The sequence below is a fragment of the Crinia signifera genome, chromosome 4 (genome assembly GCF_055691185.1).
Source record: "Crinia signifera chromosome 4, ASM5569118v1, whole genome shotgun sequence".
Taxonomy (NCBI): domain Eukaryota; kingdom Metazoa; phylum Chordata; class Amphibia; order Anura; family Myobatrachidae; genus Crinia; species Crinia signifera.
Window position 1 is genome coordinate 72,729,774 of NC_139220.1, and position 144,179 is coordinate 72,873,952.

A 144,179-nucleotide genomic window follows, 5' to 3' on the forward strand; every position below is an offset into this window, starting at 1 on the left:
GCAACTTCCGGAAATATCAGGACTTACTTCCCCAATAACCTGCTAATACACCCCTGAAATACATACTTACTTATCCACACTGTTTGGTTCATTTGACTCTTTTCTAATTTGAAATGCCCACTTTTGTGGGGCCAGAAATGTGCGTCTTTAAAAGGGGATTGCTACGATACCCTACTTTTGCGCGTCGGACCTCGACTTTTTCCGGAAACGCCAAAAAAACGCAATTTTCTGGAGATGCAAGTCGTACATCCTCCCCTTCTGCCGCTCAGCCACCCAACTGACAGCCAGCCAGCAGACAAGCACAGAGAGTTCCGTGGGTCTGTCTGTGATGTCATAAAGGGCCTGCTGATCAATGGCCAGCTGTCTGATTGGCTGCTGGGTTTGATTGACAGATTTAATCTGGCAGCTGATTGGTTGTCTAGCCTAAATGTGCATTACACACCCCGGATGGTACCACTGGCTAAGACTCCACCTCAGCTCATTGATTAATTAAAAATGTAGAACAATTGATGGATGAAGGCAAGCAGGCAGGCCATTTTGGAACGTTCATTGGACTTGTTTAATGCAATGCACCTTTGTATATTCGCTTGCATTTGCTTCATGCTGTAACCACTGGGCATAAAAAGGTACTTATGTAGTATCTGGGCTGCCGATTTTTTGATTGTATGCCTTAAGTTAAGGCATACAATCAGATGCGATGCGATGCGATATCGCATCGCATCGCATCGCATCCGATATCGGATGCGATGACCCGATTTTTCCATAGGAATCAATGTTAAAATGATTCCTATGGAAAAATGGGTCCTTTTCATACCCCTACTATCCAAGTGGGCATGGAGTTGGATATAAACCAGTGGCGAGCGTAGCGAGCCACCGAGCCCGAAGCGTGGCGAGCGAAGCGAGCCCCGCGAGGGGACGGTATTCGTCCCCTCGCGGGGCTCGCTTCGCTCGCCACGCTTCGGGCTCGGTGGCTCGCTACGCTCGCCACAGGTTTATATCCAACTCCATGCCCACTTGGATAGTAGGGGTATGAAAAGGACCCATTTTTCCCATTGAATTCCATGTTAAAATGGACTCAGTCCATTTTAACATTGATTCCTATGGAAAAATCGGGTCATCGCATCGCATCGCATCGCATCGAATCGCATGGTCGCATGCGATGCGATGCGATCTCCCGATCCGACCCGATTTAGAAATCGGCAGCCCAGATACTACATAAGTACCCATAAAAATTGGGAAACATGGCATACAGGGTATCATTCGGTGTCTAAGTCATGTTTCCCATATTTTCCCTTGCAAGATACAAGCCCGTTTGAGTGTTTGGGGGCACTTTTTAGCTAAAATCGTCCTACGGGGCCTAACTGCATATGCTAAAGCCTGCCTATTTCGAATGGCGTAGTGGCCCCTGCAACTTCCGGAAATATCAGGACTTACTTCCCCAATAACCTGCTAATACACCCCTGAAATACATACTTAGTTATCCACACTGTTTGGTTCATTTGACTCTTTTCTAATTTGAAATGCCCACTTTTGTGGGGCCAGAAATGTGCGTCTTTAAAAGGGGATTGCTACGATACCCTACTTTTGCGCGTCGGACCTCGACTTTTTCCGGAAACTCCAAAAAAACGCAATTTTCAGGAGACGCAAGACGTACATCCTCCCCCTCTGCTGCCCACCCACCCAACTGACAGCCAGCCAGCAGACAAGCACAGAGAGTTCCGTGGGTCTGTCTGTGATGTCATAAAGGGCCTGCTGATCAATGGCCAGCTGTCTGATTGGCTGCTGGGTTTGATTGACAGATTGAATCTGGCAGCTGATTGGTTGTCTAGCCTAAATGTGCATTACACACCCCGGATGGTACCACTGGCTAAGACTCCACCTCAGCTCATTGATTAATTAAAAATGTAGAACAATTGATGGATGAAGGCAAGCAGGCAGGCCATTTTGGAACGCCCATTGCACTTGTTTAATGCAATGCACCTTTGTATATTCGCATGCATTTGCTTCATGCTGTAACCACTGGGCATAAAAATTGGGAAACATGGCATACAGGGTATCATTCGGTGTCTAAGTCATGTTTCCCATATTTTTCCTTGCAAGATACAAGCCCGTTTGAGTGTTTGGGGGCACTTTTTAGCTAAAATCGTCCTACGGGGCCTAACTGCATATGCTAAAGCCTGCCTATTTCGAATGGCGTAGTGGCCCCTGCAACTTCCGGAAATATCAGGACTTACTTCCCCAATAACCTGCTAATACACCCCTGAAATACATACTTACTTATCCACACTGTTTGGTTCATTTGACTCATTTCTAATTTGAAATGCCCACTTTTGTGGGGCCAGAAATGTGCGTCTTTAAAGGGGGATTGCTACTATACCCTACTTTTGCGCGTCGGACCTCGACTTTTCCCGGAAACGCCCAAAAAAACGCAATTTTCAGGAGACGCAAGACGTACATCCTCCCCCTCTGCCGCCCACCCACCCAACTGACAGCCAGCCAGCAGACAAGCACAGAGAGTTCCGTGGGTCTGTCTGTGATGTCATAAAGGGCCTGCTGATCAATGGCCAGCTGTCTGATTGGCTGCTGGGTTTGATTGACAGATTGAATCTGGCAGCTGATTGGTTGTCTAGCCTAAATGTGCATTACACACCCCGGATGGTACCACTGGCTAAGAATCCACCTCAGCTCATTGATTAATTAAAAATGTAGAACAATTGATGGATGAAGGCAAGCAGGCAGGCCATTTTGGAACGCTCATTGCACTTGTTTAATGCAATGCACCTTTGTATATTCGCATGCATTCGCTTCATGCTGTAACCACTGGGCATAAAAATTGGGAAACATGGCATACAGGGTATCATTCGGTGTCTAAGTCATGTTTCCCATATTTTCCCTTGCAAGATACAAGCCCGTTTGAGTGTTTGGGGGCACTTTTTAGCTAAAATCGTCCTACGGGGCCTAACTGCATATGCTAAAGCCTGCCTATTTCGAATGGCGTAGTGGCCCCTGCAACTTCCGGAAATATCAGGTCTTACTTCCCCAATAACCTGCTAATACACCCCTGAAATACATACTTACTTATCCACACTGTTTGGTTCATTTGACTCATTTCTAATTTGAAATGCCCACTTTTGTGGGGCCAGAAATGTGCATCTTTAAAAGGGGATTGCTACGATACCCTACTTTTGCGCGTCGGACCTCGACTTTTTCTGGAAACGCCAAAAAAACGCAATTTTCAGGAGACGCAAGACGTACATCCTCCCCCTCTGCCGCCCACCCACCCAACTGACAGCCAGCCAGCAGACAAGCACAGAGAGTTCCGTGGGTCTGTCTGTGATGTCATAAAGGGCCTGCTGATCAATGGCCAGCTTTCTGATTGGCTGCTAAGTTTGATTGACAGATTGAATCAGGCAGCTGATTGGTTGTCTAGCCTAAATGTGCATTGCACACCCCGGATGGTACCACTGGCTAAGAATCCACCTCAGCTCATTGATTAATTAAAAATGTAGAACAATTGATGGATGAAGGCAAGCAGGCAGGCCATTTTGGAACGCTCATTGCACTTGTTTAATGCAATGCACCTTTGTATATTCGCATGCATTCGCTTCATGCTGTAACCACTGGGCATAAAAATTGGGAAACATGGCATACAGGGTATCATTCGGTGTCTAAGTCATGTTTCCCATATTTTCCCTTGCAAGATACAAGCCCGTTTGAGTGTTTGGGGGCACTTTTTAGCTAAAATCGTCCTACGGGGCCTAACTGCATATGCTAAAGCCTGCCTATTTCGAATGGCGTAGTGGCCCCTGCAACTTACGGAAATATCAGGTCTTACTTCCCCAATTACCTGCTAATACACCCCTGAAATACATACTTACTTATCCACACTGTTTGGTTCATTTGACTCATTTCTAATTTGGAGAAAATATGTGTGGTGCGCAAATCAACAGCAGCTGGCACTGGGCGGTCAAGCCCTAAAAGGTACAATGGTAAAAACAATAAAGTAGTGCCTGCGCTGGCTATTCCAAATAATTGTTCCAGACGTTTCTCAAAAATTATAAACAATTTATTTATACATATAAAACAAATATTATTTTAAAAATCACACTTTGCATGTATATACCCGGACATATAGTCTGGGGACTGGGAATTTCCTATAACACTGATATAGTGATTATAATATGCTGCTGAAGAATTTGATTTATGGTGCTGACATAATTTTTATATTACCATCCTGGTCGGTCTGGGTGATGTTGAATAGTCCAGACAATGGATGACAGTCCAGAGTATGTCCTGTGTGGGCACGGACTCAAGAACTCCACTCTGTGTATTTGCGTCCTTTCGAGGAGCTGGGAGGATTAGGGATAGGCAGATATCCCAAGGATTGGACTCCAGATTTCTCCAAAGGGGACGTCTGTACGTGGAATGGGCTGTGTGCCGTGGTTTTCAGGTGAATCTTGGACCAGTATTGTGGATGGATCCCATTAGGGAAGATGGAATGGTGTCAGTCGCCAAATCTCAGCAGCACAAGTGAGGGTATTTGGAAAAGCTCAACGCGTTTCCCCGGATAAGACCTCCGGCTTCTTCAGAAGCAAGTATACAACTGTGAGCTCCAGGCTCATATTTATACCTGAGGACTAATTGCCCAGGACGTGCACCTGAGTGTGATTGACAATTTTAAAACAAATAAAATACTATGAGAAACGTCTTTATTCACATCTAACATTATATTCAATTATTAAAGGAGGCAGTCAATTATGTGCAATAAGGATTTCTACAGGAGGAAAGAAATAACATAGGTCTCTAAAGACCTCATAGATTTGCGGTCATGTGACCCAGAAAACGTAAACAACACACTTGTGTTTCATACACGGTTTTTATGGTAATATATATATATGGCCGTGTCACAGGGCGAGACAGGATGCGGTCGGGACCCCGGCCCCGCGCACCGATTGCCGGTATCGGTGACACGATCGCCGTGGGACCCGCTACATACCTGGACGCGTCTTCCCCGTTGCCCGGCAACGTCTCCTGTACACGCGCACAACACGCGACAGGAGATATGTCGGACGGTGCACAGTGACGTGTCTCATCCGCAGACGGCCCAGGGAGTCGGGGTGTATGACGCCCTGTTCACACACAGGGGGAATACTCGCGTGAACCAGCTGGTCTCGCGATACCCTGTGTCTGTCTCCTGGAACCGAGCGCAGAGAGCCAGCGTCATTGTCGCCTAGCAACCAGGAAGAAATGGGTCTGAAAAGACCACAACACTGTATCACGACCATATCTCTGTTTTTATTTTCACCATGGTGACATTTTCTGATTCAAAATAAAATAAAATAAAAATATGATTTAGCAGAAAACAGAAAAGATTCGATTCTGATAGATTGAATAAATATTTTTAAATATTTTTTGCAGTACATATTTTATATCATGTATATTTAATGGAGAGCAAGAAAATACAATTATGACAGAGTAAATTAATATTTTAGCTGTACATATTCTATATCGTTTATATTTCATAGACAATTGGATGAATACAAGTCGACACATAGAGGAAAAAGAGAGCTGGTGTATGTTTATAATTGCACTATACATTATGCTAGATATGACCATTATACGTTATATTTCATAATTTCATAATTTCCACATATGTATATATAAGTACACATATGTGTATGTACATATATTTTAAATTATTTTACAACACAGTGTTTAGCTCTATTGATTCATTTAAACCATCCGGATGTAACGAATTATATTTAAGAGTCCAGTAGATTTCCTGTTTGCATAGGATGTTGAATCTATCACCACCCCGTGCTGTATGTACAATATGTTCAAGACCAGTTATAGACAAACACGTTGGATCTGAATTATGATGTATTTTATAATGTCGAGAAACACTATGCTTTAAAAAACCTTTTAGGATATTGCGACGATGCTCCATGAATCGGGTTCTTAATGATCTAGTGGTTCTCCCCACATATGGGAGATTGCAACTACAACGTAACAGATATATTATATAAGTTGAGTCACAATTTATAAAGGATTTTGGGTTCTGGAATGTTTCTGAACCTAACTTTACAGATACAGGTTTTTTGGGAACATGTTTACACATTATGCATTTGTTTTTTCCACATTTGAAAAAACCTTTCGGTTTGCTCGGGAGCCATCCTAAGTGGTTCTCGGTTTTTGTTTCCTTTGGTGTATTCTTTTTTAAGAAGCTGGGTGCTAATATTGTTTTTAGGGTTTTGTTCTTCTTATATATAATGGACGGTTGTTTTGGGATGATACCGGACAAAATTTTGTCCTGGTGAAGTACCCTATAATTACGAAGTATAATATTTTTGATATCTCCTGCACAGGTGTTGAACTTACTAATGAAAGCTATATCTCTCCCATTATTTTTGTTGTCTGGATTTTCTTTATTTTTATTTTTATTTATATTTGTCTTAAGTAAAATTTCTCTATCCGTTTCTAGTGCTTTAGAAAAAGCTTCTGTGAGTAATTTTTCTGGGTACTCTCTCTCCCTGAAGGAGTTTGACATAATTCCAGCTTGTTTTATAAATTGATCCTCGTCTGTGCAGTTACGCCGTAGGCGCAAAAATTGGCCTTTTGGAATGTTGGTCTTCCAAGGCATATAATGTGCGCTCTTAAAATGCACATACGCATTGGTATTCACTGGTTTTACATAATTTGAGGATATAATTTTATCTCCTCTAGTTTTGAGGGTCACGTCCAAAAAATCAACAGAAATCCTACTGAATGTGTGAGTGAAGGACAAATTATATGAATTAAGGTTGAGTGAATTAACAAAATGTGTGGCTGAATCTATATCCCCTTCCCAAATAATGAAGAGATCATCTATGTAACGGCCATAGAAGACGAGGCTGGACGCCCAGCTGCTCCCCCACACATGGGCCTCCTCCACCTCCCCCATGTATAGGTTTGCATAGCTGGGCGCGAACCTCGTCCCCATGGCCGTCCCCATAGTCTGTAAATAAAAATCACCGTGAAAACCAAAATAATTATGTGAAAGAATAAAAGAAATGCTATCCAAAATGAAATCCCTATGTTCCGACCTGAGGCCATTATCCTGAGACAAATGTCTCTGCACAACTTCACATCCCAATTGATGTGGGATGTGTGTGTACAAAGCGTTGACGTCTAGGGTGAGGAAGGCATAATTGTCCTTCCACACTATGTTCTGGATTTTGGTCAACAAATCGGTGGTATCCTTTATATATGACCTCAGGTTCGGAACATAGGGTTGTAAAAAGAAATAAACATAGTGAGAAAGATTAGCTGTTATAGAATTATTACCCGACACTATAGGGCGCCCAGGAGGTGAGATAAGTGACTTGTGAATTTTGGGTAAAAAATAAAAAGTGGGAGTGATGGGGTGTGTGGGTAAAAGGAATCTGTGTTCTTCTCTGGACGTGACTCCCATTCCATGAGCCCCATCAAGGAGAGTTTTGAGTTCACCCAGAAATTCTTTTGTGGGATCTTGCATTAATAATTTATAGAATTTTTTATTGTGTAGTTGTCTATAAGATTCTTCTAAATAATAAGTTCTGTTCATAATAACAACCCCCCCCCCTTGTCAGCTTCTTTTATTATCAAATTTTGATCTTCTTGTAAGTCTTTAAGTGCTATTTTCTCTTTTTGAGTGAGATTTGAGGGTTTGTAATTTTTTGCTTGTTCTTTAATGCATAGTTCCTTAAAATCCTCCAATGTTATTTTGTAGAAGGATTCTATGCTTGAACTTTTAGCACTTATGGGGAAAAATTCTGATTTATTTCTAAATGTAGTAGGTATGGAACGTTCTATGTCATATATCTGTTTGAAATCAGTGTCTACATGGTTCTGTTCCCATAGTTCCTCCAGGTTGGATAATAAAATTCTGTCCGTCTCATCTAGAAGGATGGGGACCGATTCGTCCCTATGTTGATTTAAAGATTTTTGAGCAAAATAGCGTTTGCGGCACAATGTGCGCACAAACCTATTAAGTTCCACAAACAAATCAAAAATATTTGGCGAGCTTGTGGGACTAAATTTTAATCCTTTCTGTAACACGGACAGATGATCATTATCCAATTTTTTCTCAGATAAATTAAAAACGCATGGGATTTTGGGGGGATCTAGGTGTACCTTTGATTTCTTTTTGAGGCATTTGCCTCCTCGGTTTCCCCTATGCTTCCTTCTCTGCGTCTTTTTGGGGAATCTTTGTTGTATTGGGAATAATTTAGATCCCACCTGGAGGTCTTGGGGCGAGCTCCCAAAAAAACTGGTTCTCGTTGTTCTAAGGATTGTGATTTCTGTATTTTTCTATCGTGATAGATTTTTTCTCTAGGGGTATTTTCTTGTTGACTATTCTGATATTTATTTTGGTTGTCTCGTGATGGGTATTGATATCTATCTCTATTTCTCATATGATGAGAATTATGGGGTGAATAGTAATTTTTATTTCTAAATTTAGTATTATTTTGAGATTGTGTATATTTCCTATCTCTATGTGTCTCAATGTCTCCATCGTCTCTTCTTTTATTTTTGATGTTAAAAGATCTTACACTGTCATTCTGGTAATCATAGAGATCACGTTTAAATTTCTTCTGTTTTGTGAATACTAGATCTTTCTCCAATTTTAAAACTCTCTCATTTACCAATCTATCTTTTTCAATAAAGGAATCTTCGGTCTTAAATTTGTCAAGAGATTTTTTCAGATCTTCAATATCTTTCTCTAATTTTTCAACCTTATTCATCCTGTATTTGACTAATAATTTAATCAAAGAGAAAGAGCATGAGTCCAGGATTTGGTCCCATTCGCCTTGGAACTCGGGATCATTTTGAAAAATGGAGTTTTTAAAGATCCTCAGACCTCTCGGTATCATTTTTTTGTCCAAATATTGTTCCAAATTTGTAGCGTCTAACCAATTCCTGGACTCAGCTTTCAATAGATCCTCCATCCTATACAAATCCTTTTGCCAATCATCTTTATCAGATTTGGATACATTGGTAGTATTACAAGTGGACCATTGTGAGATATATGACTGCCTCATATCTCTACGGTCCAAGTAGTTGGAATAACAGCTCATGATTGCTGTACCACACTGACTATGTAAAAACTAAAATAGAGAAAATATGTGTGGTGCGCAAATCAACAGCAGCTGGCACTGGGCGGTCAAGCCCTAAAAGGTACAATGGTAAAAACAATAAAGTAGTGCCTGCGCTGGCTATTCCAAATAATTGTTCCAGACGTTTCTCAAAAATTATAAACAATTTATTTATACATATAAAACAAATATTATTTTAAAAATCACACTTTGCATGTATATACCCGGACATATAGTCTGGGGACTGGGAATTTCCTATAACACTGATATAGTGATTATAATATGCTGCTGAAGAATTTGATTTATGGTGCTGACATAATTTTTATATTACCATCCTGGTCAGTCTGGGTGATGTTGAATAGTCCAGACAATGGATGACAGTCCAGAGTATGTCCTGTGTGGGCACGGACTCAAGAACTCCACTCTGTGTATTTGCGTCCTTTCGGGGAGCTGGGAGGATTAGGGATAGGCAGATATCCCAAGGATTGGACTCCAGATTTCTCCAAAGGGGACGTCTGTACGTGGAATGGGCTGTGTGCCGTGGTTTTCAGGTGAATCTTGGACCAGTATTGTGGATGGATCCCATTAGGGAAGATGGAATGGTGTCAGTCGCCAAATCTCAGCAGCACAAGTGAGGGTATTTGGAAAAGCTCAACGCGTTTCCCCGGATAAGACCTCCGGCTTCTTCAGGAGCAAGTATACAACTGTGAGCTCCAGGCTCATATTTATACCTGAGGACTAATTGCCCAGGACGTGCACCTGAGTGTGATTGACAATTTTAAAACAAATAAAATACTATGAGAAACGTCTTTAATTCACATCTAACATTATATTCAATTATTAAAGGAGGCAGTCAATATAAAAATTATGTCAGCACCATAAATCAAATTCTTCAGCAGCATATTATAATCACTATATCAGTGTTATAGGAAATTCCCAGTCCCCAGACTATATGTCCGGGTATATACATGCAAAGTGTGATTTTTAAAATAATATTTGTTTTATATGTATAAATAAATTGTTTATAATTTTTGAGAAACGTCATTTCTAATTTGAAATGCCCACTTTTGTGGGGCCAGAAATGTGCATCTTTAAAAGGGGATTGCTACGATACCCTACTTTTGCGCGTCGGACCTCGACTTTTTCTGGAAACGCCAAAAAAACGCAATTTTCAGGAGACGCAAGACGTACATCCTCCCCCTCTGCCGCCCACCCACCCAACTGACAGCCAGTCAGCAGACAAGCACAGAGAGTTCCGTGGGTCTGTCTGTGATGTCATAAAGGGCCTGCTGATCAATGGCCAGCTTTCGGATTGGCTGCTAAGTTTGATTGACAGATTGAATCTGGCAGCTGATTGGTTGTCTAGCTTAAATGTGCATTACACACCCCGGATGGTACCACTGGCTAAGAATCCACCTCAGCTCATTGATTAATTAAAAATGTAGAACAATTGATGGATGAAGGCAAGCAGGCAGGCCATTTTGGAACGCTCATTGCACTTGTTTAATGCAATGCACCTTTGTATATTCGCATGCATTCGCTTCATGCTGTAACCACTGGGCATAAAAATTGGGAAACATGGCATACAGGGTATCATTCGGTGTCTAAGTCATGTTTCCCATATTTTCCCTTGCAAGATACAAGCCCGTTTGAGTGTTTGGGGGCACTTTTTAGCTAAAATCGTCCTACGGGGCCTAACTGCATATGCTAAAGCCTGCCTATTTCGAATGGCGTAGTGGCCCCTGCAACTTCCGGAAATATCAGGACTTACTTCCCCAATAAACTGCTAATACACCCCTGAAATATATACTTACTTATCCACACTGTTTGGTTCATTTGACTCATTTCTAATTTGAAATGCCCACTTTTGTGGGGCCAGATATGTGCGTCTTTAAAAGGGGATTGCTACGATACCCTACTTTTGCGCGTCGGACCTCGACTTTTTCCGGAAACGCCAAAAAAACGCAATTTTCAGGAGACGCAAGACGTACATCCTCCCCCTCTGCCGCCCACCCACCCAACTGACAGCCAGCCAGCAGACAAGCACAGAGAGTTCCGTGGGTCTGTCTGTGATGTCATAAAGGGCCTGCTGATCAATGGCCAGCTGTCTGATTGGCTGCTGGGTTTGATTGACAGATTGAATCTGGCAGCTGATTAGTTGTCTAGCCTATATGTGCATTACACACCCCGGATGGTACCACTGGCTAAGACTCCACCTCAGCTCATTGATTAATTAAAAATGTAGAAAAATTGATGGATGAAGGTAAGCAGGCAGGCCATTTTGGAATGCTCATTGCACTTGTTTAATGCAATGCACCTTTGTATATTCGCATGCATTCGCTTCATGCTGTAACCACTGGGCATAAAAATTGGGAAACATGGCATACAGGGTATCATTCGGTGTCTAAGTCATGTTTCCCATATTTTCCCTTGCAAGATACAAGCCCGTTTGAGTGTTTGGGGGTACTTTTTAGCTAAAATCGTCCTACGGGGCCTAACTGCATATGCTAAAGCCTGCCTATTTCAAATGGCATAGTGGCCCCTGCAACTTCCGGAAATATCAGGACTTACTTCCCCAATAACCTGCTAATACACCCCTGAAATACATACTTACTTATCCACACTGTTTGGTTCATTTGACTCATTTCTAATTTGAAATGCCTACTTTTGTGGGGCCAGAAATGTACGTCTTTAAAAGAGGATTGCTACGATACCCTACTTTTGCGCGTCGGACCTCGACTTTTTCCGGAAACGCTAAAAAAACGCAATTTTCAGGAGACGCAAGACGTACATCCTCCCCCTCTGCCACCCACCCACCCAACTGACAGCCAGCCAGCAGACAAGCACAGAGAGTTCCGTGGGTCTGTCTGTGATGTCATAAAGGGCCTGCTGATCAATGGCCAGCTGTCCGATTGGCTGCTGGGTTTGATTGACAGATTGAATCTGGCAGCTGATTGGTTATCTAGCCTAAATGTGCATTACACACCCCGGATGGTACCACTGGCTAAGACTCCACCTCAGCTCATTGATTAATTAAAAATGTAGAACAATTGATGGATGAAGGCAAGCAGGCAGGCAATTTTGGAACGCTCATTGCACTTGTTTAATGCAATGCACCTTTGTATATTCGCATGCATTCGCTTCATGCTGTAACCACTGGACATAAAAATTGGGAAACATGGCATACAGGGTATCATTCGGTGTCTAAGTCATGTTTCCCATATTTTCCCTTGCAAGATACAAGCCCGTTTGAGTGTTTGGGGGCACTTTTTAGCTAAAATCGTCCTACGGGGCCTAACTGCATATGCTAAAGCCTGCCTATTTCGAATGGCGTAGTGGCCCCTGCAACTTCCGGAAATATCAGGTCTTACTTCCCCAATAACCTGCTAATACACCCCTGAAATACATACTTACTTATCCACACTGTTTGGTTCATTTGACTCATTTCTAAGTTGAAATGCCCACTTTTGTGGGGCCAGAAATGTGCGTCTTTAAAAGGGGATTGCTACGATACCCTACTTTTGCGCGTCAGACCTCGACTTTTTCCGGAAACGCCAAAAAAACGCAATTTTCAGGAGACGCAAGACGTACATCCTCCCCCTCTGCCGCCCACCCACCCAATTGACAGCCAGCCAGCAGACAAGCACAGAGAGTTCCGTGGGTCTGTCTGTGATGTCATAAAGGGCCTGCTGATAAATGGCCAGCTGTCTGATTGGCTGCTGGGTTTGATTGACAGATTGAATCTGGCAGCTGATTGGTTGTCTAGCCTAAATGTGCATTACACACCCCGGATGGTACCACTGGCTAAGACTCCACCTCAGCTCATTGATTAATTAAAAATGTAGAACAATTGATGGATGAAGGCAAGCAGGCAGGCCATTTTGGAACGCCCATTGCACTTGTTTAATGCAATGCACCTTTGTATATTCGCATGCATTCGCTTCATGCTGTAACCACTGGGCATAAAAATTGGGAAACATGGCATACAGGGTATTATTCGGTGTCTAAGTCATGTTTCCCATATTTTCCCTTGCAAGATACAAGCCCATTTGAGTGTTTGGGGGTACTTTTTAGCTAAAATCGTCCTACGGGGCCTAACTGAATATGCTTAAGCCTGCCTATTTCGAATGGCGTAGTGGCCCCTGCAACATCAGGAAACATCAGGACTTACTTCCCCAATAACCTGCTAATACACCCCTAAAATACATACTTACTTATCCACACTGTTTGGTTCATTTGACTCATTTCTTTTTTGAAATGCCCACTTTTGTGGGGCCAAAATGTGCGTCTTTAAAAGGGGATTGCTACGATACCCTACTTTTGCGCGTCGGACCTCGACTTTTTCCGTAAACGCCAAAAAAACACAATTTTCTGGAGACGCAAGACGTACATCCTCCCTCTCTGCCGCCCACCCACCCAACTGACAGCCAGCCAGAAGACAAGCACAGAGAGTTCCGTGGGTCTGTCTGTGATGTCATAAAGGGCCTGCTGATCAATGGCCAGCTGTCTGATTGGCTGCTGGGTTTGATTGACAGATTTAATCTGGCAGCTGATTGGTTGTCTAGCCTAAATGTGCATTACACACCCCGGATGGTACCACTGGCTAAGACTCCACCTCAGCTCATTGATTAATTAAAAATGTAGAACAATTGATGGATGAAGGCAAGCAGGCAGGCTGGCCATTTTGGAACGCTCATTGGATTTGTTTAATGCAATGCACCTTTGTATATTGACATGCATTTGCTTCATGCTGTAACCACTGGGCATAAAAATTGGGAAACATGGCATACAGGGTATCATTCGGTGTCTAAGTCATGTTTCCCATATTTTCCCTTGCAAGATACAAGCCCGTTTGAGTGTTTGGGGGCACTTTTTAGCTAAAATCATCCTACGGGGCCTAACTGCATATGCTAAAGCCTGCCTATTTCGAATTGCGTAGTGGCCCCTGCAACTTCCGGAAATATCAGGACTTACTTCCCCAATAACCTGCTAATACACCCCTGAAATACATACTTACTTATCCACACTGTTTTGTTCATTTGAATTATTTCTTATTTGAAATGCCCACTTTTGTGGGGCCAGAAATGTGCGTCTTTAAAAGGGGATTGCTACGATACCCTACTTTTGCGCGTCGGACCTCGACTTTTTCCGGAAACGCCACAAAAACGCAATGCTCAGGAGACGCAAGACGTACATCCTCCCCCTCTGCTGCCCACCCACCCAACCAACTGACAGCCAGCCAGCAGACAAGCACAGAGAGTTCCGTGGGTCTGTCTGTGATGTCATAAAGGGCCTGCTGATCAATGGCCAGCTGTCTGATTGACAGATTTAATCTGGCAGCTGATTGGTTGTCTAGCCTAAATGTGCATTACACACCCCGGATGGTACCACTGGCTAAGACTCCACCTCAGCTCATTGATTAATTAAAAATGTAGAACAATTGATGGATGAAGGCAGGCCCTTTTGGAACGCTCATTGGATTTGTTTAAACTAGGGTTAGGAAGGACCTTAGTAACTTATGGAGAGCAAATAAAGCCATTATGCAAATTAGTTTAGAATTGAGATCATCTGATTGGTTGATGCAATTGTCATTCAAAATAAGCCATTCTGATTGGTTTATGTACTGTCAGTCAACAGTTTTCTATTTTACAACTTTTGCTGGAACCATCATGCAATAGTATTCAACCAGCAAGACAATTGGTCAAGAATGCTCTTGTTACCAACTATCTGTGGCTGGTTCTGCAGGTGTTCAATTAGACTTGGATGAGGAAGGACCTCAGTAAGTTATGAAGAGCAAATTAAGTACTTATGCAAATTAGTTCAGAATTGAGACCATCTGATTGGGTGATGCAACTGTCATTCAAAATAAGCCGTTCTGATTGGTTTATGTACTGTCAGTCAACAGTTTTCTGTTTTACAACTTTTGCTGGTTCCATCATGCAATAGTCTTCAACCAGCAAGACATTTTTTTTTTTTTTTTTTATAAAACCATCAGGTTTAAAAGCAATCGCTTAAATAGTCTACCCTTTAGACTATCTCTCACGTGACTTTCTGAGCGATAAACTTTTCTCCTTCATCAACTGGTTTTATTTTTCTATTTTAAAATGAAAAAAACTTACAAAGAGCCAATAAAAAGCACCACAATACCATATCCCCTCTCCCCTAAACTATACAAATTTTACAACATGCATCCATTTCTTTACTTTCCACACTCCCTCTGCATCCATACCACCTCCACCTTCTTTATCAAACAAATAACATGTATACAATTTCCCCAACACCATCCTAATACAATCATTCACACTTTTATCTTCTTTCTTATACACATACATATTCCTATTATCCCACAATACTTCCATTACACAACACATTAATAGCCACATCACTCTTTCTTTTATTTTCCCATTTACTCCCAAACCAAACATTGCCAACCTCCATGAAATCCCATTTACACCACACAATTCTCTACATAATCCACTCATACCCTTCCATACTTTTTTAGCAAAACCACATCCCCACATTACATGCAATACTGTCTCATTTATTCCACATTCTTCTCTCGGGCATATTTCTATTCTTGTTAAATCTCTCTTTTTAAGTACCATTCTTACAGGCAAGACACCATGCATAACTTTCCAAACCACATCTTTTTGTTTATTTGACATACCATTCATTTCCATTTTCTTACACACCACTTCTGCTTCTTTCAATCTCAAATATTCAATATTGCATACAGTTTCTCTGTCTTTCAAAATCTTTATTATTTTCTTCCTCCCCATAAAATCTTCCATACTCATACTTAACAAATCATTCTTCCTAATAAATCGCTCCACAAACACATACCATTCTGGGCAACTGAAGGCCATTGGCACACTCAAAGACCTCTTCATCCATCCAATCCCACACAACATCCATCCACCCAGGTATTTTGTCATACATGAGGTTTTTGAACTCCCCTTTAACAATCTCGCCACAATTGCCACATAATTCACTCCTATAAATCTATCAAAATTTGGAAAATTTCCCCCTGCTTTAATCCTAGATTTAACCACATTTTCACGTCTCAACCACTCCATTTTACTACCCCACAGAAAAACAAAACATTTCCTTACAATTTTTCTAAAAACACCATTTGGGGGGGGGAAACACACATGCAACATACAATATTATGGGAAGAATCACACTCTTCACAACTAGTACTTTCCCTGTCATTGATAAATTTCTTAATTTCCAGAAATCCAATTTCTTCATAATCTTCCTATTACATTCATTCCAACTCTCATTACCTTTTAAGTTATCATCGAAAATTAAACCCAACACCTTTATCCCCCCTGCCACTCTTGTAATCTCATTCACTTCCACATTAATTTCACCAAACACTCTATAATTACTTTTATCCCAATTAATTTTAAAGCCTGATGCATTACAAAAAAAACCCACTAATAATCTTGTCCTGTTTAAGGCTGCTTGGTTTTGACACAATACTACCACATCATCCATGTACCCCATTACTTTAGCACTCTTACCACCACTCCCAGGTATAAGTACTCCTCTCACAACCTTATCACACCTAATCATTTGTAACAGTGGCTCCATCACACAAATAAACAACACAGGGGACACAGGACACCCCTGCCTTACACCTGATTTAACCATGATCTCCTCACTCACATTCCCATTCACCAATATACGACTCGATGCCAAAACATACAAACTTTTTACTCTTTCTACAAACCCAGCAGGAAACCCCATTTTTAACAAAACTCTGAACATAAACTCATGTGCAACTTTATCAAAGGCTTTTTCAAAATCAAGACTCAAAACCACACAACCTTGTTTCCTATCTTTACAATCTCTCAGTATATCCCTTAATAAAATCAAATTATCACTAATTTTACGTTCCGGTACAGCACATACTTGGTCTTCATTCACAATTTTTCCTATTACACTTCTCATTCGATTCGCCAAAATTTTTGAATATATTTTGTAATCTGAATTTAACAAAGTTATAGGCCTCCAGTTGCCCAGATCTCTTCTATCATTCTTTTTATATATTAAAACTACAACACCCTTACCCATAGACTTGCCAATTATACCATTTATCCACATAAACTGGCATACTTCCACTAAATCACTTCCCAACATATCCCAAAACATACAATATAACTCTACTGGCAATCCATCTTGCCCAGGAGTTTTGTTTTTTCTTGCATTCATAACCACCATTTTTACTTCTTCCACACCAATATCTTCCATCAAAACACTTTTATCTTCCTGACTCACTTAATTCTGTAATACACTTAAAACTTCATCTCCCATATCACTTTCAATACTTTTCTTTCCATACAATTCTTTGTAAAACTTAACTACTTCTTCCGTTAATTTACCACCACTAACATCCATTCCTTCTCCATTCCTTAATACATCCATATCATTTTTCCTTTTACATATTTTCCTGAAAAAAACCTTGTACATTTCTCATTTTTCTTTTGATGCTCAACTTTCGCTCTAAAAATGATTTTCTTCCCCCTATTTTCCAAATAGTTGTTTAACACACACCTTTCTTTCACAATCTCTTCACTCATGTCAAATCCTAGATCTCTCATTTTGTAAAGATACCTCATTCTTACACATAATGCCTCATACCTCATTCTTTCCTTCCTTACTTTTTTGATTCCCCATTTTCTGAAAAAACACCTCATCCTAACTTTCAGCCACTCCCACCATACTAATATATTCTCAAAGTCATTTTTTATCCTCTTCCATATTGCATACATCTTAACCAAATCATCCCTTACTTTACAGTCTTCTAGCAAATGAACATTTAATTTCCATATACCTCTACCATATACATTGTTTACATTCCCTTGGACTTCACATATAATGCATTCGTGATCTGAAAAAGGCATTCTTACCTGCTCTCCATTCATACATGATATACCTTTGGATATGAAAATATAGTCAATTCTGGAAGTTATGCCTCCTCTATCAGCAATATACGTTGGTGGAGGTGGCTTCCCCATACACACCGCAGCTGCATCTATAAAGGAAAAATCCGTAATAATCTGATTTAATATATTCCCGGTTATATCAACACTCCTAGTACTTCCATATCCTCTCCCACTTTTCTCAATTATACAATTGAAATCCCCCATTAACATAAGGGTGTTCTTCCAGGAAGGAATAACCTTATCTTATCAAACAATTTCTTTCTTTCTAATTTACAAGAAGGAGCATATATACACATGATCCTAAACCTCCACCCTCTAAGACTAAAAGTCCCAACAATACACCTCCCTTCTTCCACCACAAAAAAATCCTCCCCTATAATATCCCTATTATTTATTACAATACCCACCCCATCATTTTTATTTAAACAAGACCCAGACCAAAAACTATCCCCTTTGTCCCATTCTTCTTTTTTAATGGGCTCTGAAATCCCACATTCCTGTACACAAATTATATCAGCTTTTAAGTTTTTTAATATTTCAAAAACCGCAGCACGCCTGGGTCTGCTTGTTATCAGCCTGACATTTAATGTTGCAACTTTTACACTAATGTTGCTTGTAATATTAGGCATAGGTAGATTTAGAAGTCCCGTAAATAATTTCAAGGTAGTTGGTTACAAAAACACAACTTAAATCAGCATCATCCAATTTCATCATAGTTCTCCTTCCCAGTCAAACGTGCGATTGACTGTTTGGATGCCCCAAAAATATTAGAAGATTCAGTGGAAGATGGGGAACTGGCATTGTCTTCGGAACTTAAGGTAGTATCCATACCATCTGGTTCAATTGCTGAGGGACTGTATTTAACCCTTTCAATTCTGGCTTTTTTAACAGCCCTTCCATCAGGAGTGGCTTTCCTCAGTTTTATAGACTCCTCATCAGACAATATGGTACCAGCACTTTGAATATCCTCTGAATCTAAATTTTGACTTTCAGCTGAGCTTTCATCACTCTCTGTAACGAGTTGACTAGCCTCAGCTGCAAAGACTTTCAACTGCTCCTCACTGTGGTCAGTTGCAGTATCAGCAGTTTGCATTGCCTTAACTGGCTGTTGTGGATCTGGTGTAGCCTGTGCCTCCACCTCCATCTGTACTCCATTTTGCACAACAAGCACCGGGGCTATACATGTCTTTTTAGCCTCTGTTGTGCGAGTATCCTTAGCCATTTGGCATGCTGCCTCTCTGGCTTCTCTTTCAGCTTGCTCAGCTAATCTTCGAGCACCTTGCTCTTTTCGAGCTTTGGTGAATTCTGAGCATGTTTTGAAAGAATGTCCAGGTTCCCCGCAGAGGTCGCATTTGCGTTCCTCTGGGCACCGGTTTGCTTCATGCCCCTCTTTTCTGCAGTTTCTACAGGTTCTCCCTTTCTCACACTCTTCCCTTGTGTGGCCATATTCAAAACATTTTCTGCAGAATATGGGTTGGGTGGGGTAATATAGGAAGTACCTGTTGCCTCCAATTGTGAAATTAGCAGGAGGATGCATTACCCCACCTGGACATCTATCATCCCTCCTTAGTTTACACCAAAATTTTCTTTTGGCATTAAAGATACCCATACTGTTTTTCAAAAATTCCCCTCCTCTCACAGAACTGCAATACCTTGCAAGGAAAGCAAGTAACAAATCATAGTTCATAAACGGATTGTAAGCATGTACTGTGATTGGGACTTCTTGTGCAGTAAATAGGGGAAACATTTCTATCCCCTCCATTTTAGGGTCCAGATATTTCTCTTTTAACATTTCATAAACTTTGTAACTGTCTTTCCCATCGAAAAAACTGACATCATACATGCCCTGGTTAGGAAAATCTTGGATACAAAAAATAGTACTTAGCTCCACTCCTGCCAGCTCCACCAAAACTTCCCTCACGAGATGATAAAGTCCACAGTCTTTCCTCCTTCTTTCTTGCACGAAAAAATGGATTGAATTCTTCAGTCCAGGTGTTCCAGCCATGATGCTTCAAAATTCCTGCGGTGTTGATACCTCCTCAGCGTAGTAGATCCCACAGAAAAGTTTTCCAACCTCACAACCTCAGGCCCAGACCTCAGCCCGGGCCAAAAGCCCAGACAATTGGTCAAGAACGTTCTTGTTATAAACTATCTGTGGCTGGTTCTGCAGGTGTTCAATTAAACTAGGGTTAGGAAGGACCTCAGTAACTTATGGAGAGCAAATAAAGCCATTATGCAAATTAGTTTAGAATTCAGATCATCTGATTGGTTGATGCAATTGTCATTCAAAAAAAGCCATTCTGAATGGATTATGTACTGTCAGTCAACAGTTTTCTATTTTACAACTTTTGCTGGGACCATCATGCAATAGTCTTCAACCAGCAAGACAATTGTTCAAGAATGCTCTTGTTATCAACTATCTGTGGCTGGTTCTGCAGGTGTTCAATTAGACTTGGATGAGGAAGGACCTCAGTAAGTTATGAAGAGCAAATTAAGTACTTATGCAAATTAGTTCAGAATTGAGACCATCTGATTGGGTGATGCAACTGTCATTCAAAATAAGCCATTCTGATTGGTTTATGTACTGTTGGTCAACAGTTTTCTATTTTACAACTTTTGCTGGGACAATCATGCAATAGTCTTCAACCAGCAAGACAATTGTTCAATAATGATCTTGTTATCAACTATCTGTGGCTGGTTCTGCAGGTGTTCAATTAAACTAGGGTTAGGAAGGATATAAGTAAGTTATGGAGAGCAAATAAAGCCATTATGCAAATTAGTTTAGAATTGAGATCATCTGATTGGTTGATGCAATTGTCATTCAAAATAAGCCATTCTGACTGGTTTATGTACTGTCAGTCAACAGTTTTCTATTTTACAACTTTTGCTGGGACCATCATGCAATAGTATTCAACCATCAAGACAATTGGTCAAGAATACTCTTGTTATCAACTATCTGTGGCTGGTTCTGCAGGTGTTCAATTAAACTAGGGTTAGGAAGGACCTCAGTAACTTATGGAGAGCAAATAAAGCCATTATGCAAATTAGTTTAGAATTGAGATCATCTGATTGGTTGATGCAATTGTCATTCAAAAAAAGCCATTCTGAATGGATTATGTACTGTCAGTCAACAGTTTTCTATTTTACAACTTTTGCTGGGACCATCATGCAATAGTATTCAACCATCAAGACAATTGGTCAAGAATGCTCTTGTTATCAACTATCTGTGGCTGGTTCTGCAGGTGTTCAATTAGACTTGGATGAGGAAGGACCTCAGTAAGTTATGAAGAGCAAATTAAGTACTTATGCAAATTAGTTCAGAATTGAGACCATCTGATTGGGTGATGCAACTGTCATTCAAAATAAGCCATTCTGATTGGTTTATGTATTGTCGGTCAACAGTTTTCTATTTTACAACTTTTGCTGGGACCATCATGCAATAGTCTTCAACCAGCAAGACAATTGTTCAAGAATGCACTTGTTATCAACTATCTGTGGCTGGTTCTGCAGGTGTTCAATTAGACTTGGATGAGGAAGGACCTCAGTAAGTTATGAAGAGCAAATTAAGTACTTATGCAAATTAGTTCAGAATTGAGACCATCTGATTGGGTGATGCAACTGTCATTCAAAATAAGCCATTCTGATTGGTTTATGTACTGTTGGTCAACAGTTTTCTATTTAACAACTTTTGCTGGGACAATCATGCAATAGTCTTCAACCAGCAAGACAATTGGTCAAGAATGCTCTTGTTATCAACTATCTGTGGCTGGTTCTGCAGGTGTTCAATTAAACTAGGGTTAGGAAGGATATAAGTAAGTTATGGAGAGCAAATAAAGCCATTATGCAAATTAGTTTAGAATTGAGATCATCTGATTGGTTGATGCAATTGTCATTCAAAATAAGCCATTTTGACTGGTTTATGTACTGTCAGTCAACAGTTTTCTATTTTACAACTTTTGCTGGGACCATCATGCAATAGTCTTCAACCAGCAAGACACTTGGTCAAGAATGTAGTCAACATTTTTCTATTTTACAACTTTTGCTGGCACCATCGCGCAGTAGCCTTCAACCAGCAAAACAATTGGTCAAGAATGTTCTTGTTATCAACTATCTGTGGCTAGTTCTGCAGGTGTTCAATTAGACTTGGATGAGGAAGGACCTCAGTAAGTTATGAAGAGCAAATTAAGTACTTATGCAAATTAGTTCAGAATTGAGACCATCTGATTGTTTGATACAATTGTCATTCAAAATAAGCCATTCTGATTGGTTTATGTACTGTCAGTCAACAGTTTTCTATTTTACAACTTTTGCTGGGACTTCCATAGTCTTTAACCAGCAAGACAATTGGTCAAGAATGCTCTTGTTATTAACTATCTGTGGCTGGTTCAGCAGTTGTTCAATTAAACTAGGGTGAGGAAGGACCTCAGTAAGTTATGGAGATGAAATAAAGCCATTATGCAAATTAGTTTAGAATTGAGATCATCTGATTGGTTGATGCAATTGTCATTCAAAATAAGCCATTCTGAATGGTTTATGTACTGTCAGTCAACAGTTTTCTATTTTACAACTTTTGCTGGGACCATCATGCAATAGTCTTCAACCAGCAAGACAATTTGTAAAGAATGCTCTTGTTATCAACTATCTGTGGCTGGTTCTGCAGGTGTTCAATTAAAGTAGGGTTAGGAAGGACCTAAGTAAGTTATGGAGAGCAAATAAAGCCATTATGCAAATTTGTTTAGAATTGAGATCATCTGATCGGTTGATGCAATTGTCATTTAAAGTAAGCCATTCTGAATGGATTATGTACTGTCAGTCAACATTTTTCTATTTTACAACTTTTGCTGGGACAATCATGCAATAGCATTCAACCAGCAAGACAATTGGTCAAGAATGCTCTTGTTATCAACTATCTGAGGCTGGTTCTGCAGGTGTTCAATTAAATTAGGGTTAGGAAGGACCTCAGTAAGTTATGAAGATTAAATAAAACCCTTATGCAAATTAGTTTAGAATTAAGACCATCTGATTGGTTGATACAATTGTCATTCAAAATAAGCCATTCTGATTGGTTTATGTACTGTCAGTCAACAGTTTTCTATTTTACAACTTTTGCTGGGACCATCATGCAATAGTCTTCAACCAGCAGGACAATTGGTCAAGAATGCTCTTGTTATCAACTATCTGTGGCTGGTTCAGCAGGTGTTCAATTAAACTAGGATGAGGAAGGACCTAAGTAAGTTATGGAGAGCAAAGAAAGCCATTATGCAAACTAGTTTAGAATTGAGATCATCTGATTGGTTGATGAAATTGTCATTCAAAATAAGCCATTCTGAATGGTTTATGTACTGTCAGTCAACAGTTTTCTATTTTACAACTTTTGCTGGGACTTCCATAGTCTTTAACCAGCAAGACAATTGGTCAAGAATGCTCTTGTTAGCAACTATCTGTGGCTGGTTCCGCAGGTGTTCAATTAAACTAGGGTGAGGAAGGACCTCAGTAAGTTATGGAGAGCAAATAAAGCCATTATGTAAATTAGTTTAGAATTGAGATCATCTGATTGGTTGATGCAATTGTCATTCAAAATAAGCCATTCTGAATGGTTTATGTACTGTCAGTCAACAGTTTTCTATTTTACAACTTTTGCTGGGACCATCATGCAATAGTCTTCAACCAGCAAGACAATTGGTCAAGATTGCTCTTGTTATCAACTATATGTGGCTGATTGTGCAGGTGTTCAATTAAACTAGGGTTAGGAAGGACCTCAGTAAGTTATGGAGAGTAAATAAAGCCCTTATGCAAATTAGTTTAGAATTGAGACCATCTGATTGGTTGATGCAATTGTCATTCAAAATAAGCCATTCTGAATGGTTTATGTACTGTCAGTCAACAGTTTTCTATTTTACAACTTTTGCTGGGACCATCATGCAATAGTCTTCAACCAGCAAGACAATTGGTCAAGATTGCTCTTGTTATCAACTATATGTGGCTGATTGTGCAGGTGTTCAATTAAACTAGGGTTAGGAAGGACCTCAGTAAGTTATGGAGAGGAAATAAAGCCATTATGCAAATTAGTTTAGAATTGAGATCATCTGATTGGTTGATGCAATTGTCATTCAAAATAAGCCATTCTGAATGGTTTATGTACTGTCAGTCAACAGTTTTCTATTTTAAAACTTTTGCTGGGATAATCTTGCAATAGTCTTCAACCAGCAAGACAATTGGTCAAGAATGCTCTTGTTATCAACTATCTGTGGCTGGTTCTGCAGGTGTTCAATTAAACTAGGGTGAGGAAGGACCTCAGTAAGTTATGGAGAGGAAATAAAGCCATTATGCAAATTAGTTTAGAATTGAGATCATCTGATTGGTTGATGCAATTGTCATTCAAAATAAGCCATTCTGAATGGTTTATGTACTGTCATTCAACAGTTTTCTATTTTACAACTTTTGCTGGGACCATCATGCAATAGTCTTCAACCAGCAGGACAATTGGTCAAGAATGCTCTTGTTATCAACTATCTGTGGCTGGTTCAGCAGGTGTTCAATTAAACTAGGGTGAGGAAGGACCTAAGTAAGTTATGGAGAGCAAATAAAGCCATTATGCAAACTAGTTTAGAATTGAGATCATCTGATTGGTTGATGAAATTGTCATTCAAAATAAGCCATTCTGAATGGTTTATGTACTGTCAGTCAACAGTTTTCTATTTTACAACTTTTGCTGGGACTTCCATAGTCTTTAACCAGCAAGACAATTGGTCAAGAATGCTCTTGTTAGCAACTATCTGTGGCTGGTTTCACAGGTGTTCAATTAAACTAGGGTGAGGAAGGACCTCAGTAAGTTATGGAGAGGAAATAAAGCCATTATGCAAATTAGTTTAGAATTGAGATCATCTGATTGGTTGATGCAATTGTCATTCAAAATAAGCCATTCTGAATGGTTTATGTACTGTCAGTCAACAGTTTTCTATTTTACAACTTTTGCTGGGACCATCATGCAATAGTCTTCAACCAGCAAGACAATTGGTCAAGATTGCTCTTGTTATCAACTATATGTGGCTGATTGTGCAGGTGTTCAATTAAACTAGGGTTAGGAAGGACCTCAGTAAGTTATGGAGAGTAAATAAAGCCCTTATGCAAATTAGTTTAGAATTGAGACCATCTGATTGGTTGATGCAATTGTCATTCAAAATAAGCCATTCTGAATGGTTTATGTACTGTCAGTCAACAGTTTTCTATTTTACAACTTTTGCTGGGACCATCATGCAATAGTCTTCAACCAGCAAGACAATTGGTCAAGAATGCTCTTGTTAGCAACTATCTGTGGCTGGTTCCGCAGGTGTTCAATTAAACTAGGGTGAGGAAGGACCTCAGTAAGTTATGGAGAGCAAATAAAGCCATTATGCAAATTAGTTTAGAATTGAGATCATCTGATTGGTTGATGCAATTGTCATTCAAAATAAGCCATTCTGAATGGTTTATGTACTGTCAGTCAACAGTTTTCTATTTTACAACTTTTGCTGGGACCATCATGCAATAGTCTTCAACCAGCAAGACAATTGGTCAAGATTGCTCTTGTTATCAACTATATGTGGCTGATTGTGCAGGTGTTCAATTAAACTAGGGTTAGGAAGGACCTCAGTAAGTTATGGAGAGTAAATAAAGCCCTTATGCAAATTAGTTTAGAATTGAGACCATCTGATTGGTTGATGCAATTGTCATTCAAAATAAGCCATTCTGAATGGTTTATGTACTGTCAGTCAACAGTTTTCTATTTTACAACTTTTGCTGGGACCATCATGCAATAGTCTTCAACCAGCAAGACAATTGGTCAAGATTGCTCTTGTTATCAACTATATGTGGCTGATTGTGCAGGTGTTCAATTAAACTAGGGTTAGGAAGGACCTCAGTAAGTTATGGAGAGGAAATAAAGCCATTATGCAAATTAGTTTAGAATTGAGATCATCTGATTGGTTGATGCAATTGTCATTCAAAATAAGCCATTCTGAATGGTTTATGTACTGTCAGTCAACAGTTTTCTATTTTAAAACTTTTGCTGGGATAATCTTGCAATAGTCTTCAACCAGCAAGACAATTGGTCAAGAATGCTCTTGTTATCAACTATCTGTGGCTGGTTCTGCAGGTGTTCAATTAAACTAGGGTGAGGAAGGACCTCAGTAAGTTATGGAGAGGAAATAAAGCCATTATGCAAATTAGTTTAGAATTGAGATCATCTGATTGGTTGATGCAATTGTCATTCAAAATAAGCCATTCTGAATGGTTTATGTACTGTCATTCAACAGTTTTCTATTTTACAACTTTTGCTGGGACCATCATGCAATAGTCTTCAACCAGCAGGACAATTGGTCAAGAATGCTCTTGTTATCAACTATCTGTGGCTGGTTCAGCAGGTGTTCAATTAAACTAGGGTGAGGAAGGACCTAAGTAAGTTATGGAGAGCAAATAAAGCCATTATGCAAACTAGTTTAGAATTGAGATCATCTGATTGGTTGATGAAATTGTCATTCAAAATAAGCCATTCTGAATGGTTTATGTACTGTCAGTCAACAGTTTTCTATTTTACAACTTTTGCTGGGACTTCCATAGTCTTTAACCAGCAAGACAATTGGTCAAGAATGCTCTTGTTAGCAACTATCTGTGGCTGGTTCCGCAGGTGTTCAATTAAACTAGGGTGAGGAATGACCTCAGTAAGTTATGGAGAGCAAATAAAGCCTTTATGCAAATTAGTTTAGAATTGAGATCATCTGATTGGTTGATGCAATTGTCATTCAAAATAAGCCATTCTGAATGGTTTATGTACTGTCAGTCAACAGTTTTCTATTTTACAACTTTTGCTGGGACCATCATGCAATAGTCTTCAACCAGCAAGACAATTGGTCAAGATTGCTCTTGTTATCAACTATATGTGGCTGATTGTGCAGGTGTTCAATTAAACTAGGGTTAGGAAGGACCTCAGTAAGTTATGGAGAGTAAATAAAGCCCTTATGCAAATTAGTTTAGAATTGAGACCATCTGATTGGTTGATGCAATTGTCATTCAAAATAAGCCATTCTGAATGGTTTATGTACTGTCAGTCAACAGTTTTCTATTTTACAACTTTTGCTGGGACCATCATGCAATAGTCTTCAACCAGCAAGACAATTGGTCAAGATTGCTCTTGTTATCAACTATATGTGGCTGATTGTGCAGGTGTTCAATTAAACTAGGGTTAGGAAGGACCTCAGTAAGTTATGGAGAGGAAATAAAGCCATTATGCAAATTAGTTTAGAATTGAGATCATCTGATTGATTGATGCAATTGTCATTCAAAATAAGCCATTCTGAATGGTTTATGTACTGTCAGTCAACAGTTTTCTATTTTAAAACTTTTGCTGGGATAATCTTGCAATAGTCTTCAACCAGCAAGACAATTGGTCAAGAATGCTCTTGTTATCAACTATCTGTGGCTGGTTCTGCAGGTATTCAATTAAACGAGGGTTAGGAAGGACCTAAGTAAGTTATGGAGAGCAAATAAAGCCCTTATGCAAATTAGTTTAGAATTGAGATCATCTGATTGGTTGATGAAATTGTCATTCAAAATAAGCCATTCTGAATGGTTTATGTACTGTCAGTCAACAGTTTTCTATTTTACAACTTTTGCTGTGACTATCATGCAATAGTCTTCAACCAGCAACACAATTGGTCACGAATGCTCTTGTTATCAACTATCTGTGGCTGGTTCAGCAGGTATTCAATTAAACTAGGGTGAGGAAGGACCTAAGTAAGTTATGGAGAGGAAATAAAGCCATTATGCAAATTAGTTTAGAATTGAGATCATCTGATTGGTTGATGCAATTGTCATTCAAAATAACCCATTATGATTGGTTTATGTAATGTCAGTCAACAGTTTTCTATTTTACAACTTTTGCTGGGACTTCCATAGTCTTTAACCAGCAAGACAATTGGTCAAGAATGCTCTTGTTAGCAACTATCTGTGGCTGGTTCTGCAGGTGTTCAATTAAACTAGGGTGAGGAAGGACCTCAGTAAGTTATGGAGAGGAAATAAAGCCATTATGCAAATTAGTTTAGAATTGAGATCATCTGATTGGTTGATGCAATTGTCATTCAAAATAAGCCATTCTCAATGGTTTATGTACTGTCATTCAACAGTTTTCTATTTTACAACTTTTGCTGGGACCATCATGCAATAGTCTTCAACAAGCAGGACAATTGGTCAAGAATGCTCTTGTTATCAACTATCTGTGGCTGGTTCAGCAGGTGTTCAATTAAACTAGGGTGAGGAAGGACCTAAGTAAGTTATGGAGAGCAAATAAAGCCATTATGCAAACTAGTTTAGAATTGAGATCATCTGATTGGTTGATGCAATTGTCATTCAAAATAAGCCATTCTGAATGGTTTATGTACTGTCAGTCAACAGTTTTCTATTTTACAACTTTTGCTGGGACCATCATGCAATAGTCTTCAACCAGCAAGACAATTGGTCAAGATTGCTCTTGTTATCAACTATATGTGGCTGATTGTGCAGGTGTTCAATTAAACTAGGGTTAGGAAGGACCTAAGTAAGTTATGGAGAGCAAATAAAGCCATTATGCAAATTAGTTTAGAATTGAGATCATCTGATTGGTTGATGCAATTGTCATTCAAAATAAGCCATTCTGAATGGTTTATGTACTGTCAGTCAACAGTTTTCTATTTTAAAACTTTTGCTGGGATAATCTTGCAATAGTCTTCAACCAGCAAGACAATTGGTCAAGAATGCTCTTGTTATCAACTATCTGTGGCTGGTTCTGCAGGTATTCAATTAAACGAGGGTTAGGAAGGACCTAAGTAAGTTATGGAGAGCAAATAAAGCCATTATGCAAATTAGTTTAGAATTGAGATCATCTGATTGGTTGATGCAATTGTCATTCAAAATAAGCCATTCTGATTGGTTTATGTAATGTCAGTCAACAGTTTTCTATTTTACAACTTTTGCTGGGACCATCATGCAATAGTCTTCAACCAGCAAGACAATTGGTCAAGAATGCTCTTGTTATCAACTATCTGTGGCTGGTTCAGTAGGTGTTCAATTAAACTAGGGTGAGGAAGGACCTCAGTAAGTTATGGAGAGCAAATAAAGCCATTATGCAAATTAGTTTAGAATTGAGATCATCTGATTGGTTGATGCAATTGTCATTCAAAATAAGCCATTCTGAATGGTTTATGTACTGTCAGTCAACAGTTTTCTATTTTACAACTTTTGCTGGGACCATCATGCAATAGTCTTCAACCAGCAAGACAATTGGTCAAGAATGCTCTTGTTATCAACTATCTGTGGCTGGTTCTGCAGGTGTTCAATTAGAATTGGATGAGGAAGGCCCTTAGTAAGTTATGAAGAGCAAATTAAGTACTTATGCAAATTACTGCAGAATTGAGACCATCTGATTGGGTGATGCAACTGTCATTCAAAATAAGCCATTCTGATTGGTTTATGTACTGTCAGTCAACAGTTTTCTGTTTTACAACTTTTGCTGGGACCATCATGCAATAGTCTTCAACCAGCAAGACAATTGGTCAAGAATGCTCTTGTTATTAACTATCTGTGGCTGGTTCAGCAGTTGTTCAATTAAACTAGGGTGAGGAAGGACCTCAGTAAGTTATGGAGATGAAATAAAGCCATTATGCAAATTAGTTTAGAATTGAGATCATCTGATTGGTTGATGCAATTGTCATTCAAAATAAGCCATTCTGAATGGTTTATGTACTATCAGTCAACAGTTTTCTATTTTACAACTTTTGCTGGGACCATCATGCAATAGTCTTCAACCAGCAAGACAATTTGTCAAGAATGCTCTTGTTATCAACTATCTGTGGCTGGTTCTGCAGGTGTTCAATTAAAGTAGGGTTAGGAAGGACCTAAGTAAGTTATGGAGAGCAAATAATGGCATTATGCAAATTAGTTTAGAATTGAGATCATCTGATCGGTTGATGCAATTGTCATTTAAAATAAGCCATTCTGAATGGATTATGTACTGTCAGTCAACATTTTTCTATTTTACAACTTTTGCTGGGACCATCATGCAATAGTCTTCAACCAGCAAGACAATTGGTGAAGAATGCTCTTGTTACCAACTATCCGTGGCTGGTTCTGCAGGTGTTCAATTAAACTAGGAAGGACCTAAGTAAGTTATGGAGAGCAAATAAAGCCATTATGCAAATTAGTTTAGAATTGAGATCATCTGATTGGTTGATGCAATTGTCATTCAAAATAAGCCATTCTGACTGGTTTATGTACTGTCAGTCAACAGTTTTCTATTTTACAACTTTTGCTGGGACCATCATGCAATAGTATTCAACCTTCAAGACAATTGGTCAAGAATACTCTTGTTATCAACTATCTGTGGCTGGTTCTGCAGGTGTTCAATTAAACTAGGGTTAGGAAGGACCTCAGTAACTTATGGAGAGCAAATAAAGCCATTATGCAAATTAGTTTAGAATTGAGATCATCTGATTGGTTGATGCAATTGTCATTCAAAAAAAGCCATTCTGAATGGATTATGTACTGTCAGTCAACAGTTTTCTATTTTACAACTTTTGCTGGGACCATCATGCAATAGTATTCAACCATCAAGACAATTGGTCAAGAATGCTCTTGTTATCAACTATCTGTGGCTGGTTCTGCAGGTGTTCAATTAGACTTGGATGAGGAAGGACCTCAGTAAGTTATGAAGAGCAAATTAAGTACTTATGCAAATTAGTTCAGAATTGAGACCATCTGATTGGGTGATGCAACTGTCATTCAAAATAAGCCATTCTGATTGGTTTATGTACTGTCGGTCAACAGTTTTCTATTTTACAACTTTTGCTGGGACCATCATGCAATAGTCTTCAACCAGCAAGACAATTGTTCAAGAATGCACTTGTTATCAACTATCTGTGGCTGGTTCTGCAGGTGTTCAATTAGACTTGGATGAGGAAGGACCTCAGTAAGTTATGAAGAGCAAATTAAGTACTTATGCAAATTAGTTCAGAATTGAGACCATCTGATTGGGTGATGCAACTGTCATTCAAAATAAGCCATTTTGATTGGTTTATGTACTGTTGGTCAACAGTTTTCTATTTAACAACTTTTGCTGGGACAATCATGCAATAGTCTTCAACCAGCAAGACAATTGGTCAAGAATGCTCTTGTTATCAACTATCTGTGGCTGGTTCTGCAGGTGTTCAATTAAACTAGGGTTAGGAAGGATATAAGTAAGTTATGGAGAGCAAATAAAGCCATTATGCAAATTAGTTTAGAATTGAGATCATCTGATTGGTTGATGCAATTGTCATTCAAAATAAGCCATTTTGACTGGTTTATGTACTGTCAGTCAACAGTTTTCTATTTTACAACTTTTGCTGGGACCATCATGCAATAGTCTTCAACCAGCAAGACACTTGGTCAAGAATGTATTCAACATTTTTCTATTTTACAACTTTTGCTGGCACCATCGCGCAGTAGCCTTCAACCAGCAAAACAATTGGTCAAGAATGTTCTTGTTATCAACTATCTGTGGCTAGTTCTGCAGGTGTTCAATTAGACTTGGATGAGGAAGGACCTCAGTAAGTTATGAAGAGCAAATTAAGTACTTATGCAAATTAGTTCAGAATTGAGACCATCTGATTGGTTGATACAATTGTCATTCAAAATAAGCCATTCTGATTGGTTTATGTACTGTCAGTCAACAGTTTTCTATTTTACAACTTTTGCTGGGACCATCATGCAATAGTCTTCAACCAGCAAGACAATTGGTCAAGAATGCTCTTGTTATTAACTATCTGTGGCTGGTTCAGCAGTTGTTCAATTAAACTAGGGTGAGGAAGGACCTCAGTAAGTTATGGAGATGAAATAAAGCCATTATGCAAATTAGTTTAGAATTGAGATCATCTGATTGGTTGATGCAATTGTCATTCAAAATAAGCCATTCTGAATGGTTTATGTACTGTCAGTCAACAGTTTTCTATTTTACAACTTTTGCTGGGACCATCATGCAATAGTCTTCAACCAGCAAGACAATTTGTAAAGAATGCTCTTGTTATCAACTATCTGTGGCTGGTTCTGCAGGTGTTCAATTAAAGTAGGGTTAGGAAGGACCTAAGTAAGTTATGGAGAGCAAATAAAGCCATTATGCAAATTTGTTTAGAATTGAGATCATCTGATCGGTTGATGCAATTGTCATTTAAAGTAAGCCATTCTGAATGGATTATGTACTGTCAGTCAACATTTTTCTATTTTACAACTTTTGCTGGGACCATCATGCAATAGCATTCAACCAGCAAGACAATTGGTCAAGAATGCTCTTGTTATCAACTATCTGAGGCTGGTTCTGCAGGTGTTCAATTAAATTAGGGTTAGGAAGGACCTCAGTAAGTTATGAAGAGTAAATAAAACCCTTATGCAAATTAGTTTAGAATTAAGACCATCTGATTGGTTGATACAATTGTCATTCAAAATAAGCCATTCTGATTGGTTTATGTACTGTCAGTCAACAGTTTTCTATTTTACAACTTTTGCTGGGACCATCATGCAATAGTCTTCAACCAGCAGGACAATTGGTCAAGAATGCTCTTGTTATCAACTATCTGTGGCTGGTTCAGCAGGTGTTCAATTAAACTAGGATGAGGAAGGACCTAAGTATGTTATGGAGAGCAAATAAAGCCATTATGCAAACTAGTTTAGAATTGAGATCATCTGATTGGTTGATGAAATTGTCATTCAAAATAAGCCATTCTGAATGGTTTATGTACTGTCAGTCAACAGTTTTCTATTTTACAACTTTTGCTGGGACCATCATGCAATAGTCTTCAACCAGCAACACAATTGGTCACGAATGCTCTTGTTATCAACTATCTGTGGCTGGTTCAGCAGGTATTCAATTAAACTAGGGTGAGGAAGGACCTAAGTAAGTTATGGAGAGCAAATAAAGCCATTATGCAAACTAGTTTAGAATTGAGATCATCTGATTGGTTGATGCAATTGTCATTCAAAATAACCCATTATGATTGGTTTATGTAATTTCAGTCAACAGTTTTCTATTTTACAACTTTTGCTGGGACTTCCATAGTCTTTAACCAGCAAGACAATTGGTCAAGAATGCTCTTGTTAGCAACTATCTGTGGCTGGTTCTGCAGGTGTTCAATTAAACTAGGGTGAGGAAGGACCTCAGTAAGTTATGGAGAGGAAATAAAGCCATTATGCAAATTAGTTTAGAATTGAGATCATCTGATTGGTTGATGCAATTTTCATTCAAAATAAGCCATTCTGAATGGTTTATGTACTGTCATTCAACAGTTTTCTATTTTACAACTTTTGCTGGGACCATCATGCAATAGTCTTCAACCGGCAGGACAATTGGTCAAGAATGCTCTTTTTATCAACTATCTGTGGCTGGTTCAGCAGGTGTTCAATTAAACTAGGGTGAGGAAGGACCTAAGTAAGTTATGGAGAGCAAATAAAGCCATTATGCAAACTAGTTTAGAATTGAGATCATCTGATTGGTTGATGAAATTGTCATTCAAAATAAGCCATTCTGAATGGTTTATGTACTGTCAGTCAACAGTTTTCTATTTTACAACTTTTGCTGGGACTTCCATAGTCTTTAACCAGCAAGACAATTGGTCAAGAATGCTCTTGTTAGCAACTATCTGTGGCTGGTTCCGCAGGTGTTCAATTAAACTAGGGTGAGGAAGGACCTCAGTAAGTTATGGAGAGCAAATAAAGCCATTATGCAAATTAGTTTAGAATTGAGATCATCTGATTGGTTGATGCAATTGTCATTCAAAATAAGCCATTCTGAATGGTTTATGTACTGTCAGTCAACAGTTTTCTATTTTACAACTTTTGCTGGGACCATCATGCAATAGTCTTCAACCAGCAAGACAATTGGTCAAGATTGCTCTTGTTATCAACTATATGTGGCTGATTGTGCAGGTGTTCAATTAAACTAGGGTTAGGAAGGACCTCAGTAAGTTATGGAGAGTAAATAAAGCCCTTATGCAAATTAGTTTAGAATTGAGACCATCTGATTGGTTGATGCAATTGTCATTCAAAATAAGCCATTCTGAATGGTTTATGTACTGTCAGTCAACAGTTTTCTATTTTACAACTTTTGCTGGGACCATCATGCAATAGTCTTCAACCAGCAAGACAATTGGTCAAGATTGCTCTTGTTATCAACTATATGTGGCTGATTGTGCAGGTGTTCAATTAAACTAGGGTTAGGAAGGACCTCAGTAAGTTATGGAGAGGAAATAAAGCCATTATGCAAATTAGTTTAGAATTGAGATCATCTGATTGGTTGATGCAATTGTCATTCAAAATAAGCCATTCTGAATGGTTTATGTACTGTCAGTCAACAGTTTTCTATTTTAAAACTTTTGCTGGGATAATCTTGCAATAGTCTTCAACCAGCAAGACAATTGGTCAAGAATGCTCTTGTTATCAACTATCTGTGGCTGGTTCTGCAGGTGTTCAATTAAACTAGGGTGAGGAAGGACCTCAGTAAGTTATGGAGAGGAAATAAAGCCATTATGCAAATTAGTTTAGAATTGAGATCATCTGATTGGTTGATGCAATTGTCATTCAAAATAAGCCATTCTGAATGGTTTATGTACTGTCATTCAACAGTTTTCTATTTTACAACTTTTGCTGGGACCATCATGCAATAGTCTTCAACCAGCAGGACAATTGGTCAAGAATGCTCTTGTTATCAACTATCTGTGGCTGGTTCAGCAGGTGTTCAATTAAACTAGGGTGAGGAAGGACCTAAGTAAGTTATGGAGAGCAAATAAAGCCATTATGCAAACTAGTTTAGAATTGAGATCATCTGATTGGTTGATGAAATTGTCATTCAAAATAAGCCATTCTGAATGGTTTATGTACTGTCAGTCAACAGTTTTCTATTTTACAACTTTTGCTGGGACTTCCATAGTCTTTAACCAGCAAGACAATTGGTCAAGAATGCTCTTGTTATCAACTATCTGTGGCTGGTTCAGCAGGTGTTCAATTAAACTAGGGTGAGGAAGGACCTAAGTAAGTTATGGAGAGCAAATAAAGCCATTATGCAAACTAGTTTAGAATTGAGATCATCTGATTGGTTGATGAAATTGTCATTCAAAATAAGCCATTCTGAATGGTTTATGTACTGTCAGTCAACAGTTTTCTATTTTACAACTTTTGCTGGGACCATCATGCAATAGTCTTCAACCAGCAAGACAATTGGTCAAGATTGCTCTTGTTATCAACTATATGTGGCTGATTGTGCAGGTGTTCAATTAAACTAGGGTTAGGAAGGACCTCAGTAAGTTATGGAGAGTAAATAAAGCCCTTATGCAAATTAGTTTAGAATTGAGACCATCTGATTGGTTGATGCAATTGTCATTCAAAATAAGCCATTCTGAATGGTTTATGTACTGTCAGTCAACAGTTTTCTATTTTACAACTTTTGCTGGGACCATCATGCAATAGTCTTCAACCAGCAAGACAATTGGTCAAGAATGCTCTTGTTAGCAACTATCTGTGGCTGGTTCCGCAGGTGTTCAATTAAACTAGGGTGAGGAAGGACCTCAGTAAGTTATGGAGAGCAAATAAAGCCATTATGCAAATTAGTTTAGAATTGAGATCATCTGATTGGTTGATGCAATTGTCATTTAAAATAAGCCATTCTGAATGGTTTATGTACTGTCAGTCAACAGTTTTCTATTTTACAACTTTTGCTGGGACCATCATGCAATAGTCTTCAACCAGCAAGACAATTGGTCAAGATTGCTCTTGTTATCAACTATATGTGGCTGATTGTGCAGGTGTTCAATTAAACTAGGGTGAGGAAGGACCTCAGTAAGTTATGGAGAGTAAATAAAGCCCTTATGCAAATTAGTTTAGAATTGAGACCATCTGATTGGTTGATGCAATTGTCATTCAAAATAAGCCATTCTGAATGGTTTATGTACTGTCAGTCAACAGTTTTCTATTTTACAACTTTTGCTGGGACCATCATGCAATAGTCTTCAACCAGCAAGACAATTGGTCAAGATTGCTCTTGTTATCAACTATATGTGGCTGATTGTGCAGGTGTTCAATTAAACTAGGGTTAGGAAGGACCTCAGTAAGTTATGGAGAGGAAATAAAGCCATTATGCAAATTAGTTTAGAATTGAGATCATCTGATTGGTTGATGCAATTGTCATTCAAAATAAGCCATTCTGAATGGTTTATGTACTGTCAGTCAACAGTTTTCTATTTTAAAACTTTTGCTGGGATAATCTTGCAATAGTCTTCAACCAGCAAGACAATTGGTCAAGAATGCTCTTGTTATCAACTATCTGTGGCTGGTTCTGCAGGTGTTCAATTAAACTAGGGTGAGGAAGGACCTCAGTAAGTTATGGAGAGGAAATAAAGCCATTATGCAAATTAGTTTAGAATTGAGATCATCTGATTGGTTGATGCAATTGTCATTCAAAATAAGCCATTCTGAATGGTTTATGTACTGTCATTCAACAGTTTTCTATTTTACAACTTTTGCTGGGACCATCATGCAATAGTCTTCAACCAGCAGGACAATTGGTCAAGAATGCTCTTGTTATCAACTATCTGTGGCTGGTTCAGCAGGTGTTCAATTAAACTAGGGTGAGGAAGGACCTAAGTAAGTTATGGAGAGCAAATAAAGCCATTATGCAAACTAGTTTAGAATTGAGATCATCTGATTGGTTGATGAAATTGTCATTCAAAATAAGCCATTCTGAATGGTTTATGTACTGTCAGTCAACAGTTTTCTATTTTACAACTTTTGCTGGGACTTCCATAGTCTTTAACCAGCAAGACAATTGGTCAAGAATGCTCTTGTTAGCAACTATCTGTGGCTGGTTCCGCAGGTGTTCAATTAAACTAGGGTGAGGAAGGACCTCAGTAAGTTATGGAGAGCAAATAAAGCCTTTATGCAAATTAGTTTAGAATTGAGATCATCTGATTGGTTGATGCAATTGTCATTCAAAATAAGCCATTCTGAATGGTTTATGTACTGTCAGTCAACAGTTTTCTATTTTACAACTTTTGCTGGGACCATCATGCAATAGTCTTCAACCAGCAAGACAATTGGTCAAGATTGCTCTTGTTATCAACTATATGTGGCTGATTGTGCAGGTGTTCAATTAAACTAGGGTTAGGAAGGACCTCAGTAAGTTATGGAGAGTAAATAAAGCCCTTATGCAAATTAGTTTAGAATTGAGACCATCTGATTGGTTGATGCAATTGTCATTCAAAATAAGCCATTCTGAATGGTTTATGTACTGTCAGTCAACAGTTTTCTATTTTACAACTTTTGCTGGGACCATCATGCAATAGTCTTCAACCAGCAAGACAATTGGTCAAGATTGCTCTTGTTATCAACTATATGTGGCTGATTGTGCAGGTGTTCAATTAAACTAGGGTTAGGAAGGACCTCAGTAAGTTATGGAGAGGAAATAAAGCCATTATGCAAATTAGTTTAGAATTGAGATCATCTGATTGGTTGATGCAATTGTCATTCAAAATAAGCCATTCTGAATGGTTTATGTACTGTCAGTCAACAGTTTTCTATTTTAAAACTTTTGCTGGGATAATCTTGCAATAGTCTTCAACCAGCAAGACAATTGGTCAAGATTGCTCTTGTTATCAACTATATGTGGCTGATTGTGCAGGTGTTCAATTAAACTAGGGTTAGGAAGGACCTCAGTAAGTTATGGAGAGTAAATAAAGCCCTTATGCAAATTAGTTTAGAATTGAGACCATCTGATTGGTTGATGCAATTGTCATTCAAAATAAGCCATTCTGAATGGTTTATGTACTGTCAGTCAACAGTTTTCTATTTTACAACTTTTGCTGGGACCATCATGCAATAGTCTTCAACCAGCAAGACAATTGGTCAAGATTGCTCTTGTTATCAACTATATGTGGCTGATTGTGCAGGTGTTCAATTAAACTAGGGTTAGGAAGGACCTCAGTAAGTTATGGAGAGGAAATAAAGCCATTATGCAAATTAGTTTAGAATTGAGATCATCTGATTGGTTGATGCAATTGTCATTCAAAATAAGCCATTCTGAATGGTTTATGTACTGTCAGTCAACAGTTTTCTATTTTAAAACTTTTGCTGGGATAATCTTGCAATAGTCTTCAACCAGCAAGACAATTGGTCAAGAATGCTCTTGTTATCAACTATCTGTGGCTGGTTCTGCAGGTATTCAATTAAACGAGGGTTAGGAAGGACCTAAGTAAGTTATGGAGAGCAAATAAAGCCCTTATGCAAATTAGTTTAGAATTGAGATCATCTGATTGGTTGATGAAATTGTCATTCAAAATAAGCCATTCTGAATGGTTTATGTACTGTCAGTCAACAGTTTTCTATTTTACAACTTTTGCTGTGACCATCATGCAATCGTCTTCAACCTGCAACACAATTGTTCACGAATGCTCTTGTTATCAACTATCTGTGGCTGGTTCAGCAGGTATTCAATTAAACTAGGGTGAGGAAGGACCTCAGTAAGTTATGGAGAGGAAATAAAGCCATTATGCAAATTAGTTTAGAATTGAGATCATCTGATTGGTTGATGCAATTGTCATTCAAAATAACCCATTATGATTGGTTTATGTAATGTCAGTCAACAGTTTTCTATTTTACAACTTTTGCTGGGACTTCCATAGTCTTTAACCAGCAAGACAATTGGTCAAGAATGCTCTTGTTAGCAACTATCTGTGGCTGGTTCTGCAGGTGTTCAATTAAACTAGGGTGAGGAAGGACCTCAGTAAGTTATGGAGAGGAAATAAAGCCATTATGCAAATTAGTTTAGAATTGAGATCATCTGATTGGTTGATGCAATTGTCATTCAAAATAAGCCATTCTGAATGGTTTATGTACTGTCATTCAACAGTTTTCTATTTTACAACTTTTGCTGGGACCATCATGCAATAGTCTTCAACAAGCAGGACAATTGGTCAAGAATGCTCTTGTTATCAACTATCTGTGGCTGGTTCAGCAGGTATTCAATTAAACGAGGGTTAGGAAGGACCTAAGTAAGTTATGGAGAGCAAATAAAGCCATTATGCAAACTAGTTTAGAATTGAGATCATCTGATTGGTTGATGAAATTGTCATTCAAAATAAGCCATTCTGAATGGTTTATGTACTGTGTCAGTCAACAGTTTTCTATTTTACAACTTTTGCTGGGACTTCCATAGTCTTTAACCAGCAAGACAATTGGTCAAGAATGCTCTTGTTAGCAACTATCTGTGGCTGGTTCCGCAGGTGTTCAATTAAACTAAGGTGAGGAAGGACCTCAGTAAGTTATGGAGAGCAAATAAAGCCATTATGCAAATTAGTTTAGAATTGAGATCATCTGATTGGTTGATGCAATTGTCATTCAAAATAAGCCATTCTGAATGGTTTATGTACTGTCAGTCAACAGTTTTCTATTTTACAACTTTTGCTGGGACCATCATGCAATAGTCTTCAACCAGCAAGACAATTGGTCAAGATTGCTCTTGTTATCAACTATATGTGGCTGATTGTGCAGGTGTTCAATTAAACTAGGGTTAGGAAGGACCTCAGTAAGTTATGGAGAGTAAATAAAGCCCTTATGCAAATTAGTTTAGAATTGAGACCATCTGATTGGTTGATGCAATTGTCATTCAAAATAAGCCATTCTGAATGGTTTATGTACTGTCAGTCAACAGTTTTCTATTTTACAACTTTTGCTGGGACCATCATGCAATAGTCTTCAACCAGCAAGACAATTGGTCAAGATTGCTCTTGTTATCAACTATATGTGGCTGATTGTGCAGGTGTTCAATTAAACTAGGGTTAGGAAGGACCTAAGTAAGTTATGGAGAGCAAATAAAGCCATTATGCAAATTAGTTTAGAATTGAGATCATCTGATTGGTTGATGCAATTGTCATTCAAAATAAGCCATTCTGAATGGTTTATGTACTGTCAGTCAACAGTTTTCTATTTTAAAACTTTTGCTGGGATAATCTTGCAATAGTCTTCAACCAGCAAGACAATTGGTCAAGAATGCTCTTGTTATCAACTATCTGTGGCTGGTTCTGCAGGTATTCAATTAAACGAGGGTTAGGAAGGACCTAAGTAAGTTATGGAGAGCAAATAAATCCATTATGCAAATTAGTTTAGAATTGAGATCATCTGATTGGTTGATGCAATTGTCATTCAAAATAAGCCATTCTGATTGGTTTATGTAATGTCAGTCAACAGTTTTCTATTTTACAACTTTTGCTGGGACCATCATGCAACAGTCTTCAACCAGCAAGACAATTGGTCAAGAATGCTCTTGTTATCAACTATCTGTGGCTGGTTCAGTAGGTGTTCAATTAAACTAGGGTGAGGAAGGACCTCAGTAAGTTATGGAGAGCAAATAAAGCCATTATGCAAATTAGTTTAGAATTGAGATCATCTGATTGGTTGATGCAATTGTCATTCAAAATAAGCCATTCTGAATGGTTTATGTACTGTCAGTCAACAGTTTTCTATTTTACAACTTTTGCTGGGACCATCATGCAATAGTCTTCAACCAGCAAGACAATTGGTCAAGAATGCTCTTGTTATCAACTATCTGTGGCTGGTTCTGCAGGTGTTCAATTAGAATTGGATGAGGAAGGCCCTTAGTAAGTTATGAAGAGCAAATTAAGTACTTATGCAAATTACTGCAGAATTGAGACCATCTGATTGGGTGATGCAACTGTCATTCAAAATAAGCCATTCTGATTGGTTTATGTACTGTCAGTCAACAGTTTTCTGTTTTACAACTTTTGCTGGGACCATCATGCAATAGTCTTCAACCAGCAAGACAATTGGTCAAGAATGCTCTTGTTATTAACTATCTGTGGCTGGTTCAGCAGTTGTTCAATTAAACTAGGGTGAGGAAGGACCTCAGTAAGTTATGGAGATGAAATAAAGCCATTATGCAAATTAGTTTAGAATTGAGATCATCTGATTGGTTGATGCAATTGTCATTCAAAATAAGCCATTCTGAATGGTTTATGTACTGTCAGTCAACAGTTTTCTATTTTACAACTTTTGCTGGGACCATCATGCAATAGTCTTCAACCAGCAAGACAATTTGTCAAGAATGCTCTTGTTATCAACTATCTGTGGCTGGTTCTGCAGGTGTTCAATTAAAGTAGGGTTAGGAAGGACCTAAGTAAGTTATGGAGAGCAAATAATGCCATTATGCAAATTAGTTTAGAATTGAGATCATCTGATCGGTTGATGCAATTGTCATTTAAAATAAGCCATTCTGAATGGATTATGTACTGTCAGTCAACATTTTTCTATTTTACAACTTTTGCTGGGACCATCATGCAATAGTCTTCAACCAGCAAGACAATTGGTGAAGAATGCTCTTGTTACCAACTATCCGTGGCTGGTTCTGCAGGTGTTCAATTAAACTAGGAAGGACCTCAGTAAGTTATGGAGAGCAAATAAAGCCATTATGCAAATTAGTTTAGAATTGAGATCATCTGATTGGTTGATGCAATTGTCATTCAAAATAAGCCATTCTGACTGGTTTATGTACTGTCAGTCAACAGTTTTCTATTTTACAACTTTTGCTGGGACCATCATGCAATAGTATTCAACCATCAAGACAATTGGTCAAGAATACTCTTGTTATCAACTATCTGTGGCTGGTTCTGCAGGTGTTCAATTAAACTAGGGTTAGGAAGGACCTCAGTAACTTATGGAGAGCAAATAAAGCCATTATGCAAATTAGTTTAGAATTGAGATCATCTGATTGGTTGATGCAATTGTCATTCAAAAAAAGCCATTCTGAATGGATTATGTACTGTCAGTCAACAGTTTTCTATTTTACAACTTTTGCTGGGACCATCATGCAATAGTATTCAACCATCAAGACAATTGGTCAAGAATGCTCTTGTTATCAACTATCTGTGGCTGGTTCTGCAGGTGTTCAATTAGACTTGGATGAGGAAGGACCTCAGTAAGTTATGAAGAGCAAATTAAGTACTTATGCAAATTAGTTCAGAATTGAGACCATCTGATTGGGTGATGCAACTGTCATTCAAAATAAGCCATTCTGATTGGTTTATGTACTGTCGGTCAACAGTTTTCTATTTTACAACTTTTGCTGGGACCATCATGCAATAGTCTTCAACCAGCAAGACAATTGTTCAAGAATGCACTTGTTATCAACTATCTGTGGCTGGTTCTGCAGGTGTTCAATTAGACTTGGATGAGGAAGGACCTCAGTAAGTTATGAAGAGCAAATTAAGTACTTATGCAAATTAGTTCAGAATTGAGACCATCTGATTGGGTGATGCAACTGTCATTCAAAATAAGCCATTCTGATTGGTTTATGTACTGTTGGTCAACAGTTTTCTATTTAACAACTTTTGCTGGGACAATCATGCAATAGTCTTCAACCAGCAAGACAATTGGTCAAGAATGCTCTTGTTATCAACTATCTGTGGCTGGTTCTGCAGGTGTTCAATTAAACTAGGGTTAGGAAGGATATAAGTAAGTTATGGAGAGCAAATAAAGCCATTATGCAAATTAGTTTAGAATTGAGATCATCTGATTGGTTGATGCAATTGTCATTCAAAATAAGCCATTTTGACTGGTTTATGTACTGTCAGTCAACAGTTTTCTATTTTACAACTTTTGCTGGGACCATCATGCAATAGTCTTCAACCAGCAAGACACTTGGTCAAGAATGTAGTCAACATTTTTCTATTTTACAACTTTTGCTGGCACCATCGCGCAGTAGCCTTCAACCAGCAAAACAATTGGTCAAGAATGTTCTTGTTATCAACTATCTGTGGCTAGTTCTGCAGGTGTTCAATTAGACTTGGATGAGGAAGGACCTCAGTAAGTTATGAAGAGCAAATTAAGTACTTATGCAAATTAGTTCAGAATTGAGACCATCTGATTGGTTGATACAATTGTCATTCAAAATAAGCCATTCTGATTGGTTTATGTACTGTCAGTCAACAGTTTTCTATTTTACAACTTTTGCTGGGACCATCATGCAATAGTCTTCAACCAGCAAGACAATTGGTCAAGAATGCTCTTGTTATTAACTATCTGTGGCTGGTTCAGCAGTTGTTCAATTAAACTAGGGTGAGGAAGGACCTCAGTAAGTTATGGAGATGAAATAAAGCCATTATGCAAATTAGTTTAGAATTGAGATCATCTGATTGGTTGATGCAATTGTCATTCAAAATAAGCCATTCTGAATGGTTTATGTACTGTCAGTCAACAGTTTTCTATTTTACAACTTTTGCTGGGACCATCATGCAATAGTCTTCAACCAGCAAGACAATTTGTAAAGAATGCTCTTGTTATCAACTATCTGTGGCTGGTTCTGCAGGTGTTCAATTAAAGTAGGGTTAGGAAGGACCTAAGTAAGTTATGGAGAGCAAATAAAGCCATTATGCAAATTTGTTTAGAATTGAGATCATCTGATTGGTTGATGCAATTGTCATTCAAAATAACCCATTATGATTGGTTTATGTAATGTCAGTCAACAGTTTTCTATTTTACAACTTTTGCTGGGACTTCCATAGTCTTTAACCAGCAAGACAATTGGTCAAGAATGCTCTTGTTAGCAACTATCTGTGGCTGGTTCTGCAGGTGTTCAATTAAACTAGGGTGAGGAAGGACCTCAGTAAGTTATGGAGAGGAAATAAAGCCATTATGCAAATTAGTTTAGAATTGAGATCATCTGATTGGTTGATGCAATTGTCATTCAAAATAAGCCATTCTGAATGGTTTATGTACTGTCATTCAACAGTTTTCTATTTTACAACTTTTGCTGGGACCATCATGCAATAGTCTTCAACAAGCAGGACAATTGGTCAAGAATGCTCTTGTTATCAACTATCTGTGGCTGGTTCAGCAGGTGTTCAATTAAACTAGGGTGAGGAAGGACCTAAGTAAGTTATGGAGAGCAAATAAAGCCATTATGCAAACTAGTTTAGAATTGAGATCATCTGATTGGTTAATGAAATTGTCATTCAAAATAAGCCATTCTGAATGGTTTATGTACTGTCAGTCAACAGTTTTCTATTTTACAACTTTTGCTGGGACTTCCATAGTCTTTAACCAGCAAGACAATTGGTCAAGAATGCTCTTGTTAGCAACTATCTGTGGCTGGTTCCGCAGGTGTTCAATTAAACTAAGGTGAGGAAGGACCTCAGTAAGTTATGGAGAGCAAATAAAGCCATTATGCAAATTAGTTTAGAATTGAGATCATCTGATTGGTTGATGCAATTGTCATTCAAAATAAGCCATTCTGAATGGTTTATGTACTGTCAGTCAACAGTTTTCTATTTTACAACTTTTGCTGGGACCATCATGCAATAGTCTTCAACCAGCAAGACAATTGGTCAAGAATGCTCTTGTTATCAACTATCTGTGGCTGGTTCTGCAGGTGTTCAATTAGACTTATATGAAGAAGGACCTCAGTAAGTTATGAAGAGCAAATTAAGTACTTATGCAAATTACTGCAGAATTGAGACCATTTGATTGGGTGATGCAACTGTCATTCAAAATAAGCCATTCTGATTGGTTTATGTACTGTCAGTCAACAGTTTTCTATTTTACATCTTTTGCTGGGACCATCATGCAATAGTCTTGAACCAGCAAGACAATTGGTCAAGAATGTAGTCAACAGTTTTCTATTTTACAACTTTTGCTGGGACCATAATGCAATAATCTTCAACCAGCAAGACAATTGGTCAAGAATGTTCTTGTTATCAACGATCTGTGGCTGGTTCTGCAGGTGTTCAATTAGACTAGGGTGAGGAAGGAACTCAGTAAGTAATCAAGAGCAAATAAAGCCCTTATGCAAATTAGTTCAGAATTGAGACCATCTGATTGGTTGATGCAATTGTCATTTAAAATAAGCCATTCTGATTGGTTTATGTACTGGCAGTCAACAGTTTTCTATTTTACAACTTTTGCTGGGACAATCATGCAATAGTCTTTAACCAGCAAGACAATTGGTCAAGAATGCTATATTTATCGACTATCTGTGGCTGATTACGCAGGTGTTCAATTAAATTAGGGTTAGGAAGGACCTCAGTAAGTTATGGAGAGCAAATAAAGCCCTTATGCAAATTAGTTCAGAATTGAGACCATCTGATTGGGTGATGCAATTGTCATTCAAAATAAGCCATTCTGATTGGTTTATGTACTGTTAGTCAACAGTTTTCCATTTCACAACTTTTGCTGGGACCATCATCCAATACACTTCAACCAGCAAGACACTTGGTCAAGAATGTAATCAACATTTTTCCATTTTACAACTTTTGCTGGCACCATCATGCAATAGCCTTCAACCAGCAAGACAATTGGTCAACAATGCTCTTGTTATCAACTATATGTGGCTTGTTCTGAACGTTTTCAATTAAACTAGGGTTAGGAAGGACCTTAGTAAGTTATGGAGAGCAAATAAAGCCATTATGCAAATTAGTTCAGAATTGAGACCATCTGATTGGGTGATGCAATTGTCATTCAAAATAAGCCATTCTGATTGGTTTATGTACTGTCAGTCAACAGTTTTCTGTTTTACAACTTTTGCTGGTTCCATCATGCAATAGTCTTCAACCAGCAAGACAATTGGTCAAGAATGCTCTTGTTATCAACTATCTGTGGCTGGTTCTGCAGGTGTTCAATTAAACTAGGGTTAGGAAGGACCTAAGTAAGTTATGGAGAGCAAATAAAGCCATTATGCAAATTAGTTTAGAATTGAGATCATCTGATTGGTTGATGCAATTGTCATTCAAAATAAGCCATTCTGATTGGTTTATTTACTGTCAGTCAACAGTTTTCTATTTTACAACTTTTGCTGGGACCATCATGCAATAGTCTTCAACCAGCAAGACATTTGGTCAAGAATGCTCTTGTTATCAACTATCTGTGGCTGGTTCTGCAGGTGTTCAATTAAACTAGGGTTAGGAAGGACCTCAGTAAGTTATGGAGAGTAAATAAAGCCCTTATGCAAATTAGTTTAGAATTAAGACCATCTGATTGGTTGATACAATTGTCATTCAAAATAAGCCATTCTGAATGGTTTATGTAATGTCAGTCAACAGTTTTCTATTTTACAACTTTTGCTGGGACCATCATGCAATAGTCTTCAACGAGCAAGACAATTGGTCAAGAATGCTCTTGTTATCAACTATCTGTGGCTGGTTCAGCAGGTGTTCAATTAAACTAGGGTGAGGAAGGACCTCAGTAAGTTATGGAGAGCAAATAAAGCCATTATGCAAATTAGTTTAGAATTGAGATCATCTGATTGGTTGATGCAATTGTCATTCAAAAAAAGCCATCCTGAATGGTTTATGTACTGTCAGTCAACAGTTTTCTATTTTACAACTTTTGATGGGACCATCATGCAATAGTCTTCAACCAGCAAGACAATTGGTCAAGAATGCTTTTGTTATCAACTATCTGTGGCTGTTTCTGCAGGTGTTCAATTAGACTTGGATGAGGAAGGCCCTTAGTAAGTTATGAAGAGCAAATTAAGTACTTATGCAAATTACTGCAGAATTGAGACCATCTGATTGGGTGATGCAACTGTCATTCAAAATAAGCCATTCTGATTGGTTTATGTACTGTCAGTCAACAGTTTTCTGTTTTACAACTTTTGCTGGTTCCATCATGCAATAGTCTTCAACCAGCAAGACAATTGGTCAAGAATGCTCTTGTTATCAACTATCTGTGGCTGGTTCTGCAGGTGTTCAATTAGACTTGGATGAGGAAGGACCTCAGTAAGTTATGAAGAGCAAATTAAGTACTTATGCAAATTAGTTCATAATTGAGACCATCTGATTGGGTGATGCAACTGTCATTCAAAATAAGCCATTCTGATTGGTTTATGTACTGTCAGTCAACAGTTTTCTATTTTACAACTTTTGCTGGGACCATCATGCAATAGTCTTCAACCAGCAAGACACTTGGTCAAGAATGTAGTCAACATTTTTCTATTTTACAACTTTTGCTGGCACCATCGCGCAGTAGCCTTCAACCAGCAAAACAATTGGTCAAGAATGTTCTTGTTATCAACTATCTGTGGCTAGTTCTGCAGGTGTTCAATTAGACTTGGATGAGGAAGGACCTCAGTAAGTTATGAAGAGCAAATTAAGTACTTATGCAAATTAGTTCAGAATTGAGACCATCTGATTGGTTGATACAACTGTCATTCAAAATAAGCCATTCTGATTGGTTTATGTACTGTCAGTCAACAGTTTTCTATTTTACAACTTTTGCTGGGACCATCATGCAATAGTCTTCAACCAGCAAGACAATTGGTCAAGAATGCTCTTGTTATTAACTATCTGTGGCTGGTTCAGCAGTTGTTCAATTAAACTAGGGTGAGGAAGGACCTCAGTAAGTTATGGAGATGAAATAAAGCCATTATGCAAATTAGTTTAGAATTGAGATCATCTGATTGGTTGATGCAATTGTCATTCAAAATAAGCCATTCTGAATGGTTTATGTACTGTCAGTCAACAGTTTTCTATTTTACAACTTTTGCTGGGACCATCATGCAATAGTCTTCAACCAGCAAGACAATTTGTCAAGAATGCTCTTGTTATCAACTATCTGTGGCTGGTTCTGCAGGTGTTCAATTAAAGTAGGGTTAGGAAGGACCTAAGTAAGTTATGGAGAGCAAATAATGCCATTATGCAAATTAGTTTAGAATTGAGATCATCTGATCGGTTGATGCAATTGTCATTTAAAATAAGCCATTCTGAATGGATTATGTACTGTCAGTCAACATTTTTCTATTTTACAACTTTTGCTGGAACCATCATGCAATAGTCTTCAACCAGCAAGACAATTGGTGAAGAATGCTCTTGTTACCAACTATCCATGGCTGGTTTTGCAGGTGTTCAATTAAACTAGGAAGGACCTAAGTAAGTTATGGAGAGCAAATAAAGCCATTATGCAAATTAGTTTAGAATTGAGATCATCTGATTGGTTGATGCAATTGTCATTCAAAATAAGCCATTCTGATTGGTTTATGTACTGTCAGTCAACAGTTTTCTATTTTACAACTTTTGCTGGGACCATCATGCAATAGCATTCAACCAGCAAGACAATTGGTCAAGAATGCTCTTGTTATCAACTATCTGAGGCTGGTTCTGCAGGTGTTCAATTAAATTAGGGTTAGGAAGGACCTCAGTAAGTTATGAAGAGTAAATAAAACCCTTATGCAAATTAGTTTAGAATTAAGATCATCTGATTGGTTGATACAATTGTCATTCAAAATAAGCCATTCTGATTGGTTTATGTACTGTCAGTCAACAGTTTTCTATTTTACAACTTTTGCTGGGATTTCCATAGTCTTTAACCAGCAAGACAATTGGTCAAGAATGCTCTTGTTAGCAACTATCTGTGGCTGGTTCTGCAGGTGTTCAATTAAACTAGGGTGAGGAAGGACCTCAGTAAGTTATGGAGAGGAAATAAAGCCATTATGCAAATTAGTTTAGAATTGAGATCATCTGATTGGTTGATGCAATTGTCATTCAAAATAAGCCGTTCTGAATGGTTTATGTACTGTCATTCAACAGTTTTCTATTTTACAACTTTTGCTGGGACCATCATGCAATAGTCTTCAACCAGCAGGACAATTGGTCAAGAATGCTCTTGTTATCAACTATCTGTGGCTGGTTCAGCAGGTGTTCAATTAAACTAGGGTGAGGAAGGACCTAAGTAAGTTATGGAGAGCAAATAAAGCCATTATGCAAACTAGTTTAGAATTGAGATCATCTGATTGGTTGATGAAATTGTCATTCAAAATAAGCCATTCTGAATGGTTTATGTACTGTCAGTCAACAGTTTTCTATTTTACAACTTTTGCTGGGACCATCATGCAATAGTCTTCAACCAGCAAGACAATTGGTCAAGAATGCTCTTGTTATTAACTATCTGTGGCTGGTTCAGCAGTTGTTCAATTAAACTAGGGTGAGGAAGGACCTCAGTAAGTTATGGAGATGAAATAAAGCCATTATGCAAATTAGTTTAGAATTGAGATCATCTGATTGGTTGATGCAATTGTCATTCAAAATAAGCCATTCTGAATGGTTTATGTACTGTCAGTCAACAGTTTTCTATTTTACAACTTTTGCTGGGACCATCATGCAATAGTCTTTAACCAGCAAGAAAATTTGTCAAGAATGCTCTTGTTATCAACTATCTGTGGCTGGTTCTGCAGGTGTTCAATTAAAGTAGGGTTAGGAAGGACCTAAGTAAGTTATGGAGAGCAAATAATGCCATTATGCAAATTAGTTTAGAATTGAGATCATCTGATCGGTTGATGCAATTGTCATTTAAAATAAGCCATTCTGAATGGATTATGTACTGTCAGTCAACATTTTTCTATTTTACAACTTTTGCTGGGACCATCATGCAATAGTCTTCAACCAGCAAGACAATTGGTGAAGAATGCTCTTGTTACCAACTATCCGTGGCTGGTTTTGCAGGTGTTCAATTAAACTAGGAAGGACCTAAGTAAGTTATGGAGAGCAAATAAAGCCATTATGCAAATTAGTTTAGAATTGAGATCATCTGATTGGTTTATGCAATTGTCATTCAAAATAAGCCATTCTGATTGGTTTATGTACTGTCAGTCAACAGTTTTCTATTTTACAACTTTTGCTGGGACCATCATGCAATAGCATTCAACCAGCAAGACAATTGGTCAAGAATGCTCTTGTTATCAACTATCTGAGGCTGGTTCTGCAGGTGTTCAATTAAATTAGGGTTAGGAAGGACCTCAGTAAGTTATGAAGAGTAAATAAAACCCTTATGCAAATTAGTTTAGAATTAAGATCATCTGATTGGTTGATACAATTGTCATTCAAAATAAGCCATTCTGATTGGTTTATGTACTGTCAGTCAACAGTTTTCTATTTTACAACTTTTGCTGGGACCATCATGCAATAGTCTTCAACCAGCAGGACAATTGGTCAAGAATGCTCTTGTTATCAACTATCTGTGGCTGGTTCAGCAGGTGTTCAATTAAACTAGGGTGAGGAAGGACCTAAGTAAGTTATGGAGAGCAAATAAAGCCATTATGCAAACTAGTTTAGAATTGAGATCATCTGATTGGTTGATGAAATTGTCATTCAAAATAAGCCATTCTGAATGGTTTATGTACTGTCAGTCAACAGTTTTCTATTTTACAACTTTTGCTGGGACCATCATGCAATAGTCTTCAACCAGTAACACAATTGGTCACGAATGCTCTTGTTATCAACTATCTGTGGCTGGTTCAGCAGGTATTCAATTAAATTAGGGTGAGGAAGGACCTCAGTAAGTTATGGAGAGGAAATAAAGCCATTATGCAAATTAGTTTAGAATTGAGATCATCTGATTGGTTGATGCAATTGTCATTCAAAATAACCCATTATGATTGGTTTATGTAATGTCAGTCAACAGTTTTCTATTTTACAACTTTTGCTGGGACTTCCATAGTCTTTAACCAGCAAGACAATTGGTCAAGAATGCTCTTGTTAGCAACTATCTGTGGCTGGTTCCGCAGGTGTTCAATTAAACTAGGGTGAGGAAGGACCTCAGTAAGTTATGGAGAGCAAATAAAGCCATTATGCAAATTAGTTTAGAATTGAGATCATCTGATTGGTTGATGCAATTGTCATTCAAAATAAGCCATTCTGAATGGTTTATGTACTGTCATTCAACAGTTTTCTATTTTACAACTTTTGCTGGGACCATCATGCAATAGTCTTCAACCAGCAGGACAATTGGTCAAGAATGCTCTTGTTATCAACTATCTGTGGCTGGTTCAGCAGGTGTTCAATTAAACTAGGGTGAGGAAGGACCTAAGTAAGTTATGGAGATGAAATAAAGCCATTATGCAAATTAGTTTAGAATTGAGATCATCTGATTGGTTGATGAAATTGTCATTCAAAATAAGCCATTCTGAATGGTTTATGTACTGTCAGTCAACAGTTTTCTATTTTACAACTTTTGCTGGGACTTCCATAGTCTTTAACCAGCAAGACAATTGGTCAAGAATGCTCTTGTTAGCAACTATCTGTGGCTGGTTCCGCAGGTGTTCAATTAAACTAGGGTGAGGAAGGACCTCAGTAAGTTATGGAGAGCAAATAAAGCCATTATGCAAATTAGTTTAGAATTGAGATCATCTGATTGGTTGATGCAATTGTCATTCAAAATAAGCCATTCTGAATGGTTTATGTACTGTCAGTCAACAGTTTTCTATTTTACAACTTTTGCTGGGACCATCATGCAATAGTCTTCAACCAGCAAGACAATTGGCCAAGATTGCTCTTGTTAGCAACTATATGTGGCTGATTGTGCAGGTGTTCAATTAAACTAGGGTTAGGAAGGACCTCAGTAAGTTATGGAGAGTAAATAAAGCCCTTATGCAAATTAGTTTAGAATTGAGACCATCTGATTGGTTGATGCAATTGTCATTCAAAATAAGCCATTCTGAATGGTTTATGTACTGTCAGTCAACAGTTTTCTATTTTACAACTTTTGCTGGGACTTCCATAGTCTTTAACCAGCAAGACAATTGGTCAAGAATGCTCTTGTTAGCAACTATCTGTGGCTGGTTCTGCAGGTGTTCAATTAAACTAGGGTGAGGAAGGACCTCAGTAAGTTATGGAGAGGAAATAAAGCCATTATGCAAATTAGTTTAGAATTGAGATAATCTGATTGGTTGATGCAATTGTTATTCAAAATAAGCCATTCTGAATGGTTTATGTACTGTCATTCAACAGTTTTCTATTTTACAACTTTTGCTGGGACCATCATGCAATAGTCTTCAACCAGCAGGACAATTGGTCAAGAATGATCTTGTTATCAACTATCTGTGGCTGGTTCAGCAGGTGTTCAATTAAACTAGGGTGAGGAAGGACCTAAGTAAGTTATGGAGAGCAAATAAAGCCATTATACAAACTAGTTTAGCATTGAGATCATCTGATTGGTTGATGAAATTGTCATTCAAAATAAGCCATTCTGAATGGTTTATGTACTGTCAGTCAACAGTTTTCTATTTTACAACTTTTGCTGGGACTTCCATAGTCTTTAACCAGCAAGACAATTGGTCAAGAATGCTCTTGTTAGCAACTATCTGTGGCTGGTTCCGCAGGTGTTCAATTAAACTAGGGTGAGGAAGGACCTCAGTAAGGTATGGAGAGGAAATAAAGCCATTAAGCAAATTAGTTTAGAATTGAGATCATCTGATTGGTTGATGCAATTTTCATTCAAAATAAGCCATTCTGATTGGTTTATGTACTGTCAGTCAACAGTTTTCTATTTTACAACTTTTGCTGGGACAATCATGCAATAGTCTTCAACCAGCAAAACAATTGGTCAAGAAAGCTCTTGTTATCAACTATCTGTGGCTGGTTCTGCAGGTGTTCAATTAAACTAGGGTTAGGAAGGACCTCAGTAAGTTATGAAGAGTAAATAAAGCCCTTATGCAAATTAGTTTAGAATTAAGACCATCTGATTGGTTGATACAATTGTCATTCAAAATAAGCCATTCTGATTGGTTTATGTAATGTCAGTCAACAGTTTTCTATTTTACAACTTTTGCTGGGACCATCATGCAATAGTCTTCAACCAGCAAGACAATTGGTCAAGAATGCTCTTGTTATCAACTATCTGTGCCTGGTTCAACAGGTGTTCAATTAAACTAGGGTGAGGAAGGACCTCAGTAAGTTATGGAGAGCAAATAAAGCCATTATGCAAATTAGTTTAGAATTGAGATCATCTGATTGGTTGATGCAATTGTCATTCAAAATAAGCCATTCTGAATGGTTTATGTACTGTCTGTCAACAGTTTTCTATTTTACAACTTTTGCTGGGACCATCATGCAATAGTCTTCAACCAGCAAGACAATTGGTCAAGAATGCTCTTGTTATCAACTATCTGTGGCTGGTTCAGCAGGTGTTCAATTAAACTAGGGTGAGGAAGGACCTAAGTAAGTTATGGAGAGCAAATAAAGCCATTATGCAAACTAGTTTAGAATTGAGATCATCTGATTGGTTGATGAAATTGTCATTCAAAATAAGCCATTCTGAATCGTTTATGTACTGTCAGTCAACAGTTTTCTATTTTACAACTTTTGCTGGGACCATCATGCAATAGTCTTCAACCAGTAACACAATTGGTCACGAATGCTCTTGTTATCAACTATCTGTGGCTGGTTCAGCAGGTATTCAATTAAACTAGGGTGAGGAAGGACCTCAGTAAGTTATGGAGAGGAAATAAAGCCATTATGCAAATTAGTTTAGAATTGAGATCATCTGATTGGTTGATGCAATTGTCATTCAAAATAACCCATTATGATTGGTTTATGTAATGTCAGTCAACAGTTTTCTATTTTACAACTTTTGCTGGGACTTCCATAGTCTTTAACCAACAAGACAATTGGTCAAGAATGCTCTTGTTAGCAACTATCTGTGGCTGGTTCTGCAGGTGTTCAATTAAACTAGGGTGAGGAAGGACCTCAGTAAGTTATGGAGAGGAAATAAAGCCATTATGCAAATTAGTTTAGAATTGAGACCATCTGATTGGTTGATGCAATTGTCATTCAAAATAAGCCATTCTGATTGGTTTATGTACTGTCAGTCAGCAGTTTTCTATTTTACAACTTTTGCTGGGACCATCATTCAAAAGTCTTCAACCAGCAAGACAATTGGTCAAGAATGCTCTTGTTATCAACTATCTGTGACTGGTTGTGCAGGTGTTCAATTAAACTAAGGTTAGGAAGGACCTCAGTAAGTTATGGAGAGCAAATAAAGCGCTTATGCAAATTAGTTTAGAATTGAGATCATCTGATTGGTTGATGCAATTGTCTTTCAAAATAAGCCACTCTGATTGGTTTATGTACTGTCAGTCAACAGTTTTCTATTTAACAACTTTTGCTGGGACCATCATGCAATAGTCTTCAACCAGCAAGACAATTGGTCAAGAATGCTCTTGTTATCAACTATCTGTGGCTGGTTCTGCAGGTGTTCAATTAAACTAGGGTTAGGAAGGACCTCAGTAAGTTATGGAGAGCAAATAAAGCGCTTATGCAAATTAGTTTAGAATTGAGATCATCTGATTGGTTTATACAATTGTCATTCAAAATAAGCCATTCTGATTGGTTTATATAATGTCAGTCAACAGTTTTGTATTTCACAACTTTTGCTCGGACCATAATGCAATAGTCTTCAACCAGCAAGAAAATTGTTCAAGAATGCTCTTTTTATCAACTATCTGTGGCTGGTTCTGCAGGTGTTCAATTAAACTAGGGTTAGGATGGACCTCAGTAAGTTATGGAGAGCAAATAAAGCCATTATGCAAATTAGTTTAGAATTGAGATCACCTGATTGGTTGATGCAATTGTCATTCAAAATAAGCCATTCTGATTGGTTTATGTACTGTCAGTCAACAGTTTTCTATTTTACAACTTTTGCTGGGACCATCATGCAATAGTCTTCAACCAGCAAGACAATTGGTCAAGAATGCTCTTGTTATCAACTATCTGTGGCTGGTTCTGCAGGTGTTCCATTAAACTAGGGTTAGGAAAGACCTCAGTAAGTTATGGAGAGCAAATAAAGCGCTTATGCAAATTAGTTTAGAATTGAGATCATCTGATTGGTTGATGCAATTGTCATTCAAAATAAGCCACTCTGATTGGTTTATGTACTGTCAGTCAACAGTTTTCTATTTTACAACTTTTGCTGGGACCATCATGCAATAGTCTTCAACCAGCAAGACATTTGGTCAAGAATGCTCTTGTTATTAACTATCTGTAGCTTGTTTTGCAGGTGTTCAAATAAACTAGGGGCAGGAAGGACCTCAGTAAGTTATGGAGAGTAAAAAAAGCCCTTATGCAAATTAGTTTAGAATTGAGGCCATCTGATTGGTTGATACAATTGTCATTCAAAATAAGCCATTCTGATTGGTTTATGTAATGTCAGTCAACAGTTTTCTATTTTACAACTTTTGCTGGGACCATCATGCAATAGTCTTCAACCAGCAAGACAATTGGTCAAGAATGCTCTTGTTATCAACTATCTGTGGCTGGTTCTGCAGGTGTTCAATTAAACTAGGGTTAGGAAGGACCTCAGTAAGTTATGGAGAGTAAAAAAAGCCCTTATGCAAATTAGTTTAGAATTGAGGCCATCTGAATGGTTGATGCAATTGTTATTCAAAATAAGCCACTCTGATTGGTTTATGTACTGTCAGTCAACAGTTTTCTATTTTACAACTTTTGCTGGGACCATCATGCAATAGTCTTCAACCAGCAAGACAATTGGTCAAGAATGCTCTTGTTATCAACTATCTGTGGCTTGTTCTGCAGGTGTTCAATTAAACTAGGGGCAGGAAGGACCTCAGTAAGTTATGGAGAGTAAAAAAAGCCCTTATGCAAATTAGTTTAGAATTGAGGCCTTCTGATTGGTTGATGCAATTGTCATTCAAAATAAGCCATTCTGATAGGTTTATGTACTGTCAGTCAACAGTTTTCTATTTTACAACTTTTGCTGGGACCATCATGCAATAGTCTTCAACCAGCAAGACAATTGGTCAAGAATGCTCTTGTTATCAACTATCTGTGGCTGGTTCTGCAGGTGTTCAATTAAACTAGGGTTAGGAAGGACCTAAGTAAGTTATGGAGAGCAAATAAAGCGCTTATGCAAATTAGTTTAGAATTGAGATCATCTGATTGGTTGATGCAATTGTTATTCAAAATAAGCCACTCTGATTGGTTTATGTAATGTCAGTCAACAGTTTTCTATTTTACAACTTTTGCTGGGACCATCATGCAATAGTCTTCAACCAGCAAGACAATTGGTCAAGAATGCTCTTGTTATCAACTATCTGTGGCTTGTTCTGCAGGTGTTCAATTAAACTAGGGGCAGGAAGGACCTCAGTAAGTTATGGAGAGTAAAAAAAGCCCTTATGCAAATTAGTTTATAATTGAGGCCATCTGAATGGTTGATGCAATTGTCATTCAAAATAAGCCATTCTGATTAATTTATGTAATGTCAGTCAACAGTTTTCTATTTTACAACTTTTGCTGGGACCATCATGCAATAGTCTTCAACCAGCAAGACAATAGGTCAAGAATGCTCTTTTTATCAACCACCTGTGGCTGGTTCTGCAGGTGTTCAATTAAACTAGTGTTAGGAAGGACCTCAGTAAGTTATGGAGAGTAAATAAAGCCCTTATGCAAATTAGTTTAGAATTAAGATCATCTGATTGGTTAATGCAATTGTCATTCAAAATAAGCCACTCTGATTGGTTTATGTACTGTCAGTCAACAGTTTTCTATTTTACAACTTTTGCTGGGACCATCATGCAATAGTCTTAAACCAGCAAGACAATTGGTCAAGAATGCACTTGCTATCAACTATCTGTGGCTGGTTCTGCAGGTGTTCAATTAAACTAGGGTTAGGAAGGACCTCAGTAAGTTATGGAGAGCAAATAAAGCGCTTATGCAAATTAGTTTAGAATTGAGATCATCTGATTGGTTGATGCAATTGTCATTCAAAATAAGCCACTCTGATTGGTTTATGTACTGTCAGTCAACAGTTTTCTATTTTACAACTTTTGCTGGGACCATCATGCAATAGTTTTCAACCAGCAAGACAATTGGTCAAGAATGCTCTTGTTATCAACTATCTGTGGCTTGTTCTGCAGGTGTTCAATTAAACTAGGGGCAGGAAGGACCTCAGTAAGTTATGGAGAGTAAAAAAAGCCCTTATGCAAATTAGTTTAGAATTGAGGCCATCTGATTGGTTGATACAATTGTCATTCAAAATAAGCCATTCTGATTGGTTTATGTACTGTCAGTCAACAGTTTTCTATTTTACAACTTTTGCTGGGACCATCATGCAATAGTCTTCAACCAGCAAGACAATTGGTCAAGAATGCTCTTTTTATCAACTATCTGTGGCTGGTTCTGCAGGTGTTCAATTAAACTAGGGTTAGGAAGGACCTCAGTAAGTTATGGAGAGCAAATAAATCCATTATGCAAATTAGTTTAGAATTGAGATCATCTGATTGGTTGATGCAATTGTCATTCAAAATAAGCCATTCTGATTGGTTTATGTACTGTCAGTCAACAGTTTTCTATTTTACAACTTTTGCTGGGACCATCATGCAATAGTCTTCAACCAGCAAGATAATTGGTCAAGAATGCTCTTTTTATCAACTATCTGTGGCTGGTTCTGCAGGTGTTCAATTAAACTAGGGTTAGGAAGGACCTCAGTAAGTTATGGAGAGCAAATAAAGAGCTTATGCAAATTAGTTTAGAATTGAGATCATCTGATTGGTTGATGCAATTGTCATTCAAAATAAGCCACTCTGATTGGTTTATGTACTGTCAGTCAACAGTTTTCTATTTTACAACTTTTGCTGGGACCATCATGCAATAGTCTTCAACCAGCAAGACAATTGGTCAAGAATGCTCTTGTTATCAACTATCTGTGACTGGTTCTGAAGGTGTTCAATTAAACTAGGGTTAGGAAGGACCTCAGTAAGTTATGGAGAGTAAATAAAGCCCATATGCAAATTAGTTTAGAATTGAGACCATCTGATTGGTTGATGCAATTGTCATTCAAAATAAGCCATTCTGATTGGTTTATGTACTGTCAGTCAACAGTTTTCTATTTTACAACTTTTGCTGGGACCATCATGCAATAGTCTTCAACCAGCAAGACAATTGGTCAAGAATGCTCTTGTTATCAACTATCTGTGGCTGGTTCTGCAGGTGTTCAATTAAACTAGGGTTAGGAAGGACCTCAGTAAGTTATGGAGAGTAAATAAAGCCCTTATGCAAATTAGTTTAGAATTGAGATCATCTGATTGGTTAATGCAATTGTCATTCAAAATAAGCCACTCTGATTGGTTTATGTACTGTCAGTCAACAGTTTTCTATTTTACAACTTTTGCTGGGACCATCATTCAAAAGTCTTCAACCAGCAAGACAATTGGTCAAGAATGCTCTTGTTATCAACTATCTGTGACTGGTTGTGCAGGTGTTCAATTAAACTAAGGTTAGGAAGGACCTCAGTAAGTTATGGAGAGCAAATAAAGCGCTTATGCTAATTAGTTTAGAATTGAGATCATCTGATTGGTTGATGCAATTGTCTTTCAAAATAAGCCACTCTGATTGGTTTATGTACTGTCAGTCAACAGTTTTCTATTTAACAACTTTTGCTGGGACCATCATGCAATAGTCTTCAACCAGCAAGACAATTGGTCAAGAATGCTCTTGTTATCAACTATCTGTGGCTGGTTCTGCAGGTGTTCAATTAAACTAGGGTTAGGAAGGACCTCAGTAAGTTATGGAGAGCAAATAAAGCGCTTATGCAAATTAGTTTAGAATTGAGATCATCTGATTGGTTTATACAATTGTCATTCAAAATAAGCCATTCTGATTGGTTTATATAATGTCAGTCAACAGTTTTGTATTTCACAACTTTTGCTCGGACCATAATGCAATAGTCTTCAACCAGCAAGACAATTGTTCAAGAATGCTCTTTTTATCAACTATCTGTGGCTGGTTCTGCAGGTGTTCAATTAAACTAGGGTTAGGATGGACCTCAGTAAGTTATGGAGAGCAAATAAAGCCATTATGCAAATTAGTTTAGAATTGAGATCACCTGATTGGTTGATGCAATTGTCATTCAAAATAAGCCATTCTGATTGGTTTATGTACTGTCAGTCAACAGTTTTCTATTTTACAACTTTTGCTGGGACCATCATGCAATAGTCTTCAACCAGCAAGACAATTGGTCAAGAATGCTCTTGTTATCAACTATCTGTGGCTGGTTCTGCAGGTGTTCAATTAAACTAGGGTTAGGAAAGACCTCAGTAAGTTATGGAGAGCAAATAAAGCGCTTATGCAAATTAGTTTAGAATTGAGATCATCTGATTGGTTGATGCAATTGTCATTCAAAATAAGCCACTCTGATTGGTTTATGTACTGTCAGTCAACAGTTTTCTATTTTACAACTTTTGCTGGGACCATCATGCAATAGTCTTCAACCAGCAAGACATTTGGTCAAGAATGCTCTTGTTATTAACTATCTGTAGCTTGTTCTGCAGGTGTTCAATTAAACTAGGGGCAGGAAGGACCTCAGTAAGTTATGGAGAGTAAAAAAAGCCCTTATGCAAATTAGTTTAGAATTGAGATCACCTGATTGGTTGATGCAATTGTCATTCAAAATAAGCCATTCTGATTGGTTTATGTACTGTCAGTCAACAGTTTTCTATTTTACAACTTTTGCTGGGACCATCATGCAATAGTCTTCAACCAGCAAGACAATTGGTCAAGAATGCTCTTGTTATCCACTATCTGTGGCTGGTTCTGAAGGTGTTCAATTAAACTAGGGTTAGGAAGGACCTCAGTAAGTTATGGAGAGTAAATAAAGCCATTATGCAAATTAGTTTAGAATTGAGATCACCTGATTGGTTGATGCAATTGTCATTCAAAATAAGCCATTCTGATTGGTTTATGTACTGTCAGTCAACAGTTTTCTATTTTACAACTTTTGCTGGGACCATCATGCAATAGTCTTCAACCAGCAAGACAATTGGTCAAGAATGCTCTTGTTATCAACTATCTGTGGCTGGTTCTGCATGTGTTCAATTAAACTAGGGTTAGGAAAGACCTCAGTAAGTTATGGAGAGCAAATAAAGCGCTTATGCAAATTAGTTTAGAATTGAGATCATCTGATTGGTTGATGCTATTGTCATTCAAAATAAGCCACTCTGATTTGTTTATGTACTGTCAGTCAACAGTTTTCTATTTTACAACTTTTGCTGGGACCATCATGCAATAAAAAAAACTATACACCATTATCTCCAGAATAAGGTAAGTCGTGCTTAAATTGTTCTTCTAATTAATTTGTAAATGTAACCCAAATGCCTTTTTTTCCCAGGGTACCACCCCCACTATCCACGCGCACCCGAAGCGTGGCGAGCGCAGCGAGCCCCGCGAGGGGCGGCGGTACGCGTCCTCCGACCTTTTCATGCCCTACTATCCACGTCGGCGTGGAGTTGAGAATAGAATAGTGTGGCGAGCGCAGCAAGCCACCGAGCCCGAAGCGTGGCGAGCGCAGCGAGCCCCGCGAGGGGACGCGGATACCTTCACAGTTATACGCGTCCCCTCGCGGGCTTCACAGGTGTCCGTGGCGAAAAGCGGACACCTGTGAAGCCCGCGAGGGGACGCGTTTACCTCTTCCCCCCCTCTCCCCCCTCCCCCCCCTCTCCCCCCCTCCCTCTCCCCCCCTGTCCCCCTCTCCCCCCCTGTCCCCCTCTCCCCCCCCCAAAATTTATCCAAAAACGCCACAGGCCACTTACATGTGCTCAGGGGCAGGGTGTGGAAGCTAATGCGCGCTCTGTAGTGAGTGAAATGCATGCTGGGACACTTCCTGCCTTCCCTACATGCATTTTTTCAGTTTGAGTGACATTACTGGATGAAATCGCGGTCATCGCGGGCATTGAGGTGTACAATGCACAGCTCAATACCCGCGATGACCGCGATTTCAATGTTACTTTACTAGTGCTAAAAGTGCATGAAATCGCAGTCATCGCGGGCATCCCAGGCATTGTGGTGTACATTACACAGCTCAATGCCCGAGATGCCCGCGATGACCGCGATTTCAATGTTAACTGGCCTAAAATGATGATGGAATCACATTTCTGTGAACCTCTGTCACACAGAAACAGTGTGAGAGGTGACAGCAGGTGTAATTTCGAGGGGGGCAATAATTACAGGACAATAATTACAGGGGCACTATAAGGCAAGGGGTGATATACTAAAATGAGATTGCTGTGATCCTCTGTCACACATAAGCAGTGTGAGAGGTGTCAGCAAATGATTTGAGCCAAATGTACATTTAGCAAAAAATTACAGGGACCCAATACAGCTATGGGTGATTCATGAACTATTACAGGGACCCAATACGGCTAAGGGGGTGATACATGATTAATTACAGGGACAAAATATGGCTAAGGGGTGCAACATTATGGGTGAACACTGCTTAAGATGCCAGGGAATCTAACTACTTTTTTGGGGGTGAGAGCAGGAAATGGGCCTAATTCAGGTGTGTGTGCAAATTCACTCATACATGCAAAATCACTCAACTGACTCAGTAAAGACAAGTTTGAATAAAAGGCAGTAATTTACTTGAATAAAAAATAGATAACATTGAAATGCAAACAAACAGTAGCATAAAAAAACAGCTTTACAAGTTTAAAGTCCATAGTTTTTCAGTCATCTTTCTCTAACAATGTTAAGGCGTGTAAAATACGCTCAAAAGTTTGGTTCATACCTATGCTCTTTCTCCACATAAATTCTTGTAGATAGCCTTCCAGCAAATGTCTGGCAGTACCCCGGTGGCGTTTATTGCGCCATTTCGCCGCCCCCCACATGCGCTCAATGTTCTGGGTGTGCACCCCTGTTGTGGGGTCCACAAAGTTAAACCTATGATTAACTTGAGCGTGCTGGAAGCCTGCCGCCTCCAGCTGTTCTGTATTATAGGCCCTCCAGCAATCGCTGTATATGGTGGAGCCCGGCTCCACATGCTCCACAATGGCAGCCAATAAAGTGGTGGCGTCCCGAGTGGCCACTTTTGTGGCAAAGCACTGCCCAGTTTCCCGGCAGATGCCCCCAAACACCCACTGCTGGGGTAGCACACGGCCGACATGGGACTTGCGGCGGACAAACAGAGTCTCGTCGACCTCGACTATTTTGTCGGGCCCTCCAATGCGGCACTGGGGCTGAGCCATCAAGTCCATGAGGCACGCCTCCCTCATGTACTTATTGTACAGTACCGTTGTCTTGGGGGAGATGCCAAGGTGCCGCTCACAGTAGTCGCCGGAAGTCAACTCCTCGGACCAGTTGAAGATGAACCTGATGATGTTCACAAACGACATCCGGCACCCAGGAATGAAGAGGCCAGCGCGGAGACTGATCTTCTGGCGGCAGGCTCTCACGTGGCAGCGCCACATCACCTCCTTCTCGCTGAGCTTCATGGCATGCCCATTGCCGCAGGTAGCTTCCTTGGGCAACAGGTGATGCTCCTGGAGGAATCGGATAGCCTCCGCCTCCGTCTGAGGCAGGGAGTACATGTTCACTCCAGATCCAGATGCCATGGCCATGACAGGAACAGCAGAAACAGCAGAAGGCCGAATTAGCAGCAGGGCCTCAGTCACCAATAGAAACAGCAGCACAGTCTCTGTAATCACGGTAACTCAGCAGCAGAATGAACAGCAGCAGCAACACTGGAATCAGCAGCAGGCTCTCAGGAATCAGTAATAATCAATCAAAACGCAAATCTCTCTCTCTCAAACCACAGCTCCTCTCAACCAACAAATTTCCCCACAAAATCAAGGTCTTTTAAACTGTCACAGGGGGGCGGTCTGAGGCAGTGGTATGTACCCTTTGTTGTTATTGTCCTATAAACATCTGTCACTATGCAGACACAGGGGGTTGGCCTCAGACAGGAGGATGGTGTCAACATGAGTAACTAGGCAGACGGACCTAGGGCAGATGTAGCTAGGCAGACTAAGGGCCATTCCACCTATTACAGATGTTACCATGCAGAATTAGGGTCATTAAAGGGTCATTTGAACCCATTACAGATGTGAGTGTGGCTGGAAATCGCGAAATCGCGGTCATCGCGGGCATCTTGTGCACAAAATAACACCCGCAATGCCTCAATCACCACGATTTTACAATGGGGCCGACGAAAAAGTTGAGGAATCACTGCCATCGCGGTGATCGCGGGCATCGCGGGCATCTTGTCCACCAAAATAACACCCGCGATGCCTCAATCACTGCGATTTTACATGCTGCCGATTAGAAAGTTGAGGCATCGCGGTGATCTTGGGCCGTAAATAGTACCCGCGATGCCTCAATCACCGCGATGAGCGCAATTTTACACCCGACAATCGCGATGAACATCGTGGGCGCCCTTCTAGGTAAAGAGTACCAAACTATTGAACATCGACCATAACCTATAGATGTTTTATAAACATCGATGGCCGATGGCCATCCCTTATGAGTATTGCATCAACCAATCAGATGGTCTAATTTCTAAACTAATTTGCATAAGGGCTTTCTTTGCTCTCCATAACTTATTTATGTCCTTCCTCACCATAGTCTAATTGAAAACCTACAAAACCAGCCAAAGATGGTTTATAACAAGAATGTTCTTGACCAATTGGTTTGTTGGTTGAAGACTGTTGTATGATGGTCCCATCAAAAGTAGTAAAATAGAAAACTGTTGACTTGCCATTGATGTTGTTACATATCGGTGGTCATCCATTGTATTTGATGGACTGGCCTGTGGGCCAATCAGAATATGGGGGCGGGGCTTCACTGGTGTCGTGGGTGGAGCTATGCTCAGTGTCCCAGGAAATAGCAAAACAAAACTAGTAGTTTGAGCTTGACATTGATGGTGTGAAACCATCTGGTTCTCCCCCATCGATGTCAAAACTATTGAACATCGACCATAACCTATAGATGTTTTATAAACATCGATGGACGATGGCCATCCCTAATGAGTATTGCATCAACCAATCAGATGGTCTAATTTCTAAACTAATTTGCATAAGGGCTTTCTTTGCTCTCCATAATTTACTTAGGTCTTTCCTCACCCTAGTCTTATTGAAAACCTACAAAACTAGCCAAAGATGGTAGGTGACAAGAACATTCACGACTGATTGTCTTGCTGGTTGAAGATTATCACATGATGGTCCCAGCTAATGTAATAAAATAGAAAACTGTTGACTGACAGTGCATAAACCAATCGGAATGGATTGTTTTGAATGAGTGTTAGTGATGGCCATTGTTGCCTTTGCCATCGATGTTGTTACCTATAGGTGGTCATCCATTGTATTTGACTGACTGGACCGTGGGCCAATCAGAACACGGGGGCGGGGCTTCACATGTTTCAGGGGGTGGAGCTATATTCCATGTCCCAGGAGATAGCACAACAAATCTTTTCGTTTTAGCTTGACATTGAAGGTGGGAAACCATCTAGTTCTCCCCCATCGATGTAAAAACTATGAACATCGACCATAATCTATCGATGTTTTATAAACATCGATGGTCATCCCTAATGAGAATTGCATCAACCAATCACATGGTCTAATTTCCAAACTAATTTGCATAAGGAATTTATTTGCTCTCCATAACTTATTTAGGTCCTTCCTTACCATAGTCTAATTGAAAACCTATAAAACCAGCCAAAGATGGTTGATAACAAGAATGTTCTTGACCAATTGGTTTGTTGGTTGAAGACTGTTGTATGATGGTCCCATCAAAAGTAGTAAAATAGAAAACTGTTGACTTGCCATTGATGTTGTTACATATCGGTGGTCATCCATTGTATTTGATGGACTGGCCTGTGGGCCAATTAGAATATGGGGGCGGGGCTTCACTGGTGTCGTGGGTGGAGCTATGCTCAGTGTCCCAGGAAATAGCAAAACAAAACTAGTAGTTTGAGCTTGACATTGATGGTGTGAAACCATCTGGTTCTCCCCCATCGATGTCAAAACTATTGAACATCGACCATAACCTATAGATGTTTTATAAACATCGATGGCCGATGGCCATCCCTAATGAGTATTGCATCAACCAATCAGATGGTCTAATTTCTAAACTAATTTGCATAAGGGCTTTCTTTGCTCTCCATAACTTACGTAGGTCTTTCCTCACCCTAGTCTTATTGAAAACCTACAAAACTAGCCAAAGATGGTGGGTGACAAGAACATTCACGACTGATTGTCTTGCTGGTTGAAGACTATCACATGATGGTCCCAGCTAAAGTAGTAAAATAGAAAACTGTTGACTGACAGTGCATAAACCAATCGGAATGGATTGTTTTGAATGAGTGTTAGTGATGGCCATTGTTGCCTTTGCCATCGATGTTGTTACCTATAGGTGGTCATCCATTGTATTTGACTGACTGGACCGTGGGCCAATCAGAACATGGGGGCGGGGCTTCACATGTTTCAGGGGGTGGAGCTATATTCCATGTCCCAGGAGATAGCACAACAAATCTTTTCGTTTTAGCTTGACATTGATGGTGGGAAACCATCTGGTTCTCCCCCATCAATGTAAAAACTATGAACATCGACCATAATATATCGATGTTTTATAAACATCGATGGTCATCCCTAATGAGAATTGCATCAACCAATCACATGGTCTAATTTCCAAACTAATTTGCATAAGGAATTTATTTGCTCTCCATAACTTATTTAGGTCCTTCCTCACCATAGTCTAATTGAAAACCTACAAAACCAGCCAAAGATGGTTGATAACAAGAATGTTCTTGACCAATTGGTTTTTTGGTTGAAGACTATTGTATGATGGTCCCATCAAAAGTAGTAAAATAGAAAACTGTTGACTTGCCATTGATGTTGTTACATATCGGTGGTCATCCATTGTATTTGATGGACTGGCCTGTGGGCCAATCAGCATATGGGGGCGGGGCGTCGTGGGTGGAGCTATGCTCAGTGTCCCAGGAAATAGCAAAACAAAACTAGTAGTTTGAGCTTGACATTGATGGTGTGAAACCATCTGGTTCTCCCCCATCGATGTCAAAACTATTGAACATCGACCATAACCTATAGATGTTTTATAAACATCGATGGCCGATGGCCATCCCTAATGAGTATTGCATCAACCAATCAGATGGTCTAATTTCTAAACTAATTTGCATAAAGGCTTTCTTTGCTCTCCATAACTTACTTAGGTCTTTCCTCACCCTAGTCTTATTGAAAACCTACAAAACTAGCCAAAGATGGTGGGTGACAAGAACATTCACGACTGATTGTCTTGCTGGTTGAAGACTATCACATGATGGTCCCAGCTAAAGTAGTAAAATAGAAAACTGTTGACTGACAGTGCATAAACCAATCGGAATGGATTGTTTTGAATGAGTGTTAGTGATGGCCATTGTTGCCTTTGCCATCGATGTTGTTACCTATAGGTGGTCATCTATTGTATTTGACTGACTGGACCGTGGGCCAATCAGAACACGGGGGCGGGGCTATATTCCATGTCCCAGGAGATAGCACAACAAATCTTTTCGTTTTAGCTTGACATTGATGGTGGGAAACCATCTGGTTCTCCCCCATCAATGTAAAAACTATGAACATCGACCATAATCTATCGATGTTTTATAAACATCGATAGTCATCCCTAATGAGAATTGCATCAACCAATCACATGGTCTAATTTCCAAACTAATTTGCATAAGGAATTTATTTGCTCTCCATAACTTATTTAGGTCCTTCCTCACCATAGTCTAATTGAAAACCTACAAAACCAGCCAAAGATGGTTGATAACAAGAATGTTCTTGACCAACTGGTTTGTTGGTTGAAGACTGTTGGATGATGGTCCCATCAAAAGTAGTAAAATAGAAAACTGTTGACTTGCCATTGATGTTGTTACATATCGGTGGTCATCCATTGTATTTGATGGACTGGCCTGTGGGCCAATCAGAATATGGGGGCTTGGCTTCACTGGTGTCGTGGGTGGAGCTATGCTCAGTGTCCCAGGAAATAGCAAAACAAAACTAGTAGTTTGAGCTTGACATTAATGGTGTAAAACCATCTGGTTCTCCCCCATCGATGTCAGAACTATTGAACATCGACCATAACCTATAGATGTTTTATAAACATCGATGGCCGATGGCCTTCCCTAATGAGTATTGCATCAACCAATCAGATGGACTAATTTCTAAACTAATTTGCATAAGGGCTTTCTTTGCTCTCCATAACTTACTTAGGTCTTTCCTCACCCTAGTATTATTGAAAACCTACAAAACTAGCCAAAGATGGTGGGTGACAAGAACATTAACGACTGATTGTCTTGCTGGTTGAAGAATATCACATGATGGTCCCAACTAAAGTAGTAAAATAGAAAACTGTTGACTGACAGTGCATAAACCAATCGGTATGGATTGTTTTGAATGAGTGTTAGTGATGGCCATTGTTGCCTTTGCCATCGATGTTGTTACCTATAGGCGGTCATCCATTGTATTTGACTGACTGGACCGTGGGCCAATCAGAACACGGGGGCGGGGCTTCACATGTTTCAGAGGGTGGAGCTATATTCCATGACCCAGGAGATAGCACAACAAATCTTTTCATTTTAGCTTGACAATGATGGTCCGAAACCATCTGGTTCTCCCCCATCGATGTAAAAACTATAAACATCGACCATAATCTATCGATGTTTTATAAACATCGATTGTCATCCCTAATGAGTATTGCATCAACCAATCACATGGTCTAATTTCCAAACTAATTTGCATAAGGAATTTATTTGCTCTCCATAACTTATTTAGGTCCTTCCTCACCATAGTCTAATTGAAAACCTACAAAACCAGCCAAAGATGGTTGATAACAAGAATGTTCTTGACCAATTGGTTTGTTGGTTGAAGACTGTTGTATGATGGTCCCATCAAAAGTAGTAAAATAGAAAACTGTTGACTTGCCATTGATGTTGTTACATATCGGTGGTCATCCATTGTATTTGATGGACTGGCCTGTGGGCCAATCAGGATATGGGGGCGGGTCTTCACTGGTGTCGTGGGTGGAGCTATGCTCAGTGTCCCAGGAAATAGCAAAACAAAACTAGTAGTTTGAGCTTGACATTGATGGTGTGAAACCATCTGGTTCTCCCCCATCGATGTCAAAACTATTGAACATCGACCATAACCTATAGATGTTTTATAAACATCGATGGCCGATGGCCATCCCTAATGAGTATTGCATCAACCAATCAGATGGACTAATTTCTAAACTAATTTGCATAAGGGCTTTCTTTGCTCTCCATAACTTACTTAGGTCTTTCCTCACCCTAGTCTTATTGAAAACCTACAAAACTAGCCAAAAATGGTAGGTGACAAGAACATTAACGACTGATTGGCTTGCTGGTTGAAGAATATCACATGATGGTCCCAACTAAAGTAGTAAAATAGAAAACTGTTGACTGACAGTGCATAAACCAACGGAATGGATTGTTTTGAATGAGTGTTAGTGATGGCCATTGTTGCCTTTGCCATCGATGTTGTTACCTATAGGTGGTCATCCATTGTATTTGACTGACTGGACCGTGGGCCAATCAGAACACGGGGGCGGGGCTTCACATGTTTCAGAGGGTGGAGCTATATTCCATGTCCCAGGAGATAGCACAACAAATCTTTTCATTTTAGCTTGACATTGATGGTCCGAAACCATCTGGTTCTCCCCCATCGATGTAAAAACTATGAACATCGACCATAATCTATCGATGTTTTATAAACATCGATGGTCATCCCTAATGAGTATTGCATCAACCAATCACATGGTCTAATTTCCAAACTAATTTGCATAAGGAATTTATTTGCTCTCCATAACTTATTTAGGTCCTTCCTCACCATAGTCTAATTGAAAACCTGCAAAACCAGCCAAAGATGGTTGATAACAAGAATGTTCTTGACCAACTGGTTTGTTGGTTGAAGACTGTTGTATGATGGTCCCATCAAAAGTAGTAAAATAGAAAACTGTTGACTTGCCATTGATGTTGTTACATATCGGTGGTCATCCATTGTATTTGATGGACTGGCCTGTGGGCCAATCAGAATATGGGGGCGGGGCTTCACAAGTGTCGTGGGTGGAGCTATGCTCAGTGTCCCAGGAAATAGCAAAACAAAACTAGTAGTTTGAGCTTGACATTGATGGTGTGAAACCATCTGGTTCTCCCCCATCGATGTCAAAACTATTGAACATCGTCCATAACCTATATATGTTTTATAAACATCGATGGCCGATGGCCATCCCTAATGAGTATTGCATCAACCAATCAGATGGTCTAATTTCTAAACTAATTTGCATAAGGGCTTTATTTGCTCTCCATAACTTACTTAGGTCTTTCCTTACCCTAGTCTTATTGAAAACCTACAAAACTAGCCAAAGATGGTGGGTGACAAGAACATTCATGACTGATTGTCTTGCTGGTTGAAGACTATCACATGATGGTCCCAGCTAAAGTAGTAAAATAGAAAACTGTTGACTGACAGTGCATAAACCAATCGGAATGGATTGTTTTGAATGAGTGTTAGTGATGGCCATTGTTGCCTTTGCCATCGATGTTGTTACCTATAGGTGGTCATCCATTGTATTTGACTGACTGGACCGTGGGCCAATCAGAACACGGGGGCGGGTCTTCACATGTTTCAGGGGGTGGAGCTATATTCCATGTCCCAGGAGATAGCACAACAAATCTTTTCGTTTTAGCTTGACATTGATGGTGGGAAACCATCTGGTTCTCCCCCATCGATGTAAAAACTATAAACATCGACCATAATATATCGATGTTTTATAAACATCGATGGTCATCCATAATGAGAATTGCATCAACCAATCACATGGTCTAATTTCCAAACTAATTTGCATAAGGAATTTATTTGCTCTCCATAACTTATTTAGGTCCTTCCTCACCATAGTCTAATTGAAAACCTACAAAACCAGCCAAAGATGGTTGATAACAAGAATGTTCTTGACCAATTGGTTTGTTGGATGAAGACTGTTGTATGATGGTCCCATCAAAAGTAGTAAAATAGAAAACTGTTGACTTGCCATTGATGTTGTTTCATATCGGTGGTCATCCATTGTATTTGATGGACTGTCCTGTGGGCCAATCAGAATATGGGGGCGGGGCTTCACTGGTGTCGTGGGTGGAGCTATGCTCAGTGTCCCAGGAAATAGCAAAACAAAACTAGTAGTTTGAGCTTGACATTGATGGTGTGAAACCATCTGGTTCTCCCCCATCGATGTCAAAACTATTGAACCTCGACCATAACCTATATATGTTTTATAAACATCGATGGCCGATGGCCGATGGCCATCCCTAATGAGTATTGCATCAACCAATCAGATGGTCTAATTTCTAAACTAATTTGCATAAGGGCTTTATTTGCTCTCCATAACTTACTTAAGTCTTTCCTCACCCTAGTCTTATTGAAAACCTACAAAACTAGCCAAAGATGGTGGGTGACAAGAACATTAACGACTGATTGTCTTGCTGGTTGAAGAATATCACATGATGGTCCCAACTAAAGTAGTAAAATAGAAAACTGTTGACTGACAGTGCATAAACCAACGGAATGGATTGTTTTGAATGAGTGTTAGTGATGGCCATTGTTGCCTTTGCCATCGATGTTGTTACCTATAGGTGGTCATCCATTGTATTTGACTGACTGGACCGTGGGCCAATCAGAACACGGGGGCGGGGCTTCACATGTTTCAGAGGGTGGAGCTATATTCCATGTCCCAGGAGATAGCACAACAAATCTTTTCATTTTAGCTTGACATTGATGGTCCGAAACCATCTGGTTCTCCCCCATCGATGTAAAAACTATGAACATCGACCATAATCTATCGATGTTTTATAAACATCGATGGTCATCCCTAATGAGTATTGCATCAACCAATCACATGGTCTAATTTCCAAACTAATTTGCATAAGGAATTTATTTGCTCTCCATAACTTATTTAGGTCCTTCCTCACCATAGTCTAATTGAAAACCTACAAAACCAGCCAAAGATGGTTGATAACAAGAATGTTCTTGACCAACTGGTTTGTTGGTTGAAGACTGTTGTATGATGGTCCCATCAAAAGTAGTAAAATAGAAAACTGTTGACTTGCCATTGATGTTGTTACATATCGGTGGTCATCCATTGTATTTGATGGACTGGCCTGTGGGCCAATCAGAATATGGGGGCGGGGCTTCACTGGTGTCGTGGGTGGAGCTATGCTCAGTGTCCCAGGAAATAGCAAAACAAAACTAGTAGTTTGAGCTTGACATTGATGGTGTGAAACCATCTGGTTCTCCCCCATCGATGTCAAAACTATTGAACATCGACCATAACCTATATATGTTTTATAAACATCGATGGCCGATGGCCATCCCTAATGAGTATTGCATCAACCAATCAGATGGTCTAATTTCTAAACTAATTTGCATAAGGGCTTTATTTGCTCTCCATAACTTACTTAGGTCTTTCCTCACCCTAGTCTTATTGAAAACCTACAAAACTAGCCAAAGATGGTGGGTGACAAGAACATTAACGACTGATTGTCTTGCTGGTTGAAGAATATCACATGATGGTCCCAACTAAAGTAGTAAAATAGAAAACTGTTGACTGACAGTGCATAAACCAACGGAATGGATTGTTTTGAATGAGTGTTAGTGATGGCCATTGTTGCCTTTGCCATCGATGTTGTTACCTATAGGTGGTCATCCATTGTATTTGACTGACTGGACCGTGGGCCAATCAGAACACGGGGGCGGGGCTTCACATGTTTCAGGGGGTGGAGCTATATTCCATGTCCCAGGAGATAGCACAACAAATCTTTTCGTTTTAGCTTGACATTGATGGTGGGAAACCATATGGTTCTCCCCCATCGATATAAAAACTATAAACATCGACCATAATATATCGATGTTTTATAAACATCGATGGTCATCCATAATGAGAATTGCATCAACCAATCACATGGTCTTATTTCCAAACTAATTTGCATAAGGAATTTATTTGCTCTCCATAACTTATTTAGGTCCTTCCTCACCATAGTCTAATTGAAAACCTACAAAACCAGCCAAAGATGGTTGATAACAAGAATGTTCTTGACCAATTGGTTTGTTGGTTGAAGACTGTTGTATGATGGTCCCATCAAAAGTAGTAAAATAGAAAACTGTTGACTTGCCATTGATGTTGTTACATATCGGTGGTCATCCATTGTATTTGATGTACTGGCCTGTGGGCCAATCAGAATATGGGGGCGGGGCTTCACTGGTGTCGTGGGTGGAGCTATGCTCAGTGTCCCAGGAAATAGCAAAACAAAACTAGTAGTTTGAGCTTGACATTGATGGTGTGAAACCATCTGGTTCTCCCCCATCGATGTCAAAACTAATGAACATCGACCAAAACCTATAGATTTTTTATAAACATCAATGGCCGATGGCCATCCCTAATGAGTATTACATTAACCAATCAGATGGTCTAATTTCTAAACTAATTTGCATAATGGCTTTATTTGCTCTCCATAAATTACTTAGGTCTTTCCTCACCCTAGTCTTATTGAAAACCTACAAAACTAGTCAAAGATGGTGGGTGACAAGAACATTCACGACTGATTGTCTTGCTGGTTAAAGACTATCACATGATGGTCCCAGCTAAAGTAGTAAAATAGAAAACTGTTGACTGACAGTGCATAAACCAATCGGAATGGATTGTTTTGAATGAGTGTTAGTGATGGCCATTGTTGCCTTTGCCATCGATGTTGTTACCTATAGGTGGTTATCCATTGTATTTGACTGACTGGACCGTGGGCCAATCAGAACACGGGGGCGGGGCTTCACATGTTTCAGGGGTGGAGCTATATTCCATGTCCCAGGAGATAGCACAACAAATCTTTTCGTTTTAGCTTGACATTGATGGTGGGAAACCATCTGGTTCTCCCCCATCGATGTAAAAACTATGAACATCGACCATAATCTATTGATGTTTTATAAACATCGATGGTCATCCCTAATGAGAATTGCATCAACCAATCACATGGTCTAATTTCCAAACTAATTTGCATAAGGAATTGATTTGCTCTCCATAACTTATTTAGGTCCTTCCTCACCATAGTCTAATTGAAAACCTACAAAACCAGCCAAAGATGGTTGATAACAAGAATGTTCTTGACCAATTGGTTTGTTGGTTGAAGACTGTTGTATGATGGTCCCATCAAAAGTAGTAAAATAGAAAACTGTTGACTTGCCATTGATGTTGTTACATATCGGTGGTCATCCATTGTATTTGATGGACTGGCCTGTGGGCCAATCAGAATATGGGGGCGGGGCTTCACTGGTGTCGTGGGTGGAGCTATGCTCAGTGTCCCAGGAAATAGCAAAACAAAACTAGTAGTTTGAGCTTGACATTGATGGTGTGAAACCATCTGGTTCTCCCCCATCGATGTCAAAACTATTGAACATCGACCGTAACCTAAAGATGTTTTATAAACATCGATGGCCGATGGCCATCCCTAATGAGTATTGCATCAACCAATCAGATGGTCTAATTTCTAAACTAATTTCATATGGACTTTCTTTGCTCTCCATAACTTACTTAGGTCTTTCCTCACCCTAGTCTTATTGAAAACCTACAAAACTAGCCAAAGATGTTGGGTGACAAGAACATTAACGACTGATTGTCTTGCTGGTTGAAGACTATCACATGATGATCCCAGCTAAAGTAGTAAAATAGAAAACTGTTGACTGACAGTGCATAAACCAATCGGAATGGATTGTTTTGAATGAGTGTTAGTGATGGCCATTGTTGCCTTTGCCATCGATGTTGTTACCTATAGGTGGTCATCCATTGTATTTGACTGACTGGACCGTGGGCCAATCAGAACACGGGGGCGGGGCTTCACATGTTTCAGGGGGTGGAGCTATATTCCATGTCCCAGGAGATAGCACAACAAAACTTTTCGTTTTAGCTTGACATTGATGGTTGGAAACCATCTGGTTCTCCCCCATCGATGTAAAATCTATGAACATCGACCATAATCTATCGATGTTTTATAAACATCGATGGTCATCCCTAATGAGAATTGCATCAACCAATCACATGGTCTAATTTCCAAACTAATTTGCATAAGGAATTTATTTGCTCTCCATAAATAATTTAGGTCCTTCCTCACCATAGTCTAATTGAAAACCTACAAAACCAGCCAAAGATGGTTGATAACAAGAATGTTCTTGACCAATTGGTTTGTTGGTTGAAGACTGTTGTATGATGGTCTCATCAAAAGTAGTTAAATAGAAAACTGTTGACTTGCCATTGATGTTGTTACATATCGGTGGTCATCCATTGTATTTGATGGACTGGCCTGTGGGCAAATCAGAATATGGGGGCGGGGCTTCACTGGTGTCGTGGGTGGAGCTATGCTCAGTGTCCCAGGAAATAGCAAAACAAAACTAGTAGTTTGAGCTTGACATTGATGGTGTGAAACCATCTGGTTCTCCCCCATCGATGTCAAAACTATTGAACATCGACCATAACCTATAGATGTTTTATAAACATCGATGGCCGATGGCCATCCCTAATGAGTATTGCATCAACCAATCAGATGGTCTAATTTCTAAACTAATTTGCATAAGGGCTTTCTTTGCTCTCCATAACTTACTTAGGTCTTTCCTCACCCTAGTCTTATTGAAAACCTACAAAACTAGCCAAAGATGGTGGGTGACAAGAACATTCACGACTGATTGTCTTGCTGGTTGAAGACTATCACATGATGGTCCCAGCTAAAGTAGTAAAATAGAAAACTGTTGACTGACAGTGCATAAACCAATTGGAATGGATTGTTTTGAATGAGTGTTAGTGATGGCTATTGTTGCCTTTGCCATCGATGTTGTTACCTATAGGTGGTCATCCATTATATTTGACTGACTGGACCGTGGGCCAATCAGAACACGGGGGCGGGGCTTCACATGTTTCAGGGGGTGGAGCTATACTCCATGTCCCAGGAGATAGCACAACAAATCTTTTCGTTTAGCTTGACATTGAAGGTGGGAAACCATCTGGTTCTCCCCCATCGATGTAAAAACTATGAACATCGACCATAATCTATCGATGTTTTATAAACATCGATGGTCATCCCTAATGAGAATTGCATCAACCAATCACATGGTCTAATTTCCAAACTTATTTGCATAAGTAATTTATTTGCTCTCCATAACTTATTTAGGTCCTTCCTCACCATAGTCTAATTGAAAACCTACAAAACCAGCCAAAGATGGTTGATAACAAGAATGTTCTTGACCAATTGGTTTGTTGGTTGAAGACTGTTGTATGATGGTCCCATCAAAAGTAGTAAAATAGAAAACTGTTGACTTCCCATTGATGTTGTTACATATCGGTGGTCATCCATTGTATTTGATGGACTGGCCTGTGGGCAAATCAGAATATGGGGGCGGGGCTTCATTGGTGTCGTGGGTGGAGCTATGCTCAGTGTCCCAGGAAATAGCAAAACAAAACTAGTAGTTTGAGCTTGACATTGATGGTGTGAAACCATCTGGTTCTCCCCCATCGATGTCAAAACTATTGAACATCGACCATAACCTATAGATGTTTTATAAACATCGATGGCCGATGGCCATCCCTAATGAGTATTGCATCAACCAATCAGATGGTCTAATTTCTAAACTAATTTGCATAAGGGCTTTCTTTGCTCTCCATAACTTACTTAGGTCTTTCCTCACCCTAGTCTTATTGAAAACCTACAAAACTAGCCAAAGATGGTGGGTGACAAGAACATTCACGACTGATTGTCTTGCTGGTTGAAGACTATCACATGATGGTCCCAGCTAAAGTAGTAGAATAGAAAACTGTTGACTGACAGTGCATAAACCAATCGGAATGGATTGTTTTGAATGAGTGTTAGTGATGGCCATTGTTGCCTTTGCCATCGATGTTGTTACCTATAGGTGGTCATTCATTATATTTGACTGACTGGACCGTGGGCCAATCAGAACACGGGGGCGGGGCTTCACATGTTTCAGGGGGTGGAGCTATAATCCATGTCCCAGGAGATAGCACAACAAATCTTTTCGTTTTAGCTTGACATTGATGGTGGGAAACCATCTGGTTCTCCCCCATCGATGTAAAAACTATGAACATCGACCATAATCTATCGATGTTTTATAAACATCGATGGTCATCCCTTATGAGAATTGCATCAACCAATCACATGGTCTAATTTCCAAACTAATTTGCATAAGGAATTTATTTGCTCTCCATAACTTATTTAGGTCCTTCCTCACCATAGTCTAATTGAAAACCTACAAAACCATCTAAAGATGGTTGATAACAAGAAAGTTCTTGACCGTATGGTTTGTTGGTTGAAGACTGTTGTATGATGGTCCCATCAAAAGTAGTAAAATAGAAAACTGTTGACTTGCCATTGATGTTGTTACATATCGGTGGTCATCCATTGTATTTCATGGACTGGCCTGTGGGCCAATCAGAATATGTGGGCGGGGCTTCACTGGTGTCGTGGGTGGAGCTATGCTCAGTGTCCCAGGAAATAGCAAAACAAAACTAGTAGTTTGAGCTTGACATTGATGGTGTGAAACCATCTGGTTCTCCCCCATCGATGTCAAAACTATTGAACATCGACCATAACCTATAGATGTTTTATAAACATCGATGGCCGATGGCCATCCCTAATGAGTATTGCATCAACCAATCAGATGGTCTAATTTCTAAACTAATTTGCATAAGGGCTTTATTTGCTCTCCATAACTTACTTAGGTCTTTCCTCACCCTAGTCTTATTGAAAACCTACACAACTAGCCTAAGATGGTGGGTGACAAGAACATTCACGACTGATTGTCTTGCTGGTTGAAGACTATCACATAATGGTCCCAGCTAAAGTAGTAAAATAGAAAACTGTTGACTGACAGTGCATAAACCAATCGGAATGGATTGTTTTGAATGAGTGTTAGTGATGGCTATTGTTGCCTTTGCCATCGATGTTGTTACCTATAGGTGGTCATCCATTATATTTGACTGACTGGACCGTGGGCCAATCAGAACACGGGGGCGGGGCTTCACATGTTTCAGGGGGTGGAGCTATACTCCATGTCCCAGGAGATAGCACAACAAATCTTTTCGTTTTAGCTTGACATTGATGGTGGGAAACCATCTGGTTCTCCCCCATCGATGTAAAAACTATGAACATCGACCATAATCTATCGATGTTTTATAAACATCGATGGTCATCCCTAATGAGAATTGCATCAACCAATCACATGGTCTAATTTCCAAACTTATTTGCATAAGTAATTTATTTGCTCTCCATAACTTATTTAGGTCCTTCCTCACCATAGTCTAATTGAAAACCTACAAAACCAGCCAAAGATGGTTGATAACAAGAATGTTCTTGACCAATTGGTTTGTTGGTTGAAGACTGTTGTATGATGGTCCCATCAAAAGTAGTAAAATAGAAAACTGTTGACTTCCCATTGATGTTGTTACATATCGGTGGTCATCCATTGTATTTGATGGACTGGCCTGTGGGCCAATCAGAATATGGGGGCGGGGCTTCACTGGTGTCGTGGGTGGAGCTATGCTCAGTGTCCCAGGAAATAGCAAAACAAAACTAGTAGTTTGAGCTTGACATTGATGGTGTGAAACCATCTGGTTCTCCCCCATCGATGTCAAAACTATTGAACATCGACCATAACCTATAGATGTTTTATAAACATCGATGGCCGATGGACATCCCTAATGAGTATTGCATCAACCAATCAGATGGTCTAATTTCTAAACTAATTTGCATAAGGGCTTTCTTTGCTCTCCATAACTTACTTAGGTCTTTCCTCACCCTAGTCTTATTGAAAACCTACAAAACTAGCCAAAGATGGTGGGTGACAAGAACATTCACGACTGATTGTCTTGCTGGTTGAAGACTATCACGTGATGGTCTCAGCTAAAATAGTAAAATAGAAAACTGTTGACTGACAGTGCATAAACCAATCGGAATGGATTGTTTTGAATGAGTGTTAGTGATGGCCATTGTTGCCTTTGCCATTGATGTTGTTACCTATAGGTGGTCATCCATTGTATTTGACTGACTGGACCGTGGGCCAATCAGAACACGGGGGCGGGGCTTCACATGTTTCAGGGGGTGGAGCTATACTCCATGTCCCAGGAGATAGCACAACAAATCTTTTCGTTTTAGCTTGACATTGATGGTGGGAAACCATCTGGTTCTCCCCCATCGATGTAAAAACTATGAACATCGACCATAATCTATCGATGTTTTATAAACATCGATGGTCATCCCTAATGAGAATTGCATCAACCAATCACATGGTCTAATTTCCAAACTAATTTGCATAAGGAATTTATTTGCTCTCTATAACTTATTTAGGTCCTTCCTCACCATAGTCTAATTGAAAACCTACAAAACCAGCCAAAGATGGTTGATAACAAGAATGTTCTTGACCATATGGTTTGTTGGTTGAAGACTGTTGTATGATGGTCCCATCAAAAGTAGTAAAATAGAAAACTGTTGACTTGCCATTGATGTTGTTACATATCGGTGGTCATCCATTGTATTTCATGAACTGGTCTGTGGGCCAATCAGAATATGTGGGCGGGGCTTCACTGGTGTCGTGGGTGGAGCTATGCTCAGTGTCCCAGGAAATAGCAAAACAAAACTAGTAGTTTGAGCTTGACATTGATGGTGTGAAACCATCTGGTTCTCCCCCATCGATGTCAAAACTATTGAACATCGACCATAAACTATAGATGTTTTATAAACATAGATGGCCGATGGCCATCCCTAATGAGTATTGCATCAACCAATCAGATGGTCTAATTTCTAAACTAATTTGCATAAGGGCTTTATTTGCTCTCCATAACTTACTTAGGTCTTTCCTCACCCTAGTCTTATTGAAAACCTACAAAACTAGCCAAAGATGGTGGGTGACAAGAACATTCACGACTGATTGTCTTGCTGGTTGAAGACTATCACGTGGTGGTCCCAGCTAAAATAGTAAAATAGAAAACTGTTGACTGACAGTGCATAAACCAATCGGAATGGATTGTTTTGAATGAGTGTTAGTGATGGCCATTGTTGCCTTTGCCATTGATGTTGTTACCTATAGGTGGTCATCCATTGTATTTGACTGACTGGACCGTGGGCCAATCATAACACGGGGGCGGGGCTATATTCCATGTCCCAGGAGATAGCACAAAAAATCTTTTCGTTTTAGCTTGACATTGATGGTGGGAAACCATCTGGTTCTCCCCCATCGATGTAAAAACTATGAACATCGACCATAATCTATCGATGTTTTATAAACATCGATGGTCATCCCTAATGAGAATTGCATCAACCAATCACATGGTCTAATTTCCAAACTTATTTGCATAAGTAATTTATTTGCTCTCCATAACTTATTTAGGTCCTTCCTCACCATAGTCTAATTGAAAACCTACAAAACCAGCCAAAGATGGTTGATAACAAGAATGTTCTTGACCAATTGGTTTGTTGGTTGAAGACTGTTGTATGATGGTCCCATCAAAAGTAGTAAAATAGAAAACTGTTGACTTCCCATTGATGTTGTTACATATCGGTGGTCATCCATTGTATTTGATGGACTGGCCTGTGGGCAAATCAGAATATGGGGGCGGGGCTTCACTAGTGTCGTGGGTGGAGCTATGCTCAGTGTCCTAGGAAATAGCAAAACAAAACTAGTAGTTTGAGCTTGACATTGATGGTGTGAAACCATCTGGTTCTCCCCCATCGATGCCAAAACTATTGAACATCGACCATAACCTATAGATGTTTTATAAACATTGATGGCCGATGGCCATCCCTAATGAGTATTGCATCAACCAATCAGATGGTCTAATTTCTAAACTAATTTGCATAAGGGCTTTCTTTGCTCTCCATAACTTACTTAGGTCTTTCCTCACCCTAGTCTTATTGAAAACCTACAAAACTAGCCAAAGATGGTGGGTGACAAGAACATTCGTGACTGATTGTCTTGCTGATTGAAGACTATCACATGATGGTCCCAGCTAAAGTAGTAAAATAGAAAACTGTTGACTGACAGTGCATAAACCAATCGGAATGGATTGTTTTGAATGAGTGTTAGTGATGGCCATTGTTGCCTTTGCCATCGATGTTGTTACCTATAGGTGGTCATCCATTGTATTTGACTGACTGGACCGTGGGCCAATCAGAACACGGGGGCGGGGCTTCACATGTTTCAGGGGGCGGGGCTATATTCCATGTCCCAGGAGATAGCACAACAAATCTTTTCGTTTTAGCTTGACATTGATGGTGGGAAACCATCTGGTTCTCCCCCATCGATGTAAAAACTATGAACATCGACCATAACCTATAGATGTTTTATAAACATCGATGGTCATCCCTAATGAGTATTGCATCAACCAATCACATGGTCTAATTTCCAAACTAATTTGCATAAGGAATTTATTTGCTCTCCATAACTTATTTAGGTCCTTCCTCATCATAGTCTAATTGAAAACCTACAAAACCAGCCAAAGATGGTTGATAACAAGAATGTTCTTGACCAATTGGTTTGTTGGTTGAAGACTGTTGTATGATGGTCCCATCAAAAGTAGTAAAATAGAAAACTGTTGACTTGCCATTGATGTTGTTACATATCGGTGGTCATCTATTGTATTTGATGGACTGGCCTGTGGGCCAATCAGAATATGGGGCAGGGCTTCACTGGTGTCGTGGGTGGAGCTATGCTCAGTGTCCCAGGAAATAGCAAAACAAAACTAGTAGTTTGAGCTTGACATTGATGGTGTGAAACCATCTGGTTCTCCCCCATCGATGTCAAAACTATTGAACATCGACCATAACCTATAGATGTTTTATAAACATCGATGGCCGATGGCCATCCCTAAGAGTATTGCATCAACCAATCAGATGGTCTAATTTCTAAACTAATTTGCATAAGGGCTTTCTTTGCTCTCCATAACTTACTTAGGTCTTTCCTCACCCTAGTCTTATTGAAAACCTACAAAACTAGCCAAAGATGGTGGGTGACAAGAACATTCACGGCTGATTGTCTTGCTGGTTGAAGACTATCACATGATGGTCCCAGCTAAAGTAGTAAAATAGAAAACTGTTGACTGACAGTGCATAAACCAATCGGAATGGATTGTTTTGAATGAGTGTTAGTGATGGCTATTGTTGCCTTTGCCATCGATGTTGTTACCTATAGGTGGTCATCCATTATATTTGACTGACTGGACCGTGGGCCAATCAGAACACGGGGGCGGGGCTTCACATGTTTCAGGGGGTGGAGCTATACTCCATGTCCCAGGAGATAGCACAACAAATCTTTTCGTTTTAGCTTGACATTGATGGTGGGAAACCATCTGGTTCTCCCCCATCGATGTAAAAACTATGAACATCGACCATAATCTATCGATGTTTTATAAACATCGATGGTCATCCCTAATGAGAATTGCATCAACCAATCACATGGTCTAATTTCCAAACTTATTTGCATAAGTAATTTATTTGCTCTCCATAACTTATTTAGGTCCTTCCTCACCATAGTCTAATTGAAAACCTACAAAACCAGCCAAAGATGGTTGATAACAAGAATGTTCTTGACCAATTGGTTTGTAGGTAGAAGACTGTTGTATGATGGTCCCATCAAAAGTAGTAAAATAGAAAACTGTTGACTTCCCATTGATGTTGTTACATATCGGTGGTCATCCATTGTATTTGATGGACTGGCCTGTGGGCCAATCAGAATATGGGGGCGGGGCTTCACTGGTGTCGTGGGTGGAGCTATGCTCAGTGTCCCAGGAAATAGCAAAACAAAACTAGTAGTTTGAGCTTGACATTGATGGTGTGAAACCATCTGGTTCTCCCCCATCGATGTCAAAACTATTGAACATCGACCATAACCTATAGATGTTTTATAAACATCGATGGCCGATGGACATCCCTAATGAGTATTGCATCAACCAATCAGATGGTCTAATTTCTAAACTAATTTGCATAAGGGCTTTCTTTGCTCTCCATAACTTACTTAGGTCTTTCCTCACCCTAGTCTTATTGAAAACCTACAAAACTAGCCAAAGATGGTGGGTGACAAGAACATTCACGACTGATTGTCTTGCTGGTTGAAGACTATCACGTGATGGTCCCAGCTAAAATAGTAAAATAGAAAACTGTTGACTGACAGTGCATAAACCAATCGGAATGGATTGTTTTGAATGAGTGTTAGTGATGGCCATTGTTGCCTTTGCCATTGATGTTGTTACCTATAGGTGGTCATCCATTGTATTTGACTGACTGGACCGTGGGCCAATCAGAACACGGGGGCGGGGCTATATTCCATGTCCCAGGAGATAGCACAAAAAATCTTTTCATTTTAGCTTGACATTGATGGTGGGAAACCATCTGGTTCTCCCCCATCGATGTAAAAACTATGAACATCGACCATAATCTATCGATGTTTTATAAACATCGATGGTCATCCCTAATGAGAATTGCATCAACCAATCACACGGTCTAATTTCCAAACTAATTTGCATAAGGAATTTATTTGCTCTCTATAACTTATTTAGGTCCTTCCTCACCATAGTCTAATTGAAAACCTACAAAACCAGCCAAAGATGGTTGATAACAAGAATGTTCTTGACCAATTGGTTTGTTTGTTGAAGACTGTTGTATGATGGTCCCATCAAAAGTAGTAAAATAGAAAACTGTTGACTTGCCATTGATGTTGTTACATATCGGTGGTCATCCATTGTATTTGATGGACTGGCCTGTGGGCCAATCAGAATATGGGGGCGGGGCTTCACTGGTGTCGTGGGTGGAGCTATGCTCAGTGTCCCAGGAAATAGCAAAACAAAACTAGTAGTTTGAGCTTGACATTGATGGTGTGAAACCATCTGGTTCTCCCCCATCGATGTCAAAACTATTGAACATCGACCATAACCTATAGATGTTTTATAAACATCGATGGCCGATGGCCATCCCTAATGAGTATTGCATCAACCAATTAAGATGGTCTAATTTCTAAACTAATTTGCATAAGGGCTTTATTTGCTCTCCATAACTTACTTAGGTCTTTCCTCACCCTAGTCTTATTGAAAACCTACAAAACTAGCCAAAGATGGTGGGTGACAAGAACATTCACGACTGAGTGTCTTGCTGGTTGAAGACTATCACATGATGGTCCCAGCTAAAGTAGTAAAATAGAAAACTGTTGACTGACAGTGCATAAACCAATCGGAATGGATTGTTTTGAATGAGTGTTAGTGATGGCCATTGTTGCCTTTGCCATCGATGTTGTTACCTATAGGTGGTCATCCATTGTATTTGACTGACTGGACCGTGGGCCATTTAGAACATGGGGGCGGGGCTTCACATGTTTCAGGGGGTGGAGCTATATTCCATGTCCCAGGAGATAGCACAACAAATCTTTTCGTTTTAGCTTGACATTGATGGTGGGAAACCATCTGGTTCTCCCCCATCGATGTAAAAACTATAAACATCGACCATAATATATCGATGTTTTATAAACATCGATGGTCATCCATAATGAGAATTGCATCAACCAATCACATGGTCTAATTTCCAAACTAATTTGCATAAGGAATTTATTTGCTCTCCATAACTTATTCCGGTCCTTCCTCACCATAGTCTAATTGAAAACCTACAAAACCAGCCAAAGATGGTTGATAACAAGAATGTTCTTGACCAATTGGTTTGTTGGTTGAAGACTGTTGTATGATGGTCCCATCAAAAGTAGTAAAATAGAAAACTGTTGACTTGCCATTGATGTTGTTACATATCGGTGGTCATTCATTGTATTTGATGGACTGGCCTGTGGGCCAATCAGAATATGGGGGCGGGGCTTCACTGGTGTCGTGGGTGGAGCTATGCTCAGTGTCCCAGGAAATAGCAAAACAAAACTAGTAGTTTGAGCTTGACATTGATGGTGTGAAACCATCTGGTTCTCCCCCATCGATGTCAAAACTAATGAACATCGACCAAAACCTATAGATTTTTTATAAACATCGATGGCCGATGGCCATCCCTAATGAGTATTGCATCAACCAATCAGATGGTCTAATTTCTAAACTAATTTGCATAATGGCTTTATTTGCTCTCCATAACTTACTTAGGTCTTTCCTCACCCTAGTCTTATTGAAAACCTACAAAACTAGCCAAAGATGGTGGGTGACAAGAACATTCACGACTGATTGTCTTGCTGGTTAAAGACTATCACATGATGGTCCCAGCTAAAGTAGTAAAATAGAAAACTGTTGACTGACAGTGCATAAACCAATCGGAATGGATTGTTTTGAATGAGTGTTAGTGATGGCCATTGTTGCCTTTGCCATCGATGTTGTTACCTATAGGTGGTTATCCATTGTATTTGACTGACTGGACCGTGGGCCAATCAGAACACGGGGGCGGGGCTTCACATGTTTCAGGGGTGGAGCTATATTCCATGTCCCAGGAGATAGCACAACAAATCTTTTCGTTTTAGCTTGACATTGATGGTGGGAAACCATCTGGTTCTCCCCCATCGATGTAAAAACTATGAACATCGACCATAATCTATCGATGTTTTATAAACATCGATGGTCATCCCTAATGAGAATTGCATCAATAAATCACATGGTCTAATTTCCAAACTAATTTGCATAAGGAATTGATTTGCTCTCCATAACTTATTTAGGTCCTTCCTCACCAAAGTCTAATTGAAAACCTACAAAACCAGCCAAAGATGGTTGATAACAAGAATGTTCTTGACCAATTGCTTTGTTGGTTGAAGACTGTTGTATGATGGTCCCATCAAAAGTAGTAAAATAGAAAACTGTTGACTTGCCATTGATGTTGTTACATATCGGTGGTCATCCATTGTATTTGATGGACTGGCCTGTGGGCCAATCAGAATATGGGGGCGGGGCTTCACTGGTGTCGTGGGTGGAGCTATGCTCAGTGTCCCAGGAAATAGCAAAACAAAACTAGTAGTTTGAGCTTGACATTGATGGTGTGAAACCATCTGGTTCTCCCCCATCGATGTCAAAACTATTGAACATCGACCGTAACCTAAAGATGTTTTATAAACATCGATGGCCGATGGCCATCCCTAATGAGTATTGCATCAACCAATCAGATGGTCTAATTTCTAAACTAATTTGCATAAGGGCTTTCTTTGCTCTCCATAACTTACTTAGGTCTTTCCTCACCCTAGTCTTATTGAAAACCTACAAAACTAGCCAAAGATGGTGGGTGACAAGAACATTCACGACTGATTGTCTTGCTGGTTGAAGACTATCACATGATGGTCCCAGCTAAAGTAGTAAAATAGAAAACTGTTGACTGACAGTGCATAAACCAATCGGAATGAATTGTTTTGAATGAGTGTTAGTGATGGCCATTGTTGCCTTTGCCATCGATGTTGTTACCTATAGGTGGTCATCCATTGTATTTGACTGACTGGACCGTGGGCCAATCAGAACACGGGGGCGGGGCTTCACATGTTTCAGGGGGTGGAGCTATATTCCATGTCCCAGGAGATAGCACAACAAATATTTTCGTTTTAGCTTGACATTGATGGTGGGAAACCATCTGGTTCTCCCCCATCGATGTAAAAACTATGAACATCGACCATAATCTATCGATGTTTTATAAACATCGATGGTCATCCCTAATGAGAATTGCATCAACCAATCACATGGTCTAATTTCCAAACTAATTTGCATAAGGAATTTATTTGCTCTACATAACTTATTTAGGTCCTTCCTCACCATAGTCTAATTGAAAACCTACAAAACCAGCCAAAGATGGTTGATAACAAGAATGTTCTTGACCAATTGGTTTGTTGGATGAAGACTGTTGTATGATGGTCCCATCAAAAGTAGTAAAATAGAAAACTGTTGACTTGCCATTGATGTTGTTTCATATCGGTGGTCATCCATTGTATTTGATGGACTGTCCTGTGGGCCAATCAGAATATGGGGGCGGGGCTTCACTGGTGTCGTGGGTGGAGCTATGCTCAGTGTCCCAGGAAATAGCAAAACAAAACTAGTAGTTTGAGCTTGACATTGATGGTGTGAAACCATCTGGTTCTCCCCCATCGATGTCAAAACTATTGAACATCGACCATAACCTATAGATGTTTTATAAACATCGATGGCCGATGGCCGATGGCCATCCCTAATGAGTATTGCATCAATCAATCAGATGGTCTAATTTCTAAACTAATTTGCATAAGGGCTTTATTTTCTCTCCATAACTTACTTAGGTCTTTCCTCACCCTAGTCTTATTGAAAACCTACAAAACTAGCCAAAGATGGTGGGTGACAAGAACATTCACGACTGATTGTCTTGCTGGTTGAAGACTATCACATGATGGTCCCAGCTAAAGTAGAAAAATAGAAAACTGTTGATTGACAGTGCATAAACCAATCGGAATGGATTGTTTTGAATGAGTGTTAGTGATGGCCATTGTTGCCTTTGCCATCGATGTTGTTACCTATAGGTGGTCATCCATTGTATTTGACTGACTGGACCGTGGGACAATCAGAACACGGGGTCGGGGCTTCACATGTTTCAGGGGGTGGAGCTATATTCCATGTCCCAGGAGATAGCACAACAAATCTTTTCGTTTTAGCTTGACATTGATGGTGGGAAACCATCTGGTTCTCCCCCATCGATGTAAAAACTATGAACATCGACCATAATCTATCGATGTTTATAAAAATCGATGGCCATCCCTAATGAGAATTGCATCAACCAATCACATGGTCTAATTTCCAAACTAATTTGCATAAGGAATTTATTTGCTCTCCATAACTTATTTCGGTCCTTCCTCACCATAGTCTAATTGAAAACCTACAAAACCAGCCAAAGATGGTTGATAACAAGAATGTTCTTGACCAATTGGTTTGTTGGTTGAAGACTGTTGTATGATGGTCCCATCAAAAGTAGTAAAATAGAAAACTGTTGACTTGCCATTGATGTTGTTACATATCGGTGGTCATCCATTGTATTTGATGGACTGGCCTGTGGGCCAATCAGAATATGGGGGCGGGGCTTCACTGGTGTCGTGGGTGGAGCTATGCTCAGTGTCCCAGGAAATAGCAAAACAAAACTAGTAGTTTGAGCTTGACATTGATGGTGTGAAACCATCTGGTTCTCCCCCATCGATGTCAAAACTATTGAACATCGACCATAACCTATAGATGTTTTATAAACATTGATGGCCGATGGCCATCCCTAATGAGTATTGCATCAACCAATCAGATGGTCTAATTTCTAAACTAATTTGCATAAGGGCTTTCTTTGCTCTCCATAACTTACTTAGGTCTTTCCTCACCCTAGTCTTATTGAAAACCTACAAAACTAGCCAAAGATGGTGGGTGACAAGAACATTCACGACTGATTGTCTTGCTGGTTGAAGACTATCACATGATGGTCCCAGCTAAAGTAGTAAAATAGAAAACTGTTGACTGACAGTGCATAAACCAATCGGAATGGATTGTTTTGAATGAGTGTTAGTGATGGCCATTGTTGCCTTTGCCATCGATGTTGTTACCTATAGGTGGTCATCCATTGTATTTGACTGACTGGACCGTGGGCCAATCAGAACACGTGGGCGGGGTTTCACATGTTTCAGGGGTGGAGCTATATTCCATGTCCCAGGAGATAGCACAACAAATCTTTTCGTTTTAGCTTGACATTGATGGTGGGAAACCATCTGGTTCTCCCCCATCGATGTAAAAACTATGAACATCGACCATAATCTATCGATGTTTTATAAACATCGATGGTCATCCCTAATGAGAATTGCATCAACCAATCACATGGTCTAATTTCCAAACTAATTTGCATAAGGAATTTATTTGCTCTCCATAACTTATTTAGGTCCTTCCTCACCATAGTCTAATTGAAAACCTACAAAGCCAGCCAAAGATGGTTGATAACAAGAATGTTCTTGACCAATTGGTTTGTTGGTTGAAGACTGTTGTATGATGGTCCCATCAAAAGTAGTAAAATAGAAAACTGTTGACTTGCCATTGATGTTGTTACATATCGGTGGTCATCCATTGTATTTGATGGACTGGCCTGTGGGCCAATCAGAATATGGGGGCGGGGCTTCACTGGTGTCGTGGGTGGAGCTATGCTCAGTGTCCCAGGAAATAGCAAAACAAAACTAGTAGTTTGAGCTTGACATTGATGGTGTGAAACCATCTGGTTCTCCCCCATCGATGTCAAAACTATTGAACATCGACCATAACCTATAGATGTTTTATAAACATCGATGGCCGATGGCCATCCCTAATGAGTATTGCATCAACCAATCAGATGGTCTAATTTTTAAACTAATTTGCATAAGGGCTTTATTTGCTCTCCATAACTTACTTAGGACTTTCCTCACCCTAGTCTTATTGAAAACCTACAAAACTAGCCAAAGATGGTGGGTGACAAGAACATTCACGACTGATTGTCTTGCTGGTTGAAGACTATCACATGATGGTCCCAGCTAAAGTAGTAAAATAGAAAACTGTTGACTGACAGTGCATAAAACAATCGGAATGGATTGTTTTGAATGAGTGTTAGTGATGGCCATTGTTGCCTTTGCCATCGATGTTGTTACCTATAGGCGGTCATCCATTGTATTTGACTGACTGGACCGTGGGCCAATCAGAACACGGGGGCGGGGCTTTACATGTTTCAGGGGGTGGAGCTATATTCCATGTCCCAGGAGATAGCACAACAAATCTTTTCGTTTAAGCTTGACATTGATGGTGGGAAACCATCTGGTTCTCCCCCATCGATGTAAAAACTATGAACATCGACCATAATCTATCGATGTTTTATAAACATCGATGGTCATCCCTAATGAGAATTGCATCAACAAATCACATGGTCTAATTTCCAAACTAATTTGCATAAGGAATTTATTTGCTCTCCATAACTTATTTAGGTCCTTCCTCACCATAGTCTAATTGAAAACCTACAAAACCAGCCAAAGATGGTTGATAACAAGAATGTTCTTGACCAATTGGTTTGTTGGTTGAAGACTGTTGTATGATGGTCCCATCAAAAGTAGTAAAATAGAAAACTGTTGACTTGTCATTGATGTTGTTACATATCGGTGGTCATCCATTGTATTTGATGGACTGGCCTGTGGGCCAATCAGAATATGGGGGCGGGGCTTCACTGGTGTCGTGGGTGGAGCTATGCTCAGTGTCCCAGGAAATAGCAAAACAAAACTAGTAGTTTGAGCTTGACATTGATGGTGTGAAACCATCTGGTTCTCCCCCATCGATGTCAAAACTATTGAACATCGACCAAAACCTATTGATGTTTTATAAACATCGATGGCCGATGGCCATCCCTAATGAGTATTGCATCAACCAATCAGATGGTCTAATTTCTAAACTAATTTGCAAAAGGGCTTTATTTGCTCTCCATAACTTACTTAGGTCTTTCCTCACCCTTGTCTTATTGAAAACCTACAAAACTAGCCAAAGATGGTGGGTGACAAGAACTTTCACGACTGATTGTCTTGCTGGTTGAAGACTATCACATGATGGTCGCAGCTAAAGTAGTAAAATAGAAAACTGTTGACTGACAGTGCATAAACCAATCGGAATGGATTGTTTTGAATGAGTGTTAGTGATGGCCATTGTTGCCTTTGCCATCGATGTTGTTACCTATATGTGGTCATCCATTGTATTTGACTGACTGGACCGTGGGCCAATCAGAACACGGGGGCGGGGCTTCACATGTTTCAGGGGGTGGAGCTATATTCCATGTCCCAGGAGATAGCACAACAAATCTTTTCGTTTTAGCTTGACATTGATGGTGGGAAACCATCTGGTTCTCCCCAATCGAATGTAAAAACTATGAACATCGACCATAATCTATCGATGTTTTATAAACATCGATGGTCATCCCTAATGAGTATTGCATCAACCAATCACATGGTCTAATTTCCAAACTAATTTGCATAAGGAATTTATTTGCTCTCCATAACTTATTTAGGTCCTTCCTCACCATAGTCTAATTGAAAACCTACGAAACCAGCCAAAGATGGTTGATAACAAGAATGTTCTTGACCAATTGGTTTGTTGGTTGAAGACTGTTGTATGATGGTCCCATCAAAAGTAGTAAAATAGAAAACTGTTGACTTGTCATTGATGTTGTTACATATCGGTGGTCATCCATTGTATTTGATGGACTGGCCTGTGGGCCAATTAGAATATGGGGGCGGGGCTTCACTGGTGTCATGGGTGGAGCTATGCTCAGTGTCCCAGGAAATAGCAAAACAAAACTAGTAGTTTGAGCTTGACATTGATGGTGTGAAACCATCTGGTTCTCCCCCATCGATGTCAGAACTATTGAACATCGACCATAACCTATAGATGTTTTATAACCATCGATGGCCGATGGCCGATGGCCATCCCTAATGAGTATTGCATCAACCAATCAGATGGTCTAATTTCTAAACTAATTTGCATAAGGGCTATCTTTGCTCTCCATAACTTACTTAGGTCTTTCCTCACCCTAGTCTTATTGAAAACCTACAAAACTAGCCAAAGATGGTGGGTGACAAGAACATTAACGACTGATTGTCTTGCTGGTTGAAGACTATCACATGATGGTCCCAGCTAAAGTAGTAAAATAGAAAACTGTTGACTGACAGTGCATAAACCAATTGGAATGGATTGTTTTGAATGAGTTTTAGTGATGGCCATTATTGCCTTTGCCATCGATGTTGTAACCTATAGGCGGTCATCCATTGTATTTGACTGACTGGACCGTGGGCCAATCAGAACACGGGGGCGGGGCTTCAAATGTTTCAGGGGGTGGAGCTATATTCCATGTCCCAAGATATAGCACAACAAATCTTTTCGTTTTAGCTTGACATTGATGGTGGGAAACCATCTGGTTCTCCCCAATCGTTGTAAAAACTATGAACATCGACCATAATCTATCGATGTTTTATAAACATCGATTGTCATCCCTAATGAGTATTGCATCAACCAATCACATGGTCTAATTTCCAAACTAATTTGCATAAGGAATTTATTTGCTCTCCATAACTTATTTAGGTCCTTCCTCACCATAGTCTAATTGAAAACCTACAAAACCAGCCAAAGATGGTTGATAACAAGAATGTTCTTGACCAATTGGTTTGTTGGTTGAAGACTGTTGTATGATGGTCCCATCAAAAGTAGTAAAATAGAAAACTGTTGACTTGCCATTGATGTTGTTACATATCGGTGGTCATCCATTGTATTTGATGGACTGGCCTGTGGGCCAATCAGGATATGGGGGTGGGGCGTCGTGGGTGGAGCTATGCTCAGTGTCCCAGGAAATAGCAAAACAAAACAAGTAGTTTGAGCTTGACATTGATGGTGTGAAACCATCTGGTTCTCCCCCATCGATGTCAAAACTATTGAACATCGACCATAACCTATAGATGTTTTATAAACATCGATGGCCGATGGCCATCCCTAATGAGTATTGCATCAACCAATCAGATGGTCTAATTTCTAAACTAATTTGCATAAGAGCTTTCTTTGCTCTCCATAACTTACTTAGGTCTTTCCTCACCCTAGTCTTATTGAAAACCTAGAAAACTAGCCAAAGATGGTGGGTGACAAGAACATTCACGACTGATTGTCTTGCTGGTTGAAGACTATCACATGATGGTCCCAGCTAAAGTAGTAAAATAGAAAACTGTTGACTGACAGTGCATAAACCAATCGGAATGGATTGTTTTGAATGAGTGTTAGTGATGGCCATTGTTGGCTTTTTCAATCGATGTTGTTACCTATAGGTGGTCATCCATTGTATTTGACTGACTGGACCGTGGGCCAATCAGAACACGGGGGCGGGGCTTCACATGTTTCAGGCAGCGGGGCTATATTCCATGTCCCAGGAGATAGCACAACAAATCTTTTCGTTTTAGCTTGACATTGATGGTGGGAAACCATCTGGTTCTCCCCCATCGATGTAAAAACTATGAACATCGACCATAATATATCGATGTTTTATAAACATCGATGGTCATCCCTAATGAGAATTGCATCAACCAATCACATGGTCTAATTTCCAAACTAATTTGCATAAGGAATTTATTTGCTCTCCATAACTTATTTAGGTCCTTCCTCACCATAGTCTAATTGAAAACCAGCCAAAGATGGTTGATAACAAGAATGTTCTTGACCAATTGGTTTGTTGGTTGAAGACTGTTGTATGATGGTCCCATCAAAAGTAGTAAAATAGAAAACTGTTGACTTGCCATTGATGTTGTTACATATCGGTGGTCATCCATTGTATTTGATGGACTGGCCTGTGGGCCAATCAGGATATGGGGGTGGGGCGTCGTGGGTGGAGCTATGCTCAGTGTCCCAGGAAATAGCAAAACAAAACTAGTAGTTTGAGCTTGACATTGATGGTGTGAAACCATCTGGTTCTCCACCATCGATGTCAAAACTATTGAACATCGACCATAACCTATAGATGTTTTATAAACATCGATGGCCGATGGCCATCCCTAATGAGTATTGCATCAACCAATCAGATGGTCTAATTTCTAAACTAATTTGCATAAGGGCTTTCTTTGCTCTCCATAACTTACTTAGGTCTTTCCTCACCCTAGTCTTATTAAAAAACCTACAAAACTAGCCAAAGATGGTGGGTGACAAGAACATTCACGACTGATTGTCTTGCTGGTTGAAGACTATCACATGATGGTCCCAGCTAAAGTAGTAAAATAGAAAACTGTTGACTGACAGTGCATAAACCAATCGGAATGGATTGTTTTGAATGAGTGTTAGTGATGGCCATTGTTGCCTTTGCCATCGATGTTGTTACCTATAGGTGGTCATCCATTGTATTTGACTGACTGGACCGTGGGCCAATCAGAACACGGGGGCGGGGCTTCACATGTTTCAGGGGGTGGAGCTATATTCCATGTCCCAGGAGATAGCACAACAAATCTTTTCGTTTTAGCTTGACATTGATGGTGGGAAACCATCTGGTTCTCCCCCATCGATGTAAAAACTATGAACATCGACCATAATCTATCGATGTTTTATAAACATCGATGGTCATCCCTAATGAGTATTGCATCAACCAATCACATGGTCTAATTTCCAAACTAATTTGCATAAGGAATTTATTTGCTCTCCATAACTTATTTAGGTCCTTCCTCACCATAGTCTAATTGAAAACCTACAAAACCAGCCAAAGATGGTTGATAACAAGAATGTTCTTGACCAATTGGTTTGTTGGTTGAAGACTGTTGTAAGATGGTCCCATCAAAAGTAGTAAAATAGAAAACTGTTGACTTGCCATTGATGTTGTTACATATCGGTGGTCATCCATTGTATTTGATGGACTGGCCTGTGGGCCAATCAGAATATGGGGGCGGGGCTTCACTGGTGTCGTGGGTGGAGCTATGCTCAGTGTCCCAGGAAATAGCAAAACAAAACTAGTAGTTTGAGCTTGACATTGATGGTGTGAAACCATCTGGTTCTCCCCCATCGATGTCAAAACTATTGAACATCGACCATAACCTATAGATGTTTTAAAAACATCGATGGCCGATGGCCATCCCTAATGAGTATTGCATCAACCAATCAGATGGTCTAATTTCTAAACTAATTTGCATAAGGGCTTTCTTTGCTCTCCATAACTTACTTAGGTCTTTCCTCACCCTAGTCTTATTGAAAACCTACAAAACTAGCCAAAGATGGTGGGTGACAAGAACATTCATGACTGATTGTCTTGCTGGTTGAAGACTATCACATGATGGTCCCAGCTAAAGTAGTAAAATAGAAAACTGTTGACTGACAGTGCATAAACCAATCGGAATGCATTGTTTTGAATGAGTGTTAGTGATGGCCATTGTTGCCTGTAGGTGGTCATCCATTGTATTTGACTGACTGGACCATGGGCCAATCAGAACACGGGGGCGGGGCTTCACATGTTTCAGGGGGTGGAGCTATATTCCATGTCCAAGGAGATAGCACAACAAATCTTTTCGTTTTAGCTTGACATTGATGGTGGGAAACCATCTGGTTCTCCCCCATCGATGTAAAAACTATGAACATCGACCATAATATATCGATGTTTTATAAACATTGATGGTCATCCCTAATGAGAATTGCATCAACCAATCACATGGTCTAATTTCCAAACTAATTTGCATAAGGAATTTATTTGCTCTCCATAACTTATTTAGGTCCTTCCTCACCATAGTCTAATTGAAAACCTACAAAACCAGCCAAAGATGGTTGATAACAAGAATGTTCTTGACCAATTGGTTTGTTGGTTGAAGACTGTTGTATGATGGTCCCATCAAAAGTAGTAAAATAGAAAACTGTTGACTTGCCATTGATGTTGTTACATATCGGTGGTCATACATTGTATTTGATGGACTGGCCTGTGGGCCAATCAGGATATGGGGGTGGGGCATCGTGGGTGGAGCTATGCTCAGTGTCCCAGGAAATAGCAAAACAAAACTAGTAGTTTGAGCTTGACATTGATGGTGTGAAACCATCTGGTTCTCCCCCATCAATGTCAAAACTATTGAACATCGACCATAACCTATAGATGTTTTATAAACATCGATGGCCGATGGCCGATGGCCATCCCTAATGAGTATTGCATCAACCAATCAGATGGTCTAATTTCTAAACTAATTTGCATAAGGGCTTTATTTGCTCTCCATAACTTACTTAGGTCTTTCCTCACCCTAGTCTTATTGAAAACCTACAAAACTAGCCAAAGATGGTGGGTGACAAGAACATCCACGACTGATTGTCTTGCTGGTTGAAGACTATCACATGATGGTCCCAGCTAAAGTAGTAAAATAGAAAACTGTTGACTGACAGTGCATAAACCAATCGGAATGGATTGTTTTGAATGAGTGTTAGTGATGGCCATTGTTGCCTATAGGCGGTCATCCATTGTATTTGACTGACTGGACCGTGGGCCAATCAGAACACGGGGGCGGGGCTTCACATGTTTCAGGGGGCGGGGCTATATTCCATGTCCCAGGAGATAGCACAACAAATCTTTTCGTTTTAGCTTGACATTGATGGTGGGAAACCATCTGGTTCTCCCCCATCGATGTAAAAACTATGAACATCGACCATAATATATCGATGTTTTATAAACATCGATGGTCATCCCTAATGAGAATTGCATCAACCAATCACATGGTCTAATTTCCAAACTAATTTGCATAAGGAATTTATTTGCTCTCCATAACTTATTTAGGTCCTTCCTCACCATAGTCTAATTGAAAACCTACAAAACCAGCCAAAGATGGTTGATAACAAGAATGTTCTTGACCAATTGGTTTGTTGGTTGAAGACTGTTGTATGATGGTCCCATCAAAAGTAGTAAAATAGAAAACTGTTGACTTGCCATTGATGTTGTTACATATCGGTGGTCATCCATTGTATTTGATGGACTGGCCTGTGGGCCAATCAGGATATGGGGGTGGGGCGTCGTGGGTGGAGCTATGCTCAGTGTCCCAGGAAATAGCAAAACAAAACTAGTAGTTTGAGCTTGACATTGATGGTGTGAAACCATCTGGTTCTCCCCCATCGATGTCAAAACTATTGAACATCGACCATAACCTATAGATGTTTTATAAACATCGATGGCCGATGGCCATCCCTAATGAGTATTGCATCAACCAATCAGATGGTCTAATTTTTAAACTAATTTGCATAAGGGCTTTCTTTGCTCTCCATAACTTACTTAGGTCTTTCCTCACCCTAGTCTTATTGAAAACCTACAAAACTAGCCAAAGATGGTGGGTGACAAGTACATTCACGACTGATTGTCTTGCTGGTTGAAGACTATCACATGATTGTCCCAGCTAAAGTAGTAAAATAGAAAACTGTTGACTGACAGTGCATAAACCAATCGGAATGGATTGTTTTGAATGAGTGTTAGTGATGGCCATTGTTGGCTTTTTCCATCGATGTTGTTACCTATAGGTGGTCATCCATTGTATTTGACTGACTGGACCGTGGGCCAATCAGAACACGGGGGCGGGGCTATATTCCATGTCCCAGGAGATAGCACAACAAATCTTTTCGTTTTAGCTTGACATTGATGGTGGGAAACCATCTGGTTCTCCCCCATCGATGTAAAAACTATGAACATCGACCATAATATATCGATGTTTTATAAACATCGATGGTCATCCCTAATGAGAATTGCATCAACCAATCACATGGTCTAATTTCCAAACTAATTTGCATAAGGAATTTATTTGCTCTCCATAACTTATTCAGGTCCTTCCTCACCATAGTCTAATTGAAAACCAGCCAAAGATGGTTGATAACAAGAATGTTCTTGACCAATTGGTTTGTTGGTTGAAGACTGTTGTATGATGGTCCCATCAAAAGTAGTAAAATAGAAAACTGTTGACTTGCCATTGATGTTGTTACATATCGGTGGTCATCCATTGTATTTGATGGACTGGCCTGTGGGCCAATCAGGATATGGGGGTGGGGCGTCATGGGTGGAGCTATGCTCAGTGTCCCAGGAAATAGCAAAACAAAAGTAGTAGTTTGAGCTTGACATTGATGGTGTGAAACCATCTGGTTCTCCCCCATCGATGTCAAAACTATTGAACATCGACCATAACCTATAGATTTTTTATAAACATCGATGGCCGATGGCCATCCCTAATGAGTATTGCATCAACCAATCAGATGGTCTAATTTCTAAACTAATTTGCATAAGGGCTTTCTTTGCTCTCCATAACTTACTTAGGTCTTTCCTCACCCTAGTCTTATTGAAAACCTACAAAACTAGCCAAAGATGGTGGGTGACAAGAACATTCACGACTGATTGTCTTGCTGGTTGAAGACTATCACATGATGGTCCCAGCTAAAGTAGTAAAATAGAAAACTGTTGACTGACAGTGCATAAACCAATCGGAATGGATTGTTTTGAATGAGTGTTAGTGATGGCCATTGTTGCCTTTGCCATCGATGTTGTTACCTATAGGTGGTCATCCATTGTATTTGACTGACTGGACCGTGGGCCAATCAGAACACGGGGGCGGGGCTTCACATGTTTCAGGGGGCGGGGCTATATTCCATGTCCCAGGAGATAGCACAACAAATCTTTTCGTTTTAGCTTGACATTGATGGTGGGAAACCATCTGGTTCTCCCCCATCGATGTAAAAACTATGAACATCGACCATAATATATCGATGTTTTATAAACATCGATGGTCATCCCTAATGAGAATTGCATCAACCAATCACATGGTCTAATTTCCAAACTAATTTGCATAAGGAATTTATTTGCTCTCCATAACTTATTTAGGTCCTTCCTCACCATAGTCTAATTGAAAACCTACAATACCAGCCAAAGATGGTTGATAACAAGAATGTTCTTGACCAATTGGTTTGTTGGTTGAAGACTGTTGTATGATGGTCCCATCAAAAGTAGTAAAATAGAAAACGGTTGACTTGCCATTGATGTTGTTACATATTGGTGGTCATCCATTGTATTTGATGGACTGGCCTGTGGGCCAATCAGAATATGGGGGCGGGGCTTCACTGGTGTCGTGGGTGGAGCTATGCTCAGTGTCCCAGGAAATAGCAAAACAAAACTAGTAGTTTGAGCTTGACATTGATGGTGTGAAACCATCTGGTTCTCCCCCATCGATGTCAAAACTATTGAACATCGACCATAACCTATAGATGTTTTATAAAAATCGATGGCCGATGGCCATCCCTAATGAGTATTGCATCAACCAATCAGATGATCTAATTTCTAAACTAATTTGCATAAGGGCTTTCTTTGCTCTCCATAACTTACTTAGGTCTTTCCTCACCCTAGTCTTATTGAAAACCTACAAAACTAGCCAAAGATGGTGGGTGACAAGAACATTCACGACTGATTGTCTTGCTGGTTGAAGACTATCACATGATGGTCCCAGCTAAAGTAGTAAAATAGAAAACTGTTGATTGACAGTGCATAAACCAATAGGAATGGATTGTTTTGAATGAGTGTTAGTGATGGCCATTGTTGCCTTTGCCATCGATGTTGTTACCTATAGGTGGTCATCCATTGTATTTGACTGACTGGACCGTGGGCCAATCAGAACACGGGGGCGGGGCTTCACATGTTTCAGGGGGTGGAGCTATATTCCATGTCCCAGGAGATAGCACAACAAATCTTTTCGTTTTAGCTTGACATTGATGGTGGGAAACCATCTGGTTCTCCCCCATCGATGTAAAAACTATGAACATCGACCATAATCTATCGATGTTTTATAAACATCGATGGTCATCCCTAATGAGTATTGCATCAACCAATCACATGGTCTAATTTCCAAACTAATTTGCATAAGGAATTTATTTGCTCTCCATAACTTATTTAGGTCCTTCCTCACCATAGTCTAATTGAAAACCTATACCCCTTTCACATCGCAGACACTGTTTAAAGACCGGTATTTTAAAACGGTAATTAAAACGGGTCAGAGCCTTAACAGTGACCCAGATTACTGTTTTAAATACCGGTTAAGTGTCATTCACATAGCACTTGAAACGTTTCATCCAGAACATGTTTCAAGTGCTATGTGTGCCTTTTTCTTGTCATATGCGCTCTTGCATTTTCCTGACGAGTGACAGGCTGTCGGACGGGCTGGGCTGGCTGGCGGGCGGGAGCTCCGGCGTACCGATCGCCGGAGCACAGGTACAGGGGGGGGGACAACGACTGGGGGGACAGAAGCTGGTCACGGGGGTGTCCCGTAGAGGTGCTGCGCCAGTGGTGCACACCTGGACACCACTGGCGCGCACCTATTGTATAGCAGTGGTATGCCCGGAGATTTTGTGTAACGGGTTCTAGTGTGATTGTGTGTCCTGTGTGACATATAGGAGGGGAGGGGGCGCCACAAATTGTGCCTGTGCTTGTGTTGTTTGCCTGAAATACCGTTTCAGACAAACTGTACACATTCACATTGCACAAAAAACGGCAAGGAACCGTGTAGGACTCTGCTTTTTACACGGTTCGAAATGCCAGTTAACTTGAAACGGTAAATTGGCTGTGGTGCATTCACAGTGCAGGCTTAAACGTTTTAAAAAGGGAAAAAAAACGGCAATATACCATTTTAAAAGTGCGATGTGAAAGGGGTACTACAAAACCAGCCAAAGATGGTTGATAACAAGAATGTTCTTGAACAATTGGTTTGTTGGTCGAAGACTGTTGTATGATGGTCCCATCAAAAGTAGTAAAATAGAAAACTGTTGACTTGCCATTGATGTTGTTACATATCGGTGGTCATCCATTGTATTTGATGGACTGGCCTGTGGGCCAATCAGAATATGGGGGCGGGGCTTCACTGGTGTCGTGGGTGGAGCTATGCTCAGTGTCCCAGGAAATAGCAAAACAAAACTAGTAGTTTGAGCTTGACATTGATGGTGTGAAACCATCTGGTTCTCCCCCATCAATGTCAAAACTATTGAACATCGACCATAACCTATAGATGTTTTATAAACATCGATGGCCGATATGCATCCCTAATGAATATTGCATCAACCAATCAGATGGTCTAATTTCTAAACTAATTTGCATAAGGGCTTTCTTTGCTCTCCATAACTTACTTAGGTCTTTCCTCACCCTAGTCTTATTGAAAACCTACAAAACTAGCCAAAGATGGTGGGTGACAAGAACATTCACGACTGATTGTCTTGCTGGTTGAAGACTATCACATGATGGTCCCAGCTAAAGTAGTAAAATAGAAAACTGTTGACTGACAGTGCATAAACCAATTGGAATGGATTGTTTTGAATGAGTGTTAGTGATGGCTATTGTTGCCTTTGCCATCGATGTTGTTACCTATAGGTGGTCATCCATTATATTTGACTGACTGGACCGTGGGCCAATCAGAACACGGGGGCGGGGCTTCACATGTTTCAGAGGGTGGAGCTATATTCCATGTCCCAGGAGATAGCACAACAAATCTTTTCATTTTAGCTTGACATTGATGGTCCGAAACCATCTGGTTCTCCCCCATCGATGTAAAAACTATGAACATCGACCATAATCTATCGATGTTTTATAAACATCGATGGTCATCCCTAATGAGTTTTGCATCAACCAATCACATGGTATAATTTCCAAACTAATTTGTATAAGGAATTTATTTGCTCTCCATAACTTATTTAGGTCCTTCCTCACCATAGTCTAATTGAAAACCTACAAAAACAGCCAAAGATGGTTGATAACAAGAATGTTCTTGACAAACTGGTTAGTTGGTTGAAGACTGTTGTATGATGGTCCCATCAAAAGTAGTAAAATAGAAAATTGTTGACTTGCCATTGATGTTGTTACATATCGGTGGTCATCCATTGTATTTGATGGACTGGCCTGTGGGCCAATCAGAATATGGGGGCGGGGCTTCACTGGTGTCGTGGGTGGAGCTATGCTCAGTGTCCCAGGAAATAGCAAAACAAAACTAGTAGTTTGAGCTTGACATTGATGGTGTGAAACCATCTGGTTCTCCCCCATCAATGTCAAAACTATTGAACATCGACCATAACCTATAGATGTTTTATAAACATCGATGGCCGATATGCATCCCTAATGAATATTGCATCAACCAATCAGATGGTCTAATTTCTAAACTAATTTGCATAAGGGCTTTCTTTGCTCTCCATAACTTACTTAGGTCTTTCCTCACCCTAGTCTTATTGAAAACCTACAAAACTAGCCAAAGATGGTGGGTGACAAGAACATTCACGACTGATTGTCTTGCTGGTTGAAGACTATCACATGATGGTCCCAGCTAAAGTAGTAAAATAGAAAACTGTTGACTGACAGTGCATAAACCAATTGGAATGGATTGTTTTGAATGAGTGTTAGTGATGGCTATTGTTGCCTTTGCCATCGATGTTGTTACCTATAGGTGGTCATCCATTATATTTGACTGACTGGACCGTGGGCCAATCAGAACACGGGGGCGGGGCTTCATATGTTTCAGAGGGTGGAGCTATATTCCATGTCCCAGGAGATAGCACAACAAATCTTTTCATTTTAGCTTGACATTGATGGTCCGAAACCATCTGGTTCTCCCCCATCGATGTAAAAACTATGAACATCGACCATAATCTATCGATGTTTTATAAACATCGATGGTCATCCCTAATGAGTTTTGCATCAACCAATCACATGGTATAATTTCCAAACTAATTTGTATAAGGAATTTATTTGCTCTCCATAACTTATTTAGGTCCTTCCTCACCATAGTCTAATTGAAAACCTACAAAACCAGCCAAAGATGGTTGATAACAAGAATGTTCTTGACCAACTGGTTAGTTGGTTGAAGACTGTTGTATGATGGTCCCATCAAAAGTAGTAAAATAGAAAATTGTTGACTTGCCATTGATGTTGTTACATATCGGTGGTCATCCATTGTATTTGATGGACTGGCCTGTGGGCCAATCAGAATATGGGGGCGGGGCTATGCTCAGTGTCCCAGGAAATAGCAAAACAAAACTAGTAGTTTGAGCTTGACATTGATGGTGTGAAACCATCTGGTTCTCCCCCATCGATGTCAAAACTATTGAACATCGACCATAACCTATATATGTTTTATAAACATCGATGGCCGATGGCCATCCCTAATGAGTATTGCATCAACCAATCAGATGGTCTAATTTCTAAACTAATTTGCATAAGGGCTTTATTTGCTCTCCATAACTTACTTAGGTCTTTCCTCACCCTAGTCTTATTGAAAACCTACAAAACTAGCCAAAGATGGTGGGTGACAAGAACATTCACGACTGATTGTCTTGCTGGTTGAAGAATATCACATGATGGTCCCAACTAAAGTAGTAAAATAGAAAACTGTTGACTGACAGTGCATAAACCAATCGGAATGGATTGTTTTGAATGAGTGTTAGTGATGGCCATTGTTGCCTTTGCCATCGATGTTGTTACCTATAGGTGGTCATCCATTGTATTTGACTGACTGGACCATGGGCCAATCAGAACACGGGGGCGGGGCTATATTCCATGTCCCAGGAGATAGCACAACAAATCTTTTCGTTTTAGCTTGACATTGATGGTGGGAAACCATCTGGTTCTCCCCCATCGATGTAAAAACTATAAACATCGACCATAATCTATCGATGTTTTATAAACATCGATGGTCATCCCTAATGAGAATTGCATCAACCAATCACATGGTCTAATTTCCAAACTAATTTGCATAAGGAATTTATTTGCTCTCCATAACTTATTTAGGTCCTTCCTCACCATAGTCTAATTGAAAACCTACAAAACCAGCCAAAGATGGTTGATAACAAGAATGTTCTTGACCAATTGGTTTGTTGGTTGAAGACTGTTGTATGATGGTCCCATCAAAAGTAGTAAAATAGAAAACTGTTGACTTGCCATTGATGTTGTTACATATCGGTGGTCATCCATTGTATTTGATGGACTGTCCTGTGGGCCAATCAGAATATGGGGGCGGGGCTTCACTGGTGTCGTGGGTGGAGCTATGCTCAGTATCCCAGGAAATAGCAAAACAAAACTAGTAGTTTGAGCTTGACATTGATGGTGTGAAACCATCTGGTTCTCCCCCATCGATGTCAAAACTATTGAACATCGACCATAACCTATAGATGTTTTATAAACATCGATGGCCGATGGCCATCCCTAATGAGTATTGCATCAACCAATCAGATGGTCTAATTTCTAAACTAATTAGCATAAGGGCTTTATTTGCTCTCCATAACTTACTTAGGTCTTTCCTCACCCTAGTCTTATTGAAAACCTACAAAACTAGCCAAAGATGGTGGGTGACAAGAACATTCACGACTGATTGTCTTGCTGGTTGAAGACTATCACATGATGGTCCCAGCTAAATTAGAAAAATAGAAAACTGTTGATTGACAGTGCATAAACCAATCGGAATGGATTGTTTTGAATGAGTGTTAGTGATGGCCATTGTTGCCTTTGCCATCGATGTTGTTACCTATAGGTGGTCATCCATTGTATTTGACTGACTGGACCGTGGGCCAATCAGAACACGCGGTCGGGGCTTCACATGTTTCAGGGGGTGGAGCTATATTCCATGTCCCAGGAGATAGCACAACAAATCTTTTCGTTTTAGCTTGACATTGATGGTGGGAAACCATCTGGTTCTCCCCCATCGATGTCAAAACTATTGAACATCGACCATAACCTATAGATGTTTCTAAACATCGATGGCCGATGGCCATCCCTAATGAGTATTGCATCAACCAATCAGATGGTCTAATTTCTAAACTAATTTGCATAAGGGCTTTCTTTGCTCTCCATAACTTACTTAGGTCTTTCCTCACCCTAGTCTTATTGAAAACCTACAAAACTAGCCAAAGATGGTGGGTGACAAGAACATTAACGACTGATTGTCTTGCTGGTTGGAGACTATCACATGATGGTTCCAGCTAAAGTAGTAAAATAGAAAACTGTTGACTGACAGTGCATAAACCAATCGGAATGGATTGTTTTGAATGAGTGTTAGTGATGGCCATTGTTGCCTTTGCCATCGATGTTGTTACCTATAGGTGGTCATCCATTGTATTTGACTGACTGGACCGTGGGCCAATCAGAACACGGGGGCGGGGCTTCACATGTTTCAGGGGGTGGAGCTATATTCCATGTCCAAGGAGATAGCACAACAAATCTTTTCGTTTTAGCTTGACATTGATGGTGGGAAACCATCTGGTTCTCCCCCATCGATGTAAAAACTATGAACATCGACCATAATCTATCGATGTTTTTTAAACATCGATAGTCATCCCTAATGAGAATTGCATCAACCAATCACATGGTCTAATTTCCAAACTAATTTGCATAAGGAATTTATTTTCTCTCCATAACTTATTTAGGTCGTTCCTCACCATAGTCTAATTGAAAACCTACAAAACCAGCCAAAGATGGTTGATAACAAGAATGTTCTTGACCAATTGGTTTGTTGGTTGAAGACTGTTGTATGATGGTCCCATCAAAAGTATTAAAATAGAAAACTGTTGACTTGCCATTGATGTTGTTACATATCGGTGGCCATCCATTGTATTTGATGGACTGGCCTGTGGGCCAATCAGAAAATGGGGGTGGGGCTTCACTGGTGTCGTGGGTGGAGCTATGCTCAGTGTCCCAGGAAATAGCAAAACAAAACTAGTAGTTTGAGCTTGACATTGATGGTGTGAAACCATCTGGTTCTCCCCCATCGATGTCAAAACTATTGAACATCGACCATAACCTATAGATGTTTTATAAACATCGATGGCCGATGGCCATCCCTAATGAGTATTGCATCAACCAATCAGATGGTCTAATTTCTAAACTAATTTGCATAAGGGCTTTCTTTGCTCTCCATAACTTACTTAGGTCTTTCCTCACCCTAGTCTTATTGAAAACCTACAAAACTAGCCAAAGATGGTGGGTGACAAGAACATTAACGACTGATTGTCTTGCTGGTTGGAGACTATCACATGATGGTTCCAGCTAAAGTAGTAAAATAGAAAACTGTTGACTGACAGTGCATAAACCAATCGGAATGGATTGTTTTGAATGAGTGTTAGTGATGGCCATTGTTGCCTTTGCCATCGATGTTGTTACCTATAGGTGGTCATCCATTGTATTTGACTGACTGGACCGTGGGCCAATCAGAACACGGGGGCGGGGCTTCACATGTTTCAGGGGGTGGAGCTATATTCCATGTCCAAGGAGATAGCACAACAAATCTTTTCGTTTTAGCTTGACATTGATGGTGGGAAACCATCTGGTTCTCCCCCATCGATGTAAAAACTATGAACATCGACCATAATCTATCGATGTTTTTTAAACATCGATAGTCATCCCTAATGAGAATTGCATCAACCAATCACATGGTCTAATTTCCAAACTAATTTGCATAAGGAATTTATTTTCTCTCCATAACTTATTTAGGTCGTTCCTCACCATAGTCTAATTGAAAACCTACAAAACCAGCCAAAGATGGTTGATAACAAGAATGTTCTTGACCAATTGGTTTGTTGGTTGAAGACTGTTGTATGATGGTCCCATCAAAAGTATTAAAATAGAAAACTGTTGACTTGCCATTGATGTTGTTACATATCGGTGGCCATCCATTGTATTTGATGGACTGGCCTGTGGGCCAATCAGAAAATGGGGGTGGGGCTTCACTGGTGTCGTGGGTGGAGCTATGCTCAGTGTCCCAGGAAATAGCAAAACAAAACTAGTAGTTTGAGCTTGACATTGATGGTGTGAAACCATCTGGTTCTCCCCCATCGATGTCAAAACTATTGAACATCGACCATAACCTATAGATGTTTTATAAACATCGATGGCCGATGGCCATCCCTAATGAGTATTGCATCAACCAATCAGATGGTCTAATTTCTAAACTAATTTGCATAAGGGCTTTCTTTGCTCTCCATAACTTACTTAGGTCTTTCCTCACCCTAGTCTTATTGAAAACCTACAAAACTAGCCAAAGATGGTGGGTGACAAGAACATTCACGACTGATTGTCTTGCTGGTTGAAGAATATCACATGATGGTCCCAACTAAAGTAGTAAAATAGAAAACTGTTGACTGACAGTGCATAAACCAATCGGAATGGATTGTTTTGAATGAGTGTTAGTGATGGCCATTGTTGCCTTTGCCATCGATGTTGTTACCTATAGGTGGTCATCCATTGTATTTGACTGACTGGACCATGGGCCAATCAGAACACGGGGGCGGGGCTATATTCCATGTCCCAGGAGATAGCACAACAAATCTTTTCGTTTTAGCTTGACATTGATGGTGGGAAACCATCTGGTTCTCCCCCATCGATGTAAAAACTATAAACATCGACCATAATCTATCGATGTTTTATAAACATCGATGGTCATCCCTAATGAGAATTGCATCAACCAATCACATGGTCTAATTTCCAAACTAATTTGCATAAGGAATTTATTTGCTCTCCATAACTTATTTAGGTCCTTCCTCACCATAGTCTAATTGAAAACCTACAAAACCAGCCAAAGATGGTTGATAACAAGAATGTTCTTGACCAATTGGTTTGTTGGTTGAAGACTGTTGTATGATGGTCCCATCAAAAGTAGTAAAATAGAAAACTGTTGACTTGCCATTGATGTTGTTACATATCGGTGGTCATCCATTGTATTTGATGGACTGTCCTGTGGGCCAATCAGAATATGGGGGCGGGGCTTCACTGGTGTCGTGGGTGGAGCTATGCTCAGTGTCCCAGGAAATAGCAAAACAAAACTAGTAGTTTGAGCTTGACATTGATGGTGTGAAACCATCTGGTTCTCCCCCATCGATGTCAAAACTATTGAACATCGACCATAACCTATAGATGTTTTATAAACATCGATGGCCGATGGCCATCCCTAATGAGTATTGCATCAACCAATCAGATGGTCTAATTTCTAAACTAATTAGCATAAGGGCTTTATTTGCTCTCCATAACTTACTTAGGTCTTTCCTCACCCTAGTCTTATTGAAAACCTACAAAACTAGCCAAAGATGGTGGGTGACAAGAACATTCACGACTGATTGTCTTGCTGGTTGAAGACTATCACATGATGGTCCCAGCTAAATTAGAAAAATAGAAAACTGTTGATTGACAGTGCATAAACCAATCGGAATGGATTGTTTTGAATGAGTGTTAGTGATGGCCATTGTTGCCTTTGCCATCGATGTTGTTACCTATAGGTGGTCATCCATTGTATTTGACTGACTGGACCGTGGGCCAATCAGAACACGCGGTCGGGGCTTCACATGTTTCAGGGGGTGGAGCTATATTCCATGTCCCAGGAGATAGCACAACAAATCTTTTCGTTTTAGCTTGACATTGATGGTGGGAAACCATCTGGTTCTCCCCCATCGATGTAAAAACTATGAACATCGACCATAATCTATCGATGTTTTTTAAACATCGATAGTCATCCCTAATGAGAATTGCATCAACCAATCACATGGTCTAATTTCCAAACTAATTTGCATAAGGAATTTATTTTCTCTCCATAACTTATTTAGGTCGTTCCTCACCATAGTCTAATTGAAAACCTACAAAACCAGCCAAAGATGGTTGATAACAAGAATGTTCTTGACCAATTGGTTTGTTGGTTGAAGACTGTTGTATGATGGTCCCATCAAAAGTATTAAAATAGAAAACTGTTGACTTGCCATTGATGTTGTTACATATCGGTGGCCATCCATTGTATTTGATGGACTGGCCTGTGGGCCAATCAGAAAATGGGGGTGGGGCTTCACTGGTGTCGTGGGTGGAGCTATGCTCAGTGTCCCAGGAAATAGCAAAACAAAACTAGTAGTTTGAGCTTGACATTGATGGTGTGAAACCATCTGGTTCTCCCCCATCGATGTCAAAACTATTGAACATCGACCATAACCTATAGATGTTTTATAAACATCGATGGCCGATGGCCATCCCTAATGAGTATTGCATCAACCAATCAGATGGTCTAATTTCTAAACTAATTTGCATAAGGGCTTTCTTTGCTCTCCATAACTTACTTAGGTCTTTCCTCACCCTAGTCTTATTGAAAACCTACAAAACTAGCCAAAGATGGTGGGTGACAAGAACATTAACGACTGATTGTCTTGCTGGTTGGAGACTATCACATGATGGTTCCAGCTAAAGTAGTAAAATAGAAAACTGTTGACTGACAGTGCATAAACCAATCGGAATGGATTGTTTTGAATGAGTGTTAGTGATGGCCATTGTTGCCTTTGCCATCGATGTTGTTACCTATAGGTGGTCATCCATTGTATTTGAATGACTGGACCGTGGGCCAATCAGAACACGGGGGCGGGGCTTCACATGTTTCAGGGGGTGGAGCTATATTCCATGTCCAAGGAGATAGCACAACAAATCTTTTCGTTTTAGCTTGACATTGATGGTGGGAAACCATCTGGTTCTCCCCCATCGATGTAAAAACTATGAACATCGACCATAATCTATCGATGTTTTTTAAACATCGATAGTCATCCCTAATGAGAATTGCATCAACCAATCACATGGTCTAATTTCCAAACTAATTTGCATAAGGAATTTATTTTCTCTCCATAACTTATTTAGGTCGTTCCTCACCATAGTCTAATTGAAAACCTACAAAACCAGCCAAAGATGGTTGATAACAAGAATGTTCTTGACCAATTGGTTTGTTGGTTGAAGACTGTTGTATGATGGTCCCATCAAAAGTATTAAAATAGAAAACTGTTGACTTGCCATTGATGTTGTTACATATCGGTGGCCATCCATTGTATTTGATGGACTGGCCTGTGGGCCAATCAGAAAATGGGGGTGGGGCTTCACTGGTGTCGTGGGTGGAGCTATGCTCAGTGTCCCAGGAAATAGCAAAACAAAACTAGTAGTTTGAGCTTGACATTGATGGTGTGAAACCATCTGGTTCTCCCCCATCGATGTCAAAACTATTGAACATCGACCATAACCTATAGATGTTTTATAAACATCGATGGCCGATGGCCATCCCTAATGAGTATTGCATCAACCAATCAGATGGTCTAATTTCTAAACTAATTTGCATAAGGGCTTTCTTTGCTCTCCATAACTTACTTAGGTCTTTCCTCACCCTAGTCTTATTGAAAACCTACAAAACTAGCCAAAGATGGTGGGTGACAAGAACATTAACGACTGATTGTCTTGCTGGTTGGAGACTATCACATGATGGTTCCAGCTAAAGTAGTAAAATAGAAAACTGTTGACTGACAGTGCATAAACCAATCGGAATGGATTGTTTTGAATGAGTGTTAGTGATGGCCATTGTTGCCTTTGCCATCGATGTTGTTACCTATAGGTGGTCATCCATTGTATTTGACTGACTGGACCGTGGGCCAATCAGAACACGGGGGCGGGGCTTCACATGTTTCAGGGGGTGGAGCTATATTCCATGTCCAAGGAGATAGCACAACAAATCTTTTCGTTTTAGCTTGACATTGATGGTGGGAAACCATCTGGTTCTCCCCCATCGATGTAAAAACTATGAACATCGACCATAATCTATCGATGTTTTATAAACATCGATAGTCATCCCTAATGAGAATTGCATCAACCAATCACATGGTCTAATTTCCAAACTAATTTGCATAAGGAATTTATTTGCTCTCCATAACTTATTTAGGTCGTTCCTCACCATAGTCTAATTGAAAACCTACAAAACCAGCCAAAGATGGTTGATAACAAGAATGTTCTTGACCAATTGGTTTGTTGGTTGAAGACTGTTGTATGATGGTCCCATCAAAAGTATTAAAATAGAAAACTGTTGACTTGCCATTGATGTTGTTACATATCGGTGGCCATCCATTGTATTTGATGGACTGGCCTGTGGGCCAATTAGAAAATGGGGGTGGGGCTTCACTGGTGTCGTGGGTGGAGCTATGCTCAGTGTCCCAGGAAATAGCAAAACAAAACTAGTAGTTTGAGCTTGACATTGATGGTGTGAAACCATCTGGTTCTCCCCCATCGATGTCAAAACTATTGAACATCGACCATAACCTATAGATGTTTTATAAACATCGATGGCCGATGGCCATCCCTAATGAGTATTGCATCAACCAATCAGATGGTCTAATTTCTAAACTAATTTGCATAAGGGCTTTCTTTGCTCTCCATAACTTACTTAGGTCTTTCCTCACCCTAGTCTTATTGAAAACCTACAAAACTAGCCAAAGATGGTGGGTGACAAGAACATTCACGACTGATTGTCTTGCTGGTTGAAGACTATCACATGATGGTCCCAGCTAAAGTAGTAAAATAGAAAACTGTTGACTGACAGTGCATAAACCAATCGGAATGGATTGTTTTGAATGAGTGTTAGTGATGGCCATTGTTGCCTTTGCCATTGATGTTGTTACCTATAGGTGGTCATCCATTGTATTTGACTGACTGGACCATGGGCCAATCAGAACACGCGGTCGGGGCTTCACATGTTTCAGGGGGTGGAGCTATATTCCATGTCCCAGGAGATAGCACAACAAATCTTTTCGTTTTAGCTTGACATTGATGGTGGGAAACCATCTGGTTCTCCCCCATCGATGTAAAAACTATGAACATCGACCATAATTTATCGATGTTTTATAAACATCGATGGTCATCCCAAATGAGAATTGCATCAACCAATCACATGGTCTAATTTCCAAACTAATTTGCATAAGGAATTTATTTGCTCTCCATAACTTATTTAGGTCCTTCCTCACCATAGTCTAATTGAAAACCTACAAAGCCAGCCAAAGATGGTTGATAACAAGAATGTTCTTGACCAATTGGTTTGTTGGTTGAAGACTGTTGTATGATGGTCCCATCAAAAGTAGTAAAATAGAAAACTGTTGACTTGCCATTGATGTTGTTACATATCGGTGGTCATCCATTGTATTTGATGGACTGGCCTGTGGGCCAATCAGAATATGGGGGCGGGGCTTCACTGGTGTCGTGGGTGGAGCTATGCTCAGTGTCCCAGGACATAGCAAAACAAAACTAGTAGTTTGAGCTTGACATTGATGGTGTGAAACCATCTGGTTCTCCCCCATCGATGTCAAAACTATTGAACATCGACCATAACCTATAGATGTTTTATAAACATCGATGGCCGATGGCCATCCCTAATGAGTATTGCATCAACCAATCAGATGGTCTAATTTCTAAACTAATTTGCATAAGGGCTTTCTTTGCTCTCCATAACTTACTTAGGTCTTTCCTCACCCTAGTCTTATTGAAAACCTACAAAACTAGCCAAAGATGGTGGGTGACAAAAACATTCACGACTGATTGTCTTGCTGGTTGAAGACTATCACATGATGGTCCCAGCTAAAGTAGTAAAATAGAAAACTGTTGACTGACAGTGCATAAACCAATCGGAATGGATTGTTTTGAATGAGTGTTAGTGATGGCCATTGTTGCCTTTGCTATCGATGTTGTTACCTATAGGTGGTCATCCATTGTATTTGACTGACTGGACCGTGGGCCAATCAGAACACGGGGGCGGGGCTTCACATGTTTCAGGGGGTGGAGCTATATTCCATGTCCCAGGAGATAGCACAACAAATCTTTTCGTTTTAGCTTGACATTGATGGTGGGAAACCATCTGGTTCTCCCCCATCGATGTAAAAACTATGAACATCGACCATAATCTATCGATGTTTTATAAACATCGATGGCCATCCCTAATGAGAATTGCATCAACCAATCACATGGTCTAATTTCCAAACTAATTTGCATAAGGAATTTATTTGCTCTCCATAACTTATTTCGGTCCTTCCTCACCATAGTCTAATTGAAAACCTACAAAACCAGCCAAAGATGGTTGATAACAAGAATGTTCTTGACCAAGTGGTTTGTTGGTTGAAGACTGTTGTATGATGGTCCCATCAAAAGTAGTAAAATAGAAAACTGTTGACTTGCCATTGATGGTGTTACATATCGGTGGTCATCCATTGTATTTGATGGACTGGCCTGTGGGCCAATCAGAATATGGGGGCGGGGCTTCACTGGTGTCGTGGGTGGACCTATGCTCAGTGTCCCAGGAAATAGCAAAACAAAACTAGTAGTTTGAGCTTGACATTGATGGTGTGAAACCATCTGGTTCTCCCCCATCGATGTCAAAACTATTGAACATCGACCATAACCTATAGATGTTTTATAAACATCGATGGCCGATGGCCATCCCTAATGAGTATTGCATCAACCAATCAGATGGTCTAATTTCTAAACGAATTAGCATAAGGGCTTTCTTTGCTCTCCATAACTTACTTAGGTCTTTCCTCACCCTAGTCTTATTGAAAACTTACAAAACTAGCCAAAGATGGTGGGTGACAAGAACATTCACCACTGATTGTCTTGCTGGTTGAAGACTATCACATGATGGTCCCAGCTAAAGTAGTAAAATAGAAAACTGTTGACTGACAGTGCATAAACCAATCGGAATGGATTGTTTTGAATGAGTGTTAGTGATGGCCATTGTTGCCTTTGCCATCGATGTTGTTACCTATAGGTGGTCATCCATTGTATTTGACTGACTGGACCGTGGGCCAATCAGAACACGGGGGCGGGGCTTCACATGTTTCAGGGGGTGGAGCTATATTCCATGTCCCAGGAGATAGCACAACAAATCTTTTCGTTTTAGCTTGACATTGATGGTGGGAAACCATCTGGTTCTCCCCCATCGATGTAAAAACTATGAACATCGACCATAATCTATCGATGTTTTATAAACATCGATGGTCATCCCTAATGAGAATTGCATCAACCAATCACATGGTCTAATTTCCAAACTAATTTGCATAAGGAATTTATTTGCTCTACATAACTTATTTAGGTCCTTCCTCACCATAGTCTAATTGAAAACCTACAAAACCAGCCAAAGATGGTTGATAACAAGAATGTTCTTGACCAATTGGTTTGTTGGATGAAGACTGTTGTATGATGGTCCCATCAAAAGTAGTAAAATAGAAAACTGTTGACTTGCCATTGATGTTGTTTCATATCGGTGGTCATCCATTGTATTTGATGGACTGTCCTGTGGGCCAATCAGAATATGGGGGCGGGGCTTCACTGGTGTCGTGGGTGGAGCTATGCTCAGTGTCCCAGGAAATAGCAAAACAAAACTAGTAGTTTGAGCTTGACATTGATGGTGTGAAACCATCTGGTTCTCCCCCATCGATGTCAAAACTATTGAACATCGACCATAACCTATAGATGTTTCTAAACATCGATGGCCGATGGCCATCCCTAATGAGTATTGCATCAACCAATCAGATGGTCTAATTTCTAAACTAATTTGCATAAGGGCTTTCTTTGCTCTCCATAACTTACTTAGGTCTTTCCTCACCCTAGTCTTATTGAAAACCTACAAAACTAGCCAAAGATGGTGGGTGACAAGAACATTAACGACTGATTGTCTTGCTGGTTGGAGACTATCACATGATGGTTCCAGCTAAAGTAGTAAAATAGAAAACTGTTGACTGACAGTGCATAAACCAATCAGAATGGATTGTTTTGAATGAGTGTTAGTGATGGCCATTGTTGCCTTTGCCATCGATGTTGTTACCTATAGGTGGTCATCCATTGTATTTGACTGACTGGACCGTGGGCCAATCAGAACACGGGGGCGGGGCTATATTCCATGTCCAAGGAGATAGCACAACAAATCTTTTCGTTTTAGCTTGACATTGATGGTGGGAAACCATCTGGTTCTCCCCCATCGATGTAAAAACTATGAACATCGACCATAATCTATCGATGTTTTATAAACATCGATAGTCATCCCTAATGAGAATTGCATCAACCAATCACATGGTCTAATTTCCAAACTAATTTGCATAAGGAATTTATTTGCTCTCCATAACTTATTTAGGTCGTTCCTCACCATAGTCTAATTCAGGGGTCTTCAACCTTTAAGACAGCGTGGGCCACCTAAAAAAATCCAGTGAAGCCCGAGGGCCACTAAAATCGCCTACGGAATTTCGGACAGCACCATAGAATCACAGCTCCCCTATAACGTCAGCACAGTCCTTCATAGATAGTTGGCACAGCCGCCCATACTCAGCACATAACCCCACACACACACACCCTAATAGTTATCAGCAGCCAATTTGGGTTCCAGTGCAAACAGTAAAATATGTGCCCCCCATATATAATTTGATATTGAATAAATTGCACGCGCCGTAGGCGCGCTCCCAAAAACGGGTGTGACCTAATTATAAGGGGCGTGGTCTAATTATAACGAGTGTGAACTAGCAGGAAAACAATTACCTGACACCTCTTTTGCAACCTGCATGACCAGACATTGGTTACCGCAGGAATGGTCGTTGTCCTCACACGCTTAAGTTGACTGAAGGCTGCACAATGTCATATAAACATGAAGGCCCACACAGTGAAATAGTATGCCTCACAGATCAAACCCAAACAATGAAAGGCTACTTAAATCAATATACACTGTTACACTGTTTATCCGTAATGCCCATTACACATTGTGCATCACACCATAGCGTCCATTAGACATTATGCCACACACCATAATACCTGTTGTACATTATGTCATACACCATAATGCCCATTACACATTATGATGCACCGTGATGCCCATTACACATTAATCCACACAAAATTATGCCCATTGCACATTATGCCCCACACTGATGCCCATTATGCCACAGACCATAATGCCAGCAGTACTCCTGCTTATACATATGATGCCCCAGCAGTGCCCCTCACCTAATGCCCCAGCAGTGCCCCTCACACACAATGCCCCAGCAGTGCCCCTCACACACAATGCCCCAGCAGTGCCCCTCACACACAATTCCCCAGCAGTGCCCCTCACACACAATGCCCCAGCAGTGCCCCTCACACAATGCTCCAGCAGTGCCCCTCACACAATGCCCCAGCAGTGCCCCTCACACAATGCCCCAGCAGTGCCCCTCACACACAATGCCCCAGCAGTGCCCCTTACACACAATGCCCCCAGTAATGCCCCACACACAATGCCCCCAGTAATGCCTGCAGCTTTGCCAGGTCCCCTGCTCCCGCCAGATGTACCTCCTCATCCTGCAGCTTTGACGGGTCACCTGCTTCCACCATCCATGCCTCCTCCTGCAGTTTCGCCAGGTCCCCTCCGCCTGCTGTGCCTCCTCCTCCTGCAGTTCCAGTGCCGGGTCCCCTGCTCCCGCCAGCTGCGTCTCCTCCTCCCGCAGCTTCGCCGGGTCCCAACTCCCCAGCTCGTGACCAGACGTGCCTCCTCCTCCCTCAGCCGCGCTGGATAAACTCCTCTGCCCTGCCTGCAGCCAATGGAAATCGGGTAGGCGGCACCCAAGGGGACTCCATTACACTGCCTCCCTCGGAAGCATTTTCTTTTACTTAAAAAAAAAAAAATCCTGTGCATGGCGGGCCGGCGGGCAGGGGGCCACTGAGATCAGCTCCGCGGGCCACTCGTGGCCCGCGGGCCATGGGTTGAAGACCCCTGGTCTAATTGAAAACCTACAAAACCAGCCAAAGATGGTTGATAACAAGAATGTTCTTGACCAATTGGTTTGTTGGTTGAAGACTGTTGTATGATGGTCCCATCAAAAGTATTAAAATAGAAAACTGTTGACTTGCCATTGATGTTGTTACATATCGGTGGCCATCCATTGTATTTGATGGACTGGCCTGTGGGCCAATCAGAATATGGGGGCGGGGCTTCACTGGTGTCGTGGGTGGAGCTATGCTCAGTGTCCCAGGAAATAGCAAAACAAAACTAGTAGTTTGAGCTTGACATTGATGGTGTGAAACCATCTGGTTCTCCCCCATCGATGTCAAAACTATTGAACATCGACCATAACCTATAGATGTTTTATAAACATCGATGGCCGATGGCCATCCCTAATGAGTATTGCATCAACCAATCAGATGGTCTAATTTCTAAACTAATTTGCATAAGGGCTTTCTTTGCTCTCCATAACTTACTTAGGTCTTTCCTCACCCTAGTCTTATTGAAAACCTACAAAACTAGCCAAAGATGGTGGGTGACAAGAACATTCACGACTGATTGTCTTGCTGGTTGAAGACTATCACATGATGGTCCCAGCTAAAGTAGTAAAATAGAAAACTGTTGACTGACAGTGCATAAACCAATCGGAATGGATTGTTTTGAATGAGTGTTAGTGATGGCCATTGTTGCCTTTGCCATTGATGTTGTTACCTATAGGTGGTCATCCATTGTATTTGACTGACTGGACCATGGGAACAATCAGAACACGCGGTCGGGGCTTCACATGTTTCATGGGGTGGAGCTATATTCCATGTCCCAGGAGATAGCACAACAAATCTTTTCGTTTTAGCTTGACATTGATGGTGGGAAACCATCTGGTTCTCCCCCATCGATGTAAAAACTATGAACATCGACCATAATTTATCGATGTTTTATAAACATCGATGGTCATCCCAAATGAGAATTGCATCAACCAATCACATGGTCTAATTTCCAAACTAATTTGCATAAGGAATTTATTTGCTCTCCATAACTTATTTCGGTCCTTCCTCACCATAGTCTAATTGAAAACCTACAAAACCAGCCAAAGATGGTTGATAACAAGAATGTTCTTGACCAATTGGTTTGTTGGTTGAAGACTGTTGTATGATGGTCCCATCAAAAGTAGTAAAATAGAAAACTGTTGACTTGCCATTGATGTTGTTACATATCGGTGGTCATCCATTGTATTTGATGGACTGGCCTGTGGGCCAATCAGAATATGGGGGCGGGGCTTCACTGGTGTCGTGGGTGGAGCTATGCTCAGTGTCCCAGGAAATAGCAAAACAAAACTAGTAGTTTGAGCTTGACATTGATGGTGTGAAACCATCTGGTTCTCCCCCATCGATGTCAAAACTATTGAACATCGACCATAACCTATAGATGTTTTATAAACATCGATGGCCGATGGCCATCCCTAATGAGTATTGCATCAACCAATCAGATGGTCTAATTTCTAAACTAATTTGCATAAGGGCTTTCTTTGCTCTCCATAACTTACTTAGATCTTTCCTCACCCTAGTCTTATTGAAAACCTACAAAACTAGCCAAAGATAGTGGGTGACAAGAACATTCACGACTGATTGTCTTGCTGGTTGAAGACTATCACATGATGGTCCCAGCTAAAGTAGTAAAATAGAAAACTGTTGACTGACAGTGCATAAACCAATCGGAATGGATTGTTTTGAATGAGTGTTAGTGATGGCCATTGTTGCCTTTGCCATCGATGTTGTTACCTATAGGTGGTCATCCATTGTATTTGACTGACTGGACCGTGGGCCAATCAGAACACGGGGGCGGGGCTTCACATGTTTCAGGGGGTGGAGCTATATTCCATGTCCCAGGAGATAGCACAACAAATCTTTTCGTTTTAGCTTGACATTGATGGTGGGAAACCATCTGGTTCCAGTGGCAAACGCAGGATTTTCAGAAGGGGGTTTCCAGAGGGGCGGAGCAAAGCACGGAGATGGACACTTAGGTGACCCAGTATAAGCCAGGTCAGTTAAAGTATTATAGATAGACCAAATGTATATTAATAACACACGCACACACACACATATATATATATATATATATATATATATATATATATATATACATACATACATACATACATACAGGGGCGTCATCAGCAGTGTAGACCCCTGGGCATAGCAATGTATTGGGGCACCTACCGATCCTCCAGCGGTAGGGGTGGGGGAAGCTTTGATGTCCCGCGGGTGGTAGGGGGTATTATATCAACTGCTCAGCATGTAGAGCCTGGATCAGTAATTTCCACTAATTACCCCTTTACTGCACAGATGGTGGGAGATGAGGTGGGAGAAGGGGGCATTGGGCTGAATGAAGGGGCCCTGATACATAACTTCCAGGGTGGTAGAGGAGGGGTGTATAGTGGAGTGGGCTTATTATTCATAATTTTCTGGTGGGAGGACAGCTTGCTTGACTGCAGATATCTCCAGTTCCCGGAAATAGATTTCTTAGATTTTTAATGGAATTAAAAACTAGAGAATCCCACCTACCACAGGCAGAACTCTGGGAGGCAACGGAGTCATCTGCCGCCGGGCTCCTGCTCTCAAGGGGGCACCTCTCCACCACTGCCAGTTTAAATCCATGAATTTCAAATCAATCAAAATCACTTCTTTGGCTGAGTTCTTAAATATAATCTTTATGTATATACATACAGTATATAACATATATTTCATAACAGACTATATATATTTTGAATAACGTTATATGTGTGTGTGTGGGGGGGGGGGGGGCGCACCAATATTCATCTTGCCTCCGGGCAACGCGGACAAACTTACGCCACTGCCACCTACCAAATGGTATTGGGGACTAGGGGATCAGAGTTCAGGAGGCAGAGAAATCTGCCAACGAGTATATAAAACTACATTGTGCGGCTCCGTTTTGCGGCTCCGTTCTGGGGGGGTGGTTGGAAGGTAGAAAAAGTGACCACTTTTTCTACCTTCCAACCACCCCCCAGAACGGAGCCGCAAAACGGAGCCGCACAATGGAGCTGGCTTTTCTCATCATCACCAGAAAGACTTTCCTCCTACCTAGAAGCCGGGACCACGGCTACGGGAATCGGCAGGGAGTCGTAAGGTACAATTACAGCAGCAGCAACCAGCCACAGAAGCGGCAGGTGGTTTAAAAAATCCACCCTTCATATCCTGGACTGTAGGCGCTGGGATGGACTGAGCCCACCACTCTCATCGGACCCCCTTGTGAGTGAACTAATTTTTTATTTACATTTTTTCTATTTTTTCAATTTTTTTACACTTGCTTCCTGCAAAGTATTTAAAAATATATTTTTTATGCAATTCAGAAATAAACCTTTTAAATGATTACATTGGGACCTTCATACATCTGACCATAAGCGCCTGTGCTAAAATTTCTCCAATACCCCCCCCCCCAAATGCGCCTCTCCCCCAGGCTGCTAGGGGAGAGGCGCATTTAAAAAATCACACAACCATCGCATTTGGTAAAACTACATACCATGGCCCTTATTCTAATCTATGCGGTACGGCCCGCGTGCGGCCGTACCGCCGATGTTTTGACACTGCACATGCGCAGAGGTCAATCTGCGCATGTGCAGCCCCCTTCGCCGCAGACGGATTTCGTCCGCCGCAAAGGGGGCGTATAGGGGCGTGAGGGGCTTCATGCCCTCATTTCCCTATGTGTACGCCCCGCGTTTCATGGGCGTTCCCATGCAAACGCGGGGCGTATGCATGGTAATGAGGGCATGACGCAACTCATGGGGGCGGAAAGCTGACGTCGCCGGATGTCAGCTCTCAGCCCCCATACAAGCTACCACACGGACGATTGTCCGTGTGGTCTCAGCTTGCGGGAGCTGCTGGGGCGTGCGGACCTGCCTTCGATGGTCGACGACCATCGAATGCAGGGGGCAGCTCCCACCATGGTGGAGGCGTACGCCTCCACCATTTTTATGCGGTTCGCCAGCCGTCCGTGTACGGACGGCCGTGGCGATCCGTCTCGTGGGCGGGGCTTGGTTTGTGCGGCCGGGGCACCGTGTGCGGCTCCGGCCGCACCAACCAGAATAAGGGCCCAGGTGTGTGGAGCTGGAGCAGTAACCAGCAGCTGGAAGGCTGATATCTCTGGTTATGGGAACAGTAGAGACAAGCTTCTAGTGTCTTTCAAAGGGGGAGAGTCCCAGCTTTTGGAATATACCAGCAGAAAAACTCTAAGTTAGACAGAACCTGAAATATCTGACTGGGATGCAATTAACAGGCTTGGATAGGGACCACTGCTTTGAAGTCAGATATCTCCGGTTCCCAAGGGCCGATTTTTAAAATTCTTGTACTCATGGAAAGAGGGGACCCTCAGCTTTCAGCCTAGGGCCCTTAGACTCCTGGGGGGGTTTCTGGGTACTCAGAAACCCCCCCTGCGTGCACTACTGGGTTCTCCCCCATCGATGTAAAAACTATGAACATCGACCATAATCTATCGATGTTTTATAAACATCGATGGTCATCCCTAATGAGAATTGCATCAACCAATCACATGGTCTAATTTCCAAACTAATTTGCATAAGGAATTTATTTGCTCTCCATAACTTATTTCGGTCCTTCCTCACCATAGTCTAATTGAAAACCTACAAAACCAGCCAAAGATGGTTGATAACAAGAATGTTCTTGACCAATTGGTTTGTTGGTTGAAGACTGTTGTATGATGGTCCCATCAAAAGTAGTAAAATAGAAAACTGTTGACTTGCCATTGATGTTGATACATATCGGTGGTCATCCATTGTATTTGATGGACTGGCCTGTGGGCCAATCAGAATATGGGGGCGGGGCTTCACTGGTGTAGTGGGTGGAGCTATGCTCAGTGTCCCAGGAAATAGCAAAACAAAACTAGTAGTTTGAGCTTGACATTGATGGTGTGAAACCATCTGGTTCTCCCCCATCGATGTCAAAACTATTGAACATCGACCATAACCTATAGATGTTTTATAAACATCGATGGCCATCCCTAATGAGTATTGCATCAACCAATCAGATGGTCTAATTTCTAAACTAATTTGCATAAGGGCTTTCTTTGCTCTCCATAACTTACTTAGGTCTTTCCTCACCCTAGTCTTATTAAAAACCTACAAAACTAGCCAAAGATGGTGGGTGACAAGAACATTAACGACTGATTGTCTTGCTGGCTGAAGACTATCACATGATGGTCCCAGCTAAAGTAGTAAAATAGAAAACTGTTGATTGACAGTGCATAAACCAATCGGAATGGATTGTTTTGAATGAGTGTTAGTGATGGCCATTGTTGCCTTTGCCATCGATGTTGTTACCTATAGGTGGTCATCCATTGTATTTGACTGACTGGACCGTGGGCCAATCAGAACACGTGGGCGGGGTTTCACATGTTTCAGGGGTGGAGCTATATTCCATGTCCCAGGAGATAGCACAACAAATCTTTTCGTTTTAGCTTGACATTGATGGTGGGAAACCATCTGGTTCTCCCCCATCGATGTAAAAACTATGAACATCGACCATAATCTATCGATGTTTTATAAACATCGATGGTCATCCCTAATGAGAATTGCATCAACCAATCACATGGTCTAATTTCCAAACTAATTTGCATAAGGAATTTATTTGCTCTCCATAACTTATTTAGGTCCTTCCTCACCATAGTCTAATTGAAAACCTACAAAGCCAGCCAAAGATGGTTGATAACAAGAATGTTCTTGACCAATTGGTTTGTTGGTTGAAGACTGTTGTATGATGGTCCCATCAAAAGTAGTAAAATAGAAAACTGTTGACTTGCCATTGATGTTGTTACATATCGGTGGTCATCCATTGTATTTGATGGACTGGCCTGTGGGCCAATCAGAATATGGGGGCGGGGCTTCACTGGTGTCGTGGGTGGAGCTATGCTCAGTGTCCCAGGAAATAGCAAAACAAAACTAGTAGTTTGAGCTTGACATTGATGGTGTGAAACCATCTGGTTCTCCCCCATCGATGTCAAAACTATTGAACATCGACCATAACCTATAGATGTTTCTAAACATCGATGGCCGATGGCCATCCCTAATGAGTATTGCATCAACCAATCAGATGGTCTAATTTCTAAACTAATTTGCATAAGGGCTTTCTTTGCTCTCCATAACTTACTTAGGTCTTTCCTCACCCTAGTCTTATTGAAAACCTACAAAACTAGCCAAAGATGGTGGGTGACAAGAACATTAACGACTGATTGTCTTGCTGGTTGGAGACTATCACATGATGGTTCCAGCTAAAGTAGTAAAATAGAAAACTGTTGACTGACAGTGCATAAACCAATCGGAATGGATTGTTTTGAATGAGTGTTAGTGATGGCCATTGTTGCCTTTGCCATCGATGTTGTTACCTATAGGTGGTCATCCATTGTATTTGACTGACTGTACCGTGGGCCAATCAGAACACGGGGGTGGGGCTTCACATGTTTCAGGGGGCGGGGCTATATTCCATGTCCCAGGAGATAGCACAACAAATCTTTTCGTTTTAGCTTGACATTGATGGTGGGAAACCATCTGGTTCTCCCCCATCGATGTAAAAACTATGAACATCGACCATAATCTATCGATGTTTTATAAACATCGATAGTCATCCCTAATGAGAATTGCATCAACCAATCACATGGTCTAATTTCCAAACTAATTTGCATAAGAAATTTATTTGCTCTCCATAACTTATTTAGGTCCTTCCTCACCATAGTCTAATTGAAAACCTACAAAGCCAGCCAAAGATGGTTGATAACAAGAATGTTCTTGACCAATTGGTTTGTTGGTTGAAGACTGTTGTATGATGGTCCCATCAAAAGTAGTAAAATAGAAAACTGTTGACTTGCCATTGATGTTGTTACATATCGGTGGTCATCCATTGTATTTGATGGACTGGCCTGTGGGCCAATCAGAATATGGGGGCGGGGCTATGCTCAGTGTCCCAGGACATAGCAAAACAAAACTAGTAGTTTGAGCTTGACATTGATGGTGTGAAACCATCTGGTTCTCCCCCATCGATGTCAAAACTATTGAACATCGACCATAACCTATAGATGTTTTATAAACATCGATGGCCGATGGCCATCCCTAATGAGTATTGCATCAACCAATCAGATGGTCTAATTTCTAAACTAATTTGCATAAGGGCTTTCTTTGCTCTCCATAACTTACTTAGGTCTTTCCTCACCCTAGTCTTATTGAAAACCTACAAAACTAGCCAAAGATGGTGGGTGACAAAAACATTCATGACTGATTGTCTTGCTGGTTGAAGACTATCACATGATGGTCCCAGCTAAAGTAGTAAAATAGAAAACTGTTGACTGACAGTGCATAAACCAATCGGAATGGATTGTTTTGAATGAGTGTTAGTGATGGCCATTGTTGCCTTTGCTATCGATGTTGTTACCTATAGGTGGTCATCCATTGTATTTGACTGACTGGACCGTGGGCCAATCAGAACACGGGGGCGGGGCTTCACATGTTTCAGGGGGTGGAGCTATATTCCATGTCCCAGGAGATAGCACAACAAATCTTTTCGTTTTAGCTTGACATTGATGGTGGGAAACCATCTGGTTCTCCCCCATCGATGTAAAAACTATGAGCATCGACCATAATCTATCGATGTTTTATAAACATCGATGGTCATCCCTAATGAGAATTGCATCAACCAATCACATGGTCTAATTTCCAAACTAATTTGCATAAGGAATTTATTTGCTCTCCATAACTTATTTAGGTCCTTCCTCACCATAGTCTAATTGAAAACCTACAAAGCCAGCCAAAGATGGTTGATAACAAGCATGTTCTTGACCAATTGGTTTGTTGGTTGAAGACTGTTGTATGATGGTCCCATCAAAAGTAGTAAAATAGAAAACTGTTGACTTGCCATTGATGTTGTTACATATCGGTGGTCATCCATTGTATTTGATGGACTGGCCTGTGGGCCAATCAGAATATGGGGGCGGGGCTTCACTGGTGTCGTAGGTGGAGCTATGCTCAGTGTCCCAGGAAATAGCAAAACAAAACTAGTAGTTTGAGCTTGACATTGATGGTGTGAAACCATCTGGTTCTCCCCCATCGATGTCAAAACTATTGAACATCGACCATAACCTATAGATGTTTCTAAACATCGATGGCCGATGGCCATCCCTAATGAGTATTGCATCAACCAATCAGATGGTCTAATTTCTAAACTAATTTGCATAAGGGCTTTCTTTGCTCTCCATAACTTACTTAGGTCTTTCCTCACCCTAGTCTTATTGAAAACCTACAAAACTAGCCAAAGATGGTGGGTGACAAGAACATTAACGACTGATTGTCTTGCTGGTTGGAGACTATCACATGATGGTTCCAGCTAAAGTAGTAAAATAGAAAACTGTTGACTGACAGTGCATAAACCAATCAGAATGGATTGTTTTGAATGAGTGTTAGTGATGGCCATTGTTGCCTTTGCCATCGATGTTGTTACCTATAGGTGGTCATCCATTGTATTTGACTGACTGGACCGTGGGCCAATCAGAACACGGGGGCGGGGCTTCACATGTTTCAGGGGGTGGAGCTATATTCCATGTCCAAGGAGATAGCACAACAAATCTTTTCGTTTTAGCTTGACATTGATGGTGGGAAACCATCTGGTTCTCCCCCATCGATGTAAAAACTATGAACATCGACCATAATCTATCGATGTTTTATAAACATCGATAGTCATCCCTAATGAGAATTGCATCAACCAATCACATGGTCTAATTTCCAAACTAATTTGCATAAGGAATTTATTTGCTCTCCATAACTTATTTAGGTCGTTCCTCACCATAGTCTAATTGAAAACCTACAAAACCAGCCAAAGATGGTTGATAACAAGAATGTTCTTGACCAATTGGTTTGTTGGTTGAAGACTGTTGTATGATGGTCCCATCAAAAGTAGTAAAATAGAAAACTGTTGACTTGCCATTGATGTTGTTACATATCGGTGGTCATCCATTGTATTTGATGGACTGGCCTGTGGGCCAATCAGAATATGGGGGCGGGGCTTCACTGGTGTCGTGGGTGGAGCTATGCTCAGTGTCCCAGGAAATAGCAAAACAAAACTAGTAGTTTGAGCTTGACATTGATGGTGTGAAACCATCTGGTTCTCCCCCATCGATGTCAAAACTATTGAACATCGACCATAACCTATAGATGTTTTATAAACATTGATGGCCATCCCTAATGAGTATTGCATCAACCAATCAGATGGTCTAATTTCTAAACTAATTTGCATAAGGGCTTTCTTTGCTCTCCATAACTTACTTAGGTCTTTCCTCACCCTAGTCTTATTGAAAACCTACAAAACTAGCCAAAGATGGTGGGTGACAAGAACATTAACGACTGATTGTCTTGCTGGCTGAAGACTATCACATGATGGTCCCAGCTAAAGTAGTAAAATAGAAAACTGTTGATTGACAGTGCATAAACCAATCGGAATGGATTGTTTTGAATGAGTGTTAGTGATGGCCATTGTTGCCTTTGCCATCGATGTTGTTACCTATAGGTGGTCATCCATTGTATTTGACTGACTGGACCGTGGGCCAATCAGAACACGTGGGCGGGGTTTCACATGTTTCAGGGGTGGAGCTATATTCTATGTCCCAGGAGATAGCACAACAAATCTTTTCGTTTTAGCTTGACATTGATGGTGGGAAACCATCTGGTTCTCCCCCATCGATGTAAAAACTATGAACATCGACCATAATCTATCGATGTTTTATAAACATCGATGGTCATCCCTAATGAGAATTGCATCAACCAATCACATGGTCTAATTTCCAAACTAATTTGCATAAGGAATTTATTTGCTCTCCATAACTTATTTAGGTCCTTCCTCACCATAGTCTAATTGAAAACCTACAAAGCCAGCCAAAGATGGTTGATAACAAGAATGTTCTTGACCAATTGGTTTGTTGGTTGAAGACTGTTGTATGATGGTCCCATCAAAAGTAGTAAAATAGAAAACTGTTGACTTGCCATTGATGTTGTTACATATCGGTGGTCATCCATTGTATTTGATGGACTGGCCTGTGGGCCAATCAGAATATGGGGGCGGGGCTATGCTCAGTGTCCCAGGACATAGCAAAACAAAACTAGTAGTTTGAGCTTGACATTGATGGTGTGAAACCATCTGGTTCTCCCCCATCGATGTCAAAACTATTGAACATCGACCATAACCTATAGATGTTTTATAAACATCGATGGCCGATGGCCATCCCTAATGAGTATTGCATCAACCAATCAGATGGTCTAATTTCTAAACTAATTTGCATAAGGGCTTTCTTTGCTCTCCATAACTTACTTAGGTCTTTCCTCACCCTAGTCTTATTGAAAACCTACAAAACTAGCCAAAGATAGTGGGTGACAAGAACATTCACGACTGATTGTCTTGCTGGTTGAAGACTATCACATGATGGTCCCAGCTAAAGTAGTAAAATAGAAAACTGTTGACTGACAGTGCATAAACCAATCGGAATGGATTGTTTTGAATGAGTGTTAGTGATGGCCATTGTTGCCTTTGCCATCGATGTTGTTACCTATAGGCGGTCATCCATTGTATTTGACTGACTGGACCGTGGGCCAATCAGAACATGGGGGCGGGGCTTCACATGTTTCAGGGGGTGGAGCTATATTCCATGTCCCAGGAGATAGCACAACAAATCTTTTCGTTTTAGCTTGACATTGATGGTAAGAAACCATCTGGTTCTCCCCCACCGATGTAAAAACTATGAACATCGACCATAATCTATCGATGTTTATAAACATCGATGGCCATCCCTAATGAGAATTGCATCAACCAATCACATGGTCTAATTTCCAAACTAATTTGCATAAGGAATTTATTTGCTCTCCATAACTTATTTCGGTCCTTCCTCACCATAGTCTAATTGAAAACCTACAAAACCAGCCAAAGATGGTTGATAACAAGAATGTTCTTGACCAATTGGTTTGTTGGTTGAAGACTGTTGTATGATGGTCCCATCAAAAGTAGTAAAATAGAAAACTGTTGACTTGCCATTGATGTTGATACATATCGGTGGTCATCCATTGTATTTGATGGACTGGCCTGTGGGCCAATCAGAATATGGGGGCGGGGCTTCACTGGTGTAGTGGGTGGAGCTATGCTCAGTGTCCCAGGAAATAGCAAAACAAAACTAGTAGTTTGAGCTTGACAATGATGGTGTGAAACCATCTGGTTCTCCCCCATCGATGTCAAAACTATTGAACATCGACCATAACCTATAGATGTTTTATAAACATCGATGGCCATCCCTAATGAGTATTGCATCAACCAATCAGATGGTCTAATTTCTAAACTAATTTGCATAAGGGCTTTCTTTGCTCTCCATAACTTACTTAGGTCTTTCCTCACCCTAGTCTTATTGAAAACCTACAAAACAAGCCAAAGATGGTGGGTGACAAGAACATTAACGACTGATTGTCTTGCTGGCTGAAGACTATCACATGATGGTCCCAGCTAAAGTAGTAAAATAGAAAACTGTTGATTGACAGTGCATAAACCAATCGGAATGGATTGTTTTGAATGAGTGTTAGTGATGGCCATTGTTGCCTTTGCCATCGATGTTGTTACCTATAGGTGGTCATCCATTGTATTTGACTGACTGGACCGTGGGCCAATCAGAACACGTGGGCGGGGTTTCACATGTTTCAGGGGTGGAGCTATATTCCATGTCCCAGGAGATAGCACAACAAATCTTTTCGTTTTAGCTTGACATTGATGGTGGGAAACCATCTGGTTCTCCCCCATTGATGTAAAAACTATGAACATCGACCATAATCTATCGATGTTTTATAAACATCGATGGTCATCCCTAATGAGAATTGCATCAACCAATCACATGGTCTAATTTCCAAACTAATTTGCATAAGGAATTTATTTGCTCTCCATAACTTATTTAGGTCCTTCCTCACCATAGTCTAATTGAAAACCTACAAAGCCAGCCAAAGATGGTTGATAACAAGAATGTTCTTGACCAATTGGTTTGTTGGTTGAAGACTGTTGTATGATGGTCCCATCAAAAGTAGTAAAATAGAAAACTGTTGACTTGCCATTGATGTTGTTACATATCGGTGGTCATCCATTGTATTTGATGGACTGGCCTGTGGGCCAATCAGAATATGGGGGCGGGGCTTCACTGGTGTCATGGGTGGAGCTATGCTCAGTGTCCCAGGAAATAGCAAAACAAAACTAGTAGTTTGAGCTTGACATTGATGGTGTGAAACCATCTGGTTCTCCCCCATCGATGTCAAAACTATTGAACATCGACCATAACCTATAGATGTTTTATAAACATCGATGGCCGATGGCCATCCCTAATGAGTATTGCATCAACCAATCAGATGGTCTAATTTCTAAACTAATTTGCATAAGGGCTTTCTTTGCTCTCCATAACTTACTTAGGTCTTTCCTCACCCTAGTCTTATTGAAAACCTACAAAACTAGCCAAAGATGGTGGGTGACAAGAACATTAACGACTGATTGTCTTGCTGGTTGGAGACTATCACATGATGGTTCCAGCTAAAGTAGTAAAATAGAAAACTGTTGACTGACAGTGCATAAACCAATCGGAATGGATTGTTTTGAATGAGTGTTAGTGATGGCCATTGTTGCCTTTGCCATCGATGTTGTTACCTATAGGTGGTCATCCATTGTATTTGACTGACTGGACCGTGGGCCAATCAGAACACGGGGGCGGGGCTTCACATGTTTCAGGGGGTGGAGCTATATTCCATGTCCAAGGAGATAGCACAACAAATCTTTTCGTTTTAGCTTGACATTGATGGTGGGAAACCATCTGGTTCTCCCCCATCGATGTAAAACTATGAACATCGACCATAATCTATCGATGTTTTATAAACATCGATAGTCATCCCTAATGAGAATTGCATCAACCAATCACATGGTCTAATTTCCAAACTAATTTGCATAAGGAATTTATTTGCTCTCCATAACTTATTTCGGTCCTTCCTCACCATAGTCTAATTGAAAACCTACAAAACCAGCCAAAGATGGTTGATAACAAGAATGTTCTTGACCAATTGGTTTGTTGGTTGAAGACTGTTGTATGATGGTCCCATCAAAAGTAGTAAAATAGAAAACTGTTGACTTGCCATTGATGTTGATACATATCGGTGGTCATCCATTGTATTTGATGGACTGGCCTGTGGGCCAATCAGAATATGGGGGCGGGGCTTCACTGGTGTAGTGGGTGGAGCTATGCTCAGTGTCCCAGGAAATAGCAAAACAAAACTAGTAGTTTGAGCTTGACAATGATGGTGTGAAACCATCTGGTTCTCCCCCATCGATGTCAAAACTATTGAACATCGACCATAACCTATAGATGTTTTATAAACATCGATGGCCATCCCTAATGAGTATTGCATCAACCAATCAGATGGTCTAATTTCTAAACTAATTTGCATAAGGGCTTTCTTTGCTCTCCATAACTTACTTAGGTCTTTCCTCACCCTAGTCTTATTGAAAACCTACAAAACAAGCCAAAGATGGTGGGTGACAAGAACATTAACGACTGATTGTCTTGCTGGCTGAAGACTATCACATGATGGTCCCAGCTAAAGTAGTAAAATAGAAAACTGTTGATTGACAGTGCATAAACCAATCGGAATGGATTGTTTTAAATGAGTGTTAGTGATGGCCATTGTTGCCTTTGCCATCGATGTTGTTACCTATAGGTGGTCATCCATTGTATTTGACTGACTGGACCGTGGGCCAATCAGAACACGTGGGCGGGGTTTCACATGTTTCAGGGGTGGAGCTATATTCCATGTCCCAGGAGATAGCACAACAAATCTTTTCGTTTTAGCTTGACATTGATGGTGGGAAACCATCTGGTTCTCCCCCATCGATGTAAAAACTATGAACATCGACCATAATCTATCGATGTTTTATAAACATCGATGGTCATCCCTAATGAGAATTGCATCAACCAATCACATGGTCTAATTTCCAAACTAATTTGCATAAGGAATTTATTTGCTCTCCATAACTTATTTAGGTCCTTCCTCACCATAGTCTAATTGAAAACCTACAAAGCCAGCCAAAGATGGTTGATAACAAGAATGTTCTTGACCAATTGGTTTGTTGGTTGAAGACTGTTGTATGATGGTCCCATCAAAAGTAGTAAAATAGAAAACTGTTGACTTGCCATTGATGTTGTTACATATCGGTGGTCATCCATTGTATTTGATGGACTGGCCTGTGGGCCAATCAGAATATGGGGGCGGGGCTTCACTGGTGTCATGGGTGGAGCTATGCTCAGTGTCCCAGGAAATAGCAAAACAAAACTAGTAGTTTGAGCTTGACATTGATGGTGTGAAACCATCTGGTTCTCCCCCATCGATGTCAAAACTATTGAACATCGACCATAACCTATAGATGTTTCTAAACATCGATGGCCGATGGCCATCCCTAATGAGTATTGCATCAACCAATCAGATGGTCTAATTTCTAAACTAATTTGCATAAGGGCTTTCTTTGCTCTCCATAACTTACTTAGGTCTTTCCTCACCCTAGTCTTATTGAAAACCTACAAAACTAGCCAAAGATGGTGGGTGACAAGAACATTAACGACTGATTGTCTTGCTGGTTGGAGACTATCACATGATGGTTCCAGCTAAAGTAGTAAAATAGAAAACTGTTGACTGACAGTGCATAAACCAATCGGAATGGATTGTTTTGAATGAGTGTTAGTGATGGCCATTGTTGCCTTTGCCATCAATGTTGTTACCTATAGGTGGTCATCCATTGTATTTGACTGACTGGACCGTGGGCCAATCAGAACACGGGGGCGGGGCTTCACATGTTTCAGGGGGTGGAGCTATATTCCATGTCCAAGGAGATAGCACAACAAATCTTTTCGTTTTAGCTTGACATTGATGGTGGGAAACCATCTGGTTCTCCCCCATCGATGTAAAACTATGAACATCGACCATAATCTATCGATGTTTTATAAACATCGATAGTCATCCCTAATGAGAATTGCATCAACCAATCACATGGTCTAATTTCCAAACTAATTTGCATAAGGAATTTATTTGCTCTCCATAACTTATTTAGGTCGTTCCTCACCATAGTCTAATTGAAAACCTACAAAACCAGCCAAAGATGGTTGATAACAAGAATGTTCTTGACCAATTGGTTTGTTGGTTGAAGACTGTTGTATGATGGTCCCATCAAAAGTATTAAAATAGAAAACTGTTGACTTGCCATTGATGTTGTTACATATCGGTGGCCATCCATTGTATTTGATGGACTGGCCTGTGGGCCAATCAGAATATGGGGGCGGGGCTTCACTGGTGTCGTGGGTGGAGCTATGCTCAGTGTCCCAGGAAATAGCAAAACAAAACTAGTAGTTTGAGCTTGACATTGATGGTGTGAAACCATCTGGTTCTCCCCCATCGATGTCAAAACTATTGAACATCGACCATAACCTATAGATGTTTTATAAACATTGATGGCCGATGGCCATCCCTAATGAGTATTGCATCAACCAATCAGATGATCTAATTTCTAAACTAATTTGCATAAGGGCTTTCTTTGCTCTCCATAACTTACTTAGGTCTTTCCTCACCCTAGTCTTATTGAAAACCTACAAAACTAGCCAAAGATGGTGGGTGACAAGAACATTCACGACTGGTTGTCTTGCTGGTTGAAGACTATCACATGATGGTCCCAGCTAAAGTAGTAAAATAGAAAACTGTTGACTGACAGTGCATAAACCAATCGGAATGGATTGTTTTGAATGAGTGTTAGTGATGGCCATTGTTGCCTTTGCCATCGATGTTGTTACCTATAGGTGGTCATCCATTGTATTTGACTGACTGGACCGTGGGCCAATCAGAACAAGGGGGCGGGGCTTCACATGTTTCAGGGGGTGGAGCTATATTCCATGTCCCAGGAGATAGCACAACAAATCTTTTCGTTTTAGCTTGACATTGATGGTGGGAAACCATCTGGTTCTCCCCCATCGATGTAAAAACTATGAACATCGACCATAATCTATCGATGTTTTATAAACATCGATGGTCATCCCTAATGAGTATTGCATCAACCAATCACATGGTCTAATTTCCAAACTAATTTGCATAAGGAATTTATTTGCTCTCCATAACTTATTTAGGTCCTTCCTCACCATAGTCTAATTGAAAACCTACAAAACCAGCCAAAGATGGTTGATAACAAGAATGTTCTTGACCAATTGGTTTGTTGGTTGAAGACTGTTGTATGATGGTCCCATCAAAAGTAGTAAAATAGAAAACTGTTGACTTGCCATTGATGTTGTTACATATCGGTGGTCATCCATTGTATTTGATGGACTGGCCTGTGGGCCAATCAGAATATGGGGGCGGGGCTTCACTGGTGTCGTGGGTGGAGCTATGCTCAGTGTCCCAGGAAATAGCAAAACAAAACTAGTAGTTTGAGCTTGACATTGATGGTGTGAAACCATCTGGTTCTCCCCCATCGATGTCAAAACTATTGAACATCGACCATAACCTATAGATGTTTTATAAACATTGATGGCCGATGGCCATCCCTAATGAGTATTGCATCAACCAATCAGATGATCTAATTTCTAAACTAATTTGCATAAGGGCTTTCTTTGCTCTCCATAACTTACTTAGGTCTTTCCTCACCCTTGTCTTATTGAAAACCTACAAAACTAGCCAAAGATGGTGGGTGACAAGAACTTTCACGACTGATTGTCTTGCTGGTTGAAGACTATCACATGATGGTCCCAGCTAAAGTAGTAAAATAGAAAACTGTTGACTGACAGTGCATAAACCAATCGGAATGGATTGTTTTGAATGAGTGTTAGTGATGGCCATTGTTGCCTTTGCCATCGATGTTGTTACCTATATGTGGTCATCCATTGTATTTGATTGACTGGACCGTGGGCCAATCAGAACACGGGGGCGGGGCTTCACATGTTTCAGGGGGTGGAGCTATATTCCATGTCCCAGGAGATAGCACAACAAATCTTTTCGTTTTAGCTTGACATTGATGGTGGGAAACCATCTGGTTCTCCCCAATCGAATGTAAAAACTATGAACATCGACCACAATCTATCGATGTTTTATAAACATCGATGGTCATCCCTAATGAGTATTGCATCAACCAATCACATGGTCTAATTTCCAAACTAATTTGCATAAGGAATTTATTTGCTCTCCATAACTTATTTAGGTCCTTCCTCACCATAGTCTAATTGAAAACCTACGAAACCAGCCAAAGATGGTTGATAACAAGAATGTTCTTGACCAATTGGTTTGTTGGTTGAAGACTGTTGTATGATGGTCCCATCAAAAGTAGTAAAATAGAAAACTGTTGACTTGTCATTGATGTTGTTACATATCGGTGGTCATCCATTGTATTTGATGGACTGGCCTGTGGGCCAATTAGAATATGGGGGCGGGGCTTCACTGGTGTCATGGGTGGAGCTATGCTCAGTGTCCCAGGAAATAGCAAAACAAAACTAGTAGTTTGAGCTTGACATTGATGGTGTGAAACCATCTGGTTCTCCCCCATCGATGTCAGAACTATTGAACATCGACCATAACCTATAGATGTTTTATAAACATCGATGGCCGATGGCTGATGGCCATCCCTAATGAGTATTGCATCAACCAATCAGATGGTCTAATTTCTAAACTAATTTGCATAAGGGCTATCTTTGCTCTCCATAACTTACTTAGGTCTTTCCTCACCCTAGTCTTATTGAAAACCTACAAAACTAGCCAAAGATGGTGGGTGACAAGAACATTAACGACTGATTGTCTTGCTGGTTGAAGACTATCACATGATGGTCCCAGCTAAAGTAGTAAAATAGAAAACTGTTGACTGACAGTGCATAAACCAATTGGAATGGATTGTTTTGAATGAGTGTTAGTTATGGCCATTGTTGCCTTTGCCATCGATGTTGTTACCTATAGGTGGTCATCCATTGTATTTGACTGACTGGACCGTGGGCCAATCAGAACACGGGGGCGGGGCTTCACATGTTTCAGGGGGTGGAGCTATATTCCATGTCCCAGGAGATAGCACAACAAATCTTTTCGTTTAAGCTTGACATTGATGGTGGGAAACCATCTGGTTCTCCCCCATCGATGTAAAAACTATGAACATCGACCATAATCTATCGATGTTTTATAAACATCGATGGTCATCCCTAAGGAGAATTGCATCAACAAATCACATGGTCTAATTTCCAAACTAATTTGCATAAGGAATTTATTTGCTCTCCATAACTTATTTAGGTCCTTCCTCACCATAGTCTAATTGAAAACCTACAAAACCAGCCAAAGATGGTTGATAACAAGAATGTTCTTGACCAATTGGTTTGTTGGTTGAAGACTGTTGTATGATGGTCCCATCAAAAGTAGTAAAATAGAAAACTGTTGACTTGCCATTGATGTTGTTACATATCGGTGGTCATCCATTGTATTTGATGGACTGGCCTGTGGGCCAATCAGAATATGGGGGCGGGGCTTCACTGGTGTCGTGGGTGGAGCTATGCTCAGTGTCCCAGGAAATAGCAAAACAAAACTAGTAGTTTGAGCTTGACATTGATGGTGTGAAACCATCTGGTTCTCCCCCATCGATGTCAAAACTATTGAACATCGACCAAAACCTATTGATGTTTTATAAACATCGATGGCCGATGGCCATCCCTAATGAGTATTGCATCAACCAATCAGATGGTCTAATTTCTAAACTAATTTGCAAAAGGGCTTTCTTTGCTCTCCATAACTTACTTAGGTCTTTCCTCACCCTTGTCTTATTGAAAACCTACAAAACTAGCCAAAGATGGTGGGTGACAAGAACTTTCACGACTGATTGTCTTGCTGGTTGAAGACTATCACATGATGGTCCCAGCTAAAGTAGTAAAATAGAAAACTGTTGACTGACAGTGCATAAACCAATCGGAATGGATTGTTTTGAATGAGTGTTAGTGATGGCCATTGTTGCCTTTGCCATCGATGTTGTTACCTATATGTGGTCATCCATTGTATTTGACTGACTGGACCGTGGGCCAATCAGAACACGGGGGCGGGGCTTCACATGTTTCAGGGGGTGGAGCTATATTCCATGTCCCAGGAGATAGCACAAAAAATCTTTTCGTTTTAGCTTGACATTGATGGTGGGAAACCATCTGGTTCTCCCCAATCGAATGTAAAAACTATGAACATCGACCATAATCTATCGATGTTTTATAAACATCGATGGTCATCCCTAATGAGTATTGCATCAACCAATCACATGGTCTAATTTCCAAACTAATTTGCATAAGGAATTAATTTGCTCTCCATAACTTATTTAGGTCCTTCCTCACCATAGTCTAATTGAAAACCTACGAAACCAGCCAAAGATGGTTGATAACAAGAATGTTCTTGACCAATTGGTTTGTTGGTTGAAGACTGCTGTATGATGGTCCCATCAAAAGTAGTAAAATAGAAAACTGTTGACTTGTCATTGATGTTGTTACATATCGGTGGTCATCCATTGTATTTGATGGACTGGCCTGTGGGCCAATTAGAATATGGGGGCGGGGCTTCACTGGTGTCATGGGTGGAGCTATGCTCAGTGTCCCAGGAAATAGCAAAACAAAACTAGTAGTTTGAGCTTGACATTGATGGTGTGAAACCATCTGGTTCTCCCCCATCGATGTCAGAACTATTGAACATCGACCATAACCTATAGATGTTTTATAAACATCGATGGCCGATGGCCGATGGCCATCCCTAATGAGTATTGCATCAACCAATCAGATGGTCTAATTTCTAAACTAATTTGCATAAGGGCTATCTTTGCTCTCCATAACTTACTTAGGTCTTTCCTCACCCTAGTCTTATTGAAAACCTACAAAACTAGCCAAAGATGGTGGGTGACAAGAACATTAACGACTGATTGTCTTGCTGGTTGAAGACTATCACATGATGGTCCCAGCTAAAGTAGTAAAATAGAAAACTGTTGACTGACAGTGCATAAACCAATTGGAATGGATTGTTTTGAATGAGTGTTAGTTATGGCCATTGTTGCCTTTGCCATCGATGTTGTTACCTATAGGTGGTCATCCATTGTATTTGACTGACTGGACCGTGGGCCAATCAGAACACGGGGGCGGGGCTTCACATGTTTCAGGGGGTGGAGCTATATTCCATGTCCCAGGAGATAGCACAACAAATCTTTTCGTTTTAGCTTGACATTGATGGTGGGAAACCATCTGGTTCTCCCCAATCGTTGTAAAAACTATGAACATCGACCATAATCTATCGATGTTTTATAAACATCGATTGTCATCCCTAATGAGTATTGCATCAACCAATCACATGGTCTAATTTCCAAACTAATTTGCATAAGGAATTTATTTGCTCTCCATAACTTATTTAGGTCCTTCCTCACCATAGTCTAATTGAAAACCTACAAAACCAGCCAAAGATGGTTTATAACAAGAATGTTCTTGACCAATTGGTTTGTTGGTTGAAGACTGTTGTATGATGGTCCCATCAAAAGTAGTAAAATAGAAAACTGTTGACTTGCCATTGATGTTGTTACATATCGGTGGTCATCCATTGTATTTGATGGACTGGCCTGTGGGCCAATCAGAATATGGGGGCGGGGCTTCACTGGTGTCGTGGGTGGAGCTATGCTCAGTGTCCCAGGAAATAGCAAAACAAAACTAGTAGTTTGAGCTTGACATTGATGGTGTGAAACCATCTGGTTCTCCCCCATCGATGTCAAAACTATTGAACATCGACCATAACCTATAGATGTTTTATAAACATCGATGGCCGATGGCCATCCCTAATGAGTATTGCATCAACCAATCAGATGATCTAATTTCTAAACTAATTTGCATAAGGGCTTTCTTTGCTCTCCATAACTTACTTAGGTCTTTCCTCACCCTAGTCTTATTGAAAACCTACAAAACTAGCCAAAGATGGTGGGTGACAAGAACATCCACGACTGATTGTCTTGCTGGTTGAAGACTATCACATGATGGTCCCAGCTAAAGTAGTAAAATAGAAAACTGTCGACTGACAGTGCATAAACCAATCGGAATGGATTGTTTTGAATGAGTGTTAGTGATGGCCATTGTTGCCTTTGCCATCGATGTTGTTACCTATAGGTGGTCATCCATTGTATTTGACTGACTGGACCGTGGGCCAATCAGAACACGGGGGCGGGGCTTCACATGTTTCAGGGGGCGGGGCTATATTCCATGTCCCAGGAGATAGCACAACAAATCTTTTCGTTTTAGCTTGACATTGATGGTGGGAAACCATCTGGTTCTCCCCCATCGATGTAAAAACTATGAACATCGACCATAATATATCGATGTTTTATAAACATCGATGGTCATCCCTAATGAGAATTGCATCAACCAATCACATGGTCTAATTTCCAAACTAATTTGCATAAGGAATTTATTTGCTCTCCATAACTTATTTAGGTCCTTCCTCACCATAGTCTAATTGAAAACCAACCAAAGATGGTTGATAACAAGAATGTTCTTGACCAATTGGTTTGTTGGTTGAAGACTGTTGTATGATGGTCCCATCAAAAGTAGTAAAATAGAAAACTGTTGACTTGCCATTGATGTTGTTACATATCGGTGGTCATCCATTGTATTTGATGGACTGGCCTGTGGGCCAATCAGGATATGGGGGTTGGGCATCGTGGGTGGAGCTATGCTCAGTGTCCCAGGAAATAGCAAAACAAAACTAGTAGTTTGAGCTTGACATTGATGGTGTGAAACCATCTGGTTCTCCCCCATCGATGTCAAAACTATTGAACATCGACCATAACCTATAGATGTTTTATAAACATCGATGGCCGATGGCCATCCCTAATGAGTATTGCATCAACCAATCAGATGGTCTAATTTCTAAACTAATTTGCATAAGGGCTTTCTTTGCTCTCCATAACTTACTTAGGTCTTTCCTCACCCTAGTCTTATTGAAAACCTACAAAACTAGCCAAAGATGGTGGGTGACAAGAACATTCACGACTGATTGTCTTGCTGGTTGAAGACTATCACATGATGGTCCCAGCTAAAGTAGTAAAATAGAAAACTGTTGACTGACAGTGCATAAACCAATCGGAATGGATTGTTTTGAATGAGTGTTAGTGATGGCCATTGTTGCCTTTGCCATCGATGTTGTTACCTATAGGTGGTCATCCATTGTATTTGACTGACTGGACCGTGGGCCAATCAGAACACGGGGGCGGGGCGGGGCTTCACATGTTTCAGGGGGTGGAGCTATATTCCATGTCCCAGGAGATAGCACAACAAATCTTTTCGTTTTAGCTTGACATTGATGGTGGGAAACCATCTGGTTCTCCCCCATCGATGTAAAAACTATGAACATCGACCATAATATATCGATGTTTTATAAACATCGATGGTCATCCCTAATGAGTATTGCATCAACCAATCACATGGTCTAATTTCCAAACTAATTTGCATAAGGAATTTATTTGCTCTCCATAACTTATTTAGGTCCTTCCTCACCATAGTCTAATTGAAAACCTACAAAACCAGCCAAAGATGGTTGATAACAAGAATGTTCTTGACCAATTGGTTCTTTGGTTGAAGACTGTTGTATGATGGTCCCATCAAAAGTAGTAAAATAGAAAACTGTTGACTTGCCATTGATGTTGTTACATATCGGTGGTCATCCATTGTATTTGATGGACTGGCCTGTGGGCCAATCAGAATATGGGGGCGGGGCTTCACTGGTGTCGTGGGTGGAGCTATGCTCAGTGTCCCAGGAAATAGCAAAACAAAACTAGTAGTTTGAGCTTGACATTGATGGTGTGAAACCATCTGGTTCTCCCCCATCGATGTCAAAACTATTGAACATCGACCATAACTTATAGATGTTTTAAAAACATCGATGGCCGATGGCCATCCCTAATGAGTATTGCATCAACCAATCAGATGGTCTAATTTCTAAACTAATTTGCATAAGGGCTATCTTTGCTCTCCATAACTTACTTAGGTCTTTCCTCACCCTAGTCTTATTGAAAACCTACAAAACTAGCCAAAGATGGTGGGTGACAAGAACATTAACGACTGATTGTCTTGCTGGTTGAAGACTATCACATGATGGTCCCAGCTAAAGTAGTAAAATAGAAAACTGTTGACTGACAGTGCATAAACCAATTGGAATGGATTGTTTTGAATGAGTGTTAGTTAGGGCCATTGTTGCCTTTGCCATCGATGTTGTTACCTATAGGTGGTCATCCATTGTATTTGACTGACTGGACCGTGGGCCAATCAGAACACGGGGGCGGGGCTTCACATGTTTCAGGGGGTGGAGCTATATTCCATGTCCCAGGAGATAGCACAACAAATCTTTTCGTTTAAGCTTGACATTGATGGTGGGAAACCATCTGGTTCTCCCCCATCGATGTAAAAACTATGAACATCGACCATAATCTATCGATGTTTTATAAACATCGATGGTCATCCCTAAGGAGAATTGCATCAACAAATCACATGGTCTAATTTCCAAACTAATTTGCATAAGGAATTTATTTGCTCTCCATAACTTATTTAGGTCCTTCCTCACCATAGTCTAATTGAAAACCTACAAAACCAGCCAAAGATGGTTGATAACAAGAATGTTCTTGACCAATTGGTTTGTTGGTTGAAGACTGTTGTATGATGGTCCCATCAAAAGTAGTAAAATAGAAAACTGTTGACTTGCCATTGATGTTGTTACATATCGGTGGTCATCCATTGTATTTGATGGACTGGCCTGTGGGCCAATCAGAATATGGGGGCGGGGCTTCACTGGTGTCGTGGGTGGAGCTATGCTCAGTGTCCCAGGAAATAGCAAAACAAAACTAGTAGTTTGAGCTTGACATTGATGGTGTGAAACCATCTGGTTCTCCCCCATCGATGTCAAAACTATTGAACATCGACCAAAACCTATTGATGTTTTATAAACATCGATGGCCGATGGCCATCCCTAATGAGTATTGCATCAACCAATCAGATGGTCTAATTTCTAAACTAATTTGCAAAAGGGCTTTCTTTGCTCTCCATAACTTACTTAGGTCTTTCCTCACCCTTGTCTTATTGAAAACCTACAAAACTAGCCAAAGATGGTGGGTGACAAGAACTTTCACGACTGATTGTCTTGCTGGTTGAAGACTATCACATGATGGTCCCAGCTAAAGTAGTAAAATAGAAAACTGTTGACTGACAGTGCATAAACCAATCGGAATGGATTGTTTTGAATGAGTGTTAGTGATGGCCATTGTTGCCTTTGCCATCGATGTTGTTACCTATATGTGGTCATCCATTGTATTTGACTGACTGGACCGTGGGCCAATCAGAACACGGGGGCGGGGCTTCACATGTTTCAGGGGGTGGAGCTATATTCCATGTCCCAGGAGATAGCACAAAAAATCTTTTCGTTTTAGCTTGACATTGATGGTGGGAAACCATCTGGTTCTCCCCAATCGAATGTAAAAACTATGAACATCGACCATAATCTATCGATGTTTTATAAACATCGATGGTCATCCCTAATGAGTATTGCATCAACCAATCACATGGTCTAATTTCCAAACTAATTTGCATAAGGAATTAATTTGCTCTCCATAACTTATTTAGGTCCTTCCTCACCATAGTCTAATTGAAAACCTACGAAACCAGCCAAAGATGGTTGATAACAAGAATGTTCTTGACCAATTGGTTTGTTGGTTGAAGACTGCTGTATGATGGTCCCATCAAAAGTAGTAAAATAGAAAACTGTTGACTTGTCATTGATGTTGTTACATATCGTGGTCATCCATTGTATTTGATGGACTGGCCTGTGGGCCAATTAGAATATGGGGGCGGGGCTTCACTGGTGTCATGGGTGGAGCTATGCTCAGTGTCCCAGGAAATAGCAAAACAAAACTAGTAGTTTGAGCTTGACATTGATGGTGTGAAACCATCTGGTTCTCCCCCATCGATGTCAGAACTATTGAACATCGACCATAACCTATAGATGTTTTATAAACATCGATGGCCGATGGCCGATGGCCATCCCTAATGAGTATTGCATCAACCAATCAGATGGTCTAATTTCTAAACTAATTTGCATAAGGGCTATCTTTGCTCTCCATAACTTACTTAGGTCTTTCCTCACCCTAGTCTTATTGAAAACCTACAAAACTAGCCAAAGATGGTGGGTGACAAGAACATTAACGACTGATTGTCTTGCTGGTTGAAGACTATCACATGATGGTCCCAGCTAAAGTAGTAAAATAGAAAACTGTTGACTGACAGTGCATAAACCAATTGGAATGGATTGTTTTGAATGAGTGTTAGTTATGGCCATTGTTGCCTTTGCCATCGATGTTGTTACCTATAGGTGGTCATCCATTGTATTTGACTGACTGGACCGTGGGCCAATCAGAACACGGGGGCGGGGCTTCACATGTTTCAGGGGGTGGAGCTATATTCCATGTCCCAGGAGATAGCACAACAAATCTTTTCGTTTAAGCTTGACATTGATGGTGGGAAACCATCTGGTTCTCCCCCATCGATGTAAAAACTATGAACATCGACCATAATCTATCGATGTTTTATAAACATCGATGGTCATCCCTAAGGAGAATTGCATCAACAAATCACATGGTCTAATTTCCAAACTAATTTGCATAAGGAATTTATTTGCTCTCCATAACTTATTTAGGTCCTTCCTCACCATAGTCTAATTGAAAACCTACAAAACCAGCCAAAGATGGTTGATAACAAGAATGTTCTTGACCAATTGGTTTGTTGGTTGAAGACTGTTGTATGATGGTCCCATCAAAAGTAGTAAAATAGAAAACTGTTGACTTGCCATTGATGTTGTTACATATCGGTGGTCATCCATTGTATTTGATGGACTGGCCTGTGGGCCAATCAGAATATGGGGGCGGGGCTTCACTGGTGTCGTGGGTGGAGCTATGCTCAGTGTCCCAGGAAATAGCAAAACAAAACTAGTAGTTTGAGCTTGACATTGATGGTGTGAAACCATCTGGTTCTCCCCCATCGATGTCAAAACTATTGAACATCGACCAAAACCTATTGATGTTTTATAAACATCGATGGCCGATGGCCATCCCTAATGAGTATTGCATCAACCAATCAGATGGTCTAATTTCTAAACTAATTTGCAAAAGGGCTTTCTTTGCTCTCCATAACTTACTTAGGTCTTTCCTCACCCTTGTCTTATTGAAAACCTACAAAACTAGCCAAAGATGGTGGGTGACAAGAACTTTCACGACTGATTGTCTTGCTGGTTGAAGACTATCACATGATGGTCCCAGCTAAAGTAGTAAAATAGAAAACTGTTGACTGACAGTGCATAAACCAATCGGAATGGATTGTTTTGAATGAGTGTTAGTGATGGCCATTGTTGCCTTTGCCATCGATGTTGTTACCTATATGTGGTCATCCATTGTATTTGACTGACTGGACCGTGGGCCAATCAGAACACGGGGGCGGGGCTTCACATGTTTCAGGGGGTGGAGCTATATTCCATGTCCCAGGAGATAGCACAAAAAATCTTTTCGTTTTAGCTTGACATTGATGGTGGGAAACCATCTGGTTCTCCCCAATCGAATGTAAAAACTATGAACATCGACCATAATCTATCGATGTTTTATAAACATCGATGGTCATCCCTAATGAGTATTGCATCAACCAATCACATGGTCTAATTTCCAAACTAATTTGCATAAGGAATTAATTTGCTCTCCATAACTTATTTAGGTCCTTCCTCACCATAGTCTAATTGAAAACCTACGAAACCAGCCAAAGATGGTTGATAACAAGAATGTTCTTGACCAATTGGTTTGTTGGTTGAAGACTGCTGTATGATGGTCCCATCAAAAGTAGTAAAATAGAAAACTGTTGACTTGTCATTGATGTTGTTACATATCGTGGTCATCCATTGTATTTGATGGACTGGCCTGTGGGCCAATTAGAATATGGGGGCGGGGCTTCACTGGTGTCATGGGTGGAGCTATGCTCAGTGTCCCAGGAAATAGCAAAACAAAACTAGTAGTTTGAGCTTGACATTGATGGTGTGAAACCATCTGGTTCTCCCCCATCGATGTCAGAACTATTGAACATCGACCATAACCTATAGATGTTTTATAAACATCGATGGCCGATGGCCGATGGCCATCCCTAATGAGTATTGCATCAACCAATCAGATGGTCTAATTTCTAAACTAATTTGCATAAGGGCTATCTTTGCTCTCCATAACTTACTTAGGTCTTTCCTCACCCTAGTCTTATTGAAAACCTACAAAACTAGCCAAAGATGGTGGGTGACAAGAACATTAACGACTGATTGTCTTGCTGGTTGAAGACTATCACATGATGGTCCCAGCTAAAGTAGTAAAATAGAAAACTGTTGACTGACAGTGCATAAACCAATTGGAATGGATTGTTTTGAATGAGTGTTAGTTATGGCCATTGTTGCCTTTGCCATCGATGTTGTTACCTATAGGTGGTCATCCATTGTATTTGACTGACTGGACCGTGGGCCAATCAGAACACGGGGGCGGGGCTTCACATGTTTCAGGGGGTGGAGCTATATTCCATGTCCCAGGAGATAGCACAACAAATCTTTTCGTTTAAGCTTGACATTGATGGTGGGAAACCATCTGGTTCTCCCCCATCGATGTAAAAACTATGAACATCGACCATAATCTATCGATGTTTTATAAACATCGATGGTCATCCCTAAGGAGAATTGCATCAACAAATCACATGGTCTAATTTCCAAACTAATTTGCATAAGGAATTTATTTGCTCTCCATAACTTATTTAGGTCCTTCCTCACCATAGTCTAATTGAAAACCTACAAAACCAGCCAAAGATGGTTGATAACAAGAATGTTCTTGACCAATTGGTTTGTTGGTTGAAGACTGTTGTATGATGGTCCCATCAAAAGTAGTAAAATAGAAAACTGTTGACTTGCCATTGATGTTGTTACATATCGGTGGTCATCCATTGTATTTGATGGACTGGCCTGTGGGCCAATCAGAATATGGGGGCGGGGCTTCACTGGTGTCGTGGGTGGAGCTATGCTCAGTGTCCCAGGAAATAGCAAAACAAAACTAGTAGTTTGAGCTTGACATTGATGGTGTGAAACCATCTGGTTCTCCCCCATCGATGTCAAAACTATTGAACATCGACCAAAACCTATTGATGTTTTATAAACATCGATGGCCGATGGCCATCCCTAATGAGTATTGCATCAACCAATCAGATGGTCTAATTTCTAAACTAATTTGCAAAAGGGCTTTCTTTGCTCTCCATAACTTACTTAGGTCTTTCCTCACCCTTGTCTTATTGAAAACCTACAAAACTAGCCAAAGATGGTGGGTGACAAGAACTTTCATGACTGATTGTCTTGCTGGTTGAAGACTATCACATGATGGTCCCAGCTAAAGTAGTAAAATAGAAAACTGTTGACTGACAGTGCATAAACCAATCGGAATGGATTGTTTTGAATGAGTGTTAGTGATGGCCATTGTTGCCTTTGCCATCGATGTTGTTACCTATATGTGGTCATCCATTGTATTTGACTGACTGGACCGTGGGCCAATCAGAACACGGGGGCGGGGCTTCACATGTTTCAGGGGGTGGAGCTATATTCCATGTCCCAGGAGATAGCACAAAAAATCTTTTCGTTTTAGCTTGACATTGATGGTGGGAAACCATCTGGTTCTCCCCAATCGAATGTAAAAACTATGAACATCGACCATAATCTATCGATGTTTTATAAACATCGATGGTCATCCCTAATGAGTATTGCATCAACCAATCACATGGTCTAATTTCCAAACTAATTTGCATAAGGAATTAATTTGCTCTCCATAACTTATTTAGGTCCTTCCTCACCATAGTCTAATTGAAAACCTACGAAACCAGCCAAAGATGGTTGATAACAAGAATGTTCTTGACCAATTGGTTTGTTGGTTGAAGACTGCTGTATGATGGTCCCATCAAAAGTAGTAAAATAGAAAACTGTTGACTTGTCATTGATGTTGTTACATATCGTGGTCATCCATTGTATTTGATGGACTGGCCTGTGGGCCAATTAGAATATGGGGGCGGGGCTTCACTGGTGTCATGGGTGGAGCTATGCTCAGTGTCCCAGGAAATAGCAAAACAAAACTAGTAGTTTGAGCTTGACATTGATGGTGTGAAACCATCTGGTTCTCCCCCATCGATGTCAGAACTATTGAACATCGACCATAACCTATAGATGTTTTATAAACATCGATGGCCGAT